At 41.3% G+C, this 144179-nt stretch overlaps 3 protein-coding genes across 6 annotated transcripts; 2 read left to right on the top strand and 1 right to left on the bottom strand.

Annotated features, from left to right (window-relative positions):
* Positions 1–14200: 14200 nt before the first annotated feature.
* LPXN (leupaxin) lies at positions 14201–51411 on the bottom strand. The gene is made up of 9 exons (XM_030333843.1): positions 51300–51411; positions 45584–45741; positions 39934–39980; positions 32999–33098; positions 29391–29558; positions 28297–28470; positions 28133–28214; positions 15338–15486; positions 14201–15024 (listed from the first exon to the last, which is right to left on the bottom strand). Exons 1-9 carry the CDS (start codon positions 51406–51408, stop codon positions 14755–14757), a joined length of 1257 nt encoding a protein of 418 aa, XP_030189703.1. The 5' UTR covers positions 51409–51411; the 3' UTR covers positions 14201–14754.
* Positions 51412–54857: 3446 nt separating this feature from the next.
* ZFP91 (ZFP91 zinc finger protein, atypical E3 ubiquitin ligase) lies at positions 54858–100774 on the top strand. 4 transcript variants are annotated; one of them, XM_030333839.1, is made up of 11 exons: positions 54864–55322; positions 60945–60973; positions 88780–88992; positions 89224–89260; positions 89882–89986; positions 90515–90649; positions 91413–91463; positions 91886–91964; positions 93327–93441; positions 96468–96567; positions 96914–100774. In XM_030333839.1, exons 1-11 carry the CDS (start codon positions 54973–54975, stop codon positions 97422–97424), a joined length of 1725 nt encoding a protein of 574 aa, XP_030189699.1. In that variant the 5' UTR covers positions 54864–54972; the 3' UTR covers positions 97425–100774. The 4 variants fall into 4 exon arrangements, with proteins under 4 accessions (XP_030189701.1, XP_030189702.1, XP_030189699.1 ...); XM_030333840.1 differs by having other exon boundaries at positions 89885–89986; XM_030333841.1 differs by lacking the exon at positions 88780–88992 and having other exon boundaries at positions 54858–55322.
* An 857-nt stretch (positions 100775–101631) lies between these two features.
* On the top strand, positions 101632–106758 carry CNTF (ciliary neurotrophic factor). Its single transcript, XM_030333844.1, has 2 exons — positions 101632–102639; positions 103857–106758. Exons 1-2 carry the CDS (start codon positions 102526–102528, stop codon positions 104343–104345), a joined length of 603 nt encoding a protein of 200 aa, XP_030189704.1. The 5' UTR covers positions 101632–102525; the 3' UTR covers positions 104346–106758.
* The last annotated feature ends 37421 nt before the right edge of the window (positions 106759–144179 follow it).

A 144179-nucleotide genomic window follows, 5' to 3' on the forward strand; every position in this document is an offset into this window, starting at 1 on the left:
CAGAAAGTGGGGACATGTTTGTCCATCGGACTCAAAGTCCATGTACTTTTACACAAAGCTGTACTGCTCCTTTGGGAGTCAATGTGGAAGAGTGAGGATGTTCTCAGAATCTAGAAAAGCGTCCTATTTCTCATAAGGTTTCACAAATGCGTGTTCCAGTAAAGTCGGCTACATGGGTGAAGCCTACTTACTTAATTTTTTTTTCATGCAAATGTTTTCATGGAAAAATTTCCAGTTAGAATAAATTTAGAAATTTTTGATAGAAAAAGAAGTAAGAAGGGGCCAAGTAGGTGGCAAGGTTAGGTCAAATGAGGCCAAGGAGTTTTTGCACCACTCTTGGAATTTCATAGCATCAAATCTCCTGACTCACACACTCAACTCTGAAGACTAGGCATCCTCCACATTATTTTATTTGATCAATACAGCAGCCAAGGGGAAAATGGAGAGAACAAGAGGGAGAGAATAAGAGAGAGAGATGAAAAAAGAAAGAGAAGAGAGAAGAGCAAGAAGAAGAAAGAGAAGGAGAGGAAGAATAAGGAGGAGAATGAGGAGAAGGAGAAGCAGGAGGCAGAATAGGTGAAGAAGGCAGAGAAGGAGAAGAAGGAGGAGGAGACAGAGAAGTAGGAGGAGGTGAAGGAGGAGGAGGAGGAGGAAGGGGGAAAAGAAGGGGAAGAAGAAAATGAAGAGAATAGGAAGAAGGCAGAGAAAACTTCACCTGTAGGATCAACGCTAACTATTGAGACCATCTAGCCAAAACACCTGGCTCTATAAAATAATTTAGTAGTCTCCTTTACCAGTGCTTAATAGTCTAAAAAATTACACAGCTGAAAACAAAGACTATTTACATGGTAAAACGGAATGGTCCCAGGTTGTGATGAGCGAGAATGTGCTGCTTACTGAATGAATAACTCAGATAAATTATGAATCTCTGAGTCTCATCAGTTTCTCACAGCACTGAATGTGTCTTCCTCCTTTTCCCTCAAGAAGGCTCTTAATTCCCCGGGGAACACTTCTGCTTTAACTTCTCTGGCTCCTTCAACAGTTGGTCTCCCCATAAGATTAAATAGTGGCTTCCCATTCAAATAGTTATCCCTGGGGGCTTCAGAAAAATGAGGGGCAAGACAGGGGCCAATTCTGACTTGGGGGCTAGTTCAAGCCCAGTGGTGTCTCTATCCATCTTTGAGTTAATGCTGCCACCTTGAGGCCATTTCAAGCTTTTCATATGATGAGCCATTCCCAGCGGTGCTGACTGGGAAGGAGAGCCAGTCTTCATTAAGTTCATGGAGGAAACATGCTTGGGACTTACAGGCAGAATCCAAAAGCTACTCATCTGTCTAAAAAGTTAATTTCACGGACACATTATATGTCAGCACCTTGTACGAACTAAGAGATCACTGAGTGTTATGGTACCACAAGACACCATAGCACAGAGCACGTGCATGGGTTCAAAGCCCAGCTCTCCTCACCAGTGCCTAGAAGACTCATAAAGCCAGCCTGTCCATTCCTCGCTTTCTCATTACAGGATTGGTGTAAGAATTAATTAAGTTAATGGATGTAAAGTACTTAGAATACTAAGCACCATATAAATGTGTGCCATTTTGTAAATATCTAATTTCCTCAAGGAATAAAAAGACTCTTAGAGGTGAAGCGATCTGCCTAAATCCATGCCGCTGATTAGCAGCATAATTGAAACCCATGGCTCTGAGATTCCATGCTTGTTTCTATGCATTGATTTCCCCAGAATTTCCTGAGCTTCTGTTGACTCCTCAGCACCCCCACCCAGGTACTTGCATTCTCTGAGGATGACATCTTCCTCTCCTTTGCTAAGAACGAGGCCATCTAATTTTAATTTTTTAATTTTTAATTTTTTTTTCAACGTTTTTTATTTATTTTGGGACAGAGAGAGACAGAGCATGAACGGGGGAGGGGCAGAGAGAGAGGGAGACACAGAATCGGAAACAGGCTCCAGGCTCCGAGCCGTCAGCCCAGAGCCTGACGCGGGGCTCGAACTCACGGACCGCGAGATCGTGACCTGGCTGAAGTCGGACGCTTAACCGACTGCGCCACCCAGGCGCCCCAAGAACGAGGCCATCTAATGTTAACTCTTCCTCAGCCCATCCAGTCTGCTTCCTCCTTCTTATCTCAGAACTTCCCTCCTCTTTTCTCAGCTTGCCCTTCAGTTCCATTACTGTGGATCCTATCTCGACTTTTGTGAGATCTTACTGTAGGAATTACTGCCCATCCCTTACACCCTCCCTTACTCACTCCTACCCCCATTTGTCCACAAACATGCCCAAGTTACCCATCCCTTCTCCCAAAACTCTCAAAAGGTTTTCTCTCACAACCACCCCCCACCCCCTGCACCTGACTCTTGATTTCAGCTCAGGTCATGATCTCAGGGTGGTGAGTTCAAGCCCCTCCTGGGGATCTGCTCTGGCAGAGTGGAGCCTGCTTGGGATTCTCTCTCTGCCCCTCCCCCTGCTTGCACTCTCTCAAAATAAATAAATAAACTTTTTTTTTTAAAGGCTTTATCCCACCCCAACACCCTTGTGCTATCCCAGTGCCTCTACCATCAAAATTATCAAGGGCGGTCTACCTCATCTTTCACCCTATCCTCATTCCACTGCGCTGGAGCCTCATCTCTTTCCATCCTACCCCCAACCCCCTTCCACTGAAACAATATTCTTTTTTTTTCAAGTTTATTTATTTATTTTGAAAGAGAGCGTGCACACACACCAGCAGGGGAGGGGCAGAGAGGGAGAGAGAATCCCAAGCAGGCTCTGCACGCTCAACACCAAGCTGGACTTGGGGCTCGAACTCATCAACCACCATGGGAACATGACCTCAGCCCAAGAGATTTAACCGACTGAGCTACCCAGGTGCCTCTGAAACACTGTTCTTCTTCTGCTTCTATTTTTAATGTTTACTTATATTTGAGAGACAGAGAGAGAGACAGAGCATAAGGGAGGGGACGGGGCAGAGAGAGGGAAACACAGAATCCAAAGCAGGCCCCAGGCTCTGAGCTGTCAGCACAGAGCCCGATGTGGGCCTCCAACTCATGAACCGCAAAATCATGACCTGAGCCGAAGTTGGACACTTAACCAACTGAGCCACCCAGGTGCCCCTGAAACACTATTCTTAAAGGTTACTCAAGAGCCGGCCTCACAGACACACATCCAGCATAGTCACAGGGGGCCCTCTACTAACAAGGGCCCCATTTGGGAGTTTAATGCTCTGCAGTTTGCATCTTCAGATTATTAATAATTTCCTCTTTGAATCTGTGCTTTGTAGGTAAAATCCAGTGGGACGATGGAGCATGCATGGGAAGCTTGGAATCTCAGCCCACGCATGGTCATGCCTTCCCCACTGCCTCCCATTCTTCAGTCCACCCTGTTCAAAACCCTGATGGCCATTTCCTGCCCACAGGATAATGTGCCTCCTGACGTTCAAAGCAAACTAGACCCAACCAACCTTTCCGGTTTTATTTCCCTTCATCACCACCATGCACTCCCCCTTTTATGCTCATGTACCGCAGTGTGTGGCGTCACTAGAGGAGATCCTCGATAGACGAGCTCCTCCCTCCACCTATTTCCCATGCACACTTTCCCATTTGCCTTACTTCATGCTTTACCCTCCAGCTGGAAGGCCTGGTTTTCTCTCTCTCACTTGTGGATTCCAAGTAAAGCCGTCTCCACCATGACATTTTTCTTGGAGGTTATGGAAAACGTGTGTGTCCTTCCATTGGTGACACTTTTCCAAAGTGCCTTCTCATGTTCAGTTCTGCACATTTTCTGGCTCCTTTTGTTTATTTTCCCAGAAATTAGTGCAGACGGTCTCCAACTTATGACGGTTCAACTTAATGATTTTTTGACTTTATTATGGTGCCGAAGCAACGTGCGTTCCGTAGAAAGCTTTCCCCGAATTTTAAGTGTTGGTCTTCTCCCAGGCTAGTGACCTGCGGTACAAGCCTCTCTCGTGATGCTGGGAGGGGGCAGCGAGCCACAGCTCCCAGTCAGCCCCACGATCACGAACGCCAATCACTCATTCACCCGCAACCATTCTCTACCCACACAACCATCCGCCTTTCACTGTTAATGCAGAATCCAATAAATTACATGAGATAGATAGGCACCACTTTATTATAAAGTTGGCTTTGTTTGAAAAGATGGGGCCAACTGGGAGCTAATGTCAGTGTCTGAGCACATTTAAGGTAGGTTAGGCTAAGCTGCGATCTTCTGTAGGTTAGGTATATTACATATAATTACTATATTTTCAATTTGGGGTTTATCCAGATGTAACCCCATTGTAAGTCAAGGAAGATCTCTACTTTTGCTTCTCCCACCAGATGTCCCTATGTCTTTCATTACCTTGTCCTCTGCTGCCAAGGAAGAAATCATCCTATGTAGATAAGCTCATATTAGGATGGAATGTGTGACCCTTCCTAGACTATATACTCCTTGAGGACAGTGCATGTGTCTTACTCCTCTTAGGCTGCCTCCCAGAAGCTAGAACAGTGCCTGTAGATGGCAAGGGCCTACTGAATTATGTAAATCCTATCTGATTCTCTATTTAGTAAATTGGACGAGGCACAGAGGTCTAGGCACAAAGATGTCACTTGAGGAGCTCACTTAAGGGAAACATCCTTAACTCAGCAGTTGTGGTAGTATTAAGAAAAAAAAAAGGACCATATGCTTCTAATTAGGAATAAATGGAAAATTATTGATTTGTAAGTTTATAAACCCTAGAGGCTTATTTTTTAATGAAAAATAAAAAGAAAGAGTTTAAGTTGAAATGTATCTCCCACCTCTGAAAAGAAAACCAACATCCATCTCCTGTATCACAGCATATTTGCATATATAAACACATAGAAGAGGGGCCATCCTCATTCCTAAGGGTAACACTCTCATCTGGGCTCTTGCCCCCACCTCATCTGTCTCTTACAGAACCTGGTTTATTTAATCAAGTTTTCATCTTAAATCTTCGTATTCCTCTTAATCTTCACTTTAAGCTCCAGCATCCCCATTGCTGTGGCCCTCTTCCTCTCAGCACACAAACATCTAGAAAATACTTCTCTACTCAGGTCACTCTTAGAGCTACCTTTCACTCACCTTTCCTTTCCACAAAACATCTCAGAAGATCTCTGTATTTAAAAATCTCTTATGTATTGCCTCTCTCTCTGTTTTTATCTTACTGTTCCTTCCCTTCCCCTATGTTCATCTGTTTTGTTTCTTAAATCCCACATATAAGCGAGATCATAAGATACTTGTCTTTCTCTGACCGACTTATTTTCCTTAGCATAAGACACCCTAGTTCCATCCACGTTGCTGCAAATGGCAAGATTTCATTCTTTTTGATCACCAAGTAATATTCCATATTCCGTATATGCCACGTCTTCTTTATCCATTTATCAGTTGATGGAAATTTGGGTTCTTTCCCAAATTTGGCTATTGTTGATACTGCTGCTATAATCATTGGGGTGCATGTGCCCCCTTCAAATCAGCATTTTTGTATCCTTTGGATAAATACCGGAGGGGAGGGGAGTGGAGGGGATGGGCTAAATTGGTAATGGGCATTAAGGAGGGCACTTGTGGGGATGAGCACTGGGTGTTACATGTAAGTGATAAATTAATCACTGGGTGACACTCCTGAAGTCAAGACTACATGGTACGTTAACGAACTTTAATTTAAATAAATAAATTATTTACTCTAAAAAAGAATCTCTGGGCAGCTGGGTGGCTCAGTCGGTTAAACATCCGACTTCAGCTCAGGTCATGATCTCACGGTCTGTGAGTTCGAGCCCCGCTGACAGCTCAGAGCCTGGATCCTGTTTCAGATTCTGTGTCTCCCTCTTTCTCTCTCCTCCCTACTCATGCTCTGTCTCTCTCTTCTCAAAAATAAACGTTAAAAAAATTTTTTTAATAAATAAATAATCTCAAAAGAGATGTTCATGTTGATAGAATGAATGAACAAATGATAAAAAATCAAGTGATGCTGCACGAGGTAACAGGACCAGCGAGCAGTTCTGGGATGGAAACCCACACCCGAAGTCAAGACCCACATCACAAAGCCTTCCCCCGCTCTTGCCTACAACTCAAATGCATCAGTCCCAAGTGAAACATGACTTAGTGTGTTAACTCAAAGAAAATGGGATTACCACACAACAAGCAGAAATCACTATATTCTATAAATGAGTTGGTCAAGACCACGGAGGTCGACATGAATATCATTTCAAAGGTTGGTCACCAGGATGCAGCCAAGATCTCTCTCCAGCAAATAACATCTCCGATTGCTAATGTGGAAAAGTGAGTGGTTGTTTTGGAGAAGAATGAATTTTCATCCCTCAGAGCAGAAAGTGAGAAAATAAAACTGGAATTGCATGTGTTAAAAGAATGATGGCTGAAGCGATCGGAATCTGAATAGGATAGCAAATTTGACGTCAGTCTAGAAAGAAGCAGAGTAAAAGAATTCTATTCGTTGAATGAAAGGAAGCTTCTAGAGTGAGGACAGAAATGGTGGCATTTCACGCCAAGCGAGATCAGGCCCCTCATCCAGATAGACAGGACGATAGACCCTGAGGTCACTGGCCTCAAAACCATGCTTGAATCACACAAACTTGATAGTATTAAAAATTTAGGTCTGTATTTACATGTGTACCCGTGGCTCAGGAATTTTATCACCTGGGGATGTAATCAAGTGCCTATTGAAAAAAAGAAAAAGAAAAGAAGACCAAAATTTGCCCATCGGTGAGTTTGCAATTAGCTAACAGAGTTTGGTCATCAGAAAGCATGTAGAATTGTATCTTTGCCACTGTGTTCTTTTAAGTAATGTTTTGGGCTGAGTTATGTCCCCATAAAATTCTTTTGTTAAAGCTCTAATCCCCACTGTGTCTGTGTTTGGAGATGCAGTCTTTAAAGAGGTAATTAAGGTTAAATAAAGTCAGAGGGTGGGGAATCCAATCCAGTAGGACTTATAAGAAGAGGAAGAGAGTAGGGAGGCACGAAGAAAAAAGGCAATGTGAGGACACAGTGAGAAAGTGGCCATCTGAAAGCCAAAGAGAGAGGAGGCCTCGGGAGAAACCAAACTTACTGACCCCTTGATCTTGGAGTTCTAGCCCCCAGAACTGTGAGAAAATACATTTCTATTGTTTAAGTCACCCGGTCTGGTGTTTTGTTATGGTAGCCCTAGCAGACTGATACAAGTAATAATGATGATAAGGATTTTCCTGGGAATTTCCCTTGACTGATGATTAGGCCATTGACAGGCAGTGAAAATCATAACATTGGAAGGTTCCTGAACTTCCTCTCTGTGGCTCTGCTTCCTTAACCCAGGTTAGCTGTTTCCTATCTGTGGCAAGCAGCTAACTGGATGGATTTCCTGTGCTATGCTCACTCACTTGTGAGCATTGCTTTGCCAATATGTTGCTGCAAGGGAAGATTATGGGCTCCAATTCAAGCTCTTCTAATCTCCCAGCGTTTTCAGTTCCATCGATTTCATCCTGAGCCTTAAAAAAGATTTCTAAAATCATACAAAAACAACTAAGAGCCTGCTACAGTTTCACAGTCTCCATGGCAATGTTAGAGGCGGAAGCCATGTTGACTTCTTCACATATCTCCCGGACTATTTTGTCAGTGCCTTTTATGTTCGGTTTTGGGCGCCTTACAAAGCCTTTCTCACTTATTATCTTGGTTAATCCTCATGGCAAACTCATGTGGGAGGTATTATTACCTACATTAGGCCTATTATGAAACAGGTTTGGAGACGATAAGTGGCTTAACCAAGGTTTACACAGTTTGTAAGTGGAAGAATCAACATTTGAACTTTGATTTGTCTGGTGCGAAGGCTGTTCTTGATCCTCTAATCACAAACAGCCTAGGCTACAGCAGTGGACAACTTTCCTGCCCCAGTGCCCTTACTTGTCACTTGAAAATTTACCACCTGGGCCACACTTCTGAGATAGGCTTTACATTGTTGGTGTCGAGCCTAAAAGACAGCGTCCCAGGCAAAGATGAGGCAAACTTTAGTCTGGTACTAGTGTTATCACTAAAATTGAGTGATCTTGTCCTATTCATGTAAATTGATCATTTTTCCCACAGGTAAAGTGGAAATAATAATCATCGTCCACTCTCTTCCTCAATCCCCTCAATCACCCAATAGGTGAAATGCATTAAGCTTCCCAGAGCAGGGAATATTTTAAAGCATTGCAAACAAATGTGCTGCTTCAATGTATTATGATTAGCAGTGACTGGAAGAACTTTCTAATGACTTTTTGCTTATATACTTACCCCTCCATAACTTTCCCCAAGAGGTGTTGTGAGTTCCCCAGCCCTATTGTTGGCACTGGCTGCTAGGCACACGCTGATGCTTCCTGAAAGCTTTCAAGCACCTGTGATTTAGACGAAGGGCTTTCTTTGGCCACAGAAGCATGTCCTGCTTGCAAACAGGGCAGGCTAAAGGAGGCAGAGGTGGGCCGGGTATTTATTGACTGACATCCCATGTGTCCTCCCATAAATTCCAGACATCCTCAAGAACACTGAGCTCCATCTTCCAACAGAGTAACCTGTTCGTCAATGCACACTGAACTGGCCTGCTTCCCTTTGCTATCCCCTTTTTTCCCACTCTCCTACCTGTACATCCAGAGGTCCCCTCCTAAATAGACTGTTGCACACAAATCCTGGTCTCGGGGTCCACTTCTAGCAAAACCCAAGCTCAGAGACACTCCAAGATAAGCAATAGCTTCCCCTGGAGCTGAGTGGCAGACTCCCCACCCCAATCCCCACTGCCTTTCTTGTCCTCACAGAGAGTGTTGTACGTCACCTTCTTCTCACCCATCTTTCTTCCTTTGCTGGAAGCTCTGGAAATTTCACCTTGCCTAACTCACGAGTTCTCTCACATATCTTATCATTTTCTCCCCTCCCACTTTCCCTGCCTTTCAAATTTTTTCAGATTATTTTAGGAAAACCTCTCTCCTTCCAAGCTCCTCACTTCATTTTGAGCCTCTAATATTTCTTAACTCATGTCTGAAATATGCAAGAGCACCTGGAGAGGGCAAGTCCTATTTCCCAAGTGTCATTGCACATAATGAAACTCATCACCCTCAACCTCCAAAGCACTGAAAGGTGTCCCTAAGATCTTCTCTCAGAATCACTATAAGTGTTTTCTTTCTCTTCCTCGGGCTCTTGTAAACCCAATTTTTTTTCAAGGACCAACTTTCACCATGCAGGTAAATCCAATTGTCTTAAAATTTTCTAAATGTTTTTCTTTGTTTGCAAGTAAAACAGCAAGATTTTTTCTGAAACTATGTTTCCTTACAAATACACAGCATTACAATAACATTAAAGATGTAATAGTTCTCTGTGGATGAGCATTAGATAAAGCAGCACATTTAACACGATTTCCAACACATTTTTGCATCTTAAAGAGTGACAGCACCCTCCTCTCTCTCCTCTCCCTTAGAGATATTGACACATACAACTCAACTTTATTAACAAATTGTTACAGGAACAAAAAGTTTGTATTTTAAGTATATGAGCTATCTACAGGATGCCTCAGACTTAAAATGCAAAGTGTTTCATGGTGCTCTAATGTAAAAAGCATTGGGAATACCAGATTTTTGTCTAGTAGTTTTACTGTGGTAAATAATGGGCCACTGTTGAGTTTATTTGTTCATTCATTTATTATTTCACAATACTTTAAGTCTATAAAGGAGAGAATATGCCTGTTCTTCTTACACAATTCTTCAGTGACAGAATTCCAACTCAAATCAGTTGAAGCAAAAAAAGAGGTTTTATTTGCTCACATAACTTCTCAGTCTGGGGTGAAGGTGTTGATATTGTAGGACTGAGTGGCTCAAAAAAAGAAGACTCTATCTCTTCATGACTCAGCAATTCTTTCCTCTGTGTTGGCTTCTTTCTCTCAGGCAGGCTCCTCATAAGTGACCATAAAGATATTTCCCAGCAGAAGTGGGTTTTTATTACCCTCACAGCTAGACTCTCAACAAAAGGAGAATACCTTTTTCCCCCACAAAAAATCCAGCAAAGGTCCTGGGGAGAAATCTAATTGGCTTTGCTCGGGTCACATGACTATTCCTGATCCAATCACCTTGGTCCAGGAGAACAAAGCATGTTTATTGGTCAGGCCTGAGATGTGTGTCCCTCCCAGGGGCTAAGGGTAAAGTCAGCCCCACCTAACCACCTGGACCAAAGATGAGAACAGTGTGGTGCTCCCATTCTATTTCACATTCCCAATTATGTCTAGTCATAGGACATAACTTAGGCTTAATTAAGTTCATTTAAGTTGATATACTTTAAGTCAAGTTCAAAGGAAGTAAAGTCCTCTTTGATTTCTTGGTCTGCTCATGCTGAGCTATAGGAGTTTTTCCATCAACACTTGTGACCTGAGATATCTTCTCAGTGGAAGAAGGGTAGTTATCCCAGGCAAGAATGTTACTCCTAGAATACAGTATTTGTTGAGATTTGGTGATATCCAAAATAGGAGGGAAGAGGGATCTCTCAGCAGGGTGCCAGGAAGTGTGTGCCATTGTCCAGAATCCATGATCTGTGAACCTAAATGCAGTTAGGACATAGCTTCCCACAGGAAATGAATTTAGGTACTGTGGGTTTACCATATCCAGGAAGGAGAAGCCTCTTATATAAACTGTCTCATTTCTTACAGAATAAATTTGAGACATTGCCGCCTCCCAGCAGTTATAAATTTGCAATAAGGACAACTCAAGCCCCAGCTCTTCTCTGAGATGTCTTTCTTTCTCATCCAATGGGGCCCTGTGGATTTCCATTTCTCCTTCGACCTCTGGGTTCTCAGCGCTCACCTGATGCCCTGATGGCAGGTTCCATCTAGCAACACTGCTCCCAAGTATGTAGGGGGTAGGTGGTCAGTTTTTCAGCCCCATGTGTTAGTGGTTGCCACCACCGCCCTTAGTAAGGACCAGTTCATGTCCAAGACACTTGCCCCTAAAGAAAACTGTCACTCCTTCTCATCTTTATTTCAGCTGGAAGAGCTCCCTTGATGTTGTTTTTTTAAAAATTCTTTTTAACATTTATTTATTTTTGAGAAACAGAGTGAGACAAAGCATGAGCAGGGGAGGGGCAGAGAGAGAAAGAGACACAGAATCCAAAGCAGGCTCCAGGCTCTGAGCAAGCGGTCAACACAGAGCCCGATGCGGGGCTTGAACCCACGAACTGTGAGATCATAACCTGAGCCAAAGCCGGACGCTCAACCGACTGAGCCACCCAGGCGCCCCTGGAAGAGCTCCCCTTTAAGATCACCAGACTGAGGCTGCTTTTGATGCTGCTTAATGCTGTGTCTGTAGGGGCCCAGTGAAAACCAATGCCTCTGCCCCCTGTTCCTCATGATCCCATCATTCCTGACTCTCCTCTCCTTTGGAATTCTGTTAAGTTCTCAGACATGTTGCTTTGGGCACTAGAAATACCTGCTTGCCTCCCTTCTGTATCACTTGAAACTCAGAAATGCTTTAATATTTTTGTTTTTGAATGTATAGTCCTACAAATTTGAGATTCATCACCCCCTTCTTACCGGTACCCAGACTTTTAAAGTATTCACATCTCTTCCACACCGCCCTTGTGTTTTTAGTCCTGCCCTTAGCTCTAGGAATGGTCTGGTTTGCCTTAAGCCAAGCTGCATCATCTATTCTTCCAGTAAAAATTACTGAGTAATGACCGAAACTTCTCCAAGTTGGGATGAATCTCAGGACTTTCACTCGCAAAGTCGGAGAAAAGTGCTCTCACTCCCTCTACTGGTCATGACAAAGGGAGCATGTGGCTGGAGGCCATCCTACACAGATTGAAGTAACTGCTGGAACTTGTATGGAAAAATCATTGTTGTTCTCCACTTTGGAGGACTTTATTACTTATTCCAAAGAATAATTGGCCAAACGAATTGAGAAATTTCTCTTTGAGAATAGAGTTCCCAGTCACTCATTCATATGTGTGTGTGTATGTATGTTTGTGTGTGTGTGTGTATGTATATATATGTGTATATATATATGTGTGTGTGTGTGTGTGTGTATATATATATATATATATATATATATATGGAGAGAGAGAGAGCTTACTGATGGTAAAGCTCTATTCCTCAGATTCTATTTTTTCAAAGCTAGCAGTTACTCAGAACCAAGAGTAAACAGATAGGGAATCAGTTTGAGTAATAGTATTTCTCTTGTGTGTTTTTTTTTTTTAAGGAAAATTTCTTGTGAATGGTTTCCTTGCTGCTAAAACACTGGCCCTGAAGGCAGCATCTCTTCTTGGAGCAAATATGACCACTTATATTCACGATAAGGAGGAAAAAAAGTGTCCATTTCTCTTTTTTAAATATTTATTTATTTTTGAGAGAGAGACAGAGTGTGAGCAGGGGAGGGGCAGAAAGAGAGGCAGACAGAGAATCCAAAGCAGGCTCCAGGCTCTGAGCTGTGAGTGCAGAGCCCGAATTGGGGCTCCAACGCACAAACCACAAGACCATGACCTGAGCTGAAGTTGGACACCCAACCAACTGAGCCACCCAGAAGCCCCAAAAATGTCCATTTCATAATTGCTCCTGGCAAACACTGGATTTTCTCTGACGTTGTTAAATAGCAGATTCTACTGATATCTCAAAATAGCTAATCCTTAAAAAAAAAAAAAAGTGTTAGCACCTGAACATTCTTTCTTAAAGGATAAAACCTCAAGTGCATTTTGTCAAATTGCCAAGGCAACCATGAGCACTGTCATATTGACACCTGCATGTGACATCATAGGGTGCAGACATTGTAAAGAAGATGTTTAAAAGGAGAACGAATACTTTGTTTAGTCTGGTACTCAACCAAACAGGGCAGGAGGCCCGATGGCTCCCTGCATGACCTCCCACATAGCATGGATGTGTTGAAGTTCCTATTTTATTAACCGTTACCACTTCCTTTTAATTCTCAAAAACCCCCTGATGATCCATTTCCTCAAAGGAGACAGATGTGATCAAGTTTAACAAGAATCATTCTCTAAGAAGTTGTTTCCCATATTGGTCTAAAGACCCTTAAATTGGTCCTATTTTTTTTTTTTTAATTTTAATGTTTATTTATTTTTTGAGAGACAGAGACAGAGCATGAGCAGGGGAGGGGCAGAGAGAGAGGGAGTCACAGAATCTGAAGCAGGCTTCAGGCTCTGAGCCGTCAGCACAAAGCCAGACATGGGGCTCGAAATCACAGACCGTGAGATCATGACCTGAGGCGAAGTCGGACACTTAACCGACTGAGCCACCCAGGGGCCCCATAAATTGGTTCTATTTTTAAAAATACCTCTGATAAAGGAATTTTCCTCAGTAACTTAAACTCCGGGTTGTTGTTGTTATTGTTGCTGTTTTTTCAAATAATTACACAATTATTTTAAGACCATGGTAAGAAAGACATAGTACAGATCTTATCAATATCTCCTTTGAGGAAGGACTCATTCTGAAGTTTACTTGAAATAGGGCATGAGAAAGTCAGATTTCTTTAATAGCTGACAAGCTTTTTCACAAATTTACTTATGATAGTTTGCAGAGGAACAAATAACTAAATGGAGATTGTCTTTGGGGCTTGGATTTCCTAATCCGAACTGGAAAATATCTAAGATCCTTCACAGCAACTTCCTTGAGAGAGAAAACAGCTATCTTGTCTTTTTGAGAGAACTGTGAAGTTGAGGAAGATGTTTCATTTAAAAAAAAAAAGGTTTATTGAGATATAATTGATATAAAAAATGGATGTATTTAATACATACAATTTTATGAGTTTGCAGCAATGCATACATAGGCAAATAAGAATTTTCAAGTGTCTAGTGGAGATCTGTTTTTTCACTTTAGGTAAACAAAGGGAGGGAGAAGCAGGCTCCAGGCTCTGAGCTGTGAGCACAGAGACCAACTTAGGGCTTGAACCCACAAACCGCAAGAACAAAGTGACAAAAACAATTTTAAGGAGCTTTGCCATCTTTTAAGATGATTCAATCACCTCAATGCAAAAACTAAGATGAAATGAATGTTAAGGGCCCGGATTAAGAGAAAACTTAGTGAACAGGAATCCCTCCTTTCAATTTCTTTTGATTAAAACAAAGTGCCTATTGTGTGGAAGTAAACAAGAGATATGATGTGAATTTAATTGCACGTAGTACCTAGTATATAACCCAGGAAGTGGAAGTTTATCTCTAAACATGACAGCAAGACATTAAAACCAAAAGCCGTTTTATTTATCAGTGATGTTGGTACTCAAAGTAGTCCAGTTAAAACCGACATCCTCTTGAAAAAGAGAAATATACTGAAGAGAGATGCAGGGAACTTGGGAGGGGCCTCAGGACTGCTGACAGCAAGGATAATGCAGCGGTCAAAGGAAAGTGAGTCCCAGAGGGAAACCAGGGAGGTGTGAAAGGGCCCAGTTATGAGGGCCACAGGAGAGAAGACATGGGCAGGGTCGTCCCCGGGGTGAAAATGGGAGAAAACCAGCAGTGAAATAAATGTGTGCATGTGGAAGACGCATCTGCAGAGGCACTAACAGCAGGACCTAGATCTAGATCCAAGTGCCCGATTTAAAAAAAAAAAAAAAAGACTAGAAATCTAAAACCTAAGACTGCAAGCCTAGCCATGTAACATCTAGAAGGTTCTTTCTAGATCTATTTGCTTTCTCTCTATGCCCACTGAGAAGAGCGGTAATAACAGAGTACTCTTCGCTCTCCTGGTTTAAACTTTACAGGGCATCTGCGGGGACCGTGGGGTCAGCTGAGATTACAGTGGGAAGAGTTTGTGGAAGCAGGGTTGACAGTAGGTCTTGTCATCCTGCTCCCTGAAGACGCCCTTTGACAACTGTGTCAGGCAGAAAGCACAGACAAAGTGCTCAGGATGGAACTTGTGGCCCATGGCACTGATGCAGCGGCCGGTGATGGGCTGCCCGCATCCGCGGCACAGTGTTCCTTGGCGCTGGTGGTAATGCAGCTCACAGTAGGGACGTCCGTCCAGTTCAAAGAAGGATCCAGCAGAAAAACTGCTGAAGCAGTCCTGGGGTGGGGGTGGGGTGGGGGCGAAGAGAAAGAAAAGGGATGCAGATGTCAAGAAACAGAACATCAGCAAAGTGAAACCGCAGCCTTAAAATTCCTGCCAGTTATCTGGTGGATGGAGGCGAGGATATTACCCGCTTGCAAAGCACGCGAGCAAACACGCCCACGGGGGGCGCTGTGTTTTGTGCCTCCTTGAGCTTCACATCAAACCCTCACCCCGAGCTGTGAACCCTCTTACCAGCTGGCGTCCTGGCCTCTCAGAGAGGAGGACTCCCGACTTTCCCTAAATCCGACAGGTGAGTGAGTATACAGACCCCACAAACAAAGCATTCCGGGTGCCAGACGGTGTCCATGGCTGAAAGGTAGTTTTCCAACACTGGGCGGTTGCAGCCACCACACTTGGGTGAGAACATGGCTAAGAAATCCTTCCGGCAGTACGGCTTCTTGTCCTTCTCGTGAAAGCCTGGAGGGGCAAAATCAAGGTGCAGGGTGATACCTTCCGCCAAGTGGGAGGCTGAGAAGAAGCCAATGATTTTGGCTTTCCTGAACCCAGTGTCCTCAAATTCAAAGCGGGGCCAATAATAGATACTGACCTCATGGCTCATTATAAGAATACAGGAGATAATGGGGGACGAGTGCGTTAGTGCTGTGCCTGGCTTATCCCTAGTAGTTAGTATTAGAGTCTATTCCTCCTCGGTGCCTTTACTACCCAGGACTTGGCATGGCCCATCTCACCTTATGATTCAGCAATCAGCTCAGATACCACCTTATCATAGAGGCCTCTCATCAGCCCATATCCATCACTTCATTTTTTTTAATTTTTAAAATTTTTATTTTAAATGTTGATTCATTTTTTGAGAAAGAGACAGAGCATGAGTGGGGGAGGGGCAGAGAGACAGGGAGACATAGAATCTGAGGCAGGTTCCAGGCTCTGAGCTGTCAGCACAGAGCCCAATGTGGGGCTCAAACCCACGAACTGGGAGATCATGACCTGAGCTGAAGTCAGAAGCTTAACTGACTGAGCCACCCAGGCACCCTCACTTCATCTTTTTTAAAAATCATCTTTCTAGTATTTAGCACTGTCTGAAACTATCTTTGTGGTCTGTCCTCCATTGTTGGAGCATTAGCTCTGAAATGAGATATCCCTGGTCTTGTCCCATTAAGTCCCTCTAGTACCTAAAACAGCCCCTGAAGAAAAGTGCCTAATATTTAAAAAGAAGGTAATACGAAATAATAACTTCCAAATGGATGCAAGGTTCTAGATGTAATAATTCCAACCATATAAAGACTTAAGCAAAAATGAGTGGGTTCCTCTTTAAACCAGGAATGAGAAAACTGTGGTAAAAATGGCTCAAATATCAAAAGCAAGTTAAATATCAATAAATTTAGCTCCATTAAAAATACCATATCAATGACTTGTGCATGACCAAAAGTACCATAAGCAAAGCCAACACAGGATAAACTGAAGAAAATGTTTGCCAAATATATCTCAAAAGAATAGGGGGAGGGTGGACGAAAGCAAATAAGTTAAACAACATTGTGAGGAAGCAGCCAGTCAAATCAAGAACATTTAATAAGACATAAGTTCCAGTTTCTTAAGAAACCAATGGTATTTAAAAAAGGGAAGAGAAGATCATTACAGGATTTTTATTCTGAGAGATAAAACCATCAAGTGCAATGCATACACTTTCCTTGGACCCAACTGATTCAAATAAACAAAGTAAATGACATGTTTTAGAAATCTAACATAAAAGATCTGTACGCTGAAAACTATAGAAACCTTATGAAAGAAACTGAATAAGGCACAAAGAAATAGAAAAACATGCCACGCTCATGGATTGGAAGAACAAATACTGATAAAATGTCTACACTACCCAAGGCAATCTACACGTTCAATGCAATCCCTATCAAAATAACACCAGCATTCTTCACAGAGCTAGAACAAACTATTCTAAAATATGTAGGTAACCAAAAAGACCCCAAATAGCCAAAGTAATGTTGAAAAAGAAAACCAAAGCTAGAGGCATCACAATTCTGGACTTTAAGCTGTATTACAAAGCTGTAATCTTCAAGACAGTAAGATACTGGTACTTTTAAAAAAGACTCATAGATTAATGGAACAGAAATGGATCCACAAATGTATGGCCAACTCATCTTTACAAAGTAGGAAAGGGTATCCAACAGAAAAAAGACAGTCTCTTCAGCCAATGGTGCTGGGAAATCTGGAACAGCAACGTGAAGAATGAAACTGGACCACTTTCTTACACCATACACAAAAATAAACTCAAAATGGATGAAAGACCTAAATGTGAGAAAGGAAACCATCAAAATCCTAGGGGAGAAAATGGGCAGCAACCTCTTAGACCTCAGTCACAGCAACTTCTTATGAGACAAGTAACTAGAGGCAAGAGAAACAAAAGCAAAAATGAACTATTGGTATTTCAAGATAAAATCTTCTGCACAGCAAAGGAAACAATCAACAAAACTGAAAGGCAGCGGATGGAATGAGAGAAGATATTTGGAAATAACATGTTGGATAAAGGGTTAATACCTAGAATCTATAAAGAACTTACCAAACTCAACACCTGAAAAACACATAATCCAGTGAAGAAATGGGCAGAAGACATGAATAGACACTTTTCCAAAGAAGACATCAGATGGCTAACAGACACATGAAAAGATGCTCAATATTGCTCACCATCAGGGAAATACAAATCAAAACCATAATGGGCTATTACCTCACACCTGTCAGAATGGCTAAAATTAAAAACACAAGAACAACAGATGTTGGCTCGGATGTGGAGAAAGGGGAACCCTCTTGCATTATTGGTGGAAATGCAAACTGGTACAGCCACTCTGGAAAATAGTGTGGAGATTCCTCACAATATTAAAAACAGAACTATCCTATGACCCAGCACTACTGGATATTTATCCAAAGGACACAAAAATGCTGATTCAAGGGGGCACATGCACCCCCATGTTTATAGCAGCGCTATCAACAATAGCTGGATTATGGAAAGAGCCCAAATGCCCATCAACTGATGAATGGATAAAGAAGATGTGTTATATATATGTGTGTGTGTGTGTGTGTGTGTGTGTGTGTGTGTATCCACAATGGAATACTACTCAGCGATCAAAAAGAATGAAATCTTGCCATCTGCAACAACATGGACAGAACTAGAGCGTATTATGCTAAGTGAAATCTGTCAGCCAGAGAAAGACAAATATATGATTTCTCTCATATGTGGAATTTAAGGAACAAAACAGATGATCATAAGGGAAGGGAAGGAAAAATAAGACAAAAACAGAGGGAGAGGCCAACCATAAGAAACTCTTAAATACAGAGAACAAACTGAGGATTGCTGGAGGGGAGGTGGATGGCGGGGGAGGGGAATGGGCTGAATGGGTGATGGGCATTAAGGAGGGCACTTGTTAGGATGAGCACTGGGTGTTATATATAAGTGATGATTAATCACTAGGCTCTATTCCTGAAGCCAATTCTACACTGTATATTAACTAACTTGAATTTAAATAAATTAATTTAAAAAAAGAAACCTGAGAAATTTAGATATGGGTTTTAAATGATAATGAGGAATTAATAACTTCATCAAGTGTGAAAGTAGTTATGTTAAAAAAAAAAAAGTCCTTCTGTCCTTCTCAGATGCATGCTGAAGTATTTAATGGTGAGGTGACAAGATTCCTACAATTTGCTTTTAAATATTCCAGCAAGAAAATAGGGTAGATAGGTGGGTAGAGGGTAGAGGATTTTAGTTCAGTGAAACACGGACACTCAGTGAAGCCAGGCAGCAAGCAATTTCCATAACAAAAAAATTTAATCAATTTGTTGAAATGTAAGAGCTTTCTCTTTAATACTGGACATTTTCACTGTTGGGCTCATGCTAGAAAACCCTGGGCTTGAGTCTTATACATCCTATGTCTGGATAAAGAAGGATGAGAAACCCAAAGTGATTAATTTTTTTAAACCCCTTAAAATAAGTCCTCCTCACAAAGAGACAAATAGCACAAGAAGAAATACTTTTAGTAGTAATATATTCAACATTAGTAAGCCATGAAATTCAGAAGAAAAAAGTAAAGTTCTAATTTCTTCTAATTAGTAGTTTAGTTTCTAATTTTAGCTAAGTAGTAAAAACAGTGTTAAGTAAGTCTACCCAATACTGGAAAATACATGGAGTGAGTCACATATTTATATATTCCTGGTGAGAAAGTTAAATGTTAGTATTCTTTTGGGAAAATATTTGGTAATGCGTATCAAGAATTTAAAAAAAAAGATATAGATATCTTTCTCCTGGGAATTAATCCATACAAATATTCAAAAGAAGAAAATGTTATGTTTAAAGAAATTCATAGCAGCCTTACTAATACACAAGAGGTAATCTACTACTATGAACATAGTTGTTTACAATATTTGGTACTACAAATAAAGCTTCAATAAACATCTTTCAGCACATAATCTTTTATAATTTGTTTACATAAAGCCTGAATGGAATAATTGATATTATTAAAATTTATTATTATAAAAGTATGAAACCATGTGAGGAAACACTTAAGTGAAAAAGAAGGAATTTTAGGTACACAACTTATGTATGCATAAATATTAACAAATGAAGAAAAATATTAGTTTTTATGCTGCATGAGGTTAACAAGGTAATCGGTTATAAGTGAAGATTTCTGCACTGTCTTTTTACTGTCTTTACATTAAAAAAAGAAAAATATAACAAACTAATTCATCTTCAAGCACCTATTTAAGTAATATGTTCCCTCTGCTTGGAAAATCACCTCCCCAAGATTCCCAGAGGGCTTGGGCCTTCACTTAACTGAGGGGGGGACCTGCTTAAAAGAGCAACTGACCCAAGTACCCTATCTCAAACAGCACCCTATCACTGTCTGTCCTAACGTGTAAAGTTATAAGTGACTTATAAGTAGAGTTAGTTAATTAGTTGGCTAGTTTGATTATCGTCTGTCTCTCTCGCTAGAGCACCTGCACCGTGAGGGCAGGAACCGTGTTTTTTGTCACTGTATCCCTAGGACCTAGAACAGTGCCTGACACACACAGGGCAGTGGCTTAATAAATGTTTATTGAATGAGCAGACGTGTGAACGATGTTACACTACTGACACCATCAGCTCCAGAATATGTGTCATTTAGAGCCTCTCCAGGACTAACTAGATTATGTATAAATAGGTGGACTTTTCTGAAAGGAGCTCTCCTTACCATTTATCAGGAGAGTCTGCCCAAAACGAAGGTGACTGTTGGCAACCCTGTTTATGCAGCACCTGCTTTGCCCTGGTTCCAACCGAAGGCTCTGCCTACGGTAGTAATTGAAATTAAGGTCTTCGCAGCAACCCTCCCATCTTACAAGTGAGAAAAGGGAAGCTCAGACAAATCACATATAACGAACTAGCCAGTAGAGGACCTAAGGTCCAAATCTAGGCCTAACTTCAAAGCCTAACTTCAGTGTCGCACCCCTAGCTGCACCCTAGTCTTGACCTCTGTGTGGGGACGGATAGTATCAGCTGAGCCCAAATATCATAACTCAATAGCTTTGTAAATATGAGGGCTCTACCTGTACTCCCGCCAAAAGAACAGGTAAGCAAAGTACGCAAGGGCACTGAAACGGCCCACCCATGAAACACGGTTGCTAGGAACCCATTTTGATTACTAGCAGCCAGATCCAAAAAGGCAGTAGGAGGAGCCAGGGGTTGGGACCCAAATCATGCAACTTCGGTCTTCCTATTATCTCTGGTCACTTTTTGATATCCCGTGCTTTGTTCAGCTATGCTATCTTTGAAGTACGGACAATTGAATGGACTTCTGAGGCCTACAGACCTAAAAATCTAAACTAATAATTTTATAAGCTGTTCTGTGTTCTTCTAAGGCCCTGAGACAGAGAAGAGCTTACTCCCCCCCACCCCCCACTTTGTCAAAGAATGTCTAGGTCTGATCAAGGACAATAGCATGCAGGAAGGCCTACCATTTAAGGAAAACAAACCAGCACCCGCAATCCTTGCTTTTGTGTGGCATGGTATTTGTCAAACTTCAGCATGCATCCAACACCTGGAGAGCTTGTCAATATGCAGATTTGCTTGGCCCCCCCCCCCCCCCCCCCCCCCCCGCCAAAGTTTCTGGTTCAGCAGATCTGGGGTGGGGGCCCAAGAATTTGCACTGACGCTCCATAAAGCAAGCGACATAAAACTGAACTTGCCTGTAAATGGGTGTTACTTGAGAAAATCGTTAAGACATGCCAACTGACCTAGGAATGACCCTCATCTAGGCATTTGCAGGGTAGCTGGTCTCCAGAATGACACAGCAGGGAAGGAACCGCCTCTGGTGAGTCTCAGGAGAGGAATCAAAAGCAATCAGCCAAAGTTGCTGTGATGCCCCCGCATTTAGTGATCCAATAAACTGAGAAAGTTTCAGCAGTCACTTTCCTGGAGGCTCTCTCTGGGGCCAATTACCTCTGGAGGACGGATGAGAAACACTAACAATTAAAAGTGTCACAGAGAGAGAGAGAGGTGTCTATACTCTGGTGAGGCTCTTAACCACAGGGGAAATTAGGGAGCACCTGCATGGCCTGGATAATGAACAATTAAAAAAGAAAGACACAGGCACTGAGGACCTGGTCCCCACGGGAGGATGCTAAGGCCTGATAGCTTAGAAAGTTGAGCCTTAAAGAGGAACTTTCTGAACTGAAACAAAAATGCAGATGAATTTAATTTCCCAGAAGGCTCGGTGGTTAAGCTGTCATTATAGAAACTCTGTATGACTATGTGACTAGAGGTGAGGCGGATGCCACCTAATTAACGGACCAACCATATGGCAGGAGACCCATTTGCAGAAAGCAAAAGATAAAAACAAAAATATAAGCTAGGAGGAGCATCTGATTAATAAATGGCCTTCTTTTGTCAGGTGTATCAGTAAATGTTTTAAGTGTGGTCTGGTGAGTATGTAAGGTCATAAATGGCCCAATGCACCTCGTCTGTTAAGAGGGGGCAGGAGTCAAGAACAGTGATTATTAGCTACCCTCATGGTGCTTTCTGGTCATCCTATGGATAGGATAATTTTCTCTTGGATCTAACTTCTGTCTCTTCTTGAAATATGCCTGTGTTCTATTGTTCTGCTCTCAGGCAACCTCCATATCATAATCTTAAGTTTTTTTAATATTTATTTTTGAGACAGAGGGAGATAGAGCATGAACAGGGGAGGGGCAGAGAGAGAGAGAGGGAGACACAGAATCCAAAGCAGGCTCCAGGCTCCGAGCTGTCAGCACGGAGCCCAATGTGGGGTTCAAATCCACAAACTGTGGGATCATGACCTGAGCCAAAGTCAGATGCTCAACCGACTGAGCCACCCAGGCGTCCCATCCATATCATAATCATCCGTGGGCAGCACTCACTTGCTAACTGTTCTACTCAACTAACTCTAATACCTCAATGGCTACCAGTACAATATAAATTTACCACGACACACTTTCATATGATTCAGATTAAATCTCAATAAAAAAAAAAATCCTGCTTAACTAAAGTGCAATCTGGAAACAAAATACCTAATGATTTGTGAAGAGCATTGAACAAGCTTCAGTGAACAAGCAAATTACTACAAAGCACTTTGCTAGTGCATTATGTCAGTGCTACTGTATCTGGGTCTATTGTCAAATAAAGTGAACCTTGTGGGTGACAAGAAAGTGAAGATATCCAACAGCAGAAGAAGAATCGAGTCTATGTCAAGCGGCAGTTGTGATGATGTAGAAAAAGCATGGAACCTGCAGAAATGGGACCTGAGTTTCAATTCCATCTCTTTGGCTCTAGCTGTATAACTTTAAGAAAATTACTTTCCCTCCCGGGGCTCAGTGTTTCCATTTAAAATTAGATTCTGTGTAGGATAAAAATGTTCTTACAAGACTGCAGTGGGGGTTAAATGATTCACAGTTAGGAATATACATAATAACATGCCTGACATTTACGTGAGTCTCTATGTCAGTGAAGGGCAGGATACATGGGACTATTTTCATTCTCTCTTGAAATACCACCAACATGATAAAGAATGATTTACATTAGGGGCGCCTGGGTGGCTCAGTCGGTTAAGCGTCCGACTTCAGCTCAGGTCACAATCTCACGGTCTGTGAGTTCGAGCCCCACGTCGGGCTCTGGGCTGATGGCTCAGAGCCTGGAGCCTGCTTCCGATTCTGTGTCTCCCTCTCTCTCTGCCCCTCCCCCATTCATGCTCTGTCTCTCTCTGTCTCAAAAATAAATAAACGTTAAAAAAAATTAAAAAAAAAACTTAAAAAAAAAAGAATGATTTACATTAGAAACACCCATAAGGAATAAGAGAAAAGGAGAGGAGATGCCACAGAGGAGATATCAATACAATTTTGCAAAACTTTAAGTAGGTATAAGAGTGGCAACTAGCTTGGCAGGAAACAAGAAAATGAAGCCTGCGTTTCTGCAAAGGGGAGGTACCAAGGCAATGCAAGCTGGGGTTCCACAGCATCAGAGGGGCTCAGAAAGCGAATGTACAAGATAGTTTTCAAGTCTGGAAACAAGATTGGCTGGAAGTCTGAAGAGCTGTTAGATCAGATCCCCCACCCTGCCACAAAATGTAGTGATTAATTCTGGAAATATCAAACCAGAGAGTGTCAAGCCCTAAAAGACCTAAAATAATAATATACAGGGGTTTCCCAGCAAAATGCCTACAGTATGCTACCTGAGTATCGCACAGCTGAGTCCACCAGTCAACAAGTTCTGCTTGTACCACAGAGCTCCCAATTAACCTTTTAGTGTCTCATTCTTAAACAGGAAATGGACGACCAAAGATCAGCAGCATTTGACAAAGACTGGTGTAACAAGATGTAAGGCACAAGCGATGTAATAGATGTCAAATTTCTTTTTCTTTTTAACAGACAGAGCACAAGTGGGGGAGGGGCAGAGAGAGAGAGACAGACACACAGACAGACAGAATCTGAAGCAGGCTCCAGGCTCTGAGCCTTCAGTACAGAGCCCGACCCTGGCTTGAACCCACAAACTGTGAGATTACAACCTGAGCCAAGTCGGATGCTTAACTGACTGAGCCACCCAGGCGCCCCAGTAATAGATGTCAGATTTCAAAGTGACATTTAGGAAATCCCTCAAAGTAGAGAGCCATGGGCTGTTTACACAATTCTTGAACTCCTCACTCACACTGAGGATCTAAAACAGGTCAAGAGAAAGGAAAACTGAGAGAGGGACTTCTTTGGGAAAAAACTGCTATGGGTGCTTCATCGCCACCACCACCAAGAGGGATGAGGTATGCTTCCAGGTAAACTCAAGTCAAGAGAGAGACTTCAATAGGGCCACTCAGAGAGCTGGATATGTGTCCCCAGCCATCAATGGGATACAGTTGACAGTATTTAACTCACCCCTGGGAAATGTCCACGAGTGAATCTGGCTGAATACAGAGACACAGCTGATAACTAACTGCAAACCCACTGACTGTAAGAAAAACATGCCTGTCCCCTATGGTCTGTGTACAAAAGTGTGAGTGACAGAGACACATGAAACCACTGTAATCACTTCTAAGAGATCACCAGGAGGGAACAATGAAAACCCTACAAAAATAATCTGTGCGGAATGAGTCCTTCAAGAAATGTACCAAGCAGAAAACAGCTAGCTAAGATAAGCGAAGGGTAATCAAGAGTTTGAAATTGAACCTGTACTGAATCCACAAGAGCATCCAAGGGAAAAAAAAAAAAAGAAAGTTAGTTAAACATATGCCAGATCCAGAGAGCATGATGCAAATTTATGGCAGTACTAGGAAAGTTAGTACTTTCCTCCAGGCTTATCTTCCTCCTCCACTGTTTAAACCGTGGAGGGGTCAGATATCAGCAACAGGGGTGAGGGGGTGGATGCTAAAGGTAGGAAAGGACAGAGGAAGGGCTAGAACCGCCTTCCCTGGTCTCCCACAGCTTAAAGAGCCAACCAGGGGACAGTAGTGGTCACTTAAAGTTGGATGCTTTAGCTATTACACAGATGGAATTACCCGAGGACTTAGTTGTATGTTTTATGGGGTTTTTTTTCTAATTTTTTAAAAGTTTGTTTATTTTTGAGAAAGGGAGAGAGAGAGAGAGAGAGAGCATGCAAGTGGGGGAGGAGCAGAGAGGGGGACAGAGGATCCCAAAGCAGGCTCTGTGCTAACAGCAGAGAGCCTGACATGGGGCTCAAACCTAAGAACCATGAAATTATGACCTGAGCCAAAGTCCCACACTTGACTGACCGAGCCACCCAGGCACCCCATGTGTTTTGTGTTTTAAACTGATTTTCTATTTATAACTGTTTATTAAGGGAGTGCCTGGGTGGCTTAGTAGGTTAAGCCTCCAATTCTTGATTTGAGCTCACAGTTCAGGAGTTTGAGCCCCACATTGGGCTCCACTCTGACAGTGCAGAGCCTGCTTAGGATTCTCTCCCTCCCCTGCTTATGCACACATGTGCTCTCTAAATAAATAAATAAATATAAATAAATAAATAAATAAATGTTATTTTTCTAACGTTTACCTATTTTTGAAAGAGAGAGAGAATGACTGGGGAAGGGGCAGAGAGAGAGAGGGAGACAGAGGATCCAAAGCAAGCTTTGCGCTGACAACAGAGAGCCCGATGTGGGACTCAAACTCACGAACTGTGAGACCATGACCTGAGCCGAAGTTGGATGCTTAACCGACTGAGCCACCAAGGTGCCCCAATAAATAAACTTAAAAAAAAAAAAATAACTGTTCATTAAGAGTCATTGGAAATGACATGGGACTGCCCAAATTTTTATTTAGGAGACAGCTGAATTGTCTTCCCACTGAGTTAATTCTAAAAAGACAGGAAAAAAAACACAAACAAAAGAAAGAAGCCTTCTGATTCCATGTGTGAGTCATACTAGTTCAAAACAAACATAAAAAGAAGAAGTCAGGGGAAAAAAATCAAGATAATTCAGAAGAAAGGAGAAAAAGAAAACTTGCAAAGACAGAAAAACAGATCACACAGTAAGTATCAGGAATAAGAACAGAAGCTTAATAAAGACATCTCAACCATGGAAGCTGGAAGACAGGGAAGCAGTGTGTTGAGAATTCGAGGGGGAAATCCCTTCACCCAGAATTCTATGTCCAGGCAACTCAAGGTAGACCACAGAATAACAGTATTTTCAGATATTCAAGGTCTCAAGAGTTTTACCTCTTACTCCTCCTTTCCTAGGAGCTGTTCCACCAACGTAAAGGCAGTAAAAGACCGGGGATCGAGGAAACAGAGGATCCAACAAAAAAGGTAGTAAAGGAGTAAAAGAAATTCCCAGGATAATGGCCCAGAATAAGTGCTTCACAGCAGGCCTGAGGAGGAAGCATTTCAGGCTGCGGTGGGGGGGCAGACGTCCCCAAAGCAAAATGAGTGGAACTGACTGACTACCAGATGTGGCTGACCATTTTGAGAATGATTCCGCGACTCTGTCAGATAAATTAGAGCTAGGTACAATGAAAATTGAGCCAGTGAAAAAGAAATCTAAATATTAACTTCAGGGAGAAAATTAATTTATATGAAAAGGACACCATGATAGTAAAACTAATTTTTACTGTGTCTCCAAGTGCTGGGCACTGTTCTAAACACAAAACTGCCACTGCATCTCAAAGTCCTCATAATTACCCTGTGAGGTAATTAGTACTGGGCCCATGATGAAGAAAACGAGATACAGAGTGTTAAATGACTTGAATGATATCATATAGCTAATAAATACCGCAGCCCAGATTCGAACTTGGGCAGTCCGACACTAAAGTCTGTGCTCTGCTCCATGGCACCTGGGTGGCTCAGTGGGTTAAGCAGCTGACTTCAGCTCAGGTCACGATCTCAGTTTGTGAGTTCCAGCCGCACATCGAGCTCCGCACGACAGCTCAGAGCCTGGAGCCTTTTTCGGATTCTGTGTCTCCTCTCTCCGCCCCTCCCCCGCCTGTGCGTGCGCTCTCTCTCTCAAAAATAAACATTAAAATATAAAAACATTTATATTTATATTAAACATTAAAATATAAAAACATTTCTATTTATATTAAAATATAAAAACATTAAAATATAAAAAACAGTTTTAAAATCTGTGCTCTGCTCTGACCATAGTTTGCTACAAGTCTTAACAATGAACAATATTTCCATGGTTGTCAATATGTGCCCACTGAATACTGGTCTGACCTGTAATTATGACCTGATTTTACATTGAGAGACTGGGGGAGGGGAAGTGTGTTGAGGGTAAGGTGGGATAGTAAATTCTCATCTTCCCCGGTAGAAACTTAATACATAATGGTTAAAATTAAGGAAAAAAAAAATCAATGTATGGTAATAGAGTATATTCCTTAAAATACACAAGTACATAACAGAAGAAAAAAGCTGAAAACATTTGGAGACGATAACTGGATCTGGGGGTGGAGAAAGGAAAAGCAAGGGATTGATCTTTTTCAGTATTCTCCTTAATGTAATATTTGAGCCTTTTTTTTTTTTTCGAGGGGGTTGTGGGGCGCAGGTGAGCAAGGGGCAGAGAAAATCCCAGGATGGGCAGAGGCAGGGGGTGGAGAGAGAGCTAGAGAGAAAGAGAGAGAAGCGGGGCTCACCCAAAGGGGCGCTGGAGCTCACCTGATGTGTGGGACTGGAACTCACCAACCATGAGATCATGACCTAAGCTGAAGTCAGATACTTAACTAAGCCACGCAGGCACTCTGATATTTGAGGTTTTGCATTAGTATTTCTTTGATTTAAAAAACAAATTTAGCGGCGCCTGGGTGGCTCAGTCTGTTAAGCGCCCCACTTCAGCTCATGTCAGGATCTCAGGCTGAGTTCGAGCCCCGCCTGGGGCTCTGTGCTGACAGCTCGCAACCTGGAGCCTGCTTCCGATTCAGTGTCTCTCTCTCTCTGCCCCTCCCCCGCTCACACTCTGTGTCTCTCTCCAAAATAAACAAACATTAAAAAAATTTTTTTAAACCAATTCAAACAAAATTTATAAATGCTGGGGAAAGGCGGGGAAGGATGGCATAGAGTACTGAACCGGGCGCTTGCTGCCAGCAGCCGGAACCACGACGACCACAACCGACCAAGGAAGAGCGATACCTTCCGCCCCGAACACCTCTCCGCAGTGCGAGCAGAAGAAGTGCTCCGGATGCCAGGTCTGGTTCATTGCCGTCAGCACTTTCTGAAAAAGGAACACACAGAGACGTCAGAGGGCTGCAGCTCTATCACCCACGAGCCCCGGCAGGAGAAGGGGGATGACTCACGTCCAGGATGGGAGCAGCGCAGTAAGCACAGCGCGGGGAGAAAAGGTGGTGGTAGTCCTTGGGGCAGTAGGCCAAGCCACTGCGCTCGAAGAAGGGGCTGCAGCCAATCTCCTCTTTGCAGTGAGCGCAGACGAAGTGCTCCGGATGCCACGCTTGCCCCAGAGCATGGATCGCCTGGGGAGGAAATGAAGTTGGGCCACCGTGAGACTGCAGCCGGGTGCCCTAGGGTGCCCTAGGTTGCACAGCTCTGAACAGCACTTGGCGCACGGTATTTCGTGTAAACGGCGCCCCCCTGGGGTTACGCAACAGGGAGGCCTAGACCCAGGTCCCACCTACGGGGTCTGTTGCCCCTGCATTATGGAGAGCCAGAGGGTGCCCAGTTTCCTGACCAATCTTGCTGATAAAAGTCTGTTAGCTGTTGGTTGCCGCTACACGGCTCCGGAAGGTGGGGGAACCAAAATCGAGCACAGCAGTGACAGACAGGGATGACTACCGTGGCCTGGAAGGGATCCCTGGAAGAGGGAAAGGCCAGATGAGGGTTTTTGTTCCTCTGGTCTGAACACCTCATCTCATGCCCCACACCAAAGCCCTTTGCTGTGGGTTTTGGTGAAGGATGACACAGCAGGAGGCTGCGGCCACGATTTGGAGCTGAGTCAGCGGAAATCATAATCAATCAACTTGAGCGGGAAGTTGGCACAGAGGGAGCAGGGGGAGACTCCCTCCCAGGACAGGCAGGACAGAAAAGTGGTTCAGAGTCGCACGCGGCAGTGAGGCTCTCCTGGGCTTCAAATCTTACCTCCTCCTCTTTCTAGACCTTGGACATACATGCCAGTTAACATCCCAGAGCCCTTGTTTCCCTCATATTTCCAAAGGAACAATAATAGAGTGTCCCTTGAAGGGCTGATGTGACCGGTAAATGAGGAAATACTTGCAAAGTGCTTAACTCAGTGCCCGGAGCACTGTAAGGGATGGGTAGTTATTAACTATTACTAAAATGTCGTAGAATAGAAGGCCATAGAGCAATCTTTGGTGAGGCAGACACAGACATACACACAGACAGATGGCTGTAGGACCAACTTCTTGGCCCATCCCACCTTGCCAGCAATCGGCTTCTGACAGGAAGCACAGTGGCCCTTGGGCACTGTGGCAATTCCAAGGTCCTGCAGGTCCTGCTCCAAACCCCCCAGCATTGAGTCCAGGGAGGCTTTCTGATCCTGCTTGTTTGCTAAGTGCTTCTTGCTGGCATCTGCTTTCGCTGCAACCTGGCACCCGGGAGAGAACCACAAAAAGAATCAGTGTCATGTACATTTCCCTTCCTTGGCATCTTCTGCATGACCTGTAAGCTCACCTCTACTGACGGATCCTTTCTTCTGTACCTAACCTCCTTCCAAGGCACTGGAAGAGTCAACATTGTAACACCAATAAAAATGCTTTCATCTCCCTTTTATCCTAAACTCCTCAGGCCAGATGAAATAGGAGTAATCATCCTTCATTTGTAAATCTTTTCTGACCATAGGAAATCGAGTGTACAAAGATGACACTTTTCCTCACCCCTACAATGACCATAGGTCAACAATTAATCATATCTTCTTTTTACCCATTTATTCTGCAATGTTTTTTGAGCACCTAGTTTGTGCTGGTCACAGCCCCAGGCTCTTGGCATAGAGCAATGCCCAAGGCGACCTAGACTCCGCCCACATGGAGTTTATATTCTCTAGGTGATAGACGATAAACAATGAAATAAGTATATGATGTAACATCAGGTAGGGATAAGACCTAAGTTCTACACCCACACAGAGGTAGCAGAGGGTGGGACGGTGAGAGAGAATTGATGTAGATGAAGGTGATCAGAGAAGACTGTCTAAGGAAGGTGACATTTGCACAGGTATTTCATGATGTACGGAAGGGCCCAGAAATATTGCTATTCATGGGAAAAGCATTCCAGAAGGAAGGAAGGCCCAGAGGAGGAGGAAAGTTAGGGGAAAAGTCGGAAGGTCAGGGGAGCTGGAGTAGAGGGAGTAAGAGTAAGTGTGGCAGCAGAAGACGATGGACAGAGAGGCGAAGATCACGTTGGGCCCTCATGGTAAACTCAGGTTTTATCCCAAGGGTGGTGGAGCCTCTGGAGGAGTTCAAGCATGAGAGTGAAAGAATCTGATCTACAGGATCCCCATGGTAGCTGAGTGAGGGATTAAGTGTAGACAAGCAAGAGTGGAGAGGCACCAGCTAGGAAGGAGATTATCGTTAACAGTTCAAACCAGAAAGAATGACTTGGTCCCGTGTTAGGGGAGAAGGTGGTGAGAAGCTGTCATATGAGACTTGCTGATGGATTGGATTTATTTAAGCAAAACCCCAAGGTAGTTATTATAATCCATTCAAAGGAAAAGCCTCAAATTACAAAAAAGATGCCCAGCTCGTCCTTCATCACTCCGTGTCCTGATTCTGTCTCTCTCTACTCCTTTCCGACCGAGCTACTACCACCATCACCTAATACTTCCTGATCAGGAAACAGGTGCTCTCCCTACGGCCTCCATGGCATCAGATTTGCATGCACTAGACAGACCTTCAAAGCCTCCCATCCGCTGCCCTTACTTTACCTTTCCAATCTCATCTTTCATTAGTCACTAAAAGCCTCCATTGTCTAAGGCCAGCCAGGCTCCCTGCAGTCTCCTGAATATATACGATCTGTTACTGTCTGCCTTCGTATCCTATTTTTACTGCCAGGAATAACTTCACATTATCTCACTAATCCAAAATGCTCATTTCCCTTCAAGAAACTTATCATCTGACAGATTTCCTCCCTCCTCTATTATAGAATGTTACTTAATGTTGAAGAGATTAGTGTTCAAAAGGTTAATGTCTAGAAGGCCCAAAAGGGGCATCCCTATTAAGTAGGTAAAAAAAACCACAATTGTATATGTATATACATATCCATGCATATATATCTATCCACACCCACGTCTACTTGCTTATATATTCCAGAACACTTCCGAATGAGGATGTAAGAAACGGGCAGAACTGGATGGCTGGGGACATGGCTGAGAGGGAAATAGCTCACTGCAAACTTTTCCACCTTTGACTTTTGTACAACGTGAATGTATGGCCCATTCAAGAAATGAGCAGATATCTTTTATTTTTTTTATTTTTTTAATATTAAATTTATTGTCAAATTGGTTTCCATACAACACCCAGTTGAGCAGATATTTTTTAAATGTAAATAAACCATGACACATGCTAAATCAATTAGAAAACACAACATAATTAAAACTCCTAGTGTAGATTTTTTTTTTTTTTTTTGTCCTAGTACTTACAGCGGTACAATGAACTGAGGAATGTACCCAGTTTTGAATGTATCCAGGCATGGAAGAAAATTTGTTTCTGATGTTTATTCATCTGTTCCTGTGATGTGTCAGGAACTGTGCGGGCATTGGGAGTCCAAAGGTGAGCCACAAAGATAAGGTTCCTGACCTCCCCAGTCACAGACCTTTTTATATACTGCCTTGTCTTAGTCACTTCATGTGGGCTTATCGAAGCTTCCAACCAATTTAGAGTGGCTGGGTTCTCTACCTTAAGAATTCTAGATGAGGGGTGTCTGGATGGCTCAGTTGGTTAAGCGTCCAACTCCTTGATTTTGGCTCAGGTCATGATCTCTCGGTTCAGGAGTTCGAGCTCCACGCTGGGCTCTGTGCTGACAGCATGGAGCCTTCTTGGGATTCTGTCTCCTCTCTCTCTGCCCCTCCCTCCCGCTCATGCTCACTCACTCTCTCTCTCTTTCAAAAATAAATAAGAATAAAAAGAAAGAAAGAATTCCAGATATTTCCTTTAATAAAGTCTTAATTTTTTTTTTTAATGTTCATTTACTTTTGAGAAAGAGAGACAGAGTATGAACAGGGGAGGGGCAGAGAGAGAGAGGGAGACAGAATCCGAAGCAGGCTCCGGGCTCTGAGCTGTGAGCACAGAGCCCAACTGCAGGCCTCAGAGTCACAAACTGCAAGATCATGACCTGAGCTGAAGTCTGACACTTAACCAAATGAGCCACCCAGGTGCCCCTTCCCTTAGTAAATTCTTAAAGTCCACTTCTCTGATTCCCATCCCCTGCCAGGCCACATGAGCTCACCACTCACTCTCTACAGGCCAGAAGGAGGTGGCAGATTTTATCAGAGTATGGGGCTCAGGACTCCTCCTCCTCCCTACTTTCAAAGCCACACTCTGATCTCCCTGGCTCTGCCGCAGCTTGCCCTCCGAGGTCCCACTCAGGCGGGTCTCTGAAGGTCCTGTCACATTCCATCCAGCCTCATATGCCTGCACCCTCATAGGCTCATGCCCAACTGGAAGGGCCTCCTCTCTCATCTGTGTGCAAACTGTTTCCATTCTTCAGAGTCCATCCCACACCCCATCCCCACCCTTGATAAAATCTCCTTGACCTCTCTACCTTCCTAACGTTTGCTGTGTATATTTTGATAACTCATCTGTGTTTTATTCTGTAAATGTGGCACAGGCTTATGCTTCCCTTTACCAAGCACATTCCACACTCCTTGAGATCAGAGCCCGTATCATATTATCTTTTGTGCCCAGATAATACATCCCACAAAGTTAAATTCACGGTTGAATTAAATTTAGTCTGGGAAAATGAATGACAACTGAGAGTTCCGAAGGGGGATGCGGAGCTGAGGTCCACAGAGACGCACCCAGGAACTATGCTCACCTGGGTTTGCATGTCACACAGATGGGCCATAAGCTCATCCAGCTGGGCAGCTGCTGAGGTTTTAGGAGGCAGCGGTGCTTTGTTTGGCTCTTGGACCTCACTGTAGGGAGAGGAAAAAAAAAACAAATCCTAACACATCAACACTCAGATAAATGTTAAGCCACACATAAAATACCAGAAAATGCAATTTTAATTACTAACCCCTTCAGTGTGAGTAAAACTAGAGAGAGTATTTAAAAAGTAGGTAGTGGGCTAAAAATCTCAACACGGTCTCCCTGCATTTTTGTCTCCGTGTCCTCCTCTGGTCATCTCAAAAGCTGACCATTGTTCTCAAGTCCATGAAGAAATGCTCTGGACATGTAGCTGGCAGGACGTTCTCCGCCAACAGTCAGGTGCAAAGCAGCTTCTACAAACGGCTTGAAGATACTGGCCCAATATATATTTTTTTATTATCATAGCATTCTTTTCTAAATTATAAATTATTACACCTTCTCTCACTTACTGTCAGGCGAAAGACAAACACTAAATAAGAATAAAGAGCAAGCAACAGCAAACTAAGGTCCAAGGGCCAAATTTGGACATGACTGTTCATTTGCACACTGTTGACTGCTGCTTTCTTACACAGTTGGATAGTCCCAACAGAGACCTTGTGGTCCACAAAGCCTAAAATATTTACTGTCCGCCTTTTACAGAAAAAAGATCACTGATCGAGTTTAGACCATGTACATAATACTGGTTTCACATCCATATAATTGGGAGTAAATTATTGATGAATACAATCTGGACCCAAGAAACTGAATACAGTCTATTCAAATACTCGCCGAGTTGTTAGTAAAATTAACTGTGTACAAGAACACAGAATAAGGCTCAATAAATTCTAAGAAGTAAGTAATACAGACCATATTCTTCTATTGCTTTAATAAAAGTACAGATTAATCATAAGAAATCTACCCACCTAAGAAAAAAATAAAACACCTCCAACAATTCTTGTGATGAAGAAAGAAAATAAACTGAATTTTCAACCTATCTAGAAATTGCAACGGAAGCACGTACACACACACACAAACACCCTTCAGAGTCAAAAGCAGTATGTTATCAAAAGGAAAAAATATAGGGGCACCTGGGTGCCTCGGTTGGCTGAGCTTCCAACTTTTGATTTCCGTTTAGGTCACGATCCCAGGGTTGTGGGATTGCGCCCCATGTGTGCTCTGTGCTGAGTGTGAAGCCTGCTTGGGATTCTATCTCCCTCTCTCTGCCCCTCTCCCTCAATCGTGCTCTCTCTCTCTCTCTCTCTCTCTCTCTCTCTCTCTAAAATAAAATTTAAAATAATTAAAAATAAAAAATAAAAGGAGGGGTGCCTGGGTGGCTCAGTTGGTTGGGCGTCTGACTTCAGCTCAGGTCATGATCTCACGGTTCGTGGGTTCGAGCCCGGTTGTCGGGCTCTGTGCTGACAGCTCAGAGCCTGGAGCCCGCTTCAGATTCTGCGTCTCTCTCTCTCTCTCTCTTTGGCGCTCTGTCTCTTTCTGTCTCTCAAAAATAAATAAATGTAAAAAAAATTTTTTTTAAGAAATAAAAAGAAAAAGATATAATGGACTGAAGTGCAATATTGAAAAATAAGAAAGACCAGAAACCAATAAACAGAACACCCAACTCAAGAATCTCAAAAAAAAAAAAAAAGAAAAAAAAAGAAACCCACCAAAACTAAAATAACTAAACAGAAGGAGTAAAAGCATGAATTACTGAAAAAGAAAACAAACAAAAACTGGGTTTTTTGGAGCACTGTGTAAATTTCCAAGTTCATAGAAAAATATGGAAAATCACCAAATAAGGTCTATAAATATCACAGAAATGCAATACTAGAACCAGACAAAGAGAGAACAGTGTGTGTGTGTAATGTGTGTATGTGGGATGGGGTGGTGGGGGCAGCTTAATAAAGACAGCAGAAATATGTTTTAAAAACATCCTGGCTAGATAGTGTTATGCCAGTCTTTTAAGCATGGTTCAACATTAGAAAAAGGATTAATGTAATTCATTATACTAAAAAATAGAAAAAGCTTTATAAACATATTGATAGGTGCTGAACCACACAATCCACCACCATTCCTGTTGTTGAAGATGGAGGAAAAGAAGTTTTATAACCTGATAAAATACAAGAAATCTATAGTGAACCTCATATTTAATGGTCAAATACTAAACACATTTCTAATTAAGAGAAGAGAGGACAAGGATCCTACTATCACTGCTGGTCTGCAATATTATTCCAGATTGCATTACCAAATGCATTCAAAAGTAAAAATAAGAGACTTATATATTGGAAAGAAAAAGGCAAAGCCTTCTCATTCCTATTTTATTTTTTATTTAAATTTTTTTTTAATGTTTATTTATTTTTGAGAGAGAAAGAGAGAGAAAGAACACGAGCAGGGGAGGGACAGAGAGAGAGAGACTCAGAATCCAAAGCAGGCTCCAGGCTCTAAGCTGTCAGCACAGAGCCTTACATGGGGCTCAAACCCATGAATAGTGAGATCATGACCTGAGCTGAAGTTGGATGCTTAACCAACTGAGCCACCCAGGCACCCGTTTATTTTCTTTTTTAAATAGGTGATATAATCACTTACCTGGAAAATGTAAGATAAAATGATTGGACAACTATTAGAATGTATCGAAAATATCAGGATGGTTACTAGGTACAGGAATACGGTGAAATAATTAGTCTCTTTCCTATAGACAGCAGTAGCCAATTTGAGAGTCCGTTGGGGAAAAAGCACATGTTCACAACACCACCAAAAAAACATATAAAATATTAAAGAATAACTCTAACAAGAACTGTGCAAGGCTTCTGTGAAGAAAAAACACTGGCAGACATACAAGACATGCATAAGTAATGATGCATAATACGATGTCAGTTTCTCCCATTAAACTACAAATTCAATGTAATTCATAAAGAAATCTTAAGAGAATTATTCAAGTTCATTAATAAACTGATGCTGAGATTCATGGGCCAGAACACTCAAGATAATTTTGTAAAAAGAGGTGAGGAGGGAAGATGTCTCAATAGATGTGCTGTCCGATAAAGTGACAATAAAATGTGTGTGATGTTGGAAAAGAAACAGATCAGCCAACAAATCAGAGGACTGGAGCAGACACAGCCCAGAAACAGACTCCTGAACCATGAGAACTTTGCATATGGTAAATGTGGCCTTTCAAATCCTCATAAACAAAGTAGTAGACACAAAATGCACGACAGCCTATTTGAAACAATAAATTTAGATCTTTAACAAACTTTGCACGTGAGTAAGTTTTAAATGAATTAAAGACATAAATACATTTAAACATAAAAGGAGTAAAAGAAAATGGAAGATTTTTTTTTATGATTTGGGGTAATGAAGGCTTTCCTAAGAAAGGCATGAAACTGTAAAGTGAAAGCAAAAAAGAAAACAAAATATCAACAGAGCTAATTTCAAAAAAAAAATTCAGGGGCGCCTGGGTGGCGCAGTCGGTTAAGCGTCCGACTTCAGTCAGGTCACGATCTCGCGGTCCGGGAGTTCGGGCCCCGCGTCGGGCTCTGGGCTGATGGCTCAGAGCCTGGAGCCTGCTTCTGATTCTGTGTCTCCCTCTCTCTCTGCCCCTCCCCCATTCATGCTCTGTCTCTCTCTGTCCCCCCAAAAAAATAAATAAACGTTGAAAAAAAAAAAATTCAACATACATAAATACTTAAAACATAAATAATATTCAAATATTAAAGTCTGCAAATCAGTAAGACAAGCTAATAGAAAAATGAGCTAAGGATTTTTTAAAAAAGCAAGTTTCAGAAAAGGAAATTTGAATGCTTATTACTGTATAAAGATATGCTGATCTAGATCTTTACCAGGCAAATTCAACAGTGAGACTCCAGTTTTTATCCCTTAGCCAAAAATTTGAAAGATTAATAATGTGATTGATAACATTCCTCTCTTAAGGAAAAAAGACTGTCTTTTGGGTACAACATGTCCCACTACTGACTGACATCCGTTTGAGTATTTAACAATAAGAAAAATGGAGGAGGAAGTGGATGTCTCCCCCTCTGAAGAGAAAAGATTTTGTCTTTTAGGTACAACAGGGCCTCCTGCCAGGCATAATTTTTTTTTTTTGTTTTTTGTTTTTTTCATTGAGGAACAAAAATGGTCAAGTAGACAAGTGCTTGATTCAATCCTTAGAGGCTTCCAAGGAAGCACAGAGAGGCTCAGCCTCAGGACACTTTGGGGTCACGACCCCTTCGTCATTGCTGCCATAGGCGTGTGTCTTGTGTGCAAAAGGCAGCCAGGCTGTCCGCACATTCTCGGCCCTGTTTCCCAGTGTAGAAGAAATGTAGCTTCTTATGTGGGTCTGTATAATCCTAAAAACCTGTCCACCTCACAGGCGGCGCACACTGGTGCTTATCCAAAACACTTCTTACTGGTTTTTAGCAAGACTTCTGGTGCCGTATGGAAAGAGAAACCCTTGTTGTGATACCTTAAGAGTAACTGGATCAACAACATAATGTTCTAAATAAGAATGGAAAGGTCAAAAGAGTTGGTGATTCCATCACTACAGGAAGTGTGCCTAAAAAGAGAGGAAGCTCAAAATGAGAGCTCCTTTGATGGGTCCCCTCACTTCCTGAAGGTGGTAAAAGGGCTTTGCTGTGTCATGGGCAACAGTTTAATTCATGAGTTAGAGGTTTTAATAATATACAAATACAAGAGGTGTGGTGTTTGTTTTAAAATGTTTGTTTGTTTGAAGAGAGAGAGAGACCAGGGGAGGGGCAGAAAGAGAGAGGGGATCCCAAGCAGGCTCTGTGCTGTCAAAAGAATACAGATTCCTCACGTGAGAGGCTTCGTTCGCTGGAATCTTCCCCTATTCATTCCTCTGCGATGTTTTTATGATTGGTGTTTCTCCTTCTTCTTACCAAAATTATTTTTGTTCGTGTATACGTTTCTAAATTATCCTTCATATTGCTTTGATATATAACTACAGTAGAAATATTACTACATGGCTACACATGCCACTAGCATTGAATACAGTCTCAAGGTTGAAAGCAGCGTTTGGCTCATTTAAGCAAGCCAGAGGAAATGGTGGAAGCAGAATGCAGGCATCTAGTTTCTGAGTCTCACGCTCTGTCCACACCTGCGAGCCTTATCAGCTCCGAGTTATGCCAGCCTTAGGGATGTGTACCAGGCTATTGCTTATTTACTAGGCCACCTGGATTTCATATCAGTCTCCCATACCGATCGACACAGCAAGTGTCATTCGGTACTGGGGAAAATGTATCAGTCAAGGCCCACTCGGGAAAATACAAGCACTCTGGGAGTAAGCCAAAGGAATTTAATCCAGAAATTTGATTACACAGGTGATGGGATAACTAAAGAGGCAAACAGAAGATACTGAGGTAACGCAAAAGATTAGCCACGGCAGAAAGCCATTAAGCGAGGGGGTGGGGAGTTACTAAGAGCCAGAGGCCAAGGTACAAGCTGGAATGGAACCACAGTAGACCTGTCTTGCTCCAGCTGAAGCCAGAAAGGACATGTAACTGCCGACCCCAACACTGTGGAGAGAGATTAGGGGAGGAAATACCCTGAATTTCCCTGCCTTTCACCCTCCAGCGAAAGCCAACTGATCCTGGAGCCTGGAAAACCCAGCCTACAGGGGTCAGCGCCCCCGGAATACAGAGCGGAGCAAGAGAAGAGAAAGAAATAGGTCTGAGGGGAAAACGATGTGAGTCTTCTCCATTGGCATGCCATCAATTGATCGAAATGCCAGATACACAGGAAACTGGCTGTTGGTTGTGCTGGTTTTTCTGTTCTATGTTCCTGTTTTCATCAATATTTCTATCGAAGTCTTGGTTTCCTAGATTTTTAAAAAGCAAACATTTACTGAAAGCCTATGTGTGCCAGGCATGGTTTCATTGTTGTTTTGCTTCTTTGGATTTTTTTTTTTTTTTTTTTTTTTTTACAAGAAGGAGGGATAGGGTGGTCTAGGGGGCAACCCACCAGGCAGTCTCCTGGAACTGGAACCAATTGGCAATTACATTAATATAAATTGGCCTTACTCCCATCCAAGTAGAAAGTGTTCTCAGGTGGGAAGTTACAAAAAGACTTCATAGTAACACAGGTCCTTCCCTTATTTGGCATCATGGGTGTGCACTATTGACCGGCTGCGATTCTAGAACCAAATAAGGTATGGTGTGGTACTCTACCAAGCATGAGCCTTTGCTATCTCATTTCCCTTTTAATTTGTGAAGTCCTTCAATTTGTTTCCCAGAAAGCTGTCTGATTTTTCAAACTGTGAAGCACTACCTGAAGAGAGAATGAGAAAAACAGCCTTTTTCATTTTCTCAGACTGTTGATTCTGCTTTGGTCAGTCGAAATGGTTTAGTAAGTGGATCTGTTTGAATATGTAATGTTTTTAAAAGGAAATCCACCCCCCCTCCACCCCCCGCCCACCAGCTAAATAAATCTTGAACAACTATAGAAAGAAGAAGTACAGATTCATTAGAAGTATATATTCGTCAGTCTGCTGCGGAGACCCTCTTGTCTCACGTCGACCCTGATCTTAGCTCTGGTTTTGTTGGCATCTTGCTGAAATTTCTTTAGGTGTTTCCTCTTCCGCGAACTGGAGCGTGATATTTGGAGTAGCCCAGCCGAAACGTGCGGTGACTCGAACGATTTACACCTTTCCAGGTGGTGAAGGAAATAGTGGCTCCCCCCCAGCCTGGACGGCCCGTCTAGAAGGCAGGCACCCTAAGAAACTGCCAAGTGAGCTTGGCAGAACTCCACCTCTGCTGAAACACTATGGAAAGGGGAGGAGGGAAGTCACCGGAGTTCTAATAATGAACGCATGCGAAGCAACTTGTTGTCCAGACCCAGATTGATAACAATCATCTAATATCTTTAATATTTTAAAGTACTGAATAAAAAACATACCTGTAGATATTGGGCTCCTGGATATGGGTGGTATACACGAGCTGTACCTAAGACATATAAGTGACAGAGAAGAAAGAGCAAACAATGAGTTTCTGCTGGGAGAATGTTGTCACTCATCTGTGCCCAGAATTAGAGGATGTTGTTAGCTTCTAAATAGGACTGATAACTAGCATATCTCTGAGATTTTCTTTCCCAAGGCAGAGCAAAACCAGCCATCCCACAACAGAAGGCCAAATTCGAAGCAGCCAGCATGTGAACAAGTAACAGCGTCCCCCGCCCTGCCCTAAAAAACACTGAAATAGAGAAGTTGATCGTACTCAGATAGGAACCATAAAACCGACGAAAAGAATCAGAGCAATTCCTTTACCTAGACAGGATGTTGTCTAGGGGAAGACTATATCATGGCTAACTCTGACATACAAAAAAATAAAATATGTGTGTCTCTAAAGGGTAGTTGACCAGCAACTCATTTATTTATGGAACACATACTTATTGGGTGCCTGTTATGTGCCGGGGCCAAGGATGCAGCAATGAAAACAGAAAATGAACAAACAAAAATTGTCTCCTCTGCCTCTGACATTATGGTGGTGAGAGCGGATAATGAACAAATTAATAAGAAAACAGTAAATTCGGTAACGTGTAAAACTAATCAGGGGGGAGGGCATGAGAAATGGGAGAAAGGTGGCAATGGAAAATTTATCTGTCGATCAGGGAAGGACTCACTGAGAAGGCGCCACTTGAGTGAGGACTCACAGAAGGTGAGAGGAGTAAGGAGACTGGGGGGAGCCCTGGAGCATCCATGTAACCGAAAGGTGGCCAGGGCAGCACAGTGAACTGGCAAGACAGGGACAGGGAGTAAAAGGGGCCAGATCAAGCAAGTAGGGTGACCATATAATGGTTCAAACTGGGATGTTCTTAAAAGCGAAAGAGGGGTAGGCACCAAAAATAATTAATACTATATAACTTTAAAAATATGTATTTCTTGACCAAAAATTGGGTTTTATTATATTGATGGACCTACAAAATAATTCTCTTTTTTATTAATGTTTATTCTCGAGAGAGAGACAGAGATGGAGTGTGAGTGGGGGAGGGGCAGAGAGAGAGGGAGACGTAGAATCTGAAGCAGGCTCTAGGCTCTGAGCTGTCATCTCAGAGCCCGACTCGGGGCTCGAACTCACGAACTGTGAGGTCATGACCCGAGCCAAAGTCCGACGCTTAACCGACTGAGCCACCCAGGCGCCCCTACAAAATAATTCTCTTGAAAACTTATTTTCGAAATAAAATTGTCTAGGGGTGCCTGGGTGGCTCAGTCAGTTAAGTGCCCAACTTTTGATTTTGGCTCAGCTCCTGATCTCATGGTTCGTGAGTTCAAGCCCTGCGTCAGGCTCTGCGCTCACAGCAAGGAACCTGCTGGGTATTCTCTCTCTCCTTTTTCTCTGCCTCTCTCTCAAAATAAATAAACTTAAAAAAGTAAAATTCTCTAGAATGTTTTTAGATGACATAGCTATAAACATTATTTTTTTTATGTTTATTTATTTTGAGAGAGAGCACAAATGGGGGAGGGGCAGAGAGAGAGGGAGAGAGAGAATCCCAAGCAGGCTCAGCCCTGTCAGCGCAGAGCCTGATGTGGGGCTCAACCTCACACACCGTGAGATCATGACTTGAGCTGAAATCAAGAGTCAGTCACTCAACTGACTGAGCCACCCAGGCATCTCTAAACATTAAGTTAAAAAAAAAAAAAAAAAAGCTTGTATATTGATTATTTGAACATTTTTAAACAGCACAGTAAATAATTTTTCTTGATATAGATTCATATACCTTAATTGGTTACCTAGCCATTGTTGTCTCTAACACTGTGATGTGGAAATTTTTCTGAAAGATGTCTTTTTTTAAAATATGATCTTATTAGGGCACCCAGGTGACTCAATTAAGTGTCCAACTTTTGATTTTGGCTCAGGAGGTCATGATCTCAAGGTTTGTGAGTTCAAGCCCCTCATTGGGCTCTGTGCTGACAGCATGGAGCCTGCTTCAGATTCTCTCTCCCTCTCTCTCTGTTCCTCCTCTGCTCTCTCTCTCTCTCAAAATAAACTAATAAAAAATTTTTTTAATAAAATATGATCTTATTATTTTCATATCTTTTAGTATTGCAAACTAGTTAAGGAGCTGCATTTTATATATATGCATTTTATATATAAGATATAAAAATATTTTGAAGTTATTGATACTTTTAACTGATGCTTCTCTGTAGACCATGATATTGAGAATTGAGAAAATATTCCCACTCTGGATGTTGATGAGCCTATAAGTTCAGGGCAAATTCTGCTAAATGGAGGATATTCTCAAATGTTTCTCATATTAAAATGTATAAATATTTCTGCCCCAGTATTTTCACAGGTGCTGTATTTCTACCTCCATCCAGAGCACCTTTCTTCGATAATATTTTTACAAGACAGAGCTCCTAAGTCGTCTCTTTGTGATTCTTTTCAACATTTTGCCAAATGTAGATACTGCAAAATCATAGGCCTTCACAATTTTATCCCATTCTGGTGGAGAATATAAATTTATCCAATTAAAATTAGAAACTCCATCAAAGACAAGATTTTTTCCAAAGCACAATTTTCAAATTAGGTAATTAAACCATTTGAGCTCTCATCTGTTAAGTTGTTCAATTCCTCCCCAGCTTTTGTAGAGAGAAATTTGAGCTCCTTCCTTTTTGCAAGCTTTGTTTTACATAATTGCAACTTGCTGAAAGCTTCAAAAGCTGAATTTTCATGCTACATTCACTGAATAATTCGATTAAATATTTCTGACTGATTTTCCACATAATGCAACCTATATTTAAGTTGCTTTACAAAATGTTATTTTCAGAGGCTCAGGCATTTCTAAAATCCGATTGATGACAGGCAATACAGAAAGAAAATGCATGCAGCCATGCTGAAATGTTGTTTCCGTATTCAACATCAGCTTCTGTCACAGAAGTTTTGTAGATGAGTTAGATACATATATACTCTGATGGTGGAAATATAGATCTGTAAATTTTGACATTTGCAGTTTCTATTTTGATGGGTAGAATCCTGGAGCTTGGATGCAGTCAGGAATTTTGTGCACATCACAACCAATTCAAGCACATTTCTGCTGCATAGGTTTTTTAATATGGAACTTTTTTTTTTTAACGGCAATTCTGTTCTCCATCAAAATTTGTATTCATATGATCACACACGCACAATAACCCACTTTGTCTTCAATGTTGAACTTCCCAACTAAATTTACAATGGCATTAACAATGTCAGATGTTCTGCTTTTGAGGGAAGAATGAATTTCCAAATACTGAATTTTGATCCTTTCAATTAGAGGGGAAAAAAATCAAACCATTTTGGAATTAACAAATTTTCTAACTGAGGTCTCCGGTGGCACGGATATAAAATTGACATTATTTGACGGTTTGCAAAGGGAGTCAACTCAATCGCCACATTTACTTCAGTTAGAAGCACAAGAAACCTTGAAGCTGATATCAAACAAAACCAGTTTAGAAGTGACACTTGATGCAGATGTAAAGGTGTGCTTCACTGTGACATGTTAGACACGCCTCCTGCAGCTGCACATGCTAAACCATCAGGCACGTTCTTTTTACATGAGCAACTTATGAAGTAGATGCTGATGTTTCGTCCCTATGGCTGTGTCTTCCTGTATTCTAAGGGGCACTAACATCTCTACTTGCCACCGGGGGTGGACAGGAAATGTTGGCAAATATTTTGTGCAAATTACACATTCATCATCAATTCCTTGAGAAAATTAAACATGTAATTCTGGGTTTGGTTTTGTCGTGAGCCAAATGCTGCTAAAAGCATCTGCTGCAAAAATAAAAGCATTGCCAAATAATAAAACAAATAGCTATAGCTGTACATACACAATTAAGGACAAAGCTGCTTTAATGAGAACATTTAGAATACACTACACTCAGCGGTGAGAATGCTTGGCCTCTATTTCCTGCACGTAATTTGTATGATATTAAGCCACAGTTTCCCATATTTTTTCTGACCCTGAGGAGGGTCCATGATTCTCATGAGCATGAGTGGTGCTATACAGAGTGACCGGCTGGGGAAAAAGCTTCCAAAGTTCCCCTGCCATCACCTGCAACCAGAGGTGTTAGCTGTCCCTGACGGTGCCTAAGCTTTTAGCTTTAACAGCCCGCACCCTGCATGTTATCCCTGAAAAGGACCTTGCCAGTTAGGATGTGTCTGAACAGGATCAGGGAAAGAGAGATGAGTTGTCATTAGCCATCTTTAGGATTCAGCCATAATACAGTTCGAATTCTGTTCACTGGATGTATTTCACATGCTACTAGATGAGGCGTTAGAAGAAGCCAGAAGAACCAAATGGAGGTCTATGAACCCACGCTGGTTTAGTGTAAATACTAATAAGAAAACACTAATAAGAAAACTCCCTAAAATATGTAAGACTTAGGGTAAATGCCAAAGCCAATAATAGGATGTCAAGAAAACAAGCATAAACTCAGGGCTCGTCCAAGTGAACCGAGGTATAGTCACCCCACTAAGGTCAGCGTAAAGATGGTGGCTTTTGCTTCAAATGGAGATAGAAATTCACTGTGGGGTTCCGAGTAAAGGAATGACATCATCTGATTTAAGTTTTACGGAATCACTCTGGCTGCTACTCTGAAAATAAAATGCTGGGGGCAAGGGTAGCAGACCAGTTAGGAGCCTATGGCTATGATGTTGCATTGAGGAAAAGAGACAGTAGCTCCCTAGGAGAGAAATAAATGTCCATCCTTAAAACTGTATGTATATAGCTGGAGGGAGGAACCATTAAAGGGGGAAGGAACCACAGGCTCAGATTTCATGTCTGTGCAACCTGTGATTTCATACCAAGTGTACAAGGACGAATCAGAATATCATAGTTCAAAACACCACATGTGAAAACTACTTAATTCCTCTTCTACACTAATTCTATTTTCATCAAGCAACCTCCTAAGTACAACATAGATTCATGTAGACTTACGTATAGGAAGGAAATATATATATACATATATATATGTATATAGCAAATACTAGTATCTATTATTCTATTTGATGGTTAGACTATCTCTAACCAGACAATGATAAATTGGATTTCTGGATTTTTAAAAAAATACCATCTGAGTTTAATTTGTTTCTGTTGGTCCCCTAGAGTGTCATCATCTCTACGTATACTAATAATTGAATTTCCTAATAGATTTAACAGAAAATAAGACATGGAAAGTTGTGGCCCTAGAAGGTCACCCTGAAAAGACTTGTCTGAGCTCCCACCTGGCCTTGCCCAGGTAATCCCTGGTCTTCTGGAGTGTTAATTCCAGACATACTGCAACATGCATCTCTGATGCCCAGACAGCAATATCAGAATTTTCCAAGTAAATTAGGGAAGACTCTGTTACCATGCCCTCACTAGAAAAAAATTTAATTCTCAAAGATTTATTCTTCCATGATGATTTTCTCAATTCTCCTCCTTTCCAAAAACAACCACCTTTAAGTTATCATTGAGGGATTTTTCTTGGATATATGATTCTCCTCTCACATCACTCTACGTAAGATACAATTAATTTTCAGAAATGCACTCAAACACTTATATTCAAGGTACTCCAATAAATGAAAGTTACCAGCAAGGGACTTGTATCATCCTGAACAGAAGGGACACCTGAAGTCTCAGCAAGGTCAGTCTCCTTTCTGGAATGCTGACCCAGGGAAAGAGGAGCTGGGCTGGAGGATTCATCACTGTCCTGGAGAGTGGAGCGTTCCAGTTCCTCCAATAAGGCATCTGTATTATAAGATACAAGAGAAGCATAATACAGAATATGGAAGTCTTCTGGGATAATTTTCCTCCTTAATTATCCCCACTGTGCCTCCATTCATCTTCTCCTTTTGGGTTGGGGCTATTTTCAAATATCTTCTCTTATTCCATATTTTACTTCAAGACTGTGGTCTATTCTACCAGAAGATGTTTAATGCCTCCACATACTGTGATCTATTTCCTATGGTTGCATTCAATTTCACAGCATCACTCAAGAATTTGACTTCTTATAATGCAGCGTATTAATACTTATCATTCATTTTGGGTGGATTGCCTACAAAGATCCCCAATAAGAAAAAAGTAAATCCCTATATATTTTTCCTATCAGAAAAATAGAAGTAATTATATTACATTTTTTCTAAATATACCAAGACAGTGGGGCACCTGGGTGATGCAGTTGGTTAAGCACCCAACTCTTAGTCTTGGCTCAGGTCATGATCTCACAGTTGGTGAGTTCGAGCCCCACATAGGGCTCTGTGCTGATGGCGTGGAGCCTGCTTGGGATTCTGTCTCTCCTTCTCTCTGCTCCTCCCCCATTTATGCTCTCTCTCTCTCAAAAAATAAATAAACTTAAAAAAAATAAGTATACCAAGACAGTAATACTCATTCTTAACTCTGATTATTTTTTTTTCTTACATACCAAGCACATGATAAAACTGTCAAAACCAAGTAGAAGTATTCTGTCTTTTAGACTATAGGGGGAAAAAAGGGATCATGGAGAAAACAGCTATTGCAAAATCAAGCAAGATGTTGCAATCCAAATACTTGAGACTTGTTTCCCTTGTAGTTTTCTTCAGAAAAACCAATGCACTTTACAAGTAGCACACTACCACTTTTCTGTTATGATGAAATTAATAATAATTAATAAAAGTCAACACATTACAGGCACTACGCTCAGGAACTTATATATTTCATTTAGTCATCCTAATGCTTTAAGGCAGGTGATATTATCATCCTTACTTTGTAAATCAGCTACTACTGATGCAGCCTTGTCTGACTGATCCTGGACTATCTGATCCCAGACCCTGCACTAACTTCAAGTCAAAAATTCCAGTCCCCATCCTCACGTGGATTCTCGGGGCCATCTTGGCATGACTTCTCTGAAGCCACTTCCTCATCCCCGTAATCAAGTCATTTTATTACAAGTTTTCTCAAATTGTGGGTTGAGATCCATTAGTGGATCTGTGGTGGGTTTCTTACCACAGGTCATGTTTTCTTTAAGTTAGCAAAACAGTGGATTATATTATTTCTAAGGATCTGCCTAGGTCTGAAGTCCTCAGATGAGGAAAATGAACTTTACACAGGTCATTAAAAAAACAGATTTTCATTTATTTTAGATATCAGGGGGGATGGGTATTTATTAACGGCATAAGAAAAGACTTAGTCATTTCTGCCCAAAAGTCCATCAACTGATGAACAGATAAAGAAGATGTGGTGTATGTATATACAATGCAATATTATTCAGCCATAAAAAAAGAATGAAATCTTGCCATTTTCAAAGATGTGGATGGAGCTAGAGAGTATCACGCTAAGTGAAATAAGTCAGAGAAAGACAAATACCATATGATTTCACTCATATGTGGAATTTAAGAAACAAAATAGATGATCGTGGCGGGGGGTGGGGGAGGGGAGGGAAAGAGAGAGGAAAACCAAGAACCAGACTCTTAACTATACAGAACAAACTGATGGTTATCAGAGAGGAGGTGGGTGGGGGTATGAGTGAAATAGGTGAAGAGGAGTAAGGAGCGCACTTGTTGTGATGAGCCCCAGGTGATATATGTAAGTGTCGAATCACTATATGGGACACCTGAAACTAATATTACACTGCATATTAACTAGCTGGAATTTTTTTAAAAATCTAGTAATTTCTTGCAAGTGAAATTTTCTACAGATCTTTCTTAGTCACCCGTCTCATAAAAATATTGAAGTTTATGCATCATTTTAGAGATGAGCAAGCTGAGCTAAACTCTTCAAGGCAAACTACCCTCCAAAAACTAACGGCAGTGGAAAAAAAGAGATGAAGGGGAAACTGAGATTAAAAGAGATTTAAGAAACACAACTAATTTCAATGTGTGAACTTCAATAAAAAGAAAACAATGAGGAATATTGAACACTGAATATTCAATACTTTAAATAAGCACTGTTAACTTATATTAGATGTAAAAAGACATTTGATAATATTAAGTAATTGTTAACATTTTACGTGTTTCATGATATTAAAGAACGATTATGAATTTTGTTCGTGATAATGCTATTATGGTTATTTGTATATGTATATATTTATTTTAGAGATTAATACTGAATTATTTACCAATGACATGAATGTAATATCTGATTATCACTTTAACATAATCCAAGAGTGGGGCGCCTGGGTGGCTCAGTCGGACAAGCGTTGGACTTTGGCTCAGGTCATGATCTCACCGTTCACGTCGGGCACATGGGGCTTTGAGCTCACAGCTGACAGTAAGGATCCTGCTTCAGATTCTCCACCTCCCTTTCCCTCTGCCCCTCCCTACCATGTGCATGCTTTCTCTCTCTCTCTCTCTCTCTCTCTCTCTCTCTCTCTCTCTCTCTCTCTCAAAAATAAATAAACATTAGGGGCACCTGGGTAGCTCAGTTGGTTGGGCGTCTGACTTCAGCTCAGGTCATGATCTCACAGCTTGTGAGTTCAAGCCCTGCATCGGGCTCTGTGCTGACAGCCCAGAGCCTGGAGCCTACTTCAGATTCTGTGTCTCCCTCTCTCTCTCTGCCCCTCCCCCACTCACACTCTGTCTCTCTCTCTCTCCTTCAAAAATAAACATTAAAAAAATAAAATAAAATAATCCAGGAGTGAAAGGAATGGATGGGTGTATTAATGAAATAAGATTGGCCAAGAGCTGATGATTGTTTACGCTGGTTGATAGGTATACTAGATTTCATTAAACTATTTTCTTTACTTGCGTATATTTTAAAATTGCTGATAATAAAAGATTTTTTTAAATGAACAAAAAAGAAAAGGAAAACTAAAGTAGAAAGAGAAAGCAAAACTTTTTTCTAATAACCTTACTAGCCAGAACGAATGCCAAACTGAGTTCCAAAGTTTTATTCGGTGCCCCTCCATTAAGACGTAGCCCCCCCCTTTTCTTTTCTATTTTCTAAGCTTCACTCCAACCAGAAGTCATACATCTCCTTGGATTCAAAATAAAAGAGCATTTACAATAAAGACTAGGGGAGAGAGGAGACCCTCCATGAGGCACACACAACATCTCTAGGAGTAGGTTACACACCAAAGTTAGTGTAACTCTCCCCGCTGGGTCATGAGTTAACAGGCCTCCCTCTTCCCGTTTCCTATGAATGCACGTACACCAACACCCGAGATTATCTTGCTTTCTGCCAGATTCCGTAATTTGAAGATGACTAACTTCAGTATGACAAATGCAGGGTTACAAGGGGTGGGGGGTGGTAGTATGCTGAAAACTCCACAGTCCTTCTCTGTGGTGCTTCATCTGTGGAAATCCAATCATGTCAACATTAACATGAAAGGTTAGGTGAGGTCTCTTGGGGGATCTCACTGGATTGTAAAGCTTTCATTCAGAGCCAGAGGTTGCTCCTGGTTCCCCATTAGCCGGCCTCCCTGAGTAATGAAGCTTCAGGTAAAAGCTGGTGGCTGCAAACTACCGACCTTGGAGGAGATACTGCAAAAAGAAAATATCTGCCTGCCTTTGCTGACCTGTCACCTGTTAGGAGGTTTGGTACTTTCCCCCTTTCTCCATTTCTGCACCAGGTTTCTCTACCATTTTATCCTGCTCAACTAGGGCAAAACTGTACAAATCTAATTTGTAATTTTTTAAGTATCTGGGTTGTTCTACTGGCTGGAACACACTTCTAAAACAGGAGAGGGATGCCTGGGTGGCTCAGTTGTTTGAGTGTCTGATTCTCGATTTTGGCTCAGGTCATGATCTCACAGTTGGTTGAGTTTGAGCCCTGCATCAGGCTCTGGGCCGACAGCGTGGAGTCTGCTTGGAATTCTCTCTCCCTCACTCTCTGCCCTTCCCTGGCTCATTCTCTCTCTCTCTCCGTCTCAATAAATAAACAAATAAACATTAAAAAAAAAAACAATGGGAGAACACCTTGTAGATTAATCAGTTTTGGTGTTATGGGTTCCTGAGAGCGATACTGAACAAGTTTATTATTTTTCTTACTTTTCTCATTGGAAATAAAAAGTGGATAATACCTATTTCAGAGAGTTGCTTCAGACACTAACATGATTAATATCTGTAAAAACGTTAGGTTTTAGCTTAACTCGCTGAATACTTATTAGTTCCCTTTTGAATTACCTGGGTGAAAGCCATTAGGTGTTGCTAAAATACGAAAGAAGGGCTAGATTCTAGTGAGCTGGACTTTGAACTTAGAAACGTGAACTTCCCCAATTCTCACACAGAATAAGAATGTGGATTCTAGTCCAAGTCCAAACCACGTTCTACCCCAAGCAGCAAAAGAGAGACTTCACCTTCAAAACAGTTTTGTGTCTATTAAATACCACCTTTCCCTCTTCATTAACATCTCTTTCCTCCTATAATTTGCCTTTCTTCCTTTCTCTGCTCCTCGTGCTCTCAAATTACACTCCCAATAACTAACACTCCCAATAATTAACAACAGCAACAAAAGACAACATGTGAGATACGTTTTGTTGTTGTTGTTGTTGTTGTTGTTCACACTTTTGACATACCCCAGACATACAAAAACCCGTAACACTGTGGGATTAATACAGCTTGGAAAGCGAGTAAAGGTTAGTGACTCAGTGTTAGGAAGGATGCCAGCAACAAAGGTCAGCCGAGGATAAAGAATGAATCCCAAGAATGACAAAGCTTCCATTACTCCAAAGATTTGAAGTCAGCGATCTCTCTGAGCCATGTGGCCAATTGTTTCACTGCTGGTTTTAATTGTTTGAAGTGGAAAGAGTATCATATTTGCAGTCCGTAGTAATCTGTTCCTTGAGAATTCCTCCAAATAAAGAGCTTAGCAACAGAATTGCTGGAGTTATTGTGCTAATTCTCCTTGGTTTAATACTAAACCATGGAACAAATGAAACCACCCTGGCCTTTCTCCAACCTTTACAGATGTCTCATTCTTGCTCTTCCATTTCTTCTCCTCACCAACACCATCTATCCCTCTCCCTTTTTTTTTTTTCTTCCTAAATCATATCTCTGCAGGTGCCAACTGTGTGACCACCCTGTGACCTCCAATAGTCGCCAAGGGGCAAATACTCATAATAAACAATTCAGTCCAAAAGTATTTGTGCATGGTTTACTCTGCTAAGCACCAAACTCTGCCTGTTTGTGCCACTAAAAGAGTGCACCCGGAGTTCCCCAAAAACAATCCTAGTTCCTCACGCTTCACTCTTGGTTGGGCTGAGGTCAAGAGAGAAGTGGAAACAAAATCTTCCAGCAGCACCCTCCCCCTGGCTAGAAGTACATCCCACCACACAGAGATGGTAGCCAAGTCTTCATTCCTTCAGTTTCCCCTCCAGGAAGGTCCTCACTCACCTAACTCTTCCATTGTCACGCACCCCAAGATGCGCTGGTCCCACAGGTTGTGAGGAACTGTTTTAGCATGTGCTGAAGAGGACTGCAAAGGAACTGAACGAAACAGCATGAAGCAGCCTCTATAACCCTTTTTGGTTCCTGTATTTGCGTAGCACTTCCTCTCTTTTGATTTGGTGAGTTTTTTTTTTCTTTTCTTTTTGAAAAGTTAGGGTTCTAAAAATGGGACATAGAAAGATGGGTAGTAGGATTTGAGTTCTGTTAGTGCATTGGACAGGGTGATAAAGATTCAAAATTAACTCTGAAAAAAATTGAACTCCTACTATGTGCCAGGATTCATCTTGAATTCATGGGAGTGGCAGATTTGCACTTGTTTCCTCCAGTGTGGCTGGAGCATCAGAAAACCTGCTGTGTGAGTGTATGTGAGTATGTGCATGCGTGTGTGTGCACATAAAGCTGGGGACCACAAAAGCAGTTTCCTTCATAAAATTTCCATCAGTTAACCAGCACCCAATTCGTTTTGCTGTCTTCATTCACTTAATTATCCTGAAACTGTGCTTCCCTGCTTTCCTGAATAGACTGTAAATCCATTAAAAGCAGGGCAGAGTAGTAGTCACATTTAGATTTTCAGGGCCTGGCTACGTCTGTGGTCCAAAACACAACCAACTATAGCAGTCATGAAGAATGAAATGGGAAGACAAGACACAAGGCGTTAAGCTGCAGATGTCTCAGTGAAGCACAATTTCTGCTTAGCTATGTTGCTTTCTAGCAATTTCTCTGAAAAAGGACACTGAGATTAATTTTCATCTTTACCACTCTGATTTTACTCACCTTGAATGAAATAAAACATTTACAAAAGGCCTCCTATGAGAAGGCAGTGTGTGAAGAACTATAATTATGGACCTGTGAAACAGATATTATTATCTCCATCTCTACCAGTAGTGAAATAAATTCAAGGAATGGTAACTTGAGGAAATTAACAGAATTATAGGTAGCTTTACTATTTACTATAATCCAGAGAGAGAGAATCTAAAGCAGGCTTCTCACTGTCAGTGCAAAACCCGACGTAGGGCTCAAACCCACCAACCCACGAACTGTGAGATTGCAACTCATGAATTGTGAGATCGTGACCTGAGCTGAAGTCAGATGCTCAACCAACCAAGTCACCCAGGTGCCCCAATCCAGATTTAGTTTCAATGCCTGTGATCTTTCCTCTGCAATCCAGTGGTCTTTTTTTTTTTTTTTTTTTTTTGGTTGATCTAAAGGAATTATTGATTCTTTCATTCCCTCCTGACACAAAGATTTTTTTTTTTAATCAAAAGATTCCCACTCTGCATTACTTTGAGCAGCCATTGGATGTCAGTGCTGTTCCAAAAGTCCAGATGGGTTTGAAAAAATTCCCATCCACACTAATCTGTAGTTTTTACAACTGAAATGTCACTAGTCCTATGAAAGTGCAGAACACTCGACAGCAAATATGCCATTTGCCTCATCTGAACTGGTAACTAAGCCAAGACACCGAGGAAAAATGCACTTCAGCACTTGGCTTGCAAATATTAGACTCCATCTGCAGTTTAACTTAATGATTTATGTGAAATTTAGAATTGGATCCCCAGATCTTGTTTCCAACTGCTTTCTCTGGGGGGTTTTAACCCTGGATGTTTTATTTTCTAGGGGTAAGAACCATTCTCTCACATCGCTTCCTGGGTATAGTTCATGAAAAGCAGTAAGGAAGGAAGGAATGCAGGAGTCACTGACTGCAACTTGGAAAACAAATGGAAACTCCCATTTGACGCATTAGGATAATATAGTTGCATATGCTAGTGAACAGACAGGTAATTTCTGACAAAGCTGCTATTCTGACCATGCTTCCTGTGCAGCAGAAACATTCAAAACCACAGAAGCCAAGTGGCTTTGAGGGAGGGAGCATGAAAGAGGCCTTGGGTTTCTCTGAGTAGGTCACAGAATCACGATAACAACCCTTCACCCTACCCCCTTCCCTGCAGCCCAGGGACCACAGCCAAGTTAGGCAGCTGACGCCAGCTCCTTGGCACCAACATCGGGTAAAACAGCAACTCTAGAATCCTTTCCGCAAACTTTTATTTAAAAAAAATTTTTTTAACGTTTTTTTTTAATAGACACAGAGAGACAGAGTGCGAGTGGGGTAGAGACAAAGAGAGAGGAAGACACAGAATCCAAAGCAGGGTCCAGGTTCTGAGCTGTCAGCACAGAGCCCCACGTGGGGCTGGAACCCACCAGCTGTGAGATCATGACCCGAGCTGAAGTCCCAGGCTTAATGGACTGAGCCACCCAGGCGCCCCTCCACAGACGTTAAGAACCAAATGAGTGGTGGGTTTGTGCTATGCGCCAAGCACCGGACGGATCCAGATTCAGTGCCTGACCTCTAGGAGCTCACGGGTCACACATAAGATGACGAGGCGTATACTGCAAACATGAACGCTAGGAGGTGCAAAGTAACCAACCCAGGCCACTGTGAACGTGGCCACCCAAGAGATGTGTCGCCAACACCGATTCCAAAGTCGGGAAAACAGTCCTAAGCTATCCCAACCAGCAACTGCCCCGACAACCCAGCTGGGATCTGTGCAAGTTTCGCGGCCTAACCCGGAAATACTACCTCCTTGAAAGAGCAAACGCCCACTGCAGAACGAGTAAACTACCTTTCCCATCGTGCATCACTCAAAACCTCCCAGCATCCTCTATGCCTCCGGTTGCCTGTCGTCTTTTCCTAAAGCTCTGGATATTCAGGACTTCATCTCCCAGGATGCCTTTTGACAAGTTGACCCTGCGCATGCGCCAAGAGGCGGGCCCTCCTTGCCCTCACGACCCCGCCTCTGTTCTACCGCCGCCATTTTTTCAGAGACTTTCATCCGGCAGCCGACGGCGTTTTTTTTCTTAAAGGAGAAGCGACAACTCAAAAAAATTTCCCCTTCTTTCCGCAAGACCTGGCGGCGCTGGGGACAGAAAGGCCACAGACAGGAAAGTGGGGTCGGGGTGGAGGCAGAAGAACGCCAAGGCTACTTCCACGGCTTAAGGAAGAAGGATAGAAAGAGCCCTGTGGCATTAGCGGCTCCTTAGGGAGGCAGGTGCGCGCGCAGCCAGTCCAGGGTGCGCGCGAGGCGGGGAAAAAAAGGTGCGTTTTCCTCCCACCAATCTCCTCGCGGGACCTGCTCCTCCCACTGCCCCTAGCGCGCGTTGAGCTCGTGGGGCGGGGGAGGGGGGGAGGAAGGTCACTTTAGGATTGTCGCGAGACGCAGCCGTTTAACGGTGAGAACGGGTGCGCGGGGAAGGAAACCTCGCGCGCTCCCTTAGAGCCGTTTCCTGATTGGTTGAAGGAAGGGGTGGGGGAGGGAACCTGGTACGTCGCTGCGTGAGAGGCCGCGAGGGGCAGAGCGAAGAAGCCGTCCCTCCTCTCCGATTGGTCCGCTGCACGTCTGTGGCGGGCGCGCGCGCCGCCAGCGGTAGCGGGCCTTGAGTGGCAGGGGGTGGGGGGGGGCGCCCTCGGAGCCGGGCGGAGGGGAGGGGGGAAAGAGGAGCGCTGAGTGAGATTGAGCCGGACGCTCCGGGAGGCGAAGGGGGCGGGGGGAGCAGCGCCGCGGCCGCCGCCGCCTCCGCCTCCGCCGCCTGGGACGAGGGGGTGGGGGACGGACGAGCCCCGATGCCGGGGGAGACGGAAGAGCCGAGACCCCCGGAGCAGCAGGACCAGGAAGGGGGAGAGGCGGCGGCGGCCAAGGCGGCTCCGGAGGAGCCCCAACAACAGCCCCCTGAGGCGGCGGCGGCGGCGGCGCCTGCAGGGACCACTAGCAGCCGCGTGCTGAGGGGAGGTCGGGACCGGGGCCGGGCCGCTGCGGCCGCCGCCGCCGCCGCTGTGTCTCGCCGGAGGAAGGCCGAGTATCCCCGCCGGCGGAGGAGCAGCCCCAGCGCCAGGCCTCCCGACGCCCCAGGGCAGCAGTCCCAGGCCGCGAAGCCCCCGTCTCCAGCTCAGGGCAAGAAGAGTCCGCGACTCCTGTGAGTAACGCAGTCTTTCAGGCGGTGGGAAAGACCCCCCTCTGTCCGCACGCAATCCTCTCGGCTCCCGTAGCGCCCACTCCACGTGACATCCTGCCTGCTCTGCCCCCTGCCGGCTCGCGCGCCAGATGTCACGCCGCCTCCCTGCTAGCTGTCCCGTCGCTCCTCTCTGGCCCTCCCCCGTGCCCCCCGTCCGCGGGGCCACTTCCCCTCTCCCCGAGGTCGTCCTTTGTGGGATACACCTTTCCTGCGCCTTTAGCGGCCCTCCTCTTCCCCGCCGCCGCAGGCTTCGCCCGCACTCTGGCATCTGCACTCCCTTTGTCAGCCTGTCCCTTCCCCTCGTAAGGCGGCCCTCCAGTATTACATCACATCCCCATTAGGAAATCAACAGCACGGTCTTGGCTTCTAAAGTGTGTGGCCCCCACCCCCCCTTCCCATTAATTAGCTCGAGAGCCAGTTGTATGAGCAGCTTTATGTAGTTTGTTCCACTCTGCTGAATTTTCACATCACGTTTCACTTGTTTTAGGAATCTGGTGCTTAGGAGGGTGAAACGTGGCTCTGCCAATTTTAAGTGTAGTCTTTCACACAGCAGAATCAGATGGGTATCTTTTAGTGGTTTTCCGTTTTATTTTATTTTATTTTATTTTATTTTATTTTATTTTATTTTATTTATTTATTTTTAGTTTTCGCTTCTCTGCTTGTGCTTATGCTCCAACGTAGGAACTTCATCCTTAAAAGACAATTCTTCAAGGAATTCTGTTATCACCTAGGGATAATGGAGGGACCAGGAACATAAATATTTAAAGATGTTTCTATGTCGGAAATACTGAGTACGTGTGTTTGTAAATTGTAGAAATTAATCATATTAGCCATTGAATTCGTCGCTGAAAACATCATTTTTATCTTTCGACTTTCAAGTGAAAAAAATGGGTAAAAGGGAAAATTGGAGTGGGGGAATTACAGTTTTAAGTGCCCCCTCCCAAAGATAGTGTGGCAAGATTTGGCTTATCCCAAATTTAAAACTTGAAAACACCTCTTCCAAAATTAAGACTTAAGTCTGTGACCTGCATGCTTGTCTTAGAAGCCCCTCAGAAAGAGATAAAATTCAGAGGTGTTAGATGTACTTCAAATTTTTGAATGTTATTTAAGTTAACATAATCCAGAGAATTTATTGTGTAAACTGCAATTCTGTGAACAAAGATCTGTACATACAAATCATTTGGCTGCGATTGGGATTCTAATTCCTGTAGATTAATTCCAGTCACAAAAACTTTTAAGATTGTGTATTTAATCTCACCAGTTTGAAAAGAGCTATCATTACCCTTACTTGGATTAAGTTCCTTGGACAAATTTCTTCAACTGCGTGTGCTTTAGTTTCATTGTTTATAAGAGCTAATGTTAATCCTTATGAGATGAATTAGAATTAAGTACAGCACGTGAAGCACTTAACACAAAGCCTAGTACGTACTACATGCAGTCTTTGCTAAAAGTTAGTTTTGAGTGGTGGTAGCATACCAGAGACGTAAGCGGTGCGTGGTGGTTTTATGTGAGCTCTGCAAAGTTGGGATTTTTTTTTCCATTTCCTTCTTTTGCCACACCTGGGAAAGTTAATAACCTCATAATACATTTGTAAATGCCCTTCCATTCTCACCTACCCATCTGAGTAAAATATACCTAAACTTCCTTGCTCATTTCCCTCCCACTTTCCTACCAGTTTTACTTACAGAAATGATGTCTCAACCTGATGACACCTAATGCAATAGTTTTTTTCCATTTCTTTGGTTTTTTTCCCCTAACTCTTGGCAACAAAAGTACTTACGAGTCTTTTTACTTTAAAAACAGTTGAACTTGGATGAAGATGACTTAATTTAATCCCTTCAGTTTTTTCCTCCATATTATTCCCTGGGGGGAGAAAGAGCCTTAATTCTTAGTGTCCTTCCCTCTTATCCAGTATCGTAAAAGATAGTAGTGTTCTTTTACCTTCTCTTAGCCTCAGAACTGTCTCTTAATTTAAAGTTATGCAATTTTGGTCAGATTGTTAAAATAAATTTTCCTAGTAATAATTTACTGCATGCCCTAGAAATCAAAGGAGTTCTAAAGCATTTCAGTTAACTAAACCATGATTGAGCAGTAACTGGGCCCGGTACCCTGTTGGGCGAGGCTTTATAAAGGTAAATGAGACATTGTCCTGGTCTTGAAGGACTTTGCAGTCTGAAGGGAAGATGCAGTGATTAGTGAAGGTTTGTGAAACATGTATGCATGGTTTACGGATTTTCAGAGTGATAAAGTAAACTTTAAAACTAATCAGTTAAAATTATTTAACCGTTCAAGATATTTCAAAAGGTTTTTTTCTTTCTTTTTTTTTTTTTTCATGTTTGTTTATTTTGAGAGAGAGGAGGGGTCAGGAGGGAGGGACAGAGAGGGAGAGAGATAATCTCGTGCAGGCTCAATGGTGTCAGTGCAGAGCCTGACACAGGACTCAGTCTTGGGGCTCAGTCTCGCAAAGCATGGGATCATGACCTGAGCTTAAATCAAGAGTTGGATGCTTAACCACATTACCCACTGAGCCACCCAGGCACCTCTTGTGAGGTTTTGAGTATCAGTTTACTGAACCCTGGTCAAGTATTCTCTGACCTTCTTCTCTATTTTCCTAACAACATATGGCAATTTTTTAAAAAGAAGGAAGAGATTTAATCTCTGTCTTAATTACTTGTTCTTTTCAGGTTCTTTTACATATTCCAACGTTTCCTCCTATAAATTCTCAGTAATAGCTGTTTCACCTACATTTGTTTCTCTTGATTGAAGAGACAGCAAAGTGTACAGTAGTTTAAAAGGTTAATAACTACAGGGATTTGGATTGTTTGAAACCTCTTTTTTTGTTAGAAGGCAAAGTAATGAAGTAGAAAAAGATTGGACTAGATAGTTTCTGCTCCCAGCTTTCTACTACTCCCTAAGTGACCTTGGGCAAGTTACTTAAGCTCTTTAAATTAGTGTCTTCATCAATAACTGACAATTTATGATTTGTGAAGTTAGCTTTATAATTAAGTGATAACTAGGTTACAGTTTTTAATATACATTTATGCTTGTAACAATGTTTTCGTTTACATTGAAACATTCAAAAGTTAATGAACAGGAAATCCTTATGGAAGGAAATGATTTTTCAGTGAATTTGCTCAAAAGAAAGGCATAAAGTTAAATGCTAGAAACATTTTAAAATAAAACTTTAAGACTAATTATAAGAAAAGATAAACCAAATATGAAGAAAGGTTTTTATATCAGTACCATTGAAGAATTTGGTTCATCATTTGCTGTATTTTGGCCAATAAGCTTAAGAGTTCAGATTCTTATATTTTAATTGCAGATGTTTATATACATGTCTAATTTTTATTTTATTAATAACATTTTTTAAATGTTTATTTTTGAGAGAGATAGACACAGTGTGAGCAAGGGATGGGGCAGAGAGAGAGAGGGAGACACAGAATCTGAAGCAGGCTCCAGACTCTGAGCTGTCAGCACAGAGCCTGATGTGGGGCTCAGACCCACAAACCGTGAGATCATGACCTGAGCCAAAGTTGGACGCTTAATCGACCGAGTCACCCAGGCACCCCTAATCCATGTCTCATTTTAAAGTATATGTACATTTCTCGGGGCGCCTGGGTGGTTCAGTTGGTTAAGTGTCTGACTTCTGCTCAGGTCATGATCTCATGGTTTGTGAGTTCTAGCCATGCATGGGGCTCACTGCTGTCAGTGCAGATCCCACTTCAGATCCTCTGTTCCCTTCTCTCTCTGCCTCTCCCCGCCACTCTCCCATGCTCTCTCTCTCTCTCTCTCTCTCAAAAATATTTTTTAAAAAAACTATATGTACATTTCTACCATTTTTTTTCTGAATTCATCAAGTTAAAACATCTGCTTTTTACTAATACGGAAACTAATTCTTAAACTAAAAGTAGGTTAGATTGCAAAAAAGGCTTCTTTTTGTTCTACCATGATCATAAGGCCTGTGTTTAGCCAATGCACTTCGTGTAAAACTTCAATAAATACTTTTTTAAACTTATAGCTATTGAGTAACCCTATCGGCTAAAATGGAGTATTCTTAGAGGGACTACTACAGGTTTCGGGGGAGGTTATAAATGAAGGAAACAAATATTGCTCTATTTTCTGGTACATGGCATTCCATTTTTGGTGTATTTTCTTGCTTAAAGTAAAATGGTAGTAAACCTTTGGGTGACACTTTCTTGCTATTTCCTTTTGTAAGGTGTCATGATAATGGGAATGAAAAGGCAGTAATATTCTGAATTGAAACAGCTTTTGAGACTCTTTGGAGAAAGCTCCAGTTGTAGAAGTTTAAAATTCTGAGCTTTCCTCTTATGGTGATCAATATGGTAATAGAAACATGTTAGCATTCCAAACGGTTTTGGGAAAGTTTATTGCATAGTTTCAAAATTTAGCAATTAAATCTGTACTTCTCCTTTAGAGTTAGGATGATTAGCAGTTATCTTATGTTAATTATTAACTGGGGTGTTGATAATATAATTTAAAATAAAGTTATAATACCAAGCTTTAAAAAAAAAGTGGGATGAGAAAATGATAGCTGTTCTTTCTAAGGAGAACAGATTTTGTATTATGCTATGGCTTCTGTATTTGGACATTCTTTTATTACATAAGATTTTCATTTATATCAGGGTTACTTTCAAAAAATAAAAAGAAACCAAACCAACTTTGTACTGCTTCAGAAATACTGTGTGACATCTTTACAATACAGATCCAAGACCTGAGGACTTTTGAATTTGGGTAATGACTCCAGGGGCAGGGGTTCGTTTTACCACACTCAACAGTTATGAATGATAGAAATGTTAACAAATTTAAGACAAGATAGTAACATTTTTAAAAATCCATTTATAACACATAAAACTCTTTGCTGTTGCTATCTAATTTGTAAAGTACAAATTATATTTATTTCTAAGGTCCAGTCTTTTGCCTTTGTAGAAATAGATTTTGACTTGGGTATAACAAATGAATAATTTGGGGTTTTCTGTTAGGTTCATTAAATTTTTCTTATGAAAATTGTCAAGTATACACAAAATAGAGAAAACAGTACAGTGAAATCTCCATAGTTGTCAAGATTTTGCTCGTTACCTCTATCTTCCTTCTCCTCCCCGCTTTTTTTGACAGACATACCTTAGAGAAAATCTCAAACGTTTTATTTCACACCTAGTTACTGCATTTATTAAAATAAGGACATTTTGTTACATAACCACTTAATATAATAAAATCAGCAATATTTCCTTTGTATTAATCTTTTTATAGTTAGAAACTGTCTTGAAGAATACTGTAGCTGTGTGCTGTCAGATATGATAGCTATTTTAAATTTACATTAATCAAAATTAAAAATTCACTTCCTCAATTACATAAGCTATTCCAAGCACTCAGTAGCCACATGTGACTATCATATTGGAAGGTGCAGATATATAGTATTTTCATCATTGCAGAAAGTTCTATTGACCACACTACTCTAGGTGCTTTCTGCATCACTCTGGAGATGAACCTGAAAGAGATAAATATCTGTGTTTTAAGAAAGTGTGCAAGATTGTTCTTTTAATAGTTGATTCTCATTTCTTTCAGATGCGTGGACAAAGTAACAACTGACAAAGGTAAGACTTGATCATTCTTATTTGTCATGTACATTACACTGGTTGTTTTATAATCTGATAGAAAATAGAATAAACTGCAGCCTAATGATTCAGATTGTTCTCATTTAAAAGTGACTTTTATTTAGTAAAAAATTATTGGTGTGATTAGAACCTATTTAGATACTAGGTTTGGGCAAGTGGAACATTTTGGCATTATTTGGAAACCTAATCAGTGTGAAATCAGATTATCTCATTTCAGTTTATTGCAATTTGTTTTTAGCTATATGGTTTTTTAGTAAAGTAACAGAAATGATACACAATATACAGAGTATAGACAAAATCTTGGTGCCTGTAGAGACTCAAATTATAAATGCAGTTTGAAGAATGTGAGAAGAAAAGTGTTCTAAGATTTCATTCAGCCTGATGAATCATTAAATGGGATCATTAGACTGTTTCTCTTTAAGAGTTTTACCAAACCAAATATAGGTATTAAATGTAGTCTTCTGCTTATCTGGATTATGAAAGAAAGCTAATGTCCACCTTTTTAAAAACAAAAAACAACTTTTTTTTTAAAAGACTTTATTCTGGCTTTGCAGATTGGATTATTAAAATGGCCCCTAACATGCTGGGCCAGTTGCTCAGTCATTATATGTATATATTTTTTCTAGTTATTGCCTGCATTTCTTGATGCTAAATCAAATATGCAGCATCCGTTTTAAGACTGGAACAAGTATACTTTTAAGTGCATTTCATTTATTGTGTCTGACAAATCTACTAACTGAGGCTTGGCCAATTATGTATGTACATGTGTTTATGTATGTATGTATGTGTTTATATACGTACATATGTTCGTATGTATTAAGATTTTTCTCTTCATAAAGAATGCTTTAAGAAAATGTAACATGTATAAGGCAAGTTTAAAACCTGGATTTTAATGCCATGTAGAAGAATGACAGTGTGATTAGGAGCCAGTGACTTAAATTGGTGGCTGCTTTGTAAATAATTAGATACCAGTTACCAGGTTTGTTTTTCCTCTGAATTTTAGAACCTGAGGCTAGTATTTCATATCAGGCAGAAATATTTATTCTAGGCAAATTTTTTTGTGTAGAAAACTTTGCATGACCAGTTTGCTGCTCTTACTTGGAAAATAGAGTCTGCCAAGAATGGAAGGTCTAACGTTCCTTATTCAGAGATCATTTTGAAATGTTATGTTGTGAAGAAAATGTAGACAGGTGGCAATCAAGTACCAGAGCAGTTTTTATTAAAACAAAAGACAAAATCCTCAGCTTGCCTTTATTAGAGCTAAAGTTGTTTGATGTGTCTAAAGAGTATGTATAAAGAAATTATTTTGGGTTGCCTTGAGGAGAACTTGGAGGATGTGGTGGTAATTTTGAATCTCTGTTGGAGATAAATTAATTGCTCTTTGCATAGATGTCTTATACCAGAAATTGGCTTGTTACATAGCCGTGCAGCTGTGGAGAGATTAAACTGCATTCTGGGTAGCTCAGTCTCCATCAGTTCACTCAATTCATTAGTTAAAGGCTCCGAATCTCTAGTTAGAGCTCAGCACTTGAATTCAAGTTCTGCCTTTTATTGCAAATAATATCAATACCTGAAAATCCAGTGAACATTCAGTAAAAGGTAACTGTAAAATTTTGAAGAAATAGATACTCTCCAGCTCTCATTTTCATCTCTTCATTGTGGCTGTTCAACTCTGAACAGTATATAGGAACATAAGAAAACTGTATCTTACGTACATTTAAACAGCTAGACCAGGGAATACAGAAGTGGAGGCTATGGTGGTCACTTTTCCCTATGCTTTTAAATTCACCTCGATTCTTACCCTTTTTCTTGCCATGTAACTTCTCAGAAAGTTGTTCTGTTACTCTGGAATAGTTTTCATGTTCAGTTGGCTGCATTTTAACTGAAGTAACTCAACTCATTCCAAAGTTATTCAAAATTTTGAGCAGGTTTTTGATATTTTCTAGAGGTACTACTAATTCTGTTTCCTTAATATTGACAAGATGTTTTCAGGATTGTTTTTAACTCTTATTTACTCCAAACAGCGTGAAACTATATCCTTTCCTTCAGTCAAAGATAAGAACCTTGGACATGTTTGAACAAATAATGTTGCATACACACAAAAAACAACTTGTTGTTTTAGAATTATGAAGTTGCAAAGTGCCATGTTGATTGTTTTACACTTGAAATAGTAAAGAAACATATTTGTATTGGTTCCTGTTCTTGTATTTATTTAACCCAGATAGGTATATGTAAAACAAATGGAAAATGAAAATATATAAAAACAAATGGAGATTTGCAAAGATAGTGTTTATTAATTCATTGAACAAGTAGTTGTTGAGCATCGCATTATGTGTCCAGCAACATTCTAGGTACTAGGTTGTGCTGGTAATCAAATCAGTGCAATGAAACATTTGATTAAAATAATGTAGTTCAGAGTTTGATGAAGTTACGATGTCATGGGAAGACCCCTTTTGAGGTGACTTTGTAACTGAGACCTGAGTGTGCATGTAGATAGCTGAAGAACATTCCACACAGAAGAAGCAAAAAGGGAAAAACTTGAAACATGAAAGTTAGTTTACCATTGCCAGCTTCCAAGAGTGTTAGCAGAAATTTTGAGGGATGGAGCCTAGCAGGTTCCTTTTCAACTTTGCTCTCTGTTTTCATTCTGTTCTCTGTTTTCAACTAAATGTTATTCTTATGGTAATAAGTATAGTGATAGTTTGCCACAATGCAGTGTAGTTTATTAATAATTCCAGTGTTACTTTATCCACTAATTTTAATTTCTTTACTTTCAAACCTCCAACTAAAACTGCCCAAGATGAAACCTTATAAAAAAAAAAAAAAAAGGAGACTATAATATCTTAATGTTTACTAAAGTGAGTTTCAAGTGTTTCATGGAATAATAAGTATTTACAGAGTCAAATGTGCTAGGTGTTTGAGTCATCAGTGTGTTACTTTTTTTTTTATTGCAGGGCCTCTCAGATTTTGTTTGTTTGAGTAGTGAGCAATAAAAATACCAAAATGTGCAGTAACTCCCTAACTTAATTGACTATAATACCCCCCCCTCCGCTTTTTTTAAGGGATAGCTCATAAAATTAGAATTTGTGGAAAACACTTTGGAGCACTGAGTGCTTAAAAATTTGATTGTATTAAACTCTGGGTCTCACCTTTTATTCAGAATTCTTTTACTGTTTTCAGTTACTCTTCTTGTTACAGGGTAGTAACGTTTAGAAAACATTACCTAGACAGAGTCATCAAATAAGTTCATTACAGATCTGGGAATTTACTTAAATTGTTAAGAGCTTTGATTATTTGCCTTATCTAATTTATAATCAACATAATATCTGGAATTATTACTAAAATATTAGCTTGTTTTGTTATTTCTTTCCTGGATCACATCCTCCATTTTTGTGTTCATTGATCTAATTTATATGTTATAGCTCTGTATTCCTTTCTTTTAAAAATTGGAATTTATTTTTAGCAATTTTTATAGTTTTAATTTCATCAGACTATTTCATTTTTCCTATGTTGGAATACCTTGGATTATTTCTTATCCTGTCACTTCCAGTACCCTTAAACAATGTTTGTGTTATTCTTAACTATATAGAACAGGCTTCCCACCTGTTTTACCTACTCCCATTGAGAAAAATCTCACTTTAATTTTTCCATTTGAGTTTTTGTACAAAGGATGATGTGAGAAGTTACTTAGGACATTGTCTTCACAATTCTTTGAAATATTTTGAGTCTCCTGGCTGATAACCTGGTGTCCCTAGTTAAAATCTTACTGGTTTTGAATAGGAAAGAGCTCTGAAAGGAGAATCACTAGGCAAAAAAAAAAGGGGGGGGGCATATACTTAGTTTCAGTCTTAACTCTCAAATACATGATCACTTTTAACGGAAGCATTCTTCACAAATTCAATAATACTCTTCTAAAGTTGGCTTAAATATAAGTTTAAAAAAGAGCCTTGCTTTCCTTGATTTCTCTTAATACTGCTGACGCTGGAATATTTCAAAATGGACTTTACTAATTATTTATGAGAAACAAAGAGCTAATTATAGAAATATACAGAGTAGTCTGATCAGGTTTCAGAAACTCAAGTTTCTGACTGTTACGATAATGTTCATGTCTCAAATGGCTGACAGTACATAGCATTTTATCTGTCCTATTTTGTTCCTGGCTCTTTATCTTAAGGTAACAGAAGCTATATTATTTCTCTCAGTAGGAGAATGATCTACTCAGACATCCAGTTCCTCATTGGGAATGCCCCATATCCTTTAAACTATTTTTCTTGTTCAAATACCTAGACCTCCTGTGGTTCTTGCTCTCTGTTCTAGTTTTCTAGAAGTGCAGACATACCTCGTGTGGGGATTGTGACATGGGCTCAGAAAGCCCGTGGGCTTATCAACTCATTTCAGTTGTGGGATGTTTTATCAGATAAACGAGTCTTTCCCTTACATACAAAGAAATAACTTTGTAACAGTTTGCCCATTATGATTCAATTTACATAGAAACCATCTCTGACAACACTTATAAGTTAATTTTGTAATGTAGAGTAGTTATTTTGTGTTGAGATCCAATTCCTGCCACAACCACTTGAGAGATGCAGCAGAATGCCCTGGTGGAAGCAAACTGAAGCATGAGTGGACAAGAACCTCTGACAAAAAGGAGTTAGCTATGATCTCATGCCCCCTGACCTTTTAAGTCCAAGAAGGATCAAGCTCCTCTGAATTAAAACTAGCCAGATTGATCTAACTACATCAAGGCAAAGCCCCCTTTAGCTTCAGTGCAAGTAATTCTTAGAGGTAACTGTGGTTCTTTCCTCTGCCTGCCTACCTCATTGCTGTTTTGATCCCAGTTTATCTCCCAACTTGTATCCTAGCTTCTTTGTAATTTTGCCTCTTTTGAGAATTTCTAAACCCTATTTTCTTTACTGTGACTCTCCCTAAACTCTTGTATCACTTATCTATTGCCATGTAACCTTCCAAAAGTTCAATAGTTTAAGATACAGAAACTTGTTGTTTCTCATTTGGGCTGTTCCCTCTTCTCTTTGGTCTTTCAGTCTAGACATTTTCGGGTCATGGTGGCCTCAGAGCAGTTTGCAACAAGATTGAAGGCAAAATCTGCAAGGCATCTTGATGCTGCCTCACATAATACAAGATCAACATACAAAAATCAGTTGTATTCCTGTATGTTAGTAACAAAAATGTTGAAATTATAAAATTATACCATTTACAGGAGCATCAAAAAATAGGTGTTAGGGATAAATCTTATAAGACATGAAAGACTTAAACGTTGGAAAGTGCAAAACACTTGAATGAAATTAATGACTTAAATGGAATGAATGATGTACCTTGTTCATGGGTTTGAAGGCTCAGTATTGTTAAGATGTCATTTCTCTCCATACTGATCTACAAATGAAATGTAATCCAAATTCCAATACAGGTTGTTTTGGAGAGTTTCAACCTTGTAAACCTCTTGAGAAGGTCTTGGTAACCTTTAGGAATTCACAGACTATACTTTGAAAGCCTTTAGCTTACACTGATCAGGAATCCCACCATGTGTCTAAGAGTGGGATCGAGTCTTTCAGGAAAGAGGAGGCAAATAGATGCTTGGTGGGCATCCAACCATGGCTACTACACATGTATATTCTGTAATTTATTTAACCCTTACCTGATTGAAGGCACTTGATATTTCTGTTCTTTTTTCCTAGGATTACAGGTGATCTTTTTGAAAGTCGGTTAAGATATGCCATACATATGCACAAGCTCACTTACCATAAATGTATGGCTTTGTGAATATTCACAAGGCAAGCCCAGTCATGTAGGCATTACCCAGGTCAAGTAATAGAACCTGATCCCTACCCCCAAGTGTAACCACCATTCTGACTTTGAACAGCGCAAATTTGTTTTGCCATTTTTTGGATTCTGTATAAGTGGAGTAATACAGCATGTACTCTTGTGTAGGGCTTCTTTGCTTTCCATTATGTAAGGTTTCTCTAGGTTGTGTGTGTTATATAGATTGTTCATTTTCATTGTCGTACAGTGTTCCCCTGTGAGATTGTATCATGGTTTATTCATTTTACTGTTGATTGGCATTTGGGTAGCTTTTAGTTATTGGCCTTTATGTCTAGTGCTGTGATGCATATTATTAATAAGATTTTACTGAGACACAACTTATATATCATAAAATACACCTATTTCAAGTGTATAATTCTGTCTACATAGGTTTTCCTTTTCTGGGCACTTTATAAACAGACTTGTGTATAGAATATGTGTTTTTGCGTTTGGCTTCTTTCACTTTGCATAATTTTGAGGTTAATTCATATTATAGCATGTATCGATATTTTCATTCCTTTGTGTAGTACTTCTTTGTATGGAAATATTCTATTTGATTTATCCATTTATCAGTTGATCCACTTTTTTGCTACCATGAGTAATGATACTCTGAATATTGATGGGCAAGTTTTTGAATGGATGAATGTTTTTATTTCTTTTAGGTCGATATCTAGGAGTAGAATTTTTAGATTGTAACTGATAAATGTATGTTTAAGAGCCTGGCAAAGAGTTTTCCATAGTGGCTATGACATTTATGTTCTCTAGTGATAGATGAGGATTTCTTTTGCTCCACAACCTCACCGGTGTTTGTTACTTTCATTCCACTCTTCTGTTAAGTCAGCTGCTTTAGGATTGTGGGGCACATGGTAAGGGCAGTGAATTCCATGAGCCATAGGTCCATTGCTGCATTTCATTTGCTGAGAAGTGAGTTCCTTGTTCAGAAGAAATGCTGTGTGGAAAACCATGACTGGGATAAGACATTATGTAAGTCCACAAATGGTATTTTTCACAGAAGCACTATATGCAGGGAAGGCAAATCCTTAACCAGATGTGGATTCCACAAAGAACAAAACATTGCCACTTCCATGGTGTGGGTGGTCCATTATAATGAACCTGCCATTAAGTAGCTGGATGATAACCCTAAGGAATGGTGCCATATCAGGGACTCAGTGTTGGTCTCTGCTGCTAGCAGTGGTACTCAGAAGTATCTATACCCATTTGGCCTTGGTGAGCCTCTGGGTTTGGTTTCCAGCAATCTCAGCTCTGTAGCTGTAGGAGATCGGGATTTCTTTCAGCGCAGGCATAGAAACTTTCAGGTCATTTATATGGTACTTGAGCTAGGAATTTAAATCCCTAAGCACATCCCTATCTTTCCCAACTTCGTCTAGTGTCATTAGAAACAACTAGCCAATTTTCTGCTCATTTAACTTGAAATATTCTAAGGTATTGACTACATAATGGCCAGAACCTTGTCTGTTATTAAAGAAATATTTGATCAGGAGTATCCATTGGTGATTTTTTGCCATAGACTTTCAGTGTTCTCTTTACTACCAAAAATAGAGTCATTAGGGCCTTTAAATCAATTAAAGAAACGATTCCAGAAACCACAGAACTAATTCAGAAAGCTCATCCTTAAGATTCTGTTCTTCTAGGAAGTTTATAGCAATATAGGCCTTCCTCAAGAAGCAAGAAAAATCTCAAACAACCTAACGTTACACCTAAAGGAGATAGAAAAATAAGAACAAACAAAATCCAAACCCAGGAGTAGGAAGGAAATAATAAAGATTAGAGCAGAAATAAGCAAAATAGAAACTTAAAAAAAAAAAGATCAATAAAACCAGGAGCTATTTCTTTGAGAAATCAACAAAATTGATAAACCTTTAGCCAGACTCATTAAAGAGAGAGAACCCAAGCAAAATCAGAAATGAAAGAGGAGAAATAAAAACCAACACCACAAAATACAAAGGATTATAAGAGAATATTATGATAAGTTATATGTCAAAAAATTGGACAACCTATAAGAAATAGATAAATTCCTAGAAACATATAACCTCCTAAAACTGAATCAGAAGAAATAGAAAATGTTTACGGACTGATGATGAGTAATGAAATTGAATCAGTAATCAAAAAACTCCCAACAAACAGAAGTCTAGGACCAAATGGCCTCACAAGTGAATTCTACCAAACATTTAAAGAAGAGTTAATACCTATTCTTAAACTATTCCAAAAACTAAAAAAGGAGGGAAAGCTTCCAAATTCATTCTGTGAAGCCAGCATTACCTTGATACCAATACCAGATAAAGACATCACAAAAAAAGAACTACAGGCTGGTTTATCTCGTGAACATGGATGCAAAAATCCTCAACAAAATGTTAGCAAACTAAATCCAGCAATACATTTGAAAAATCTTTCGTGATCAAGTGGAATTTTTTTCCTGGGACAGAAGGGTGGTGGTTCAGGATTCACAAATCAATCAGCATGATAGGTCATATCAATAAGAGAAAGGATAAAAACCATATGATCATTTCAATAGATGCAGGAAAAGCATGTGACTAAGCACAGCATCTATTCATGAGGAAAACCCTCAACAAAGTAAGTTTAGAGGGAACACACTTCAACAGAATAAAGGCCATACATGAAAAACGCACAGCTAACATCATACTCAATTGTGAAAAACCAAGCACTTTCCCCCCCTAAGATCAGGAAAAAGATAAGGGTGCCTACTCTCACCACTTTTATTCAACATAGTCCTGGAAATCCTAGCCACAGCACTCAGACATGGAAAAGAAAAGGCATCTAAACTGGTAAGGAAGAATTGAAACTTTGACTGTTTGCCAGTGACGTAATACTATGTGCAGAAAACCCTAGGGGCACCTGGGTGGCTCAGTCGGTTAAGTGGCCGGCTTTGGCTCAGGTCATGATCTCCTGGTTCATGAGTTCGAGTCCTGCATTCAAGTTCGGGCTCCATGCTGACAGCCTGGAGACTGCTTCAGATTCTGTGCCTCCCTCCTTCTCTCTGCCCCTTCCCCATTTGCACACTGTATCTCTCTCTCAAAAATAAAAAAAATAAAAAAATAATTAAATAATAAAATGAATCTTTAAAAAATACATAAGAAAGAAAAACCTGATGGTTAACAGAGGGGAGGTGGGTGCAGGGATGAGTAAAATAGGTGAAAAGATTAAGAGTATACTTACTGTGGTGAGCACTGAATAATGGATAGAATTGTTGAATCACTATATTAAAAAAACATTCTCTTCCTCTAGAACCCCTTTCCGTACCAGAGTCTGTATTATGGCTCCTCAAGTGAAGCAGAACCAATAGAATATATATATAGAGAGAGAGAGAGATTTATTTTAAGGAATTAGCTTAAATTCCTTAAGCTTAAGTGATTGTGGCTATCAAGTTCAAAATCCACAGGGCAAACCAGCAGACTAGAAATTCAGATAAGAGGTGGTGTTGTAATCTTGAAGCCAAACTCCATGAAATCAGTCTTTGCTCTGAGGCCTTCAACTGATTGGATGAGGCCCACCCACATTATGGAGGGTAGTTTACTCAGAATCTACTGATTTACATGTTAATCATATCTCAAAAGGACCTTCACAGTGACATTTAGGCTGTTTGACCAAACAACTAGGCACTATAGTGGGGGTGGGGAGAAGAGGGTTTCCCACACAGCAACCAAGCAATTCTCAGATACCAGCAGGATATTCCAAGGATTCAACTCAATTCTGTTACTGTCTATAAGGAAATAGCATCAAATTCGGAAGGTTAAGGGCTCAGTCCTACAAGACTATTCCCTCACACTTCCATTCACATGCCAGTAGTAGGTCCAGGTTGTTACCTGTTCTGAACTATAAATCACAAGTTCCCATGACCCCCTCCTTGTATTCAGTTAATTTGTTAGAGCAGCTCACAGAACTCAGAAACATTTTACTTACTAGATCACTGGTGTATTATAACTCAGAAACAGCTAGGTGAAAGTGATCTGTAGGGCAAGATGTGAAGGAAGGGGTGAGAAGCTTCTGCAACCGAATCAACATGAGTTTATTCCTTGGTGAGTCACAGATAGAAACTACACCACATAAGTTGTTGCGCAAAGGAAACTTTATTTGCAACAAATAAGGTGATCACAGGGAATAACTTCCAAAGCCGTGACTCTCCAAAATGCGTTCCTTTTATTTAGGTTAGGATGAATATTTAGATAGAGAAGCCTTGTCATATGTAGAGACGGGTATAAGGTCACATATATGCCTTAAGGAAACATGTCTGTACATACATTGTATGTTATGTAAATGAGGCTTGGCTTCTCCTTGGGTGGAGATTTTAGTTTTATAATTAGGTAACAATAGTTGTTGGTCATTCTTGAGGTTACTCCATGGTCCATGTGCACGGGTGCTAGTCTGTTACAAGAGGGAGTTACGCTCCAATGGCTTGGGTGGTCTGGGCTGGCTGGAGGTCTATCAGGGCACTTACTATTGCTTGAGGGGTGGTTTCAGTTTCCATTTGAGTTAGGAGATAAGCTAGAAAGGAGAGCTTAAGGAAAAAATGCTAGACAAGAGGTCAAAGAGTAGGAGCCAGTGGGCAGGTCTTAGGGTCTATCTGGTGACACTTCCCTTCCCTCCCCTCTCGGAGCATGCCATTCTCCCCAGATCCCCAGAAGCTCTTTGGACCCTGCCTTGGGTTTTTATAGAGCCTTCATAATTCCTGCGATTGATTAAATCATTGTCCATTGGTGTTCCATTCGGCTTCCAGAAGTGGGGAGGGAGACTAAAAGTTCAACCTTCTGGCGGCCAGCCCCCTTCCTTAGGTAGTATCCAAAAGTAACGTTATTAACATAACCAGAAACACTTTTAACACTTGGGAATTTTGAAGGGTTTGGGCAACTCTGAGTTAGGCGCTTGTGGATGAAGATCATACGTACTTTTCTTATAGATCACAGCATCACACTAGCCTAGTTGATAAATGAAGTTAACACATAAATGATGTTAAATTAAGTTACAATGCATGTCTTCAATTTATAGCAGATTTTATGTTCTTATTTCTTTAACTGTTGCTTTTGCTTTCTCTGTTTAATTTGTTCTTTTTTCCCTCTTCTTAACCCTTTCTACTTTTATTTTCTCAGCTTAATACCTTTTCTTAAAGGTTTTAATTCTTGCTATCATAGTTTTAATTTTCCAAGAGCTTTTTTCTTCATGTATTACTATTCTTTAATGACATACTCGCTTCCTATCAATATACAAGTATGTTTCTGTGTATATGTATTTTTTTCTGTTCCCTGAATTGCCATTTCTTTCAAGTTGTTTTTCCCATTTGTTTATTTAGCCTCTCAAGAGATTTTTGTCAAGTTTTTGGTGTTCCCTAACTTTCTTTTGATTTTTAGAGTAAAGTCTGTGATCGGGAAGTCTGTGCACGGATTAGACTTCCTGTCCCCTGTAAAGAGATGATGTGGGCATAGTCTTTCTATGGGCCATTTCATTTTCATCAGAGAGAAGTTCTGTATCTCTGGTTATAGTGTTGGGTGGGAGGTCAGTGAGGAGGGTCCTCAACATTTATTATTTTTGGTTCCATTTAATTACCACTGTTCTCTAATAATACTTCAACTCTGCCCTTAACCTGAAACTGTTGATGCCAGGGCCTGTCTAGTTCACCTTTTCCTAAATAGTAAACCTCTGCTCAGAGGGGTGGTTGATGGCAGCAAAGGATAAAAGGGACCGCGTGTTGAAACTAACTTTTAAAACCTTCCAACTGCTCTCTTTTCAGTCTTACTCAGCATCCCCTCTTTCAGAGGCACCGTGTGACTCTGATTCCTATTTCTTTCTGAAGTGGCTAAGTGTGTGTGTGTTAACTTATGATTTGTTTCCCAGCCTCCTAGTGTAAGTTTAAACTCTATTTGATGTGGAAGTCTTTATCACTATCCTGGTTCAGGTCTTCTAAAATTTTGTTGAAATGAAATCATAGGGCTGTTGTCTCCTTTTGTGTTCCTTTAACTTTGTGATTCTTAGTCATTTTTAGTTCTTCTCTGTCATTTTAGTGACATTTTAGAAGGAAGCAGACCAAAAAAATACATTCAATCTGCCGTTTAACTAGAAGTCCCCTGCACACTATTTAAAACTTAAAACCGTAGTTAATTCTAATATTCCTTTTATTCCCTCTCTATGTTAATTACATTCATCCCACTAAATCTGTTTCTGTTGTTTTGTTTCTTGCATCCTCGAATGTGAAGAGTGAACTCTTACGTTTATGTTGGAGACGATCTTAGGGATCATCTCTAATCCTTCATTTTATAGATGAGAAAATGGAGACTCATAGTTATGTCTTTTGCTTTAGAACACATTGCCCCGAATTGGTGTCTTAAAGAATAGTTTATTATCCCATGTTGTTTTCCAGTTGGCTGGATGCTTCTGCTGTTCTCCTGGGCTAGTCGGGCAGCTGCGGTCAGAGAACAGCTGAAAGGGCCTGACGAGGCAAGATGGCCACACTGGCATGTGAAGCAGTCGGTGCTGGCTGTGGGCCAGCAGCATGGTTTTCCTCCTCATGGTCTCTCATCCTCCACTGGGCAAGTTCTTAATAATATGGCAGCCTCTGGGCAGCTTTACAGAAGGGCAGACCTCACTTGCAAAAGTGCCTGTCAGACCTCTGCTTGTGTCAAATTTGCATCTTCTATATCATCACCAAAACTCTATATTCACTTGTTTTGGACCTTTCTGTGTCACTAAAAATCTTGCACTGTGCCATAAGACCAAGTGATTACAAAGTTGCTTGGTGGACATAGTATTAAAAGAGAGATTCTGTGAGAAGGAGAATTATATGATGCCAGCATTTCCTAGCATCAGGTTACTTGATAGCTCATGCATCCTTTCCTATAGGTGTAGGCAGAACCATGGTGTTTGACCACTGTATTTGTTTTCAAACACATTATGACAAGTTGAGAGCAACACCCATTTATCATCTCTTAGTTTCCCTCCGTCAGGAGTCTGGACACAGCTTAGCTATGTCCTCTACTGAGGGTCTCACAAGTCTTGAAATTAAAGAGGAGGTGACCAATAGGTAGTTGGTTATAAAAGTCTTAACTTTTAGATACTAATTGAACTCTGGGAATGGATGAGATTGTGTAGGTGTTTTCAGTGAGAAGAGAAGCAGGCCAGTAACCACCATTTCAAGTAAGGTATGGAGAGCCCAGATGAGACTGAGAAGGATGAAAAGTCCAAGAAGGAAAAAAAGTGGTGGAAGTGAAGGAAAGGCAAAGAGTTTTAACTTTTAGAAGGGGGTAGGGGCGCCTGGGTAGCTCAGGCAGTTAAGGGTCTGACTCTTTGACTTCGATCTCAGGGTCTTGAGATCGAGCCCTTCTTTCGGCTCTGCACGGAGCATGGAGCCTACTTGGGATTCTCTCGCTCTCCCTCTGTCTCTGCCCCTCCCCGACTTGTGTGGTGTGTGTCTCTCTCTCTCTCTCTCTCTCTCTCTCTCTCTCAAAATAAAAAGCATTAAAAAACTCATTTAGAAGAAGGTAGCTGGAAGGGTAGTGGCAAGTGCTACTGAAAGGTTGCCCATGATTAAAAACAAAGTATCCATTAGCTTTAGCTCGAGGGGTCTGTGGATTAGCTATATTCCATTACAGTTTTCTTTGTAAGCCTTCTTTTAAAATCCTATTTTATTTTATACACTTAAAACCAATAATCCTGAGGCATATGTGTTTTACCACATCCCCAGAGGAGTCCATGGCACACAAAGGTAAGAGCCCCTCTCAGCATTGTTGGCCTTGGCAAAAGCAATTTTAAAGGAACGGTAACATCACAACCAAAGTGATATTATATAGAGGTGTATATTACTTATTATACAAAGACGATGATGCATAGTGTGATGATAAAGTGCGTGCAAAGGACAGAAGTGAGTTCAGGGTTTCTTTAGTGTAAGAGCATCATGGCCGAAGAGCACAGTCTTCAAAATCAGACAACCTGAACTTGAACTCTGCTTTGTTGGGAATTTACCATGTGACTTTGGGGAGTTTTCTTAACTTTTCCATGTCTCCGTTTCCTTGTCTGTAAAATTAAGAAAGTATGTAAGAAGTACTTAATGGAGTATTTTGAGAATTCATTGTGAGATGATATACATGAACTACTTAGAACAGTGGCAGCCACATGATAATATTCCTTATTATTGGTCATTAATTAGATTGGCCCAAGTGCTAGATCCATTTTTAGGTGACTTTGTGTAGTGCTGCATTTTCATTGTGTGTTGATTTGTAGTTTAATTATTAAAAGGCAACCCTTTTATTGTGCGTGGACAGTGCCTCCCTGTTAAAGCACCACCATCGGCTCTCATTCACTATATTGAGTACATATTAAAACCCCGAGGAGGGTGCCTGGGTGGCTCAGTCCGTTGAGCGCCTGACTTTGGCTCAGGTCATGATCTCGCGTTCTGTGAGTTCGCACTCCATATCGGGCTCGGGCTCGGTGCTGACAGCTCGGAGCCTGGAGCCTGCTTCTGATTCTGTCTTCCTCTCTCTCTGCCCCTCCCCCACTCATGCTCTGTCTCTCTCTCTCTGTCTCTCTCTCTCTCTCTCTCTCTCTCTCTCTCAAAAATGAATAAATGTTAAAAAAAAATTTTTTTTTAAACCCAAGGAAGGTGACTACGTATGATGGATACAGGCAAGAGTAGATTACAGAGAATGAATGTAGAATAAGGTGAGATGCTAGGATTAAGCTGTGGCATTTAAATCTAAAGGACAGTTGGAGGAGGAGGAGAAGCTACCAGGAAAGACTGGGGACAGGAAACTAGGAAAGTAGGAAAAAGACCAAGAAAGTGTGATACCGTGAAAACCAACTGTCAGAAGATAAGATGGGAACTGAAAAATGTCAATTAGACTTAACTACATGGAAGACATTGGAAACCTTAACAATAGCAGTTTCAGTAGAATAACAGGGGCAGATGCCAAGTAATCCATGATGCCTTTCTTCCTTACCTCTACATCTTACCCTGCCCTGCTCAAGGTCTGCTCATTTTGTGCCTCCCCCTACCCCATTCCCACTTCAACCTATCAACCTTTCTCCATTAGCATTTTTAATTAAAGTCCTTATTAAAATTAAATATACAATTGCATCCCAGCCGATCTCCTTAAATTGCAACTCTCAAACCACGTCTCTTTATGAATCCATTGTGTGCCAGATTGGTCTCCATTCAGGTCATGTAGCTCTTAACTCTGTAACCTTCAGAGATTCTCTATTACCTGTCTAACTACAGATTTCTTAGGCTTGGATCCAGAGCCTCTACAATGTAGATGAATTATACTTTCTCAGCTTTATTGCTCACAGTGTTCCTTAGGTGGACCAAATTTCTCCCTGTAATATTTCTGTGCCCCCATAACTCTGAGCTTTTCTGTTTCTGCAGCACTGTTGTGCTTTTTTCCTTTTCTTATCCTCAGTGTCAGTGTTACACCCATACTTTAGTATAACTTTCTTTACATGCCCAGATACTCTGCTGCACTACATTTTACCATCAAAATATGAAAGAGTACTTAGGAGAGAATGGATTGAAAGACTGAACAAAGCAAAATCGTTCTATGGTTAATTTTTTTAAATAGATTTTACCATATGAAACTACTTCTGGAACAGAGAAACCAGTGAATAAGCCAAATGTTGGGAATAGCTAAAAATAACATTTTCTAAAAGTTGAAAATGATCATTTTATGTGGACCTTGCTAAATCTGGATCATAGCACTATAATCAACCATGGTAATGGCAATTCCCAGTTGTAGGTAAGTAGCCCAGACTCCTTCCTCTGAACTTTGGGCTCACTGATTTTTTTTCACTCTGCGGACATTTCAAATTTAATTTATCCAAAATGGAACATATATTCTCCCTACTGTCTCCTCAAAACAGTAAAAGACACCTGATCTTTTTCTGTGAATACTTTCACCATCTATTCAGTTGTCCAGGTCATAAATCTAGAAACTAAATCCATGATACCTCTCTCTATCCCCGTCTATCCTTAGAGGCCTGTCTCCTCTAAGTGTTTTTGCAGATCTCCAGTTCTTTCCATCTCCAGTGCTATTACTCTTTTTCAAGCTATTATTTGTTGCCTAGTGTATTGCAGTAGACTTTAGCTAGGTCTCCTGGAATTCACTCTTAGCCCAACATAAGTCGTTCTCTAGCTTGCAACCAGAATGAACACAAAAACTACAAATCTCATCATGCCACATTCCAACTTAAAATCTTCCACTGCCTTTCTGTGGCTATTAGGATAAAATCCAAAATCCTCCAAGGACCTTTTTTTTATTACTATTATTTTTTATTTTACAGAGAGAGCATGTGAGTAGGGGAGAGGGGCAGAGGGAGAGAGAGAGAATCCCAAGCAGCCTCCACACTGAGCATGGACATCTCATGACATATGACTGAGCATCTCATGACATTTGCACATGCTCCTCCTTCCCACTTCCCCTCTATCACATAGCTAGCACTTACTCATCCTTTAGAGTCCAGGCAGATCTATTCAGACTTAAATGTTAAATTTTGAGCTATGGAGACTGTCCAGTTAATGAACACTAGTTTTCAGAGCTACAGTTTCGAGGAGAATGTATCCTTTCACTTTCTCAAACCTCTGTCTAAGCAAAGTTTCTTAATATTTTTAAGAGACAGAACTCACCTGATGACTGTACTTTGAAAATTAATAGCTTAGTTTGGGATCCTAGCATTTTTGACCTAATTTTTGTTTGTTTGTTTGTTTGTTTGTTTGTTTGTTTGTTTTTTTAAGAGATAGCACAAGCTAGGGAGAGGGCCAGGGGAGGAGAGAGGAGAATCTTAAGCAGGTTCCACTCTCAGCACAAAGCCTGACATGGGGCTCCATCCCACGACCTGGGGATCATGACCTAAGCAGAAATAAAGAGTCGGATGCTCAAGTGACTGAGCCATCCAGGCGCCCCCTAAAATTTTAATATCTGTATAAATTTTATAAATGCTCATTAGTATTTTTTATCCTTTATTTTCTTTCTCTCAGTGCTCCATGGGCTGATAACTGCCCTGGAATAGGTAAAAAAAAATAAAACCATAGATGTAGTAAGCAGTGAAGAACATGACTAGAACAAGAAAGGAAAATCTAATTCAAGGGGCACCTGGGTGGCTCAGTTGGTTGAGCATCCAACTCTTGATTTCAGCTCAGGTCATGATCTCATGGTTTGTGGGATCGAGCCCTGCATGGGGCTATGCGCTGACAGCACAGAGCCTGCTTGGGATTTTCTCTTTTTCTCTCTGCCCTTCCCCCACTCAAAATAAATAAACGTTTGCGTTTTTTGTTTGTTTGGTTGGTTGTTTGTTTTAAAGAAAAATCTAACTATTAACACATATATGCACACAAACGTTTGCATTGATTTAAATGAGTGAACCAGGGGTGCCTGGGTGACTCAGTCGGTTAAGTGTCTGACTTCAGCTCAGGTCATGATCTCATAGTTCATGAATTCAAGCCCCACATTAGGCTCTGTGCTGACAGCTCAGAACCTGGTAGCCTGCTTCGGATTCTGAGTCTCCCTCTCTCTCTGTCCCTCCCCCATTTGCGCTCGCTCGCTCTCTCTCAAAAATAAGTAAACATTAAAAGAAGAAATATACTAATCATTTAATTTCTTAATTGAAGCTTGAAAATCTTTCAGCTTTGTTCTGGTATTTAATCAATTCCCTCTATTCCTCTATTTTGAAACAAATGCCATGTGCAGTTTTAGATTAAAAATTCACTTTCATGGAATAATTCAGTAGAAAGAGTATAGACTTTGGACTTAGATGTACCTGAGTTCAAATTCCAGCTCCACAGCTTAATTTTTGAGTCTGGGAAAGTTAGTTACTTGCTTTCCCCATCTATAAAAACAAGAATAAAAATTACTTAGCAGAGTATAAGGTTAAATTTGAAAAAATTATATTGTCAGGTACTTAATGCTTGTCAAATATTTAACTTTGTTAGTTTTCCAGAAAACAAAAAAAGTAAATATTTAAAAAGAAATGAGAGGACCTTGACTGTGCTTTCTTCCCAGCTTACCAACCAACCATTCCCTGTTTCACCCCCCAATCAATATTAGCTTTGTAATCTTGAACAAGTCAAGATTTAATTCTCTAAGCTTCAGTTCGAAAAATAGGGCAACCTGAAGGAGAACCAGATCATATTGGGATAGCCCTTCTGACTAGAAGTGTTTTATCATGATGAAGTGGCTATCATCTTTTGGAATTTGATGAGTTAGTTTACTTGAAAGAATTATCTGTTGCTATAGGATTGAGATAAATCACTGTTACATTTCATCTTTTGCTACCTAGAAGAATTAGAAGAAACATTCCTGCCAGTAGTATGATTTCGTCTCAGTTCATAGTATCAACCATTTTTCTTTTGTCCTTTCTTCCTCTTTCAAGAATGTGGTTGTGTCTTAGGCTACTGTGGGGTTTTTTTCCTTCTTTCTTATTATATGTCAAGAAGCCTCTTCAAAGTCAACTGCTATTATAAGAAACAGCTAGAAATTATCTTTGAAGTACTACACAAAAGAAACCTGGTTCTTTTCTATCTGGTCATGATTGTTCATCCATATGTGTGGGTTATCCTTTGGTTGTCAGTTTCTACTCTGGAAACCTGACAATGCCTTTTGTTTAGGGGTTTTTTGAGGTTAAATTCACCCAACAAAATTAACCATTTTAAAGCACACAGTTTAGTGACATTTAGTACATTATAATGTTGTGCAATGTCATCTCTATCAAATTCCAGATATTTTCATCCCTACCAAACAAGACCCCGTACCCATTAAAAATAGTCATTCCCCAGGGAGCCTGGGCGGCTCAGTGGGTTAAGCATCGACTTCAGCTCAGGTCATGATTTCAGAGTTAGTGAGTTTGAGCCCCACGTTGGGCTCTGTGCTGACAGCTCAGAGTCTGGAGCCTGCTTCGGATTCTTTGTTTCCCTCTCTCTCTGCCCCTCCTATGCTCACACTCTGTCTCTCCCTTTCTCTCAAAAATAAATAAACGTTAAAAAAATTTTTAAAAATAATAGTCATTCCCCAACACCCCTCTCCCTAGCCTCTTACAAAGATTAATCTGCTTTTACCTCACTACCTTAAAACATTACTCTGAATTTACCTATTCTGAATATTTCGTGTAAGTGGAATCATACAATATTCGACTTTCATGTCTCCTGTTGTACAGCGTAATATTTCCATTGTTCATCCGTGTTGTAGCAGGTGTTAGTATGTATTAGTATTTCAAGAGTAATATGCTGTTGTATGGATATACTTCCTTTTCTTTATCCATTCAGTCAGTGTTTGATGGTCATTTCAATTGCTTCCGCATTTTGGCTGTTTTGAATTGTACGGCAATGAACATTCATGTACAAGTATTTGTTTGGTTTTCAATTTGGGGGGACTGTACCTAGGAGTGGCATTGCTGGGTCATATGGTAGTTTTGTTTGTTTTTGAGGAACTGCCACCTGCTTTCCCCAACAATGTACATTGTTCCCCCCAACAATGTACAAGAGTTGCAGTCTCTCCACATCCCTCCAACATCTGTTTTTTCTGGGAGCTTTTTGTTGTTGTTTTGTTTTTAATTTTTTTTAATGTTTGTTTTTTGAGAGGGAGAGAGTGCGAGCAGGGGAAGGGCAGAGAGAGAGGGAGACACAGAATCCAAAGCAGGCTTCAGGCTCTGAGCTGTCAGTACAGAGCCCAGCTTGGGGCTCGGACCCACAAACCGTGAGATCATGACTTGAGCTGAAGTCGGACGCTTAACTGACTGAGCCACCCAGGTGCCCCTGGGTTGTTTTCTTTTTAAGTTATTATTAAAGCTATCCTAGTGAATGTGAAGTGGTAATACAATATCACTGTGGTTTTTATTTGCATCTCATAAATGACTTATATTGAACATCTGTGTGTGTGTGTGTGTGTGTGTTGCCATTTGTATATTTTCTTTGGAGAAATGTCTATTAAAGTCCTTTGCCCATTTTTTTAGTTGGTGGTTTGTCTTTTTGATCAAGTGAGAGATCTTTCTATATTCTGAATACTAGGCTCTTATCAGAATTAATACCTGTACATACTTTTCTCCCATTCTGTAGGTTTTCTTCTAAGATTTTTTAGTGTTAGCTCTTATATTTAGGTCTTTGATCCATTTTGAGTTCATTTTTATATATGGTATAAGGTAAGGGTTCAACTTCATTCTTTGCATGTGGATATCTAGTTGTCTCAGCTCTCTTTGTTGATGAGACTGCTCTTTCCCCATTACTGGTCTCAGCAAACTTGAAAATCAGTTGACTATAGATGTATGGGTTCATATTGAGACTCTCAGGTTAGTTTCATTGGTCATTCCGTCTGTCCTCTTGCCAGTGCCACACAGTGGCACTGATGGATTACTGCAGCTTTGTAATAAGTTATAAGACTGGGAAGAACAAAGTGAGTCCTGTAACTGTGTTCTTTTTCAAGATTGTTTTGGATAATCTAGATCCCCTACATTTTCATACGAATTTTAGGATCAAGTTGTCAATTTCTACAAAAAAGGAAGCTGGGATTTTGATAGGGATTACATTTAATCCATAGATCAATTTGGGGACTATTAACATCTTAGCTATATTTATGTTCAAGTATTTTATTGTTTTTAATTGGATTGTAAGTGGAATTGTTTTCCTTATTCCCCTTTTTGGATTATTCATTGCTGGTATATTTAAAACAACTAATTGTTGTGTGTTGATGTGTATTCTACAACTTGGCTAAATTTGTTACCTGTAGTAGTTGTTTTGCAGAATCTATAGAATTTTCTTCAGAAATAAGGTCATTTCATCCACAAATAGAGATAGTTTTACTTCTTTCTTTGCAGTTTGGTGCCTTTTTCCCCCACCTTGGCTAACCTCTCTGGCTAGAACTGTCCGTACAACTTTGAAAATAAATGGAGAAAGAGGGCATCCTTATCTTGTTGTGATCTTAGGGAGAGTTTTTAGTCTTTTGCATTGAGTATGTTAGCTCTGGGGTTTTGATAAATGCCCTCTATCAGGTTGAAGTTTCATTCTGTTTCTAGTTTTCTGTGTGTTCTTACCATGAAAGTGCTGAATTTTGTCAAATGCTTTTCTACATCATTTGAGATGATTGTGTGGGGTTTTTTTCCCCTTCATTCTCTTTAATGTGGTATAGTACACTAATTGATTTTCATATATTGAACCACCCTCATAATCCTGGGATACGTGCCATTTGATCTTAGTGTTAACATGCTTCATAGTCTTAATGTGCTGCTGCTGCTGACTTTGGTTTGCAAAGGATATTGGTCTATAATTTTCCTATGGTGTCTTTGTCTTTGGTGTCAGAGTAATGATGGCCTTACAGAATGAATTGAGAAGTGTTCCCTCCTCTTTTACTTTTTTGGAATAGTTTGAGAAGGATAGTGTTAATTCTTTAAATGATTAGTAGAATCCATCAGTGAAACCATCTGCTCCTGGCCTTTTTTTTTTTTTTTTTTTTTCCATTGGGAAGTTTTTGATTACTAACTTTTTGTCTTCACTTGTGTGTTAAGATTTTCTGTTTCTTCTTGAGTTAGTTTTAGTGTATGTGTATCTAGATGTTTGTTTATTTCATGTAGTTTATCTAATTTGTTTATATGTAGTTGTTAATTGTGTTCTCATAATCCTTTTTATTTCTGTAAGGTCAGAAATAATGTCCACTTTAATTTCCAATTTTAGTAATATGAGTCTTTTTTTCTTAGTCTAACTAAAGGTTGTCAATTTCTTTGATCTTTTCAAAGAGCCAACTTCTAGTTCCATTGGTTCCATTCTCTGTCGGTTTCTATTTTCTTATTTATCTCTGCTCTAATCTTTATTTCCTTCCTTCTGCTAGCTTTGGCTTCTTTTTTCCCCTTTTCCTTTAAGGTGTAGTTAGATTATTGATTAGACATGTGGGGTTTTTTTTTTTTTCTATTTTAATGTAGACATTTATATCTAAATTTCCCTCCATGCACTGCTTTTGCTACAGCCCATAAGTTACACTATGTTGTGTTTTCATTTTCACTCATCTTTAAGTATTTTCTAATTTCCTTTGTGGTTTCTTCTTTAACCTTTTTGTTGTTTGAAGAGTGTGTTGTTTCCACATGTGTCTGAGTTTTCTAGGGTTTTTTTCTGATACTGATTTCTAGTTTCATTCCACTGTGATCAGAAAACATTCTTTCTATGATGTCAGTCTTTTAAAATTTCTTGAGGCTTGTTTTTGGACTAACATATGGTCTACCCTGGAGAATCTTCTGTGTGTACTTGAGAAGACTGTATATTCTGTTTTTGTGTGAAGGATTTTTTAGATGTCTGTTAGGTCTAATTATTTTTTTTTTATAGTGTTGCTTAAGTCCTCTGTTTCCTAATTGAACTTCTGACTACTCTATCTGTTACTGAAAGTAAGGTATTGAAGTCTCTATCTTATTTTAGTACTGGCTAGTTCTCCCTTTAATTCTGTCATTTTTTACTTCATATATTGGGTGTGTATAGGTTTATAATCATTATATCTTCTTGATTGACCCTTTTATTAATACACAGTGGGTATTCTTTGTCTCGTAACGGTTTTTGACTTGAAGTCTAGTTTGTCTCCTATTAGTGGAGCCACTTGCTATGGGTTGAATTGTTTCCTCCCAAAAGATGTTGAGTACCTGTGAATGTAATGTATTTGGAAATAGGATCTTTGCAGATAAATAGGTCTTTTGTGGTAATTTGTTATGGAAGCCCTAGAAAACAAATAACAGAGTTTGATACTGGAAGTGTGGGGTGTTGCTGTAGCAAAATATCTTAAAATGTACACGTGGTTTTGGTTAATGGGTAGTAGCTGGGGAAATTCTGAGGCAGTTAATCAAAAAAGCAGCCTGTATTGCCTTAAAGAAGTTGGGAGAAATAGAGAAGTTAAAGGCAATCTGAGGAAGCCTTAGAAAAAAATGATGAACATATTAATGGGCAGTGGGAGAGAAGTGATCCTTGTTATAAAGTGGCAGATAATTTAGCTGAATTATGTTCTGTTGGGTAGAATGTAGAACTTCTAAGTGAGGAACTTGTATATTTAGCTGAGAAGATTTCCAAGCAAAGCGTGGAAAGTGCAGTCTGGTTTCTTACTGCTCCATACTAAAAAGTGAGAGAAAAGAGATAAATTAAGGAATGAACTATTAAGCAAAAAGAAACCAGTACTTGGAATCTTTCTATATTGTGTGCCTGTTAACACAGGTTTTTAATTATTGTTTTATACACTTTTAAGTAGGGGGAAAATGAGGAGTTATAAACCAAAAATATAATAATACTGTTTTATATTTATTTATGTAATTATGGTGTTTTTATTTCCTCATGTGGCTGTGAATTATTTCCTGGTGTCCTTTCGTTTCAGCCTGGAAGACACCCTATGTAGCATTTCTTGCAGGGCACGTCTATTAGCTACAAACTTCGCTTTTGTTTATATGAGAACATCTCCATTTTGAAAGGATAGTTTGCCACATATAGAATTCTTGCTTGACATTATCACTTTAAATATGGTATCTCTGCCTTCTGGTCTCCATGGTTTCTGGTGAGAAATAGGCTATTAATGTTATTGAGCATTTCTTATACCTGATGAGTCACTCCTCTTAACACTGTTTTGTTTTCGGGAGTCTCTCTTTGTCTTTTGGCTTTTGGCAGTTTGATTGTAATGTGTCTTGTCTTGGATCTCTTGAGTTGTTGACCTTAAAAGTAAAACAGCCAAGGGGTGCCTGGGTGGCCCAGTTAGTTAAGCGTCTGACTCTTGGTGTTTGGCTCAGGTCATGATCTCACAGTTGATGAGTTCAAGCCCCGCATCAGGCTCCATGCTGATAGTGCAGAGCCTGTCAGAGAGATTCTCTCTCTCCCCCTCTAAATAAATAAATAAATAAACTTAAAAAAAAAAAAAAAACTATAACACCCAACTGTTTTACCAGGAAAATGGGTTTACTCAGGAATAGCAGAGAGGATTTACAATTCTGGACAAGCAAGCAATAACAAGTGATAGGCAAGTCCTTCAAACAAAGGAGAGGAACTTCTGGGCAGGGGTGGAGGTGGGGCTGGGGGGCCAGAGTCCAATGGAGTAAACTGGGAGTTTGAAATATAATAGCTTTTCATTGGCTGAGTTGTGACTGTGTCTCATTGGCTGGGCTGTTGCCAGGCAAGGAAAAATCTTCCTCCTGCTAGGTAGTAGACTAGGCTTCTTTCTGTTGGGAATGCTTGGTACATCTCTTTCTCTTGGGTCTGCAAAGGGTTGCAACAGAGTGGTATGGCTTGGGTCAGCCAGCTCCCCTGTAAATGTTTCCTTTATTCAGTTCCACAGAATTTGTCCTACTTGGAGTTCATGGAATGTCTGTTTGTGTACATTCATGTTTTACTAATTTTGAGAAACTGATGGCTTTTATTTCCTCAAATATTCTTTCTGCTCCACTCTCTCCTCTCTTTCTAGGACTCTCGTGTGTATGCTTAAGTCAGTATGCTTAATGGTCCCATGGGTATCTTAGGAGGCTCTGTTTACTTTTCTTTCTGTTCTTTGAATTGAATACTCTTATTTGACCTTACAGTTTGCTGATTCATCTTTCCTCAGATCCGTTTAATGAAATCCCCTAGTGAGTTTTTCATTTCAGTTGTTACACTTTCAGCTACAGAATTTGATTTTTTTTTTTTAGAATTACTACTTCTTTATCGGCATTCTTTATTTGTTGACATATTATTCTCCTGATTGTTGTTAGTTATTTGTCAATGGTTTAAACCCTTTAGCTTTTTGACCATATTTTTAAACACTGTATTCTTTGTCTTGTCATCTTTAAAGGCTGTTTCCTTTAGCTTATGTTCAATAAGTTGATCAGGATTTCCTTAAATATCTTGTATAACTCATCTGTTTCTGTTTTTTGTTTTTTGTTTTTTGTTTTTTAATTTAGTGTTCACGTGTTTGCTGTAACATGTTTGAGTATTTTCCAGAGTTTGTACAAAGTTGATTCTGGCAGTGTGTGTGTGTGTGTGTTTCTGATGAGGTACATTTTTGCTAACAGTACTCTGATAATGTTTCTTTTCTTTCTTATAGAGTTTAGGGGAATTGGGGTGGTATTCCACAAACCAGGCTATTATGCTTTATTTATAAGAATAAGCAATTCTCTGGTGGATAAGAGGAATAGCATGAGAAGATGTGGCCATACAATCCTTCATACTGAAGGAAAAAAGCTTTACAGGAAGTGGAATGGGTTTAAAGTCCAAGTTAGTGTCATTGGGTTGAGTAAATTCATATATATTTATTTACTTTTTTTTTTTGAGAAAGAACGGGTGCATGAGCAAGTAGGGGAGGGTGAGAGAGAAAGGGAAAGAGAGAATCCCAAGCAGGCTTTACACTCAGCACAGAGCCCAACACAGCACTCAAACTGTGAGATCATGACCTGAGCCAACATCGAGAGTCAGACATTTAACCAAATGAGCCACCCAGGCACCCCTCCATTATTCTTATAATACTTTATGGAGGATGTTGAATTGCTTTCTTTGAAGAAATTGATGTATCTTATCTTAAAAGCACTCATGACCTAGATGGAGAAGTCGTAAGACATGATTTTTATATCTGGGTCTGCTTATCTAGCTTTGTGATTTTAAACAAGTTGTCTTTGACCTTCCAGTTACTTATGGATAAAACTCATTGGATTGTAGATAGTTGAAGATATTTTAAAATCTAACCCTTTTTTATTATTATTTCATATTTTGATACTTAAAATAGTTCAGATATGAGAAGAGTGAGAAAGGCAATAATGAGTGGGAAAGAAAACTGAAAGGAAATGCATTTCTGATACAAAAATTATGTCAGGTTTTTAGGAGTTCCCACTGCTATTCTCTACAGTTCAAACTAATTTTACTCCATTTCCTTAATATATTCTCATAAAATTTTCAGAGTATGTTAAAGCTGAAATAGCCTCCAGTCACCACCTTGTTCCACAGTAGAGGAAATTATATTTTTCATATCTTAAAAAACATGTTAGATATAGTTTTGTGTCTTACATTTTGCTTAATTTCTGTTTAACAGTATTTTTACCAATAATTCCATGTCATTCTTTACAGATACCTCTATATAATATCCCATCTTAGTAATAAACCATAGTTTATTTGAATATTCTCTTACTCAGTATGGGTCGTCATCTTGAAGGGATGGGTCATTTCCATTCTTTAGCTGTTATAAATATGCTACAGTGAATGTCCGCTGCCAGTTTATTTTCCCAGGTAGATACTTAGAATTACTGGACATATTTTTGTACCTTCTCTGGAAGTGACCAGTATTTATCAATTTCTTGTATGTCCTTCCAGAAGTGTTATTATCATATATAAGATACATATCTTGCATGTATATTTATTTCTATATAAAAAACAAATGTATACCTATATAATACTTGGATATTACATGGATGTGGGGTTTTTTTGCATAATGAAGTGTCATGGAAGTATTTCCATGCAGTTGCCTACCGACTAGATGTATCATAATTCATATAACCAAGCCCCTCCTGCTGTTTTCTACTCTTTTACTACTAAAAACAGTGCTTTGATGACTATACACAAGTCATTTCATAAATGTGATTGCAATTCTGTAGGATAAATTCCTAGTTGAAGTTAATGTGAAAGGATGTGCATTTATAATTTCAGTAGATCCTGCCAAAGTGTCCTTCATAGAGATTTGCCAGTGCACATGCTGTCATCTGTGTTACTGTCTCCTGCAGCCTTGCCAATACTCTGTTGTCAAACATTTGGATCGTTGCCAGTATGACGGGAATAATGGTACCACACTAATTGTTTTCATTTGAGTTTCTCCTGAGAGGATTGACCTGTTTGTGTGAAAGCCACATGTTTTTGCTGGCTTTTTTCTGTTGGGCTGTTAGACTTTGCTTTTAGTGGAATTTGCCATGCAGAAAATTTTTATGTTTACATAGTCCTAGGTACAACTGTTACTAAAATTTTGTGTTGTTCTTAGAAAGGCCTTTTCTATTATAAAGTATAGTCAAAATGTGCTCACTTTTAATATGCTAACATAGTAATAAGCTACTCTAGGGGTGAAAGCCAGTTTCTAATACTAAGCTTTTTATTTGTTTTTTTTTATTGCTCAGGAGGGAATGGTCCTACATCACCTCATTCACCTTTAAAGCATGAAGAAAATCTAGGGTAACAGTAACATTGTGTGTATACCTGTACACAGCATCTCAGGAAAACCGAAGCAGAGCAACACTGGAGCTGGACTTTGTCATGATAGGCCCTGTAGATTTTTTTTTTTAATATTTGTTTATTTTTGTGAGAGAGAGCGAGTGCACATGGAGGACAGGGGCAGAGAGAGAGGGAGACAGAGAATCCCAAGCAGGCTCTGCACTGTCAATGCAGATCCCGATGGAGGGCTCGAACTCATGAACTATGAGATCATGACCTGAGCTGAAATCAAGAGTCAGACACTTAACCGACTGAGCCACCCAGGTGCCCCATTGATGCTATAGATTAATTGAAATTCATGGTTTGGTTCTAAGTTATTGAAAAGAGTCAAGGGACGGCATTTTTCTTATGGAATTTCTCTTCAGCAATTTCTTCCAGCGTTGTTTGGTTGTTAACACATCTAGACCTGTGATTCTTTCTTGTGCTTCTGTAAGAAGTTCCAGCCATCTTTCTGGGACCACTCACTCAATTTAGTTTCTTTTATCTTGGATGTAAAGGCTAGAATTCTAGTTGAATTACTTTGGTATATTTTGCATACTTGTCTTAGTGTTCCATTTTTTTCTAGATATGATATAAGACTACTACTTTATGACATGAATTTTTTTTTCTTTTTAGAGTGATGACAATAAGGAGAAGTTTCATCTAATTTTCCTCTCATGTTTCTCTTATTTCAGCAAAAATCTGAGGGGCTTTTCTCCTGAAAAAAAAATTTACTTTCTTTTTTATTAACTGTATTTACAATAGTAGATATACTGAGATGGTTATTAGTTAACCATAAGTAATGGTATATATTCTCATCTAGATCCTAAGGAAGAGAAAGAGGAAGAAGGAGATTCTGCTCTCCCTCAAGAAGTTTCCGTTGCTGCAACTAGGCCTAGCCGGGGCTGGCGCAGTAGTAGCAGGACATCAGTTTCTCGGCATCATGACACAGAGAACACCCGAAGCTCTAGGTCGAAGACTGGTTCATTGCAGCTCATCTGCAAGTCAGAACCAAATACAGATCAACTTGACTATGGTACAGTACAAGTAGAGTGTGCTGATCTAATAACCAGTTGCCTATTGATTTTAAATGTAATGTTGAACAACTGTCAAGGGTAGGTCTGATGATATATAGGGCTCCTTTTAGACAATTTGCAGATACTCTTCTTTTGTATAGTTCTTCCAGGCAGTTATTTGGTTTGAGTCTCTTGGCTGCAGAGACAAAATATCAATATCCATAAAGTTCTGTTTTGCTTGCTTTCTCCAGATGGTGCAGAAGAACACCAGTCTCCAGGTGGCATTAGGTAAGAAATTTCATATGTCATATTTAAACCCTTGGGGACATATAGCGCATACAGAAGTTGTTTTCTACTTGAAAGAATGTGGAACTGTTACAAAAAATTAACTTCAGTTTTGGTATTTAGATGCCACTTTGTTCTTAATTAAAGCTTTAACCATGTAATCTTTACTTATCCAGTTTGGAAAGCATGTCTTGAGTACCTTTTGTATTCTGGCTTATTTTATGTTAGCCACTAATGGGAGATGTAGATGTTTTGACTAATTAGGGTTTTTGAAATTTATATTCCATGATAAAGTCATGTGAATTTTTTTTTTTTGGTTGATCTCCTTTGATAGAGCAGATCGTCAGATGACTACACACGGTATGATAAAGTCAGTTGTTCTTTAACTCTTAGTGCCATTGAGCAGTCATCACTTTACCTTGATTTAATGAAGTAATGTATTTTTAGTTCTAATTATTATTGTGAGGATAAAGTAGCTAGATTGCATCCAGTTAGACCGTAAGGATGAAAATTCTAAATAACTTACTGTGACTTTCTGGTACCTCTAAATAAATTAGCAAATAAAATCCAGTCAGATATAATCCTTACAACTAGAATTTCTAATCTCTTTTTGCTTCTTTTTAGTAGTGATGAGGAAGAGGAGGAAGAAGAAGAGATGCTAATCAGTGAAGAGGAAATACCATTCAAAGACGACCCAAGAGACGAGACCTACAAACCCCACTTAGAAAGGCACGTCTCAGATTTTACTCGAGACATGTCGATGAAAAATAAGTTAGGAAAGCACTATTGTGTGCTTTTATTTTGCCTTGTTACTAAACTAATGGGTATGGACTTCATTTTAAATGAGCAATTATGTACTTGTTTTGCAAATTGAACATGATCTTCTAACTCCTTCACACAGCCCTCTCTTCTATTTATATAGAACTTTATATTGATCATATCCAAATTATTGGATGTCTGCATGTTTATCTTAACAAGATACCATAATTGTCTGAATACTTAAAATTTTTTACTTTTGTCTTTCTGTGTATAACTATAGTGAATTTTGATTCTAGGGTGTTGTTAGCCTAAGTGACTTTAAGTATGTATCATTACCATGCGTGTGAGGAACAATTGACTGCAAATCATATTTCATGAGCTGAGGATCATAATTTTATAGTAAACCAATGATAATCACAGATTTTACCCCGTTGTCACAGGTCCCCTTGAAAAGATCATTTGCTGGATACCAGTGTTGAAATGCATTTGTGTTTTCAGGGAAACCCCAAAACCACGGAGGAAATCGGGGAAGGTGAAAGAAGAAAAAGAGAAGAAAGAAATTAAAGTGGAAGTGGAGGTAGAGGTGAAAGAAGAAGAGAATGAAATTAGAGAGGATGAGGAACCTCCTAGGAAGTGAGTAGGCAATTACTACTAAAAATGGAAACCTAACAGATTTTGAAGCCACTAGTGGGAAAAAAAGGGTGGGAGTGTGAGGAGGGTTATTGACAGGTACATATTGCTGCCTCAAGCAGCTGACAGTTTCATTCGAGAGACTCAAAAGCTTGAAAAGTTTAAATTTAATTCAAATCAATACTTAAAGAGATCTAAATGAGTGGGTAAGACGGGAGCTATTGGGAGGCAGGGTAAGAGCAAAAAAAGTATGGCAAATGTGGAGCTTCAAAAGAAGGGCAAATTAAGTAAGGCAAGTGATTTAAGAATCTTGACTTCCTGTACAGCCATCATTGCCTGTTGCAGAAATAAGATTTTGTTTTTTTAAGTGTTTAGGCTTTTGGTTCTGTATAAGGAGAGTAGAGTTTATATTCTCAGGGGTTTTAGATAATGGACTCTTTCGATTCTACTTTTTAAATTGATTAAATTTAGGTGATAGACTTTTTACTGAAACAACTCTTCAAGTAGTAACCTTGAGGTTTATCCAAATCTTCCATGGTAATGTATAGTTTATGAAAAGTATGTATTTAACTTGTGCAGATTTATTTAAGTGAAATTATTTTAGAATGACCTATTTGTTTGGCTTGTCAGATATGTCTTTGGTTCTGTCTATTATGGGGTATCCTTTGTTTCTGCCACCTTCTCTGTGGTCTTGAGTACATGTCTTCAGCCATCCTTCACTCCAAGCTTCAATCTGGAATATGTGGGTACTCTTATTTAATTACAGGAGAGGAAGAAGGCGAAAAGATGACAAAAGTCCACGATTACCCAAACGGAGGTAAGTAATTTATACCCTTACTGTGTTCCTTATTCCTGATGGTAAGCACTTTACTCACATAATTACTCACAATTACCTTGCAGGAATGGCTATTTAAAAATTTCTCAAATGCAACTTTATTAATGTCCTTGATGCAAAGTTACTGTGTTTTTATTTCCATTGCAGGGTCTTAAAAAATCTTAATGCTTCTTTACCTTTTGGGGAGTTCTAATTTATTTTGTCCATTTTTTTTTAAACTCTTTATCAAACATTTGGCCGTTTCTGGTTGTTTCTACATAAATTCTGTGCAAGCTGTATACTAGTAAAGAGATTTTAATTCTTTGTGCTATAAAATTGCTGTCCCCTATAGTGCACTGAATTAAGTCACTGTGCAGAGTGCCTCTTTTCTGTTTGCTAACATATCTCCTACATACTGATCATAGAAAAAAGCCTCCAATCCAGTATGTCCGTTGTGAGATGGAAGGATGTGGAACCGTTCTTGCTCACCCTCGCTATTTGCAGGTCAGTAAGTTGTTACATAAGGCAGCCTTTCAGGTTAGGTTCCATTACTAGTTCTCATATTTCATGAGATATTATAATTTGTGAACTCGTGCAGGCTTTATCATTGACGTACAATGTCAAGAAAAGTGTCTAGGGGCGCCTGGGTGACTCGGTTAAACGTCTGGCTTTAGCTCAGGTCGTGATCTCCCGGTTCGTGGGCTCAGGCCCCATCGAGCCCTCTGCTGTCAGCACAGAGTGCACTTCGGGTCCTCCATCCCCCCTCTCTCTGCCCCTCCCTCACTCATGCATGCTCTCGTTCTCTCAAAAATAAATAAACATTAAAAAAAAAAAAAGAAAAATGTCTAAAAACATAGCACAAAAAAAGGATTTCCTTGAAATAGTCTGGTGTTTCCTATTGTGGTGTAAATACCTCTGATAGATGATTTTACCAACACACCAGAGACACAGATGAACAGACTTTATTTTAATGTGTATTTTTAAAAATAAAATTAGCAACTCAAATCAGTGATTTCTTAAAATAAAACCTATTAATTAAAATAAATTTTTAGGGTTTTGTTTTTTTTTTAGTAGAGTTTTAAAAATGAATTAAAGATTCAGCTTATATTTAGGTCTAGCAGAGGACATGAAAGTGAAATGTTTATTACTAAACCTTAAGAAATGCCTCTTTGGGGGCACCTGGGTAGTTCAGTCGGTTGAGTGTTCATCTCTTGATTTCAGCTCAGGTCATGATCTCACGGTTTGTGGGATCCAGTCCCATGTCAGGCTCTGCGCTGACAGTGCCAGCACGGAACCTGCTTGAGATTTCTCTCTCCTGCTCTCTCTGCCCCCTCCTGCTTGTTCGCTTGTGCTCACACTCACTCTCACTCTGTCTCTCAAATAAATAAACATTGTAAAAAAAGGACAAATGGCCTGTTTGATTTTTAGTTTAGCAGCAAATATAATGCAAGAGAGACTAAGCCCTCACTTTCTGATTCTGGTTCTGTTATAGTAATGTTTGGTACTATTCTTTTGCTATAGGCCATTTACTGCATTCAGCGTTATATAATACATGATCTCTATATTCTCATGATAATGCATTTGGTATTGTTAGGGCAGTAACTGTCTCCATTTTGCCAGTGAGAACTGTAGCTTACAGTATTTAAGTACACTTCCTAAGGTCACACTGCTCATGAATGATGGACCCAGATTGGAATCCAGATCTGTTTCCATAGCCTATGTTCTTAACTATTTTATTATACTGCTCCCTCCCCCCATCCATATGCAGAGTATTTGGTTTTTCTTTAGCACTTTTGACTTAGCAAAGGAACAAGCTTTCAAGAAGCCTTAATTTTTATCCCTCTTTCTATTCTCTTACTGTTTTAGCACCACATTAAGTATCAGCATTTGCTGAAGAAGAAATATGTATGTCCTCATCCCTCCTGTGGGCGACTCTTCAGGCTCCAGAAGCAACTTCTACGACATGCCAAACATCATACAGGTACTTTTTTAAATAAAATGTTTTATCAAGTATTAAGTGCATTCTACTTTTAAGTATGTAGATTGGTAATGATACTTTTTTCTAATGTAAATCTTAAAAAGTCTACAGTCAAGTGTGAGAGGTGTGAAAATAAAATGTAATAAAACATAAATTTTATAAGAGATGAACAAACTAGGGCTTTTTCGCTTTTATCCTTTGACTTTTTTAAGAACTTTTATGACCAGGACAGTTTTTTTATTGAGCACATACTCTATATCACCTGTGGACTAGAAACTTTACATATGTTATCATCATCATTCAACATCACCAAGTTTGCTTATATTATCCCTGTTTTACAGCTGAGAAACCAGAGGCTTTGCCCATTAACTTGGCCTTGGTGACATCACTAGTTTTTAACAGAACCAAGATTTTCTAACTCCCTTTCTGGTAGATACTTTGTAGTAGCTCTTATGGACTAGAAACGAGGAGTATGAAGAGAAAGCCTGGATGGTAAAGAGGGTTGCCTCTGGTTTATGCTAACTACTCACTAGCTCCTGGCAATTCTGGTGCTGTTGAAATTGTGAAGGCTAGCTATTACATTCCCAGGAAATCTCCTGTAGGAGCTTTTCTTTTAAAAAGAGAAACCAAATGCCTTCGTAATACATAATATAGAATGGATTCAAATTCCACTCATTTTTAGCCACTGACAATCTCAAAGCCATTCAGTTAATAGGAACAAATTAGGCTGGGTATTAAGAGTTAATTGAGCAGGTGCCAGGCACTGGATTATTACCTACTATCTTTTCAGTAGTTGTGGAGGGTACAACTGGGAATTCTAGTTGTCTCCTACCCAGGGTTATACTGATATATGTACCCTTTCCATCTTTTACTGTATATGTGACTTAGACAAGTTGCTTAACTTCTCGCCTTTCCTCATCTGAAAAATAATGATAATGTCACAGATATCATGGAATTATTATAAGGATGAAATAAGATCACATCCATAGTGCTGTTTACTGCACAGGGCCTGGCACACAGACTTCTCAGAGCCCCAGGGTTTGAGCTCAGGTCTGACTCACTGCAAAGTCTGCAGTCTTCCCATGATACCATGCTGCTTCAGGGAGAATGTTGTCTCCACTCTATTCCTTGCTAGATGCTGCCATATCTCTGCTTCTTCTCCCTGTTAATACAGTTTTATTCTCTACAAAAGTAGTTTCTGACAACCAGTTTAGGGTATTAGCTGTAAGTATCAAGTAACTACTATGACAAACTGACTCCTTTAGAAATTCACTCCATTTCAATTATTTGTATTTGGTTAATACAATTTTATGATGTCATTGCAGTTTTTCTTTTTCCAAATTAGTATGTACAGACTCCCTTTGAAAATGTAATTTATTTGGGGCACCTGGATGGCTCAGTCGGTTAAGTGTTTGACTCTTGATTTTGGCTCAGGTCATGATCTTATGGTTTGTGGGATTGAGCTGTATGTGGGGCTTGTGCTGATGGTGTGGAGCCTGCTTGGAATTCTCTTACCATCTCTCTCTGCCCCTCCCCCACTCGTACATTTTCTCAATCTCTCTCTCTCTCTCTCTCTCTCTCTCTCTCTCTCTCTCTCTCTCTCAAAATAAACATTGTTTAAAAATGTAATTTATTTAAGCAAGTGGATGCCCCACCCAGGTTTGCATGTTACAATGAAACTAGAAAGGTAGACAAGACCTGGGAGACAAACTGAAGAGTTGTCTCTGGGTTAAAAGTGCATTTTTAGACCTTGCCTATTCATCATGTAGAAAATAGCCCAACAGGAATCGATGTCACTTGAGCGAGTTACTTACAGAATCTCAGACCCGCTCAACTAGCATCTGCATTTACTAACATCCCTAGATGATTCCCAAACATATTCAAGCTTGAGAAGAACCTGGCTCTTCTCCCACACTTGGCTTTAGAACTGTTTGGGATGGGGCATAGAATTAAATTGGATATTGTTTGCCTTTTAACTTATCCTCGTGTTTTCACTGTGACTATGTGTAGCAATTTTAACAGAAAGGCCCAGAAAACATAGTGGTCATTTATTCAAGAGATACAGAGCATCTCCTTGTCCACTTCTCTCCAAAACCAAGTGATAAAGAAATAATTAAGTGCAGTGCTCCTTTGACCCATAGATTTTACACCATGTTACCAAGTTCATCAAAAATCCTGTGAAATTTGGGGGGATTGTGAAATGACAGAGGCAGAGGTTGAATGGTGCAGAAGATGTGGGGTAGGAGAATAAGGTAAAGAATACAGGTACTGTTTGCACATATATGATGACAGTAACTTGAACCTTTTTGAGAGAAATTTAAATTGTTTATCTTGGGTAACATTTTTTAAACCTGAAACAGAAGACATGATTACCACTTTAATTGTGGATCACTTTTCTTCTAGGAGATGCCAAATTCTGTTGTTATTGTTGATTTTGGTGTTTGAGTGCCAAATTCTTCATATGTAAGCATTCAGCTTCCACAGTCTGGAAAAACTGTTTTAAAGAATAAAATCCAGGGAAAATGTAGTTGTTTACTTACTAAGCAATTTATCCAAGATCTGGATTATTGGTAAGATTGAGATTAGGGTTCCAATTCTCCTATTTCCATTAGGTTGTTTTTGTTTTGCTTTGTTTAGTTTTCTAAAACAAGTCCTGGGTGCCTGGGTGGCTGAGTCGGTTAAGCCTCTGACTTGCTCAGGTCATGATCTCATGGTCCGTGAGTTCGAGCCCCATGTCCAGCCTGCAGCCTGCTTTGAATTCTGTGTCTCCCTCTCTCTCTGCCCCTCCCATGCTCACAGTCTTGTCTGTCTGTCTGTCTCTCTGTCTCTCTCTCTTCCTCTCAAAAACAAACATGAAAAAAGAAAATAGTATATATCTTTTTAAAATTTTGTTTATCCAAAGTGTATTTTATACATTGAAAACAATATTGCTCTTACTAACTGATCATCTGCTTACTTACTGTAAACTGGGAAAAAATACTTAAGAGGGATTCGAAATGGAACACTGACCACATTATTTTTCTTCTTAGATCAAAGGGATTATATCTGTGAATATTGTGCCAGGGCCTTCAAGAGCTCTCACAATCTGGCAGTGCACCGGATGATTCACACTGGCGAGAAGCCGTTACAGTGAGTGTTTATTTACTGGTGAACATCTGGGGGAGAAGCGCATACATGCCCTGCTCGCGGGTTAGCCCCTGTACAGACATTTCAGTTGCCACTGCTGTTTACTTTTACCAAATCAGAGGATTGATTGGGGATGCAAGTTACTTAGTGAACTTTTCCTTGTTTCCTCTGGTTTTTAAACAAAAGAAAAAGATTAGTTTTCCATCTAGTTAACTTTTCCTAATTTTTCACAAGTATATGTTAGTGTCTGTTGCTTGTATATGTGACCTCTAAGTTCTTGCCCTGACCCTGAGTAAGAGCCCTTTTCATTTCTCTGTTTGATCAGCCATTTCCTCTTCCGCTCTCTTAGATGCGAGATCTGTGGATTTACTTGTCGGCAAAAGGCATCCCTTAATTGGCACATGAAGAAGCATGATGCAGATTCCTTCTACCAGTTCTCTTGCAATATCTGTGGCAAAAAATTTGAGAAGAAGGACAGCGTAGTGGCACACAAAGCAAAAAGCCACCCCGAGGTGCTGATTGCCGAAGCTCTGGCTGCCAATGCAGGCGCCCTCATCACCAGCACAGATATCTTGGGCACTAACCCAGAGTCCCTGACACAACCTGCAGATGGGCAGGGTCTTCCTCTTCTTCCTGAGCCATTGGGAAACTCCACCTCTGGAGAGTGCCTCCTGCTAGAAGCCGAAGGGATGTCAAAGTCATACTGTAGTGGGACAGAGCGGGTGAGCCTGATGGCTGATGGGAAGATCTTTGTGGGAAGTGGCAGCAGTGGGGGCACTGAAGGGCTGGTCATGAACTCGGATATACTCGGTGCTACCACAGAGGTTCTGATTGAAGATTCAGACTCTACTGGACCTTAGTGGAAGGGAAGACTTTGGGCACTGGGACAGCTCAGACTTTGTATTTAAAAGATAAAAAGGACAAAAAAAAAATTTAAAGCATTTAAAATCTAGTAAAATAACTGAAGGGCCTGCTCTTTCCATTGTGGATCACAGCACACACATCTACACCCACCTTCTTCTCCCTCTATTGTCCCCTTTATAAAATTGATGTTGCCTTTACCAAAAAGGTAGGCAAAAAAGAAGAAGCTCTTAAAGTGAGGGTTATCCTCCTACTCCGTTCCAGCCAGGCAGACTTCGTGCTCACCGGCAGATCCCTTCTTAAACCTGTAACTGATGTGCTCTGGATCAGCTTTTAACTCTTGATAGTATATTACTGTCCTCTAAGCCCCTTCTCCTTCACTGCTGCCCTATGGTTCTGGCTTCTACCCACCGCGGCACACTTACCCCCAAAGCATCATACAGTTCTAATCTCTGGAGGCTGGCAGCTTGACTTGGCACTTTAGGCCCCCTGGCAGGGTGAGCTGTTAAAACAGCCCACCTCTCTCACTCACCCCCTTCTCCTCCATTCCCTGCTGGGTTTAGGAAAGGAAGGATTCATGGGGACCACCTCCCTCCTCTGTGACCCCAGCACTTCAGTCCCCTCCCAACACCTCCATCTGGTTCTCAGTGGTGCTCATTAGCTTGGAAGCAGGCTCCCAACAGGGAGGGGGGCTGCCCTCTACATGGTTTCTCTGACCATAAGACAGGGCTCTGTATCAGTGAGAAAAGTCCCAGACTAATGGCAGAAATTTGCACTTTGAACATGTGTGTTTTTGTGTTGTGGAACCTGAGATTCCTTATTTATTAATGGAAAGTCTGTTTTTCTTTTTTTTTTTTTTTTTTTTTTTTCTTTTTTTTGGATCTTTGTTGCTATATTTTGTGGGGCTGGGAGAGATTAGATTGTTCTGACATGGGGTCCTTTCCATAAGAAGTACTTTTGAAGGCAAGATATAGGGTTGAAGAAGCACAGCCAGCCTCTAAATCATAGCTCTCCAGTGGCCTTTAAAGAATGCTGGTCCTCAGCACTAACAAAATCACTACAGTAGCATACAGTAGCCTAATGCTTTTTCAGAAGCCTATTTAGGGAAGGTTGTTAGGTTTTCAGTATTTAGTGCTCTTTGAGTTTTTAGAGCATTGAAATTTAGGAATTTTGAGAGGATGAGAAGGATTGTTCAGGGTCTGAATTACAGATACAAGATTTTCTCTTATGCATTTCTTTTCTTTTTTTGTCCCCTTCATTTCTTCCTGCACACCTTCCTGTTGGCCCAACTGTGGCCCCTTGCTTTGTTTTGGTTTTTGCTTTATCATTGGTTCATTCCAGCTCCCAATTAGTGAAGGACACTGCCATCAGTGAAGAGGTCTATGACTCGTACAGTTTTAAGTCAAGGAAAATTGCTCTGTTTTGTTTTCCTTCTAAGAACACTTCAGAAGAGGAAAGACTTCCATAGACGAAGTTAATAATCTGTATAATAATCACCTTGGCTTTCACCTAAAATTCTGGGAATTACCACTTCCATTGAGATAGAATGGGGTAGACTGCTTATTCCTGTCCATGGGAGAGGCAGGTGGTGTTTTTTTTTACAAGTTTATAACTCCTAGAAGACTAAAAACCTATTAGGGGATTTTTAGAGAATTAGAAGGGCAGTTTCTATCCTTCTGTGTACCTCACAAGCCGGAGTTAAAGGCTTGTCCTATTCATTGTTTGTCAGAAATGTGTGATGGCTATTGGAAAGAATGAAGTTTTGCTGGGATCAAAATAAGGAATGGCTTGTTTTTCACAAACACTAAAACGACAAAGTTTATTAATTTTCTCTTTGATTTATTTTTTTCCAAAAAGAGGGGTAACAAAATGTCATCTCTGAAAGAGGCTTACTTTACACCCACTAGTGTCAGTGGTTGGGATGCCAGGGATAGGGAGTCAGACACCTACAGTGAACAGACTTAAATGCACCATTGTTTCTTTTCAGAGTGTTGCAGATTTGCCGTCCCTCCAGTGTGGGGGTAGAAAATGGAATAAGGATAGAAGGGATGTAGAATATGCTTTCCTGCCCACAGTAAGGATTTGGAATGGACTCTGGTATGTTGAGTACATTTGAAAATATTATCAGATTGATTGGGTGCGTTTACAACAAAGTCATTCCACTTCCCTTATAAGTCCTTTTTATATTGTTTCACTGGCTCGCATCTGGACTCCACACTTAAGTTCTGTCGTCGTCACATTTATCTTCTTTGTCCCTGTAAGTTGTGCTTGCAGTGGTTAGTCATCAGATATTTTAACCACCTACACAAAAGCAAACTGCGTAAAAAACTTGATGAGAGAAAGGGAAAATATGTTTTTCCCTATATCACACTCCTCCCCATCAAAAGCAACAAGTTAGTTCTAATAATTAGGAACTTTCTGTTTCTCCTTTTGTTTCTTGACCTCTTTATAGGTACCATTTGCCAGCAGTTGGCTTCAATAAGTTATTATTATCAGTATGCAATCAATTTTAAAATATTCTCCAGGGACTTTATCTTTTTTCCTTTTGAGAAAGGGATGCTAGCACAATAAAAAGTGGTGCAAGTAAGCTGGCTTCTACTAGGCCCTCTTCCCTTTCCCTGTCTGCTTATCACGCTGTTTACTTCTATGTCCTTCCAAGGAGCTCTCCTAACCTTAAAATTCCACGTTGCCTACTCATAGTCAAATTGTGTTACCTTTTTAATAACTCTTCCCATTGCATATTCTCCATCTTGAATTGGCAATTCTAAATTCTGAAAATGTAACTCAGATACAAGTATTCTTTCTGGGAGATGCGCTTCCCCCTAATCTCTGGTTGCCTGTGGTTATTCTGCATAATTGAGACTTACTGTGCTTCAGAGAGTTTGGATACACACTGGCCAGGATTACTGGGAGTTAAAAAAAAAAGAAATCAGGTATGGAAAAGCATCTACATAGAGCACTTGAACCTCCTTTGTACCTGTTGGAAAAAAATCTAAAAAGTGTACTGAAGCCAGCTAAGGTTATCACGGTCTGGTTGTTTGAAGTACCATTTTTCCCTCCTCCTTTTTCCCACTTTCCAATGTACTCAAGAAATTTGAAAAATTGTAATGGATCAATTTAAAATATTTTATTTCCTGAAAGCCTTTTTTGCCTGTTGTAATGTGCAGGACCCTTCTCCTTTGATGGGAGAGACAGGTAGTTACCTGAATCTAGGTTGAAAAGGTTATGTAAAAAGAAATTATAATAAAAGGGATACTCTGCTTTTCAAATCCTTGTTTTCTCTTAATCTAGTTAAGGCATATCCAAAATAAATATGTAAAGAAGAACAATAAAAGTTGTCTTCTTGGAAGCAACTTGTCTTCCTTGATTGTAATGATTACAGTTCTCCAAAGGATGAAGACCATTGATGCCGTTCAGTGAGAAACAAGTGCCCTCAGAGCAGGTTTTATGTGGCAGATGCTGTTTGCTCTCATTGAGAATCAGACAGTTAGCATCTGACTCATTTTAGTTCTTGATTTCTAATGCTGAGTTGCCATAGGATTCTGTGATCATCTGGCAAACTTGGAAATCCCTCCCATGTTTTGGCAGACTTGTAGAAAAGGTGGCCTTATTAGTCTAGTAGAACGTTAAGGATGCTGTGAAGTTTATGTTAGTCTGATAAGTGACAAAACCTTGGTGGCATTCAGTATCGGTGCTTTTTCAGAAAACTCCGTGTCCACGCAAGTACTAACTTAAAAAAAAAGAACTAGAATCCTCCTACATTCTTAAAAGGCCTACTATGACAGCACCCACTTCTCACTTTTCTCCCTTCTTACTCTCGCTTATTGTTTACTTATGGAAGTTTGCACCTGAGGTGTGGGTTTCAGTGTAGAGGCAACGTCTATGCTATGAAACAGTGGGAGCTAATTGATTGATTCAGGGATGACACTTGCAGCTCTTGGGTCAGTAAGTATCATCCTCTAACCTATGGAGTTAAATGCAATAGAACAACAACTCTGCACATGCTGTTAAACTCTTTTGCCCTCATTTCAAAGCCCAGCTCATTCTCTTATCTTGTTGAGAAGCAGTGTGGTGTGACTGGGCTAAGGAAGAAAAAGAAAAGCATGTTGTCACTTGAGACTGCCTTAGAAATGTTACCCGGTCAGGGTTGGGTGTTTCCTGTCCTTTGGAAGAAAACAGGCCTAAACAGTACCTTCCTCATCCTGTAGCTATGAGGAAGGCACCATGATCGAGGTTAGAGATGCTTACTTTGCTGATTTTTTAGTGTAAATTAAACTAACTTTAGATACATAATGAAGTGATACAAATGAAAAGATGCTGTATTTTTAAGGGACCTGTTTCACATAAACTTTGTTTCTTAACAAATGTGAAAAACCTAAAGAATGAAATTGGAAAGTCAATGAGAGAAACAGCTGTAAAATCAGAGACCTATATTGAAATTTTGTGCCTGCTTTCTGGGTTTTGTGTACATTATTTACTTTAAGCCTCAATTTCGTATGTAAAATGGGGAAATTAATATTTATCTCATAGAATTATTCCATAGGTCGAATAAAGGCTTTAAAGCCTTTAGCACAGTGTCTGGTCCAGAGTAGCTGCTTAATCAGTGGCGGTTGTATTTATAGTAATAACTTAATATTCTTGAACACTTTACCAGGCCAAAAAAAGGAAAGAAAGAGGAGGACATGGGGAATACAAAGGAGGGTAAGAATAAAATTAAATGATTATATGCATATAATACAGATCACATTAGGCAGGGGTGTCATGAGGATTAGTGTGATAGTGACCTTGTTGCTAAGTGCAAAAGCAAAACAATGACATAAAAACAAGTAGGCTAGGCACTGAGTGGAGGAGAGAGATGGAGGCAGACACTGCAGGAAAAAAAGCTGATTAAAAAGGGGCCTTTGATTCCACAGGCACAAAAATCCACAGCCAGGAATTTGCTGCCACCTCTGAGTCAGGCAGGGGGTGGGGGTGGGGTGCACAATCCCATTAGTACAGAATGCCCAGTGGATTTAGTCTGAGAGTCACATTTCTTATTTGGACCAGTGTAGACAGAAGCAAACCCAGCTCACTTGTTTCCTGGGACATTTGAGTTAGGGGATGGCTTTCGCAGAGCACTCATCGCTGACCCCTCACCGCCGGGACCTCTGTAGCCGCTCTATCTGGCTAGCGAGGAAGATTCGTTCAGATCTGACTGCTCTTATGGAATCTTATGTAAGTTGCCTATTTTGCTGTTGTCTGTTTTCACTTCATCTCCTCTGATGGAGCCCGTTACCACCATGTCTGTCCCAGCCCCCATTGCCAATCGTGAAGGCCCTCCTCATATAGTCATTCATAGATTGGGCCCGTCATTTGACATGGTTCTTCATGGTTCCTTCCCTTAAGGAAACTCCTGTGACCTTATTTTCTTCTCTAGGCTATTTAGGAGACATGCTCTTTGAATAAGAAAATATACATGGGGTTCTGGGTAGGATTGGCTGTATGTCTTGGAGGCTGTTCCTAATTTGATCGCCTACAGTCTGAATTCTACCAGAATAGATTAGCCGTGGGCCCTCTAAGTATGGGTTCTTCGTATACATCGTTCTGAATTTTTGCACTGTGTAAAGAGTGAGGTGTATAGGATTGAGAGAAGAGCAGCACAGATCCAAAGAATTTCTCCTAGCCACCCACTTTTTCATAATTTATACAAGTCTCCCTGTGTCTAAATAGAATAGTCACCTACACTGTCAAAAGGATCCCCTAGAAAATTCACTGGGAGTTCCAGACTGGTTTTCTGATAGAAGGAGATCCCCATCGGTGTCCATCTAAGGCCTATAGGAACACTGAAGGCCCTGTGAGAGTTCTGAATATAGATTGGTACAGCCTCACCAGTTAGAAATCAGACTCTTTGAGATACCAAAGAGTCTGATTTTTTTTTTTTTTTTTTAAACGAATTCCCACTGAATTCTCTTAAAGGATTGTCCTCACCATTGAGAGTGGACAATGGAAGAGACGGGGTTAGAAGAATTCTGCAGTGGGTTAATTCTAGGGCTTCATAGATGTACCCAGTGTTTTTAAGTATGTTTAAATTACTTAAATCTCCAATATGATCTAAAATACTCCAGTTTCCAGGAGGCAGTTTGAAGTGGGAAGGAAGCATTCTAGACCAGTGGTTTTCAACCTTTAGAACCCAATGAAAACTGCAGATTCTCCCACAAAAACTGAACAGGTAGTCAAAACAGTATGTATAATTTCAGAGACAATAAGGTCTTCCTAAAGTCCCATCATTGGATCTCAAATAAAGAGTTCCTTTTGTAGATTTGTTATTTTCTTTACAATCTGGATCCTTTTTGACCAGGAAGATGAAAAAGATTTTACATGAGATTTAGGGATGAAATAAAAATGTTGGGATAATTACAGAAGATATGATGTTTTTATGTATCCTTGGCCAGATGAAGCATCAGGGCCTGAACGAGAACATAAACCTGGACTCTGTGGATGGTGTGCCAATGGCAAGCACTGATCGATGGAGTGAGCTGACTGAGGCAGAACGACTCCAAGACAACCTCCAAGCTTATCGTGCCTTCCATGTTATGTTGGCCAGGCTTTTAGAAGACCAACAGGTACATTTTACTCCAGCTGAAGGGGACTTCCATCAAGCAATACATACCCTTCTACTCCAAGTTGCTGCCTTTGCTTACCAACTGGAGGAATTAATGATGCTCCTGGAACACAAGATCCCCCCCAATGAGGCTGATGGGATGCCTACCGTTGTTGGAGATGGTGGTCTCTTTGAGAAGAAGCTGTGGGGCCTGAAGGTGTTGCGAGAGCTTTCACAGTGGACAGTTAGATCCATTCGTGACCTTCGAGTCATTTCTTCTCATCAGACTGGGATTCCAGCACACGGGAGCCATTATATTACAAATGACAAGAAAATCTAGCAGTTTTCCCTTTTCTCTCCCCCTTCCTTTTCTAGTGGAATATACACAGTTCCCTGAGGCCTCACTTTCCCATTCTTAAGTTTTGAAAGTTTTCTAACCTTTTAAGACCACAGGCATTTTCATCAAGTATGGTTGGAGACATGGACAAATGGGCATAAGGTTTATTGTGGAGAGTGTGTGTGTGTGTGTGTGTGTGTGTGTGTGTTTTGGACCATGAGGGAGTGGGGACAAGGGCAACATCCTTCCACTTTAGTGCTCTAACCTTTTCTACCCACTAAGTTAACCTTACAAGTATTTAACAGTCTCACAGGATAAATGTATGTTTAACTTTAGTCCTAGATGACTTTTCTGAGAAGACTGAAACAGTGAATGAAAAATCATGGACTCTACTAGCCAATTCAAACTCACAGATAATAAAAATAGTAACTAACGTTTATGGAGTATGTACTGTATTGTAGCAGTACGCCAGGGGCTCTGTGTGTAATTTCCACAACTCTGTTGAGGGAGGTAGTGTTCTCCCCTCTTGGCAGATGAGAAAACAGAAATTACAACTTGTTCAAGGTTACCCACCTAGCAAATGGCACGCTTCAGTTTGAACTCAGATCTTTCTCACTCTAAAGCCTATGTGCCCTTCACTTTAGAGGCCTAATTATGAACTTCTTTCACTGCACCTCTGTGTCACAGAGGGTTGGAAAATTGACCCATGTAGTCTATCCCTAGCACTGGAAAAACAATCCCCATTATGTGTCCTGATGTTACTAGAACAAAATTTGCATGAAGGGCAGTATTTGTTGCCCATGCCTAGCTAAGAAGAGAGCACTGGAGATGTTAAGATTCGGTTTGGGGAAAAGATTAGGCCCACCAGACTTGTGAAATTAAGAAGCTCCAGGCTGCTTTAGAGTGCCCACAAATGTTTTTTGAGTTTTGGATTGGGCACAACTCGTACTAGGTTACCTCACATTTATTGTAATCAGCAATGTGGCAACATAGGCACTGTAAGCCAAGCATTCATGCACAATGGTTGGAATACTACTCAGGTTAAAATGTCACAAAACTCCTTTTACCACACATTCTCTGGACTTAGTCATGAGGAGAGGGTGAGGCCCACTCTGTTCCAAGTAGGAATGCCAGCGATACTGAAGCAATATACAGCAAAGCCTCCATGCTTCACAAGAAAGGGGCAGGGCATTGTGTTCAATGTTCTTGAGAGAAACACTGTATGAAAGACCCCAACTAGTAAATGTGGGCATTAATGGAAAAGGTCATTTGCGGTCAGGCGTACGAACCAGTGCTGCAGTGTAAACCCAGAAGTTCTCAGGTGTGACGTTATTTTATGCTACCAGTTAAAGTCACCATCGTGGATGGGGAACCCAAATCAGTTTAGTTTACTTACTGTGCTCTTAAGTGAACCATGAGTCAGAGAGGGCTAACCGCATAGGTTGCATGAGATTGGGATGGGGTGACTTAGCTTTCATCTTTTTCCCACAAGGGTTTGTGTCCACAACTCCACGAGGTCAGTGTTATGAGGACTCTGGGAGAGGCACTGTGGCAATACAGGGCAAGGAAGGCCCTGCTCTGCAATATACATCTGTGGAAATGGCCTTGTATGTGTAGAAGACATCAGTTCTGGTTGGAATTGTGAGGCACGAGGTTAGGGTTAGGGAGTTCTAGGGAGGAGCTCGATGAGGGCCAGAAATCATTTTCTGGAGGAGGGAGGAGTTCGGTTGTATCTCAGAGGGTGGCTGGGTACTAAATAAAGAGAAATCATGAGAAGAGGAAGAGTTGGCTGGTTAGAAGAAAGTGAGGCAGTAATAAGCATTTGGGTCCAGCTGCCACTCGAGGTTAATGTTTGGTTTTATTTCATTTGTAATTTTGGTGTATAGGTAGATACTGTCTCAGTAAAAGCATAGAGGCTTACTTCACTTAAGCTTTCTCTGATTTGAACTTTTTCTTCTGCTTAAGAGCAGTATTTCTAATGGATAAAGTACCTGTTTATTAATGTGAAGCTCGTAGATTTACCTATGAAGTGTTTTAGGCTCTTTCTGTTTAATGGATAAAGATGGGAATACAGTTTCTTACTGGGGAGTAACTGAACACAAACCTGAATCTGAAAGAAGTGGCTCCCAAGTGTTTTGTTTTTATATTCAGCAGATGAGGCAGAGCAGACGTTGGCAGAAGTTTTGGAAATCAAGGGAGCATGACTTAAGCTTTGTTGAGTTACATGTGTAGAAATATTTATCTGTAAGAGGCACATTCGAAGTGGCAGAGGGTCCAGGAAAGGTACAAGTACTAACTACTGAATAGGAGAAAAATAGGAAGCTGTGTGAGTCTTGATTAGTAAGCAGCCAAGTCCCCCTGAGTGTGTACGCCCAGCGTTGTGATAAGAGTTCTGTATCAGTTTCTTCAAAAAAAACTTGCAGCATGCCTCAAAAGAATTATGGGGAGGGGCGCCTGGGTGGCTCAGTTGGTTGAGCGATTGGCTCAGGTCATGATCTCACAGTTTGTGAGTTCGAGCCCTGCGTCAGGCTCTGTGCTGACGGCTCGGAGCCTGGAGCCGGCTTCGGATTCTCTGTCTCCCCACTCTCTGCCCCTTCCCTGCTCATGCTCTGTCTTCTCTCTCTCTCTCTCTCTCTCTCTCTCTCTCTCTCTCTCTCAATAATAAATGTTAAAAAAAAATTTTGTTTTTTAAAAAGAAAGAAGTATGGGGAAAATCCCTAGAAAAATGTAGACAGAATAAGGGAGAAATGAGCACTCAGCTCTAATAACAAAGTCGCAAAAGTGTGTGGATCTGAACGTGTCAACTGTGCATCTTGCTTCTCTGAAATGGACGCGACATTGAAGAAGGGACTGACAACAGGCCCGTGTTCTAGGGGTGTGTCTCAAAATACAGATAGGAATGATGGCAACACTGTGGAAGTATGGTTTTTTTTAAGAGTCCAGAACCCAAAAGAGATTTTTGGTCTTTAGGTTTTAGTTCCCTTGTTTCTTAGATCTATATATGGATAGGATCTCTGGGGAATCATATTTTTATAGACATATAAACATATCTATAGTTATATAATATGCAACTATAAGATTTATATAAAATGTATAATGTAATTATATATATATGTAAAGGCATTTGTGTGTGTGTGTGTGTGTGTGTGTGTATATATATATATATATATATATTTTTTTTTTTTTTTTTTTTTTTTAAGCATGAGTTTAGTTCCTAACCCCTAACTCATATTTTGTAAAGAGGAGTCCTTCTATCCCACAGCCTCTAGAAAAGTCCTTTGTTAGGAGAGAGATTCTGTTTTTCTGAATCGGTAAGGAATTACATGTATGAGAACTGGTAAACTTTGCATTGGTTTAAGAAGGTGATTTGGAAAACACTTGCAAATTGGCACAAACTCACAGGCCAACCATCAAATAAAATTAGCTTTGAAATGATCAGGTTTGAGGGAAGTGAAGGTTTTAATAAAGTCATCGCCTTGGTATTGCTGTTATTTCAGGCTCATGTGGATTAAAGCCCAGTGGATGACTCATTCTTGTGACCACTGGTCAAACAGGCAGAGGACAAGTAAATATTTCAGGGAGACCTACATAGTTCCAAAGTGGTTTAGAATGACTATGAATCCTCAGCTCTTCATAAAGTGGCTGAACACCTACTCTCTTAATACTAAGGAGTAACACAGAAATGCAGGAAGCAAAGGGGCTTCCACCAGGGCGATAAAGTGATTGGTGAAGAGGAAAAATAAGTCCAATTTGGGTATCAACTTCAGTCGATTTATGGTAGGTGCACGAGTGTTAGTTACTAGGCAGTGTTTAAGCCAGGGCATTTAAGAAGAAAGGTGTGGCCTCCTGCCTCAGCCCACCCAAGAACAAACCTCCCGGATGTCGGGGACACTGAAAAAGTGAAAGTGGTAAAACTGTCTTTCCACTCAAGCTTCTGTAGAGCCCTGAAGTCTACAGATAAACAGTAAAAAATACAGTTTGATCTTTTGATGAAATGTGCGGGGTGTGCGGTAACATCCATGTGCATGTGATTCTCCTGTTACTTGGATCCATCTATTTTTGGCAGATAGAAAGTAAAAGATGCAAGAGCGGCTAACAATAAAGATCTCGCCTCAGCAGGACCACGAGTCGCTTCTTTTATTTCTGTATCTTTGGATGAGCAAGAGGAATTTCAAGTGGTTTCAACATTGGATGAAATTTAATCCTCCCAGCAAGGGCCAGGCTCCGTCGAGCGTGCCGGGTAAATCTCCGTGATGCCAGGCCACCGGGAAAAACTCCCGAGGCCAGTCAGCCTAGAAAAGGCAGATTGCCCCACACCTATCAGCTAGCCTGCAGACGGGGAAGATTTCCTTTCGAATGGTTTAATTTCAACTCTGAACCCCAGTCAAAACCTTTGAAGGACAGAGAAGAACCCTGATTGGCCCGTTTCTAGTCCAGTTTGAAGGTAGACACTTAAGCTGGGAAAAATCGCATAGGGCAGAATATGAGACTTACCTAAGAGATGCTGCATTTTTATCTACATGTTCAAAGCAGTGTGAATACTGCCTCATTTACTCGTGCCAGGCAGTTAATCCTCTGAGATAACATCTCACAAATGAAGGAAATGAGAATGAGCATTAACTTGCCCAGGTCCCTCCCCTAGTACCTGACGGGTGTGGAGTTTTAGTTCTGGCTCCAAGACTCACTCCTGTATCACTGCCGTGGCCACCTAAAAATCGAGGCCATTTTATGTTGAAATCCTCCTCCATCTCTGGATTTCAGATAAAGCCAGCACAAACCTGTGCCAAACCCTGGTAAGTTTCCAAACTTTGAGACAAGTCACTTTTTCTGAGTTTTCTCATTTAAGAAATGGAAGTGGCCACTAACTTCACAGCTTGGTAAATGGTTTAGACAAATGAGTGTCTGAAAGTACTTGTGAATGACATACACACGTCAAGTATATTTCATGTCTCACATAGCTTGGGTTCGTGTGAGACCTTCAGCTGAGGAGAGCGGTCTGTTAAGCATCTCAGAGAAACACCAGTTGCTCCCCAGGATCCCATCTGGTCACAGCCTACATGTCCCCCTGTTGTGCCTGTGAGCGTTTGGCCAGTAGAGGCTGACCCGGCAGCCAGGAATCCCGCACCTACCTCCCTGAGAGCCCAGACTGGCTGTTCTCCACACCCAGAAGGTGGCTTTCAGAGGAGACGGGGTCAGGCAAGCTCCGGAGCAGCCTGGCAGACACTGCCCAGGATGCGTTAAAGCATGCATTTAGACAGTCACCTGCTACATGCCAGCACCTCCTCTTAACACGGAAAGGAACTCAAAACTCCACCGGACAGCACCACGGGGCCAGAGGTTCAGTAACGTGCCCCGGTGTCGCAGGAGGAAAGCAGAAGAATTAGAGCTACGGCCGAGTGGGGAATTTCCCACCGCCCCGTCATGCTTCAGCACCAGACCAACCTCATCTTGGGAGGCATCTGGTGCCTCTGCGTCCTTCTCTTGCATCCAGCACTCTGGCAACCCTTCCTCTCACAAGCCTTCGGAAACTCTGGGAACAGCAACTCCTAGCCCGGACTTCTCTTGTGACCCTATATGCCATCCCTCCCCTGACAAGGAAAGTGGGACCCAGTCTGAGGTAGTGGTTAAATATGTTATTCCTTCCAGGATGAGCGTCGTCTGAACAAGGGACCCAGGGAGGCTTTTTCAAAATAAATTCCCAGGGCACCTGGGTGGCTCCGTCAGTTAAGCATCTGACTCTTGGTTTCGTCTCCTGTTGTGATCTCACAGTTTGTGAGTCTGAGCCCTGCATCAGGCTCTATGCTGACAGCTCGGAGTCTGGAGCCTGCTTCGGACCGGCCCCTCCCCTGCTTGCTCTCTTTCTCTCTCTCAAGATAAATAAAAATAAACTTTTTTTAAGAGTGTTTTTTAAATAAATACATTTCTGAGGCAGATGTCTTTAGGTCAGACCAACCTGATGCCACACCACTAGGTAAAAGGTTTAAGATGACTTCCTCTTCTCTTGCTTAATTATCCCTAGCTCCTTATCCCCAAAGCTTGGGGTGGGGAGAGAGTTGGAAGTTACACAGACAACTCAGTAGGTCGCTAAAAAAATTACCAACCTGGTTCTAAGCTCCAAAGCTCAGTCTTCCAGCAGTTTCCTGTCCCACTCCCACGAAATGCTTATTGATGCCTACTTTGGACCAGTAATAAGGATACAGAAAGAAATGTTAGTGGTAGTAGCAGACATTGATTCAGTATTTATTTACTCTGCCAGTCATCATTCTAACTGCTTTACGTGCATTAACTCATTTATCCCTCACAAAAAGTCTTTGAGCCGGCCACCCCAAAATGTGCCGCTTTGGCATACTGGTTATTTTAAAGTTACTTAAACAGCCTGTGCAAGGACATTCTGACCCTCTTGTCTCCAGAAAGCAGAAAATAAATCTGGGAAAAGAAGGACTCTCCCTGTACCAGGAGAGAGATATATGCTCATCACCAGAGAGAAGGAATTGAGGGCTGAGAAGTCTGTATACACAAACCATGTTACTTCTTCACTAATTTACTACTCCAAGCCCAAACCCCTTGATCTTGTCAATTCTTCACAAGTTTGTCTAAAAGGTATAAAAGCTGCCTGCTCTGGTCACTTCTTTGAGTCTCATATTTTTATATGCGTATGTACGAAATTAAGTTTGTCTTTCTCCCGTGAATCCGTCTTTTGTCAATTATTAGACCAGCCAACGAATCTAGAGGGAAGAAGTTTTCTTCCCCTACAGTACAAAGATTTTTATTTTACAACCACAGGAACAGGCACAGACAGCAGATGGTTCCCTGCCTTGCAGACACTCATGATGTCCTAAGAAAGCAGGCAGACAGCCAATGGGCACAGAAGTCAAGGTGTGGTTAGTAGCACCCTGAGTAGAAAAGAAGAGCTGTAGGAGCCCCAAGGAAGGAAGGAATGTAGAGAACTGCTCCAAAAATGGTGTTTTGGGAGCTAGGCTTTGAAAAATGACTAGGATTTTGGCCTCAGGAAAAAGTAAGGAGAAGTAGGTAAGAACATTCTGGAGAGAAGGGAGAAGCACTAGTCAAGGCTTGGCTGCTGGAAGGTATGTAGCATGCTTGGAAATGTTTACCAGGACTGAGCTCAGGGTTCTCCAAGAACCACAGTAGGAGATGAGACCGGACGAATGAGGTGCTGGCACCTTCAGGAGAGATTCTCTGGAAGGTTCTTCAAGAGGGATGGTGCTAGCATCTACCCTTTGTTTTAGAAAAACAATTCAGAGGGCTCTGTGAGAGCTGTCCTGGGTGTGGAAGTGGCCTGGGGCAGAGGGATCCATTAAGAAGATGCTGTTGTTCTCAAGGTAAGATATGTTTTTGGTTATTCGTGGAAATGTTAAAGGCACCAGGGTACAGAGGTGAACACAACACAACCCCTGATCTTTTAAAATTTGCACTCTGGTTGAGGAAGACAGGCAACGGCTAATATAATTTAGAGAGGGATGAGAATTATATAGGAGATCAAAAAGTGGTATAAAATTAGAGAGGAGGCCATGACAGAACTTCCCAAGGAGTTATTTTCCTGGAAATCTGAATGATGACAGCCAACCACCAAGCGACCTGAGAGGAAGTACCAGGGTCACAGGGAACTACTGAGTGCAAAGCCCCTAGGCAGGAATGAGCTTCCCATTTTCTTGGAACTGAAAGGAGGCCAATGTGGCTGAAACCAGGAGGGCAAGGGAGCAATGCCAGTGTGCAGGCCCTCAGCCAAAGAGCAGGAGAAACAAACCTGTGGTTACACGGGTGGCTTTATTACCTGTAACAGCGAGGAAGAATGGACACCATGGGAAGCTATGGGGTATCTCGGTAAGACGGTGTTAGCTCTTATGGTAGGATTTAGGCTTTGGTTGTGTGATTGAAAGAAGGGCCTGAGAAAGCAGAGAGGTTGGCTCTAGCTTGGATGCTATCAGAAAGTGAGGGCAATTCTATGATTGGGTATTTTGTGGGTGGCAGCTTGATTTTGTCTGTGATTAGACAAAAGTGGCTTTGTTTCCCTTATCACGGTTCCGGGAGCTTTGTGCGAAGTTATTCTTCTATGAGTTTGTTTCAATCAGTTAGGCTCACTGGCTGTGAGCTTCAGACCAGCCTGTGATACACTGAGATCCAGCTGTGAATGTCAGATCAATGCTGTGCATCAGGGGCTACGAGTTTTCTCTCTCACTAGCAGTGAGAGTAAGTGTGGAAAGGGATTTGGAACACAGCAGGTGTATAACCAACTCTGACAGAAGTCAGTGTGTGGTTAGTATTTCCACATAGACAACAGACAGCATCTCCTCCTAGATAAAAATGACCCCAATCATAGAATTACCCTTGCTTTCTGACAGCATCTAATTCAAAGCAAAACTACATTTTACCCTTTCCCAAACTAACTAGCCTGAGTCTGAAGCCTATCACAAATCCTTGCTAACATTCCCTTATTGAGGTGTCCCAAAGTCCCCCATGATGTGTTGTCTCCCTCATTGCAACAAGCCAATAAACCCAACTTTGACTACAGGTGTTGTCCTAGGGGTCTTTGGCTAAAGGGTATTGACACTACAGAGAGAAACCATTGGAAATTTTCAAGCAGAAAAGTGACGTGATAGGATTTACATTTTTTAAATGAGTACTCAAGAGTCCCTGTGAGCAGGTGAGTTTATAGGGGCAAGAGTGCAAGCAAAAAATAAATATAAATAAATAAATAAATAAATAAATAAATAAATCCACAAATGATGGAGAACCTGAATTAAAAGTGATAGTTGATGGACACCTGGGTGGCTAAAATTAACAACTCAGGCAAACACAGATGTTCATGAGGATGTGGAGAAAGAGGATCTCTTTTGCAGTGCTGGTGGGAATGCAAACTGGTGCAGCCACTCTGGAAAACAGTATGGAAGTGCCTCAAAAAATTAAAAATAGAGCTACCCTATGACCCAGCAATTGCCCTACTAGATATTTACTGAAAGGATACAGGTGTGCTATATCAAAGGGGCACATGCACCCCAATGTTTATAGCAGCACTATTGACAATAGCCAAAGTATGGGAAAAGCCCAAATGTCCATCGATGGATGAATGGATAAAGATTATGTGTGTGTGTGTGTGTGTGTTATACACATATATATATACACACATACACACACATATATATACACATACAATGGAGTATTACTCAGCAATCAAAAAGAATGACATCTTGCCATTTGCAACTACGTGGATGGAACTAGAGGGTATTATGCTAAGGGAAATTAGTCGGAGAAAGACAAATACATGACTTCACTCATATGAAGAATTTAAGATACTAAACAGATGAACATAAGGGAAGGGAAGCAAAATAATATAAAAACAAGGAGAGGGACAAAACATAAGAGACCCTTAAATACAGAGAATAAACTGAGGGTTGCTGGAGACGTTAGGGGTCAGGGGAGGGGCTAAATGGGTAAGGGGCATTAAGGAAGACACTTATTGGGATAAGCACTGGGTGTTATATATAGGGGATGAATCACTGGAATCTACTCTTGGAATCATTATTGCATTATATGCTAACTAACTTGGATATAAATTTAAGATAAATAAATAAATGTAAAAAAAGTGACAGTGGATGGAGAAAAGGGGACAACTCTGATGATCATGGCAGAGAAGTTAGCATGGGAAGCTGGAGAGAAGGACTCTGAGCTTTAGGAAGAGGAAAGAAGCAAAGAATACCCCCTGCAACCAAGAGGAGAGTGAATAGGCAAGAAACACGGACGGAGGACAGGTATTGGAGGTAGCATAGGAGAACACAGTCTGGTGTTTAAATATGTTGAGTTGAATGTGGAGCATAGCAATCATGGAAGAAGGAGTGGGGAGGTGAGCACCTGGGAATGAAGTGGATAGGAAGGTTAGGGCTCAACCATAAGGCCCTTGAACATCATGCTAAGGTATTTAGATTTATCCCATAGGCAATGAGGAACCATTCAAGGTTTTATATCAGTGATCCTCAAAGTCAGCATAACAGAAGACCCAAGACCCGAAGGAAGGAAACACAAGGAAAACCCAGAAGAACTGACCTATCTCCTGCCTTAGTTCTATAGGGAACTGACAGGGTCCCCTTGTCCAAATCCAAATGCAGAGCAAGCCCCCCCCAACCCTCCTGTGACTCTGACAGTCCCCAGAGCTTTTGTCGTTCTAAGACATATAAAGAAATCGCTCTGCTCTCCACCTCCCAACTTGGGCAAATTCGCATCTCCCAAGAAGGTTTTCATTATAGCCAGGTTGGAACTAAGATTGAATTTAGCAAAAAAAAAATGTATAGAAAAGGCCAAAATTTGGTTTTAAGCTATCTAAAAGTCAAAATAAGGACAGAGACCTCTTTGTTTTACATGACCTGAAGTGTCCTTAAGATGGCAACAACTCAGGGGTGCCTGGGTGGCTCAGTCAGGTGGGCGTCCGACTTCGGCTCAGGCCATGATCTCACAGTTCGTGGGTTCAAGCGCCGCATCGGGCTCTGTGCTGACAGCTCAGAGCCTGGAGCCTGCTTCAGAGTCTGTGTCTCCCTCTCTCTCTGCCCTGCCCCCTCTGGCTCTGTCTCTGTCTCTCAAAAATGAATAAACGTTAAAAAAAAAAAAAAGGTAGCAACAACCCAGTTGTCCAAGAGGAGCCTGCTCCAGGAGAAAACATTGTACAGTGTCCAAGGAACAACTTCCTAACAGTCGCCTAGCCGTCTCCATTCTGTCATGGGCTGGGATGGGACTGTGGCAGCCTCTCCACTGTTACCCAGAGTCCCAAAAGGGCCTCGGACACCAAATTGTTGCACCAGGTTGCCACCTCCCCTGCACCCATTCCTTTTAGTTTTATTTTTTGCCTACATGCCTAGGATATTTTGAGACAGTGAAATGTGAGCTTTATTCATGTTTGATCCCATGCCCATTGTTATTCAAACACTTATAATGGTCAAAAAGGGGCTTAAAACTGCTTTGTTAATGAAATAATACATTTAAGAATCTAAGAGGGGCAGGCAACTTAAAAGGATTTGATGGGTGGCTCTTGTCACTCGGGGCCTCACAGGACCACTTCTTGTTTTCTTTCATTCAGCAAATTTGTAGAGTACCTACCTGGATGTCCTGGCTGATGCTGAGCTCTGGAAGTAACTACAGTGAGCACACTCTCCCTCCCCCCATCGAAAGAGCTCATAGTCAGTTTGGATAAAGAACTCGTGCAAAGTGACAAACGCACAGTAACATGCTGCTAAAGAGGTTAAGCAGAGTAAGAGATGATTCCTCCTGGGAGATTGAAGGAGTGTATCAGGTACGGGAGGAAGGGACAAACAGAAGTGTATTGTCAGGGGAGGTGACATTTGAACGCAGTCTTGATGGATGAGTACGAATTCATCAGGCAAAGGCACAGCCAGGAATTAACATGAGGTGGGGATCAATGTGTGTAGCAATGGGTGTATAACATGGGGAAAGGCTAGCTGGACATCAGGGTGACAAGATAGGTCAGGGTCCAATGGCAAACCGTCACCTGTAAAAGTGGAGTGACATATGTTTAGGTAAACATGTCCCGTGTAATTACTTAATAGCACCTCCTCTGAGCCTCAACAAGAATCCAGATTTGGATGATGAATTCTATGGTCACCCTACACACAGGGTGGTCTATTCTGCCCCCCTTCTTTTTTCTCTCAGGCCCAAAACTTCCATTATGCCCTGATCCCCAGCTCATACCTCATTGTGGAGAGGCTCACTTTGGGAGCTCAGTGGGGGGTGGGGAGGCCTATTCGAGGAAATGGATTGAGAACATCAGAAAGGAGCGTTCAGTTGCTGTTGAATCCTCCCAGGCCCACAGAACTGAACACATGTGAAAATGTGCCTGGCTGAGACCAAGAGTCCTGTCTCATCCCAGGAGCCTTGCCAGCCCCCTCCCACTTAGAATTTGTGTCCCTCTTTCACTTTCCCTTGATGTTTTGTTGGAAGCTCTATGACATTTCCACAATGAGTAATTTCGGTTGTGTGGGTGTCTGTTCCACTCAGCTGTGAGCCCTGGTGATAGTGTGTGTCCAGCTCACCCCTGCTCACCTCCACACATCACCATCAGAATTATCTGCATGTTGTGTGACAGCTCAGGGTGACATGCCAGGGTGACTGTACTAAGGGATTTCCTTGCATTATCTTGTTTAATCCATACAACAATTTATGATATCAGTTTCAGAATGATCCCCATTTTATAGATAGGATTAGTTCTCAGAGAGGTGAGACAATTTGGCCATGGTCACAAGCAGGAGCAGTGGGACTTGAACTCATGTCTGTCTGATTTGGTTCCGGGGCTCCACTTTCAAAGCAGTGGCAAATCAGACCCGATAGTGTTCGTGCCATAGATTGATTGATTGATTGATTGATTTGTTTATTTTGAGAGAGCATGTGCATGAGTGGGGGAGGGGCAGAGAGAGAGAGAGAGAGAGAGAGAGAGAGAGAGAGAATCCCAAGCAGGTTCCTTGCTGTCAGCACAGAGCCCAATGGAGGGCTCCAACTCACGAACTGTGGGACCATGACCTGAGCCAAAATCAAGAGTCAGACACTTAACTGAGCCACCCAGGTGCCCCAGTGTCATAGATTTAAATTTATTAAGCCTGGGCTATTCCATAATGCTTTGTATTCACTAGCTCATTTAGACTTTTCAAGTAACATGGGAATTTAATGTGCTAACTCCATTTTATGGAGGACCAAACTGAGGCACAGAGGAATTACTAGGAGCTGATATTTGAACCAGACCAAGCCCGTAGCTTTACTGCTATACTCAGCTGCAGTTTCCTATAAAATCTACTTAACTTCTCTGAGCCTCAGTTTCCTCTCCGGTAAAATAGGGATATTCCCAGTGCTTACCTAAAATCATTTTTCAAGGAATTAAATGAAATAACCGTTACAAAAGGTAAAGTCTAAATACTCAGTAGGTACAGGGCATTAGCATTTGAGGTATCGGAGTCACAGGACTTTGGGCAAGTCACTTAACTTCTCTGAGTCCCAGTCTCCTCATATGAGAATTACTTACCAACCTTAGGGTTTGTGAAGATAAAGTGAAACGCTATTAGAAAGGTACTTTTCACATAGAGAAAATCTCTAAAAATGGTAGTGATCACAAGTCCACAGAAGGCACAGGAGAGGCAACAGTAAGTCAGTCCTTAGCTGTCTCCTCCAATGTGCACACACCAGGCCAACAGGAGAGATGATCTTAAAATCCCCAGTGTTATTTGGATTTCAGTTGCTTCTTCCTCTTAGGATTTGGGGTCTACACCAATACTATCTCATCAGTATCCAGATATCTTTCCATTTGTAGCTTGAGCAGTTGAAATACCAAGAAGTAAAATGACTCTCTTAGGGTTACCCAAGTCAGGGAAGTGGGGTCTTGCCAACCGGGTGAGGCCATACTTCCCGACTACCAGCACCGGGAGTCTCTCCATGTGCCTTCAGAATTGGCTCTAAAAATTCACATCCCAAGGAGCCATTTGAACTACATTTCTGCATGCCCTGTGGTTCTAAGGTTGTGGGTTTAATGGGACACCCTCAGTTTGTTCTTGTGACAACCAGAGACTCATTGTGATAAGGCCTGTGGTCCAAGAACATTATAAAATTGAACTGCATCCCTAAGAGATTGCTGTCTTGGGTTACAGAACGGCAATTTTCTCTGGCATACCTGAGCTAAACAGGAACTCCGAAGGGAAGCCTGTCCAATAGGGATGGTTGGGAGTGAGATAGATTTGGGGGATACATGTAAGTTTTCCAAAGCTAAGCTCCACGGAACAAGCATTAAAAACAGTGGCTTTCAACTGTTTTGACTGTGCTCACAGTTTGAAATGTCTTTTACATTGTGACCCTGTATACTGATATGCATATTTTGGTTTATTTTTTATTTTTGTAATTTTTTTTTTTTTACCGTTTGCTCATTTTTGAGAGGGAGAGAGAGAGAGACAGAGAGTGAGTGGGGGGCGGCAGGGAAAGGAGCAGAGAGGGAGATACAGAATCCAAAACAGGCTCCAGGCTCTGAACTGTCAGCACAGAGCTCAATGTGGGGCTCAAACTTACGAACTGTGAGATCATGACCTGAGCCAAAGTCAGACATTTAACTGACTGAGCCACCTGGGCGCCCCACATATTTTAGTTTAAATCCTAAAAAACTGCCATTTTTTTGTGAGTCAAAAATGATTGGATATGGGCAATTTTCAACTTCATAACTAAAACAAAATTTCCCAAAAGCAACTCCTGTATTTATTTCATGGAATGCACTGTATTTTTTTATTCTATTTCATTTTTTAAAATGCTGATCATAACCTAATTTATTTCATGATCCACAAATAGGTCAGGCCCTATTTGGAAAAAAACAAACAAAACAACCTTTTAGATGATGAGAGAGAACTTTTGGGTCCTTGGGTACAAGACAATGATTCTGGGAAAACAGACTGAATTTTATAACAATTAGGGAAAAAATTCCAACCTCAGTTACATTGTATGTCCTAGGGTCAAGGCCAATTCTACCTTCCCTGTTGATTCCTTCCTACCAAAGTCCATCAGGAACACACCTGTATTTGAACAAAGTTGGCTTATTGGCTCCTTGCAAAAGAGAGGCTGGGCAACATGTGAACCTGCCCCACAGAAGGGTGGGGCTTCTCAGCAGGAGGGTATCAGGGCAAGGGATTGACAGGTCTTGAGTCTATGTTGGGTGATTTGGAGGAGGGTCTGAGGAAGCATGGTTTACTTCTACACCGGTACCTTCTGAAAGTGCAGCCAATTCTATGTTTGGGTAACTTTTTATCTAGGTGGTAGAAGGAAGAGAGGGGGCTAAAGCCTTAATTAGTAATGAGTCAGCAGTCCTGTTCGGTTATCTTTAAGTTTGGACAGAATTCTTGTCATCATCTATGTATTCAGACTGAGCTGGGCTCTGCAGTCGCTTGGGTGACCCCATAGGCCCTCTGTTCCTCTGTCAGGATGCCTCCCCACAGTCTCCTGTAGCCCCCTTTCTCGAAGCAACTGAAGCCATAGCTTCTGCCCAGAGCAAGAGCCACCATAGCCACAATGGTGCCCACCCAGGAGCCGGGCCAGCTCAAGAGCTTGACCGGCAGGGATGGGTCACTGATGCTGGCCTGTTACTGGTTTTGCAGCCTCACCCTGATTGCTGACCACTGGACTCAACCAGGACAGAGAGCCTGTGGGTGCTGCTGCTGTCATGCAAGGGGGGCCTGGGAAGAAATGGGGGGATCCGGACAGCTGTCCGCTGCTGGCCCAAGAGGGGCCCAGTCCTGAGGCAGTAGAGGATTTGGCAGTCATGGCTGAGGCAACCCCCAAGTTGGCCGTACCCTGTGAGGCACTTCACGGGGTGGTCCGTGGGCTGTCCTGGTAGAGCATCTCCCTCAGGGGCCCAGGGCTCTGGTCCCCCACAAGGCCCACCAAGGGGTGTCCCGCATAGCAGCTGAAGACACCCCCAAAGGAGACAGCTCTGAGCCGCTGCTGACCACCTTGAGGTCACCAAAGAGCGCCCGTGGGTGGAAGTAGCAGGTGCAGGCCTGGGCCCTGGTAAGCCGGTTTGGGTTGAGGACTGTAGAGGTCTCTGGAGAGGATGTCCGAAGTGGCGGGCAGGGAGGCCTGCGAGGAGCAACGGGGACGAAGGGGGTATGGCCAGGCACCCCAGGCTGTGCTGCTGGCGGCGGGGCGCAGGCCTGGCAGCCCGGGAAGAGCCGGCACTGGGGGGGGGGGGGGGGACGGGCCCGTCTTCAGCTCGCTGGGCCGGGTTGGCCGGGGCAACAGGTGTCGCGGGGGAGCGGGCTCGGGGTGCGTCCCCGCCCCACCCCCACCCCGCATGCGGCCTCGCCCTCCTGGAAGTCGCCCCCAGGCGTCAGTTGGCTCGGCGGCCACCCCGCGCCTCAAGCAGCCAGGGAGCGCAAGGCCCACGTGGTGGCGGCGAGTGGCGCGAGGGGAGGGGGGTGGGGTGGGTGGTTGGGGCGGAGAAGCGCGGGCAGGTGCAGGCCCCACCGGCCGAAGCCGCGCCTCCTGGAGGCCGCGGTGCTCGCGCAGGTGCCGGCTCTGCGCCTGCCCCGACCGCGTGGGCAAACGCGGCGGAGGCGGCGCATGTGACGTCGCTCTACCCGCGGGCCGTGCGGCCGCGCGGCTCTCGCCTCTCGGCGTCCTCGGGGGTGAGTACGCGCGCGCGCGCGGGCCTCGGCACGGCGTCCCTGTCAGAGGCTTGGCCTCTCGGCCTCGTTGGTCACCTGCGCGCGCAGGGTCAGCAGGTACTGCGGGATGGCGGGCTGGAAGAAGGCGGACGGGCTCGGAGCCCTCCCCGAGTAGATGCGCCACACGCTCCTGCGCCCAGGCTGTACCACTCGACGTCCCGGCAGCGGACGGAGAACGCGCCGTGGAGTCTGGGGAGGAAGGAGAGCGGGATATTGACGGTGGCTGCCCAGATGTCAGGTGTCGGTGCAGCCGAGCCCGTGGGCAGTGAGCTCGGACACGTGTCTTCCGCCGCCCTCCCGCCACGCCCCACGTGCACGTGGTCTGGGGTGAGGTTCTCGCTGCTTCCGTGGTGCAGAGGTCCCAGGCTCCAGGTTGCGCAAGTTGTTCCCACCCCCCACCCCACAAAGCTCCAGGCAAGCCCAAGGCCAGAGCCTGCTTGCGGCCCTGTGCTCCAGGCCGCCATTCCCCACCCCCTCCAGCCCCAAAAGCAGGGCCTGAGGCAGGGGCAGAGGCTGGAGAGCTTTACCTTGGCAGCCTGCCGCCCTTCAGCAACTACATGGCCCCGGGAGCCGAAGTATGTCCAACCACAGGACAGTGACTCAGCAAGACTTAGGCCCCTCCCCAGTGAGTAGTCCCCTCTCAGGCTGCCCCCCTTGACATGTTCAGAGGAAAGCATGTTCCTGATCAGAAGCACCAAGGGGAGTGAAACTCGGCAGATTCTAGGCTTTGTGCTAGGCCCAGGGACAGGTGGACCAGGATGGTGGAGAGCAGGCTACCCCAGGGCCCTCCCAGTTGACCTCTGTGAAGCAAATCAAATCTAATTGAGCACCCACTATTTTAGTCTCTCACTGGCTTCTGGCCACGGGGTGCAGGTAGGGTCCTGCTACTGCTACTGCACTGAATGAGGAAGTGGGTTAGGGGCAAAGCCTGGAAAATTGGGTCTTTTGCCCATTGACCAGGCAGCTCGTGTGTGAGGCACTGTGGCTGGGAGGTCACATTTACTGCAGGCTGATTTCCTTGTGGGCCTTTGGCAGATATTCCAGAAAGGAGCTCCTTTCTGGCTGGGGCAGGCTCTCAGTAGCTCTAAGAAGTGAGGGGGGGGGGGTGCGGGGCACTGCATCATTGCTTCAGAGCCCTGGTGTATGGGCAGGACTGAACTTCTAAAGGCTGCTTCTGAATAGTCCAGGGTCCAAGAACTTTCATCCTTCTTTTCCAATTTGGAGGTCTCCATCTCCTCTCCCTAAGATCAGCAGCTCTTCTAAATGTGACTCTGGCTGAGATGTTGTATAATCCTAGTTTAACCTGTCACCAGTTGCCTTTTACATTTGAAGAATCTGAGGCCCAGAGAAGTCAGGTAAAGTACCAGGGTTACAGTTCAGTACGCAGTGGAGCCAACATAGAAATCTAGGTGCATCAAATGCCAAAGCACAGTTTCCATCCACTGATCTGTGCCTGCCTTCCTATTCAAAGTCAGGGTCTGGATTTGGGGAGCGCTTAACCCAGTGGTAGCACTCCTGGTTAGACTTGGTTTCCACAGTGTGCTTGGAGCAAATTTACCCCCCCCCACCCCACCTCCTGCATCATGTGTGGGAGAGGGGGCACCAGCCAGAGGAATGGCTGCTGGCCTTGACTTCCCGATATGAGTTGGAATCTGGGCCCTAGCAATTTCATCAGCTGAGCCCTCCCACATTGTGGCTTTCTTCCCAGAGTCCCACTTCTCTCATTTGTTACACGTTGAGAACAATACAAACCTCTTCAGGCTTGAGCTGTTAGTGTAAAATGCCCAGCAGAGTGCCTGGCACAAAATAAGGTGTCCATTTAGTAAAGTGGGTTAAGTGACTTGTTCAGGGTTTGGATTTGCACCCAGGTTGGTCTGAGTCCAAAGCCTAGTGCTCTTTCTACCTACATGTGGTTCCTTCCACTCTCTATTTTGGCATTCTGTTATTAAAAAGTGTAATTGATTTCTCATAAGGTAATTTGGGGTGGATTATTTGCTAGAGAGAAGACTGTTATCTTGGGGAGACAGTAATGCCTTGTTCCCCTGTTGGTGTGTCTTCCTATGACAAGGACAAGTAATCATGCTGCTTTCCCACATCCCACTCAGTCCTTTGGGCGTGTGACTTAAGAACAAACACCTGTGTCATTGTAAATCCAAGAGTTTGGAAATTCATCATGTTTGGTGATAGCTCTTTCCCAGGACCTGGGGAAGGTTTGGGCATTTTATAGCAGTGGACACAAGAGAAGATAAACGCTGGGCGGTGGGTAAGCATTTGCTATGGGGGTCAGATGCAAGCAGGAGGAGGGCAAGGAAAACTTTGCAGATGTTTTGTTACCAGCCCTGGGCAGCATTTGCTGAGGCCCAGGGATTAGGGGGTCAGATAGTGCCCAGAACTCACATCCCCTAATTGTTTAGAGGCAGCATACAGAACATATAGGCAGGACAGCCTTGGGTTAGATGCCAAGGCCCTCTGACCTCGGATAAGAAGTGTGATTTCCTGCAAAACAGGAACAAATAGGACTTTCTTTACTATTAACTTCAAAAATTACAACAAATGGCTGTGCCTGGGTGGCTCAGTTGGTTAAGTGGGTTAAACGTCTGACTTCAGCTCAGGTCATGATCTCACGGTTCACAAGTTCAAGCTCTGCGTCAGGCTCAGTGCTGACAGCTTGGAGCTTGCCTCAGATGTCTCCCTCCCTCCCTCTTTCTCTCTCTCTCTCTCTGTCTGTCTCTCTTTCTCTGCCCCTCCCCTGCTCACACTCTGTCTCTCTTTCAAAAATAAATAAGCATTTAAAAAAATTACAACAAATGCTTGTTATGAAAAATTAAAAGAGTAAAAAGATTAGATAAAGTTAAAAAGACCTCCTTCAGCCAGTTCTCCTCCCCAGAGAGACCCACTGTGAACTGGTGGGTGTATCTCCTTTCACACATGTTTCTGTGTGCACCAGGCACATTTACACACAGTGTTTTCTTTTACAAAAATGGTACAGGCCTTACACACTTTCGCTTTACCCACAGAGAAACTGATTCCCAGAGAAAGTGGTGTGCACAAGGTCACACAAAAGGTAGATTGTAGCAGGGCTGCATCTAAGTCCCTGCCTTTTGACTCCAGGTCCCAGGCTCAGGCCACGCCCAGCCCTGCCTCACAGCCTCAGGGCCCAGCATATTCCAGTAGAGCACTCCAGGGGACACCCATACAGTTACCCTTGTGGATAAGCAGAGGAAATAGTCCAAATATTTAACACCCTGCATGATGCACTCCCAGCCCATCAGAACCCACACTGGTTGCAAATGGCCTTCCTGAGTTTACTGGCTGGATAATGGCCCTGCATGTAGGGGTCTAATTTCACACTGTACCTGTGTCTCAATGCATAGTTGGGAAGGGGATACAGGAATGGAGGGAGGGAGAGAAGGAGAGAGGAAGGTGGGGAGAAAGGAAGAAAGATGCAAAATGGTCTTAAATAACACCACAGAGGAAGAAAGAAAATGCTAGGAATTTGTCCATTTCTTCCAGGTTGTCCAGTTTGTTGGCATATAATTTTTCATAGTATTCTCTGATAATTGTTTGTATTTCTGAGGGATCTGTTGTGATAAGTCCATTTTCATTTGTGATTTTATCTATTTGGGTTCTCTCTCTTTTCTTTTTGAGAAGTCTGGCTAGGGGGTTATCAATTTTGTTTATTTTTTTCAAAAAACCAGCTCTTAGTTTCATTGATCTATTTTACTGTTTTTTTTTTTATTCTATATTATTTATTTCTGCTCTGATCTTTATTATTTCTCTTCTTCTGCTGGCCTTGGGGTTTCTTTGCTGTTCTGCTTCTAGTTTCTTCAGGTGTGCTGTTAGATTTTGTATTTATGATTTTTCTTGTTTCTTGAGATAGGCCTGGATTGCAGTGTATTTTCCTCTTAGGACTGCCTTTGCTGCATCCCAAGGGGTTTGGACTGCCGTGTTTTCATTTTCATTTGTTTCCATGTATTTTTTAATTTCTTCTTTAATTTCCTGATTAACTCATTCATTCTTTATTAGGCTGTTTTTTAACCTCCATGCATTTGGAGGTTTTCCAGACTTTTTCCTGTGGTTGATTTCAAGTTTCATAGCATTGTGATCTGAAAATGTGCATGGTATGATCTCAATTCTTTTCTATTTATCGAGGGCTGTTTTGTGACCCAGTATGTGATCTATCTTGGAGAATGTTCCATGTGTGCTCGAGAAGAATGTGTATTCTGCTGCTTTAGGATGAAAAGTTCTGAATATATCGGTCAAGTCCATCTGGTCCAGTGTATCATTCAAGGCTATTGTTTCTTTATGATTTTCTGCCTAGATGACCTGTCCCTTGCTGTAAGTAAAGTATTAAAGTCCCCTGCAATTACCACATTCTTATCAATAAGATTGCTTATGTTTGTGATTAATTGTTTTATATATTTGGGTGCTTCGAGTTGGGTGCATAAACATTTATAATTGTTAGCTCTTCCTGGTGGATAGACCCTGTAATTATTATAGAATGCCCTTCTTTATATCTTGTTACAGCCTTTAGTTTAAAGTCCAGTTTGTCTGCTACAAGTATGGCTACTCCAGCTTTCTTTTGACTTCCAGTAGCATGATAGATAGTTCTCCATCCCCTCACTTTCAATCTGAAGGTGTCCTCAGGTCTAAAATGAGTCTCTTGTAGACGGCAAATAGATGGGTCTTGTTTTTTTTATCCATTCTGATACCCTATGTCTTTTGGTTGGAGCATTTAGTCCATTTACATTCAGTGTTATTATTGAAAGATATGGATTTAGAGTCATTGTGTTATCTGTAGATTTCATGCTTGTAGTGATGTCTCTGGTCCTTTGTAGCCTTTGCAACATTCCACTCACAGAGTCCCCCCTTAGGATCTCTTTTAGGGCTGGTTTAGTGGTGATGAACTCCTTCAGTTTTTGTTTGTCTAAGAAAACCTTTATCTCTCCTTCTATTCTGAATGACAGGCTTGCTGGATAAAGGATTCTTGGCTGCATATTTTTCCTATTCAGCACATTGAAGATTTCCTGCCACTCCCTTCTGGCCTGCCAAGTTTCAGTAGATAGATCTGCTACTACCGTTATGTGTCTACCCTTGTAGGTTAAGACCTATTTGTCCCTAGCTGCTTTCAGAATTCCCTCTTTATCTTTATATTTTGCCAGTTGTACTATGATATATCATGCAGAAGATCGATTACTGTTACATCTGAAGGGAGTTCTCTGTGCCTCCTGGATTTCAATGTCTGTTTCCTTCCCCAGATTGAGGAAGTTCTCAGCTATGATTTTTTTCAGGTACACCTTCTACCCCTTTCTCTCTCTTCTTCTTCTGGAACTCCTATGATACAGATATTATTACATTTCATTGAATCACTTAGTTCTTTAATTCTCCCTTCGTGGTCTAGAATTTTTTTGTCTCTTTTTCTTAGCTTCATTTTTTCCCATAATTTTATCTTCTATTTCACTTATTCTCCCCTCTGCCTCTTCAGTCCTCACTGTCACTGCCTCTAGTTTATTTTGCATCTCATTTACGACGTTTTTTAATTCATAATGACTATTTTTTAGTTCCTTGATCTCTGCAGCAGTAGATTCTCTGCTGTCTTCTATGCTTTTTTTGAGCCCAGCGATTAATCTTATGACTATTATTCTAAATTCTTGATCAGTTTTATTGTTTATATCTGTATTTATCAATTCTTTAGCTGGCATTTCTTCCTGGAATTTCTTTTGAGGAGAATTCTTCTGTTTCATCATTTTGACTAGTTTTCTCTGCCTTATGTGTTTTAAAAGCTTGTTATGTGTCCTGCACCTGTGAGCACTACTATGTTAAAGAGGGGTCATACACTATCCACGGCCTGGCCCTTCAGGAGCTGTTTTTTGAAGTGTGTTACTTGCTCTCTGTTGTTGTAACTCTGTGCTTTGTCAGATGTGCTTTGATTTGTTCGTTGAAGTAGCCCTGGAAAAGAAAACAAACAAAAACCCCACAAAAAACAAATAACCCCCCCCCGCCCCCAATACCAACACCAACACCAAAACACCAGCAACAAAAAAACAATGAGATGGGGATGGTGTTAATGGAAGAGGCCTTATCCCATACAAAGAGAGAAATGACAGGGGTGGGGAAAAAGAAAAGAAAAGAAAATTGACCAGGCAGAGAAACTATATGGCTTGGTCCAGAGAGAGAGAGAGAGAGAGAGAGAGAGGAAAATAACGAAGGAGATATAGAACAGGTATAGAGAGAATAGATTAAATATGTCTGCTTAAACAAACCAACAACCAGAATAACCAGACTAGAGGAGGGAAGAAATAAGGAGAAAAGGAAGAAAAAGAAATATATACATATAATAAGAATTATTCAAGAATTAAATCAGGAAATGCAAAGCTGGTAGGAAGCGGTGGCAGCGCTGGGCTGGAGGAGGGGCTGTCTGGTTGGTCAGCGTCAGTCCCTCTCTGGCTCTGGCGGATCCGCAGTTACCAGGTGCGGAGGGGCGTGGCTTGGTGTGGGCGGGGCCCGCCTCCACTGTGGGCCCGCTGACCTTTCCCTGAGGCCCCACCTTGTTGGTGATGGGGAGAAGAATGGTGACACCCCATTCTCTCCTCCACCGACCGGGTGTCCCAAAGCAGTCTGTACCGCAGGTGCGAAGGAAGCGGTCTGTCCCGCTCCCGACTCCCGCTCCTCCCTGGCGATCGGCTGGGATTTAAACCCCAATGTCTTAAAGGGTCCCACTCTGTGCGCCCAGGTTTCGGGGAAGCGCTGCTGTGTGCAGCCGTTGTATGACCTCTGGCTGGTGGGTGCAGACAGTCTTTGTCCTTTGAACGGTTATATACCTTCTTCCCACAGCACTTCAGGGAGTGGATGGCTTTCTCCCATTGCGGACTGTGCTTCTGAGCTAGTTACTGAGCCATGGGCTGGCTCCCCTCCTCCCCAGGTATGAGAACTGGGAAGTCAGCCCCAGTCCAGAGAAAGCCCTGCAGTTAGAGATTGGATCTTTCTCCATCCTGGTCCGTGGTTTTTCTCTTGTCCAGATTCAGTCCTACATTTTTACAGCTTCTCTTTCTCTTCCCTTTGTCTCTCTGCAGAAGGGGATCCCTCCCCTCTGTGCCTACTCGACTTGGTTTATCTCTCCCAGTTCGCCATCACGCACCTAAGACCCACCAGGTTGTCCTGGTGGGTCCCTGGAGACGTCTCTGTCACTCTGCAGCCCGGACTCTTGGAATTCAAAGTCCTTTGGCTTCAACACGGCTGTGTTTGAGGGGCAAGGGAACTTTGGGCCCCCCTACTTCTCTGCCATGTTGGATCTCCTCGCTGTCTGTTTTTAAAAATAAGAACAAGGGAGATCATGTTCCTTGAGAAAAGCATGCTGCTCGTGAGAGAGGAAGAGGCAATAATGAAAAAGGAAATAAATAGGAAGAGTTTGCCAGAACTGCATTTGGGATATAGGTTTGCACTCAGTGGCTCTGTGACCTTGGGCAAGTGACTTAATCTCCTTGAACTCCCTTTCTGTAAACATCTATGAATGTGACAGGGAGGAAAGGAACAAAGTAATTTAACCAAGATTACATCAGCTAAGTGTCAGATAGGCTGAGAGGTCTGGGGGACTTTCAGTCTGGGGGGCTCATATGTAGTTCAGTCAGGGGTGGTCCAGGGGGCCCGAATTCCAGATAGGGGTCTTAAGGCTTTTCTCACCCTGAATTAAAGCTGATGGTGATTCTGGGTTGAACCCCTAAATAAGTTTCATTCCTTATAACATTTCTTAAAAGTTTATTTATTTTGTTTTTTATTTAAAAACATTTTTTAACGTTTTATTTATTTTTGAGACAGAGACAGAGCATGAATGGGGGAGGGGCAGAGAGAGAGGGAGACACAGAATCGGAAACCGGCTCCAGGCTCCAAGCCATCAGCCCAGAGCCCGACGCGGGGCTCGAACCCACGGACCGCGAGATCGTGACCCGAGCTGAAGTCGGACGCTTAACCGACTGAGCCACCCAGGCGCCCCAAAAGTTTATTTATTTTGAAAGAGAGAGAGAGAGAGAGAGCCAGCATGAGCAGGGAAAGGCTGGGGGGTGGGGGGAGAGAGAGAGAGAGAGAGAATATGAGAGAGGGAATCCCAAGCAGGCTCCTCACTGTCAGTGCAGACCCAGATGCAGGGCTCAAACTCACAAACTGAGCCAAAATGCAAAGTTGAGCACCTAACCAAATGAGCCACCGAGGCACCCCAGTAAGTTTCATTTTTAAAGTCCTATGGTTTGTGTGGTAGAGGCTGGGATGACTGTTGAGGGATATGGAGGTATAATCACAGGGGCAAGTATAAGAGGAAAAAGTGAAGAGTGGGGTGGCTTTCAACCTTTTCAGTTTATGGGGCAAGCTTTTGACTGAGTTTTTACACCATGAGCATACTTTTTGCCTGCTTTAAAAGCCACGAGTGACGACTTGTGGAGCGGTGAGGGTTCAATTTTGTTATAGAAGCCCGGGATTTTCCTCACTGCATCAGCTTCACTGACCAGCAGAGGGCAGTACAGACAGTGACATCACTGCAGGTGGTTTGGTGTGATGGAGCGACTTTTTAAAATTTGTTATCCGAATTGTGGTAAAAACGCATAACATAAAATTTACCGTTGTAACCACTTCTAATTGTATAGTTCCTTTGTTCCTTAGCGTTAAGTATCTTCACATTGTTGTGCAAACAGTCTCCGGAACTTTTTTATCTTACAAAACTGAAGGCCATAGATCGGGACCAGGACAACTCCCCATTTTCTCCTCTGTGTACCCCCTGGCAAGCCACCATTCTACTTTCTGTTTCTGGCAATTTGAATGCTCTAGAAAGCTCAGATAAGTGAAATCATCCAGAGCTTGTCTGTGTTTGGCTGGCTTCTCTTAACATAATGTCTTTCAAGGTGCATCCATGCTGTGGTATGCGTTGGACTTTAACTTCCCTCTTGAAATGATTAGTTTTGCCTTTTGCACAATATGCAGATGGCGCAAATCTCCTCTTCCTCGATTTGCACACTTCTTGGTACGTCATGTATTTGGAAGTGGGGGCATCAGTGTCTTCCTTCAACTTCTGCCTGTGTGAGCCACATCCATGCATTCACTGGACCTGTGGGGTTAACTGAAGGATGGGAAAGGAGCAGGAAATCAGCACACCCATTCAGCGGGCAGCCCCTGTGAAGGGTGTCTTGGCTGTATGCATAAGACAGGATGTTGTTCATATGCCCCTTGTAACTTGGTGTTTCCACACCTGGGAATCCGATTAAAAGAAATGACTCAAGGAAGAAAAAAGAATTCACATTCAAAACATTGAGAGTGGCATCAGTGGTGAGGTGCAGCTCACATCTCCCTGCAAGAGGGAATGTGCTGTGAGGCTGGTGGTGAGCTCACAGCCTCCAGCTGCTGCCTATTTGGGATCTGCCCCACATTTGGGCCAAGTCTATATTCTTGTAGGCAATTGGAAGAGACGTCCCTTAGCAGGTGGGCTTTAAGCTAAACCCTGAAGGATGAACAGAATTTACTCAAACAGCAGATAGAAGGGTGTTCTAGCAGAAAAGTTATTCATTAGTCAGCCTAGTAGCAGAATTTCACCCCTCCACCTTGGTTGCCGCGGTTTGTGCTCCCATTGGACCCATCTTGTTCTCACAATGGCCCTGAACATACTCTCACCTTGAATCTGCAAATGCTGCTTCCAGTGAATGATTCCTGGCCAGCCAGGGATCTCTTGTAAAATCCCTGGATCTTTAAAATAGACTTGCTAAGTGTTGGTGTAGTGATCAAGGTCATATGTCATCTCCTAGGTGAGTTAGAAACAGAAAAGGAAGTAGAATGGACTTTGGAACACTGGGAGAATCTATGCAAACACAAAATGTGTTCATTTCAGCTCTGGTGTAAATATCATAGAGGAATAAGCTCAGATTCCAATAAGAGAACAGCCACTCCTGCAATCCCTATCAAAATAACACCAGCATTCTTCACAGAGCTAGAACAAACAATCCTAAAATTTGTATGGAACCAGAAAAGATCCTGAATAGCCAAAGCAATCCTGAAAAAGAAAACCAAAGCTGGAGGCATCACAATTCTGTACTTCAAGCTGTATTACAAAGCTGTAATCATCAAGACAGTATGGCACTGGCACAAAAACAGACACATGGATCAATGGCACAGAAGAGAGAAGCCAGAAATGGACCCACAAACATATGGCCAACTAATCTTTGACAAAGCAGGAAAGAATAACCAATGGAAAAAAGTCTGTTCAGAAAGTGGTGCTGGGAAAACTGGACTGTGACATGCAGAAAAATGAAGCTGGACCACTTTCTTACACCATACACAAAAATAAACTCAAAATGGATGAAAGACCTAAATGTAAGACAGGAAGCCATCAAAATCCTAGAGGAGAAAACAGGCAACAACCTCTTTGACCTTGGCTGCAGCAACTTCTTACTGACATGTCTCCAGAGGCAAGGGAAACAAAAGCAAAAATGAACTATTGGGATCTTATCAAAATAAAAATCTGCACAGCAAAGGAAATCAGCAAAACTAAAAGACAATAGACAGAATGGGAGAAGATATTTGCAAATGACATATCAGATAAAGGGTAAGTATCCAAAATCTATAAAGAACTTATCAAACTCAACGACCAAAAAACAAAGAATCCAATGAAGAAATGGGCAAAAGACATGAATAGACACTTCTCCAAAGAAGACATCCAGATGACTAACAAACACATGAAAAAATGCTCAGCATCACTCATCATCAAGGAAATACATATCAAAACCACAATGAGATGCCACCTCACACCAGTCAGAATGGCTAAAATTAACATAACATTAACAAATCAGGCAACAACAGATGTTGGCAAGGATGAGGAGAAAGGGGAAGGCTTTTGCACTGCTGGTGGGAATGCAAACTGATGCAGCCACTCTGGAAAACAGTATGGAGGTGCCTCAGAAAATTAAAAAAAAAAAAAAAAAACCTACCCCACAACCAGCAATTACACTACTAGGAATTTACCCAAAGAATATAGAAATGCTGATCCAAAAGGCACATGCACCCCAATGTTTATAGCAGCACTATAAACAATAGCCAAAGTATGGAAAGAGCCCAAATGTCCATCAATTGATGAATGGATAAAGAAGATGTGGTATGTTACAAGAGATCCTAAGGGGGACCCTGTGAGACAAAGTACCAGAGACATCACTACAAGCATAAAACATACAGACATCACAATGACTCTAAACCCGTATTTTTCTATAATAACACTGAATGTAAATGGATTAAATGCGCCAACCAAAAGACATAGGGTATCAGAATGGATAAAAAAACAAGACCCATCTATTTGCTGTCTACAAGAGACTCATTTCAGACCTGAGGACACCTTTAGATTCAGAGTGAGGGGATGGAGAACTATTTATCATGCTACTAGAAGCCAAAAGAAAGCTGGAGTAGCCATACTTATATCAGACAAACTAGACTTTAAATTAAAGGCTGTAACAAGAGATGAAGAAGGACATTATATAATAGTTACAGGGTCTATCCATCAGGAAGAGCTAACAATTATAAATGTCTATGCGCCGAATACCGGAGCCCCCAAATATATAAAACAATTACTCATAAACATAAGCAACCTTATTGATAAGAATGTGGTAATTGCTGGGGACTTTAACACCCCACTTACAGAAATGGATAGATCATCTAGACACACGGTCAATAAAGAAACAAGGGCCCTGAATGAGACATTGGATCAGATGGACTTGACAGATATATTTAGAACTCTGCATCCCAAAGCAACAGAATATACTTTCTTCTCGAGTGCACATGGAACATTCTCCAAAATAGATCATATACTGGGTCACAAAACAGCCCTTCATAAGTTTACAAGAATTGAAATTATACCATGCATACTTTCAGACCACAATGCTATCAAGCTTGAAATCAACCACAGGAAAAAGTCTGGAAAACCTCCAAAAGCATGGAGGTTAAAGAACACCCTACTAACGAATGAGTGGGTCAACCATGCAATTAGAGAAGAAATTAAAAAATATATGGAAACGAACGAAAATGAAAATACAACAATCCAAACGCTTTGGGACGCAGCGAAGGCAGTCCTGAGAGGAAAATGCATTGCAATCCAGGCCTATCTCAAGAAACAAGAAAAATCCCAAATACAAAATCTAACAGCACACCTAAAGGAAATAGAAGCAGAACAGCAAAGGCAGCCTAAACCCAGCAGAAGAAGAGAAATAATAAAGATCAGAGCAGAAATAAACAATATAGAATCTAAAAAAACTGTAGACCAGATCAACGAAACCAAGAGTTGGTTTTTCGAAAAAATAAACAAAATTGACAAACCTCTAGCCAGGCTTCTCAAAAAGAAAAAGGAGATGACCCAAATAGATAAAATCATGAATGAAAATGGAATTATTACAACCAATCCCTAAGAGATACAAACAATTATCAGGGAATACTATGAAAAATTATATGCCAACAAATTGGACAACCTGGAAGAAATGGACAAATTCCTGAACACCCACACTCTTCCAAAACTCAATCAGGAGGAAAGAGAAAGCTTGAACAGACCCATAACCAGCGAAGAAATTGAATCGGTTATCAAAAATCTCCCAACAAATAAGAGTCCAGGACCAGATGGCTTCCCAGGGGAGTTCTACCAGACGTTTAAAGCAGAGATAATACCTATCCTTCTCAAGCTATTCCAAGAAATAGAAAGGGAAGGAAAACTTCCAGACTCATTCTATGAAGCCAGTATTACTTTGATTCCTAAACCAGACAGAGACCCAGTAAAAAAAGAGAACTACAGGCCAATATCCCTGATGAATATGGATGCAAAAATTCTCAATAAGATACTAGCAAATCGAATTCAATGGCATATAAAAAGAATTATTCACCATGATCAAGTGGGATTCATTCCTGGGATGCAGGGCTGGTTCAACATTCGCAAATCAATCAACGTGATCCATCACATTAACAAAAAAAAAAGAGAAGAACCATATGATCCTGTCAATCGATGCAGAAAAGGCCTTTGACAAAATCCAGCACCCTTTCTTAATAAAAACCCTTGAGAAAGTCGGGATAGAAGGAACATACTTAAAGATCATAAAAGCCATTTATGAAAAGCCCACAGCTAACATCATCCTCAACGGGGAAAAACTGAGAGCTTTTTCCCTGAGATCAGGAACACGACAGGGATGCCCACTCTCACCGCTGTTGTTTAACATAGTGCTGGAAGTTCTAGCATCAGCAATCAGACAACAAAAGGAAATCAAAGGCATCAAAATTGGCAAAGATGAAGTCAAGCTTTCGCTTTTTGCAGATGACATGATATTATACATGGAAAATCCGATAGACTCCACCAAAAGTCTGCTAGAACTGATACATGAATTCAGCAAAGTTGCAGGATACAAAATCAATGTACAGAAATCAATTGCATTCTTATACACTAACAATGAAGCAACAGAAAGACAAATAAAGAAACTGATCCCATTCACAATTGCACCAAGAAGCATAAAATACCTAGGAATAAATCTAACCAAAGAGGTAAAGGATCTGTATGCTGAAAACTATAGAAAGCTTATGAAGGTAATTGAAGAAGATTTAAAGAAATGGAAAGACATTCCCTGCTCATGGATTGGAAAAATAAATATTGTCAAAATGTCAATACTACCCAAAGCTATCTACACATTCAATGCAATCCCAATCAAAATTGCACCAGCATTCTTCTCAAAACTAGAACAAGCAATCCTAAAATTCATATGGAAACACAAAAGGCCCCGAATAGCCAAAGGAATTTTGAAGAAGAAGACCAAAGCAGGAGGCATCACAATCCCAGACTTTAGCCTCTACTACAAAGCTGTCATCATCAAGACAGCATGGTATTGGCACAAAAACAGACACACAGACCAATGGAATAGAATAGAAACCCCAGAACTAGACCCACAAACGTATGGCCAACTCATCTTTGACAAAGCAGGAAAGAACATCCAATGGAAAAAAGACAGCCTCTTTAACAAATGGTGCTGGGAGAACTGGACAGCAACATGCAGAAGGTTGAAACTAGACCACTTTCTCACACCATTTACAAAAATAAACTCAAAATGGATAAAGGACCTAAATGTGAGACAGGAAACCATCAGAACCTTAGAGGAGAAAGCAGGAAAAGACCTCTCTGACCTCAGCCATAGCAATCTCTTACTCGACACATCCCCAAAGGCAAGGGAATTAAAAGCAAAAGTGAATTACTGGGACCTTATGAAGATAAAAAGCTTCTGCACAGCAAAAGAAACAACCAACAAAACTAAAAGGCAACCAATGGAATGGGAAAAGATATTTGCAAATGACATATCGGACAAAGGGCTAGTATCTAAAATCTATAAAGAGCTCACCAAACTCCACACCCGAAAAACAAATAACCCAGTGAAGAAATGGGCAGAAAACATGAATAGACACTTCTCTAAAGAAGACATCCAGATGGCCAACAGGCACATGAAAAGATGTTCAGCGTCGCTCCTTATCAGGGAAATACAAATCAAAACCACACTCAGGTATCACCTCACGCCAGTCAGAGTGGCCAAAATGAACAAATCAGGAGACTATAGATGCTGGAGAGGATGTGGAGAAACGGGAACCCTCCTGCACTGTTGGTGGGAATGCAAATTGGTGCAGCCGCTCTGGAAAGCAGTGTGGAGGTTCCTCAGAAAATTAAAAATTGACCTACCCTATGACCCAGCAATAGCACTGCTAGGAATTTATCCAAGGGATACAGGAGTACTGATGCATAGGGGCACTTGTACCCCAATGTTCATAGCAGCACTCTCAACAATAGCCAAATTATGGAAAGAGCCTAAATGTCCATCAACTGATGAATGGATAAAGAAATTGTGGTATATATACACAATGGAATACTACGTGGCAATGAGAAAAAATGAAATATGGCCTTTTGTAGCAACGTGGATGGAACTGGAGAGTGTAATGCTAAGTGAAATAAGCCATACAGAGAAAGACAGATACCATATGGTTTCACTCTTATGTGGATCCTGAGAAACTTAACAGGAACCCACGGGGGAGGGGAAGGAAAAAAAAAAAAAAAAAAAGGTTAGAGTGGGAGAGAGCCAAAGCATAAGAGACTGTTAAAAACTGAGAACAAACTGAGGGTTGATGGGGGCTGGGAGGGAGGGGAGGGTGGGTGATGGGTATTGAGGAGGGCACGTTTTGGGATGAGCACTGGGTGTTGTATGGAAACCAATTTGTCAATAAATTTCATATATATATAAAAAAAAAAGATGTGGTATGTATACTCAATGGAATATTACTCAGGGATCAAAAAGAGTGAAATCTTACCATTTGCAACAAGGTGGATGGAACTATGCTAAACTAAGCAAAATAAGTCAGAGAAAGACAAATATCATATGATTTCATTCATATGTGGAATTTAAGATACCAAACAGATGAACGTAAGGGAAAGGAAGGAAAAAGAAGATAAAAACAGAGAGGGAGACAAACCATAAGAGACTCTTAAATACAGAGAAAAAACCGAGGGCTACTGGAGGGGAGGTTGGTGGGGGGATGGCCTAAATGGGTGATGGACATTAAGGAGGACACTTGTGAGGATGAGCACTGGGTGTTATATGCAAGTGATGAACCACTAAATTCTATTCTTAAAAAGATATATATTTTTTTATTAATAAATTAATAAAATGTCAGAAGTAAAAAAAACAAAAAAAAACAAAAAAGCCCCCAGCCATTCCTGCCTGCTCTTGTGGGCAGAGGATGACTGTGTTAACTTAGGCCACCCATCTGCCAGCACCTGAAGCTCCAGTGACCCCCTCTGGTTTACATGGAAGATTGCAGCATAAACCTGTAGCAGCCCATATAAGGGGGAGACTCCAGACATGGGAGCATGTGAATAAATCTTGAAATAAATTCATACCAGGGCTGCCAAGGTTGGGCTGTGTGGACAGCATCTTCACCACTGCAACCTTTTCCACTTGGCAAGGCTGGCACACTGCCTCCGGAGTCCAGCTTCTGGTGTGTCCTTCTGGAGGAGTACGATGGGAAGGCAGGAAGCAAGTGTGGATATAAAGTTAACATAGGAGCTTGGCTTGTCCCCCATGTGATGTGTCTTTCTCTCTCAGGCCTAAATTGCCTGGTACAGGAGCTGAAGGCTTGGAAAACTGCAAACAAGGTGTTGCACCCAAACATTCCTGCATTTTCAAAGAAACTCCAGGAGTGAGGGTGGCTCAGCAGTGCCACACCTTCGAGCATCCACCTTTGCCTCTGTCAGTGTGGGGAAACCTGCCAGGACATGTTGGAAATGGAGTGGGATAAATAAAAGAAGAGCCACATGCCTGGCCCCAGTACATGCTCTGGGACAGACATGCTCCAGGCCTGTCTCTAGGAAGCCTGATTCCGTGTGTTTCCCTATCACAGGTGGGCTGGGAGCTTGTAGCTCTGCTCCAAGACACCCCTCCTGGTCAGTGACATTGTAGTTCATCCGTTTTTGCCTGGAATCCAGTGACTGGACGAGCACTGGGCACCATGAGTTGTTAGCAAAAGGGCTGTAAGCATCTCCTTCCCAACTGACCAAATGTGCAATGGCCAGGGGACTTGGGGAGTGTGTGCTCATGCCCCTTCGTTTCCTGGAACGGGTTCTTTGATAACACATTTTGAAATAGGCTGGGACCTTTGGTGTAAGACATCTGTTTCAGAGACAGGAGGGGTTTAAGGAGGAGCCTCTTCCCTACTCTCTCTCTTCCTTTCTCTTTCTGTCTCATTTTAAGCCACTTTTATAATGTGAATGCTCTACTGTTTACATCTCCTTATACTCATATTCTGGCAACCGTTATAGAGGCCAAACACAAAAAGGGCTAAAAAAAAAAAAAAAAAAAAAAAAAAAAAAAAACACAACAACCCATCAACCAAGAAACAGAAGAGAATAGTCATGCCAAGTTAGGGCAGGCTTAACGTTAGAAATTGGTATAAAATAGCAAAGAATAAATTAAAAAGATGGTATTAAAACAAAAGTCTAAGCATCCAAAAACAGGAAGAGAGAACATTTTTAGTGAGAGCAAAATTTAAATAAAATTCATCAATAATAAGATTGAGTAAAGGAAAATAATATTCATAACAATAGCTATCAATAGCCAAAAACGTTTCTGTAGTTGTACATGAGGCACTGTCTAAGCACTTCACGGGTCTCACACGCTCCTCACAAGAAATATCCAAGAATAACAGTAGTTATTCCCACTGAAAAGATAATCACCCGGAGGCCTGACAGATAAAACAACTTTTTCAGGGTCAGTTAGGGAGCGGCAAAGATGGGATTCCAACCCAGGAAGTCTGATTGCAAAGCCTACACTCAAAATTGGATGAAAAGCTTCAGCTGTTTTCATTCACATTACTACTTTTGTTTTTTCTTTTGAGAGAGAGCACATGAGTAGGGGAGAGAGGCAGAGGAAAAAAGAGAGAATTCCAAGCAGACTCCACACTCAGCATGGAACTGGATACGGGGCCTTGAACCCATGACCCTGGGATTGTGACATGAGCAGAAATCAAAGAGTAGGAAGCTCAACCAACTGAACCACCTAGAAGCCCCCTATTCACATTACTTCTGACATCAAATGAGAGTGCTTTTCTTTTCCTCCTAACACCAACTACATAGTGTCTTTTCCAACACCACTTCTTGGATTCTCTGATGCCAACTGGATGTCCAGCAATTCTGTCACTACCCAGAGTTGGCACAGATGCACAAGTTAAGGACTCAGTTCCACAGGACGGTCCCCACTTCAGATGTCCGTCTTAAGTCCTGGGCACCTGTACTCCTGGCAGATCGGCTCTACATCCGATCTTCCCATGACCCCCTCCTCAGCCTTGATAATTTGCCAGTTGGCTCACAGAACTCAGGAAGGCACTCTGTTTATGTTTACTGATTTATTAGGAAGGATACAAATCAACAGCCAGATGAAGGCATATACAGAGAGTTGCAGAAACATCTGTGTAGAAGCTCCAGTCCCTGTGGTGTTGGGACGAGTCATGTGAATATGCTCACCAAACAGGAAATTCTCCAAGTCCTATCATTTACGGGTTTTTTTTTAATGTTTATTTTTGAGAGAGTGAGTGGGGGAGGGGCAGAGAGAGGGAGGAGACAGAGGATACAAAGCAGGCTCTGCACTGATAGCAGAGAACCCCATGTGGGGCTCGAAGTCATGAACCATGAGATCATGACCTGAGCCAAAGTCAATGCTCAACTGACTGAGCCACCCAGGCACCCCTCATTTAAGGATTTTTATGGAGGTTCCAATACACAGGCATGACTGATTAAATCATTGACCATTGGCAACTAAACAAAAGATTCTCCTGTTATCCCATTGCTTAAGAAATTCCAAGGGCTTTAGGAGCTCAGTGCCAGGAACTGGGGACAGACCAAATATATACATTTCTTCTTAGGTCACAAAGCAAAGCAAAATTAAGAGAAGTATTGTGTCATCGGTTCCCAAAACCACTCTCAGGTTCAGTGATTTGTTGGACAGACTTCCAGAGCTCAGAAAAACTTTCCTTCGTGGTTGATTTATTACAGTAAAAGGATACAGATTAAAATCAGCAAAGAGAAAAAGGCACATAGGGTAGAGTCCAGGTGAAAGCAGGCATGAGCTTCTAGCTGTTCTCTTCCAACGGAGTTGTACAGACAGTGATGTACTACCAGTGATGTGTGACGGCATGTACAACGGCCAACCTGGGAAACTCACCTGAGTCTTGGTGTCAGAGTTTTTTTTTTGGATTCAGTCATATAGGCATGGAGGCCAGCCCCAGAGGTCATACTGAGACAGTGTGGCTCAAGACTTCAGGTGAATGAAAAGAAGGGTTAATCATAAATCACATTGTTAGCAGAAATTATCTAGCAGAGGCCACTGTCTCAGATATACAAAGACATCCTTATCAGGCTGGATAGTCCAAGGGCTCAGAGGTTATCTGCCAGGATCTGCTGGTTTGGGAATGTGCAGGGTACTAGCAACCCAAGTCTGTTGAGTTAATCCTCACTGCTCAGTTATGTTTAAGATAAAAGTAAAAAATACACAATAAAAGGCAACGATGTAAAGCAACTGAGGGTTAACAGCATCCAAAAATGGTTTAGAAAAAGAAAGAAAAATGAAATTAGATATTAGACTTGAGGTCTATAAGAAGTTTTCTGAGAAATCCCTCAGAAAAAGATCTCTTGGGGTGCCTGCCTGGCTCAGTTGGAGGAGCATGTGACTCTTGATCTCAGGGTTGGGAGTTTGAACCCCACATTGGGTGTAGAGATTACTTAAAAATAAAATCTTTAAAAAAAAGAAAAGAAAAGGAAGGGCACCTGGGTGGCTCAGTTGGTTGAGCATCTGACTTCAGCTCAGGTCATGATCTCATTGTTTGTGAGTTGGAGCTCCACATCGGGCTCTGTGCTGACAGCTGGGAGCCTGGAGACTGCTTCAGATTCTGTGTCTTCCTCTCTCTCTCTGCCCCTCCCCCTCCCCTAAAAAAAAACAACATTAAAAAAATTTTTTTAAAAAGGAAAAAAAAGATTTCTTGCTGAGCCCCAGCTCTTTCTTCCTGAGCTATAGCTTGGTGGAGAGCCTTGACCTACCCTCTTGGCTGCCAGGCTCTGCATCTTGTGTTCTGATTACATGTCCTTTACTGTGGATGGGGTGGAGATAGCGGGGCTAAGAGCCACTGGTCCCAGCAGCATCTCTGAGCTAGTCCCAGCAAATGTACAGTGAGGCTGCCTGGGTCCTTGCAGAGGAGAATCTCCGTGTTTCTGAACCAAGTCACTGCATATGGGAGTTGAACAAAAGCAAACTGTTTGCTGACAGCTGAACCATGCAGAGAAAAATTACTGCCACTGACTTTAAAGCACAGCAGTTTATTATATGGCTTTAGCATGATATACCCCGAGGATAAAAATAAGTAGAATTGCAATAACAGTTTATAAAATTTTCAGTGATAACGTTATTAGTAATGCTATCAACATTGTTGTTCTGAAGTTGCTATATATATATATATATATATATATATATATATATACACACACTTATACATGATTAGGCAGTTAAGTAAACAATTATGTTAGCAATCTAAATAATTATACTAATGTCATTAGGATCCAAGATTGTCACTGTAAGAGGGAAGAATTACAGATAAAAACAAAGACATTAAATAAAAACCATGTAATCTGAAATTTGCATTGGAAAAGATCAGTGTGAACGCATGATGAATTTTACCCTTAGGAAAAATAAAGTGCAAATGCATGTTTTCAGATCACACATATTTTTCATGTCCAGGCTGGAAAAAACCCAGAAACAATGACCAACCCAGGTTATGATCTCTTAAGATAATTTCCCAGTGGAAGAAACCATTGCCCTTGAAGAAATGGTTGATTGCAGGTCTGAGAAAGGGAATTAACAAGATAAGCCTGGAAGACCTTTTTGAAGCTGAAGGAAAGGAAGTTGTCAAAGAATAGTGGAATCGTGTCAAAGGGCTCAGAAGCTAACATGAAGGGAGTCCCACTGACCAAGAACTCAATGGACAGAAACTTTTCGAAGATGACAAAACCCAAGGGTTCATAATGATACCACAAATATAAAGATCTTTGCTAACCAACTCATTGTTCTGAAAGCTGCTAAGTAAAGGAAAAGAGTTAAGAATTGATTCTGCTTTTCCTGTCCTAATTAATGCTGTCTCACCAAATAAGTATTATGGGACAGTTCTCTAGAGGAGAATTCTAGCTGGTGAATGCAGAAGGAATAACAGAATTAGAATATCACACACATTGGTTTGTGTTCTATGGCTGTTGGACGGCACCTCTCTGGAGCATGGCTTTGAAGGAAACCGCATGGATGGTCCAGCTCACCATGAGGCCAGAAGGTGCTGCTGAGAGTGGACACAGACTTTGATTTGGAGCGGTGCTTTGCAAAGGTTGGTCCCTCAGACAGCATCATCGGCATTACCCGGGAATTCTTAGACTCCCAAGAATACTCTAAAAAATAAAGCCTATCAATCTAAACAAAACAAAACACCAATTGTTAATGCACTCCAGCAAATGTCATCAGTGGCTCCTAAAACTGATAGGTGAATAGCCAGCGGGGAACTTTGTAATGGTTGGAAAAGTCTGATGAAAAGTCAGGACCCACGGATCAGTACTGACCATCACAAAAATAGAGATGGTCACACTTTATGTGTACCCTAATGAGAGGCACTAGGAAGTTCACAACCACAGTCAGGCAGTGTTCTTGCTATAGAATTAAACCCGATCCTGATTAAGATTCTCCATCTAATTGCAAGTTTGCAGGAAATACAAATTGCAGAAAAACAGGTTAAACAACACATAGGCTTCAGAAAAACAGGTTACACAAATCCAGAATGTGGGAACGTCTATTGGACAATTTTTTTCAACAAATAATTTGAATGAAGATAAGAACACGAGTGAGAAATCTTGTTTGAATTTTGATTCAAACAAATCAACCGTAAAGAGGTGCTTACAGTCAGATTAAACCCTGACAGGATGTTCTGTAACAGCAAGAGATTATTAATTATTTTATCCATGTTAATTGCATTGGGTATATTTTCAAAAGTCATCTTTTACAGATACATAATGAAGTATCTGCAGGTACTATGATACGGTATCTGGAATTTGTTTCAAAATAATCCATACTTGGTGGTATGTATTGCGGGAAGGTTTACTCTCTTTTGTGTTTGCCATTCTATCATGGATACTCAAAATTCAAAAGCCTTTTAAAAAATATTTGGAGCATGTTCCCACCCTCCAAGGCAAAGCCAGTCTCCCAATATTGAAGGTGTTGAAAATGCTGACTACAGGGGCTCCCAGCCTCATTTATAGCTAGGACACAGGCACCAGACACAGACTCTACCAATTATATGCGCTGTTCCTTGACTTTGGATAAGCAGCCTGGTGGCCAGGGACTTGGGAGTATCAGCAAGCAGTTCTAGTGGCAACACTTAATATTCTTGATCAGAGGCGTCTGGGCACAGTAACAATGGGGCTTCCACAGGGCACCTGCAACACGATTAGGGAGATGACTGCAGGCTAAATAGCATTTAGGCTATATCCTAAGAGACATTCCAGCCCAACTAGAGGGAGATTCAGGTTGTTCACCCATTTTCTATTCGTTTCCTGCTTAAAGAGAACTTCCATGAATTACCACAAGATGGCGGTCTAACACCCCACCATCTGCCGCACATCCTCTTCCAAGCTACCCATTAGTACAAGTGAACCTTACTTCCTTTCTGCTAAAGCCACCCCCACTTGCCTTCTCAAGAATATCACTTTAGCCATTTCCCCCTTTTCCCAGAATCATTGATTTTTCATGCTCTTATTGGGTCATTACCTCCAGCATACAAGACTGTGATTTTTCCTGTCGTAAAAGAAATAACTTCTCGAGTCATTTACACTTCATTACTTTGCTCCTATTTGTCTGTATTTGGTGTCTCCGTTTCCTCTTCTACAGTTGTCTCTTTGAACAGCTCCAGTCAGGCTTCAGTCCCCTTCAGTTTATGGAGGGGCATCATCAGAGTTTACCGTTAACTTCCACCTTCATATACCCAGTGGTCAATCAGTTCTCATTTTATTGGACCCATCAGTAGGATTTGTATATTTCTCTTTCCTTGATGGACACACTTGTCTTCAAGGGTTCCCTGAATTCTTCTATTCTAGTGAAAGAGGAAGTGAGAGGAGGAAAAAGGAAAGGGGAAGGGAAAGCAGATGTTGAGTATTTACTAAAATTCAGACACTGCTCAGTACTTTATATATAAATTACCTCATTTAGTATTTATAGCAATTGAGTGAGATATGTGCTATTTCTTCAGATTCTGCAGATGACAGTGTGCTCCACAGAGATTAATCTCTATGTGGCTCCATAGAGATTATGGTCTCTAAAACCATTTTCACACTGAAAAAGTTGTTGGAAAAATAGCTGATTTCACATTTGGATAAGGCAGATTTTTATAAGACCAACTTTTTTTTGTAAGTTCTTGGAAGTTTTTCATTCTACAATGCAAGAAAATGTCTTAAAATTAATGAGGTCATGTCAAATGAACACAGCAGCTGACCTAAAAGGGAAACCACTGACCAAAGTTGTCACAATTTGAGCTCAGAAAGGAGAGTAATGATTGTAGAATGTAGGGGGGTGTTCAATCTGAGTCCACAATGATCCACAGAAAGTTACAGAAAGAAAACATGAATGGGTCTAAAAACAGTTGATGAGTATTGTTGGTTCATTTATTTCATTTTTAAAAATCAGAAAATTTCTAATGCTAAATAGCTTTTTTGTTGTTGTTACGATTGTATGTTTGAAGAATTTCAGACCTAATGAAGTCCATGAGTTGTAAATTGAACAGCCTGGTACTCTTCATTTGGATTCAAAATCATCAACATTTGGCACATTTTTAGGCGTCATGATCCTTTAGCCCCTAACTAGTGTATAAATACAGTGATATTTTCTTATATAACCGCAAAACAGTTGGCTTTAATCAGAAAACTTGGCTTTAATACAATATAATTAACAATATTATTAATACATAGTCCATATTAAAATTTTTCTAATTTATCTCAATAATGCCCTTTATAGCAATTTATTTTTCTGGCAGCTTC

This window comes from Lynx canadensis, chromosome D1, assembly GCF_007474595.2.
Source record: "Lynx canadensis isolate LIC74 chromosome D1, mLynCan4.pri.v2, whole genome shotgun sequence".
NCBI classification, from domain to species: domain Eukaryota; kingdom Metazoa; phylum Chordata; class Mammalia; order Carnivora; family Felidae; genus Lynx; species Lynx canadensis.

Bases quoted from the DNA above. Each gene is read 5' to 3' on its own strand.
- LPXN (XM_030333843.1), bottom strand. From the start codon at position 51,408: ATGCTGTTTCGTTCAGTTCCTTTGCAGTCCTCTTCAGCACATGCTAAA. The intron at 29,559-32,998 runs GTGAGCATAGTT...CCCGGGTGCCAG, and splicing joins TGTGTGACATGCAAACCCAG to GTTGCAGCGAAAGCAGATGC. The intron at 28,471-29,390 runs GTGGGATGGGCC...TTTCCTCCCCAG, and splicing joins AGAAGCCGATTGCTGGCAAG to GCGATCCATGCTCTGGGGCA.
- ZFP91 (XM_030333839.1), top strand. From the start codon at position 54,973: ATGCCGGGGGAGACGGAAGAGCCGAGACCCCCGGAGCAGCAGGACCAG. The intron at 89,261-89,881 runs GTAAGAAATTTC...GCTTCTTTTTAG, and splicing joins CAGTCTCCAGGTGGCATTAG to TAGTGATGAGGAAGAGGAGG. The intron at 96,568-96,913 runs GTGAGTGTTTAT...CCGCTCTCTTAG, and splicing joins ACTGGCGAGAAGCCGTTACA to ATGCGAGATCTGTGGATTTA.
- CNTF (XM_030333844.1), top strand. From the start codon at position 102,526: ATGGCTTTCGCAGAGCACTCATCGCTGACCCCTCACCGCCGGGACCTC. The intron at 102,640-103,856 runs GTAAGTTGCCTA...ATCCTTGGCCAG, and splicing joins CTGCTCTTATGGAATCTTAT to ATGAAGCATCAGGGCCTGAA.